Source organism: Bidens hawaiensis, unplaced genomic scaffold (genome assembly GCF_021521415.1).
Source record: "Bidens hawaiensis isolate Kalapana, Puna unplaced genomic scaffold, B.hawaiensis_p1.1 tig00009190_1, whole genome shotgun sequence".
Lineage (NCBI taxonomy): Eukaryota > Viridiplantae > Streptophyta > Magnoliopsida > Asterales > Asteraceae > Bidens > Bidens hawaiensis.
Window position 1 is genome coordinate 286,448 of NW_027491677.1, and position 144,179 is coordinate 430,626.

At 36.8% G+C, this 144,179-nt stretch overlaps 8 protein-coding genes and 3 pseudogenes across 12 annotated transcripts in view; 8 read left to right on the forward strand and 3 right to left on the reverse strand.

Annotated features, from left to right (window-relative positions):
- LOC143531527 (pyruvate kinase, cytosolic isozyme-like) overlaps nt 1-2,102 on the forward strand; it is a 3,885-nt gene extending 1,783 nt beyond the window's left edge. The window contains exons 2-3 of the mRNA XM_077026803.1: nt 1-380; nt 1,193-2,102. The exon at nt 1-380 is cut by the window's left edge and continues 82 nt beyond it. Coding sequence (XP_076882918.1) covers nt 1-380; nt 1,193-1,996 — 1,184 coding nt within the window. The 3' untranslated portion in view covers nt 1,997-2,102. The remainder of the gene's footprint in view (nt 381-1,192) is intronic.
- Nucleotides 2,103-3,595: 1,493 nt separating this feature from the next.
- Nucleotides 3,596-10,340, forward strand: LOC143531476 (kinesin-like protein KIN-14T; annotated as a pseudogene). Its single transcript, XR_013135029.1, has 11 exons — nt 3,596-3,797; nt 4,461-4,544; nt 5,038-5,195; nt 5,891-5,997; nt 6,078-6,256; nt 6,825-6,986; nt 7,079-7,244; nt 7,544-7,581; nt 7,842-7,969; nt 8,435-9,331; nt 10,139-10,340. The product of XR_013135029.1 is annotated as a kinesin-like protein KIN-14T (transcript).
- Nucleotides 10,341-16,482: 6,142 nt separating this feature from the next.
- Nucleotides 16,483-17,913, forward strand: LOC143531498 (NAC domain-containing protein 68-like; annotated as a pseudogene). The gene is made up of 3 exons (XR_013135031.1): nt 16,483-16,700; nt 17,037-17,293; nt 17,431-17,913. The product of XR_013135031.1 is annotated as an NAC domain-containing protein 68-like (transcript).
- A 3,748-nt stretch (nt 17,914-21,661) lies between these two features.
- Nucleotides 21,662-23,416, reverse strand: LOC143531499 (NAC domain-containing protein 67-like). The gene is made up of 3 exons (XM_077026783.1): nt 23,109-23,416; nt 22,222-22,478; nt 21,662-22,096 (listed from the first exon to the last, which is right to left on the reverse strand). The coding sequence occupies exons 1-3, from the start codon at nt 23,326-23,328 to the stop codon at nt 21,662-21,664; spliced, it is 912 nt and encodes a 303-aa protein (XP_076882898.1). The 5' UTR covers nt 23,329-23,416.
- Nucleotides 23,417-30,682: 7,266 nt separating this feature from the next.
- Nucleotides 30,683-32,594, reverse strand: LOC143531500 (uncharacterized; annotated as a pseudogene).
- Nucleotides 32,595-41,522: 8,928 nt separating this feature from the next.
- Nucleotides 41,523-68,027, reverse strand: LOC143531528 (intermembrane lipid transfer protein VPS13). Of its 2 annotated transcripts, XM_077026804.1 has the most exons (48): nt 67,807-68,027; nt 66,230-66,353; nt 65,289-65,366; nt 64,754-64,866; nt 64,315-64,408; nt 63,207-63,250; nt 62,991-63,059; nt 62,668-62,729; nt 62,316-62,523; nt 61,744-61,812; nt 61,569-61,648; nt 60,941-61,090; nt 60,667-60,730; nt 60,476-60,577; nt 60,202-60,396; nt 59,785-59,912; nt 59,496-59,646; nt 59,260-59,358; nt 59,049-59,150; nt 58,828-58,886; nt 58,614-58,716; nt 58,096-58,281; nt 57,893-58,009; nt 56,750-57,051; nt 55,162-56,645; nt 53,883-55,057; nt 53,170-53,298; nt 52,929-53,084; nt 51,964-52,545; nt 51,791-51,862; nt 51,262-51,705; nt 50,996-51,179; nt 49,577-50,279; nt 48,840-48,956; nt 48,186-48,459; nt 47,990-48,103; nt 47,824-47,907; nt 47,658-47,708; nt 47,391-47,570; nt 46,984-47,309; nt 46,355-46,711; nt 46,200-46,263; nt 45,912-46,058; nt 45,707-45,811; nt 45,521-45,631; nt 45,337-45,441; nt 42,856-42,925; nt 41,523-42,285 (listed from the first exon to the last, which is right to left on the reverse strand). In XM_077026804.1, the coding sequence occupies exons 2-48, from the start codon at nt 66,324-66,326 to the stop codon at nt 41,600-41,602; spliced, it is 10,392 nt and encodes a 3,463-aa protein (XP_076882919.1). In that variant the 5' UTR covers nt 66,327-66,353; nt 67,807-68,027; the 3' UTR covers nt 41,523-41,599. The 2 variants fall into 2 exon arrangements, with proteins under 2 accessions (XP_076882919.1, XP_076882920.1); XM_077026805.1 differs by lacking the exons at nt 60,202-60,396; nt 60,476-60,577; nt 60,667-60,730; ... (10 more) ...; nt 66,230-66,353; nt 67,807-68,027 and having other exon boundaries at nt 59,496-59,642; nt 59,785-59,914.
- A 1,450-nt stretch (nt 68,028-69,477) lies between these two features.
- On the forward strand, nt 69,478-73,241 carry LOC143531470 (mitochondrial import inner membrane translocase subunit PAM16 like 2-like). The gene is made up of 4 exons (XM_077026757.1): nt 69,478-69,599; nt 71,590-71,677; nt 72,313-72,446; nt 72,921-73,241. Exons 1-4 carry the CDS (start codon nt 69,597-69,599, stop codon nt 73,050-73,052), a joined length of 357 nt encoding a protein of 118 aa, XP_076882872.1. The 5' UTR covers nt 69,478-69,596; the 3' UTR covers nt 73,053-73,241.
- A 3,618-nt stretch (nt 73,242-76,859) lies between these two features.
- LOC143531471 (uncharacterized) lies at nt 76,860-80,313 on the forward strand. Its single transcript, XM_077026758.1, has 5 exons — nt 76,860-77,105; nt 77,187-77,468; nt 79,188-79,310; nt 79,934-80,087; nt 80,163-80,313. Exons 1-4 carry the CDS (start codon nt 76,956-76,958, stop codon nt 80,069-80,071), a joined length of 693 nt encoding a protein of 230 aa, XP_076882873.1. The 5' UTR covers nt 76,860-76,955; the 3' UTR covers nt 80,072-80,087; nt 80,163-80,313.
- Nucleotides 80,314-83,135: 2,822 nt separating this feature from the next.
- On the forward strand, nt 83,136-86,369 carry LOC143531472 (PTI1-like tyrosine-protein kinase 3). Its single transcript, XM_077026759.1, has 7 exons — nt 83,136-83,331; nt 83,438-83,685; nt 84,205-84,331; nt 84,418-84,691; nt 84,803-84,935; nt 85,449-85,535; nt 86,170-86,369. The coding sequence occupies exons 1-7, from the start codon at nt 83,238-83,240 to the stop codon at nt 86,296-86,298; spliced, it is 1,092 nt and encodes a 363-aa protein (XP_076882874.1). The 5' UTR covers nt 83,136-83,237; the 3' UTR covers nt 86,299-86,369.
- Nucleotides 86,370-87,787: 1,418 nt separating this feature from the next.
- LOC143531473 (F-box/FBD/LRR-repeat protein At1g13570-like) lies at nt 87,788-90,271 on the forward strand. 2 transcript variants are annotated; one of them, XM_077026761.1, is made up of 5 exons: nt 87,788-87,809; nt 88,756-89,355; nt 89,431-89,538; nt 89,638-89,796; nt 89,901-90,271. In XM_077026761.1, the coding sequence occupies exons 2-5, from the start codon at nt 88,777-88,779 to the stop codon at nt 90,225-90,227; spliced, it is 1,173 nt and encodes a 390-aa protein (XP_076882876.1). In that variant the 5' UTR covers nt 87,788-87,809; nt 88,756-88,776; the 3' UTR covers nt 90,228-90,271. The 2 variants fall into 2 exon arrangements, with proteins under 2 accessions (XP_076882876.1, XP_076882875.1); XM_077026760.1 differs by lacking the exon at nt 87,788-87,809 and having other exon boundaries at nt 88,711-89,355.
- A 1,570-nt stretch (nt 90,272-91,841) lies between these two features.
- On the forward strand, nt 91,842-96,007 carry LOC143531474 (uncharacterized). Its single transcript, XM_077026762.1, has 4 exons — nt 91,842-92,376; nt 94,363-94,585; nt 94,704-94,881; nt 95,760-96,007. Exons 1-4 carry the CDS (start codon nt 91,890-91,892, stop codon nt 95,862-95,864), a joined length of 993 nt encoding a protein of 330 aa, XP_076882877.1. The 5' UTR covers nt 91,842-91,889; the 3' UTR covers nt 95,865-96,007.
- Nucleotides 96,008-144,179: the final 48,172 nt, after the last annotated feature.

Genomic DNA, 144,179 nt, shown 5'->3' on the forward strand with positions numbered 1-144,179 from the left:
ATTACAACATCAAAGGTGATGAAAAGATGATATGCATGAGCTACAAAAAGTTAGCCCAAGATGTCAAACCCGGGAGTCAAATCCTTTGCTCGGACGGCACTATTACATTCACGGTCCTTTCTTGTGACACCGAGAAAGGCCTGGTTCATTGTCGGTGTGAGAACACTTGGACCCTTGGCGAACGAAAGAATGTGAACCTTCCCGGAGTCATTGTTGACCTCCCAACTTTGACTGAAAAGGACCAAGAAGATTTACTTAAGTGGGGGGTTCCTAATAAGATTAATATGATTGCTTTGTCTTTTGTCCGAAAAGGTTCGGATTTGGTTGAGGTTCGCAAGGTGCTTGGCGAACATGCCAAGAATATCGCGCTTATTTCAAAGGTAAGTTGTTCTTTTTGTCTCTGTTAGGGACAACTGTTGACACGACCTGAACCTGACGGGAAAAAAACAGGTTTAGGTTGACTAAAATGACATATTTAAAAATGGATCAGGTTCGGGTTGACCCGTATAAAAACGTGTTGACCCGTTATCCCGTTCAAGTATTTAATAAAAACTTTTTTATTATTTTTTTATTTATGTTTTTTTTCGTTTTCCATTTTTTCTGAAGATACACTTCCAATTCATTTTCAAGATTTTAATATATTTTTTTTAAAGTATTTATATTACCCGTTTACTCTGCAGACTCTAAATTATATGAATTTTGTTTATTTTTTATTTATTTTTTTATAAATGTGTTAAACGGGTCGTGTTTCGGTCAACCCGAATTTATGCGTGTCTGGGTTGTGTCGAAATCTTTGAAACGAATAATTATATTGGTTGAATTCAAGTTGCACATTTCAACCCGCCAACCAATTCAAGTATTTACAAAGAACTTTTATCATTATTTTTTTATTTATGTTTTTGTTTTTCGTTTTCCATTTTCCTGAAGATACACTTGTAATTTCCAATTCATTTTCAAGATTTTTAAAAATTTTAAAAAATATATTTATATTACTCGTTTACTCTACCGATTCTAAATTATATCATTTTTCTAATAAACGGGTTAAACAGGTTGTGTTCGGGTCAACCCGAATTTATGCGTGTCTGGGTTAGTGTCGAAATCTTTGACACGAATAATACTACGGGTCAGGTCCGGGTTGCACATTTCAACCCGACATGATCATATGTGTTCAAATGAGACTGTGTTTTGGCAGGTGGAAAATCAAGAAGGGGTTTCGAATTTCGACGACATCCTAGCCAACACCGACGGGTTCATGGTGGCCCGAGGCGATTTGGGAATGGAAATTCCCATAGAGAAAATATTCTTAGCACAAAAACTCATGATCTACAAATGCAACCTCAAAGGAAAGCCCGTTATAACCGCGACCCAAATGCTCGAGTCGATGATCAAGTCTCCTAGACCGACACGTGCTGAAGCCACTGATGTAGCCAATGCGGTCCTAGACGGGACCGACTGTGTCATGCTTAGTGGCGAGTCTGCAGCCGGTGCATACCCTGAAATCGCGGTCCAAACCATGAATAAAATATGCATGCAGGCCGAAAGCACTGTCGACTACTCGGCTGCTTATAAAAGAATCTCCACACGAATACCGGTCCCAATGAGCCCACTCGAAAGCTTAGCCGCTTCTGCTGTCCGAACCGCTAACACATCTCAAGCTAGTCTTATTCTAGTCCTGACACGAGGCGGGACCACAGCTAAACTTGTGGCCAAGTACCGACCTCGGGTACCTATATTATCTGTTGTGGTCCCCGAGGCCGGGTCTGAGTTGTCAGCCGGTGATGAAGCCCCGTACCGACACAGTTTCATTGTCCGCGGGTTGGTCCCACTTTTGTGTGAAAGGTCTACTAAAGGTTGTCCCACTGAGGCAACCGCGGAAGCATTGGAGTTCGGGTTGCAACATGCGAAAAAAGTTGGACTTTGCAAGGAGGGTGATGCGGTTGTGGCGTTACACCGCATTGGGACCTCGTCGATTATCAAGATCGTCAACGTTAAGTGATCGGGTTCACGTTTTTCGTCTCGGTTTTCGGGTTGTTTTCGGTTAATAATAAGTCATTTTTGTTGCTTGATGGCTAACTAGATTTGATATTATTTGGTTTCATGACTTATTGGGTTGGATCATATATTCATATGGGCCTTTAATGCTTAGTGTTTTTTTAACTTTTAACATAATGGGCTTGTTGCATAATATACATTTATCTATACATGAAGATAATAATTTAACAATTTATTTATGATATAAATAGAGTTATAAACATAAGCATAAACATAAATAATTTAACAATTTATCTATGATATAAATAAATTATAAACATAAACATAAATAATTTAACATTTTTATTATTATTTTTTTTGGTGTGTATATTAAAGTAAAAGAAAATAACAAGATGACTTTGACATAACCACAGATGGAATGTGTCTTTCATAATGTTGGTATAGCTTGGATTAAAAACATGGCAATAGATTTCTTATTTTAATTATGTAGTAGTTGGTAAATTTTCATTATAATTTAATTTAATTAATAACATAACTTACCTCTCCCTCAAATAAATAATATATATTTTTTTAAATTTTTTAAAGTAATCATAGTGATGAAGAATGTATGTTTTTGTGTCCACAAGCCACATTCCAAAAATATTTATATATTATTTACAGCCATGAAATTTGGTTCTCTTCATACCATCACATGATATTGTACCTCAAAAGAATCTCAATAACACAAAAAACGCTAGCACACACACAAACAGTATCACTACATATTATTCCAAATCTATGACATTAAAACAAACAAAAGAAACTGTTTTATAAATAATAATTTCATCATTTTTAAAGCATCCGAAGTCACTCCTACTCAACTAAAACTTCATCATAATTTTGACCATTTCAATTCTTTAAATTTCTTTTTCTTAACATCCAAGATATAAGAATTTCATAATATTTTGTATAATTTGACTAGCTTAAAAATGAAGTGGGCCCCATTCTGATGATGAGATCAATAAAACCTCGAAATAAGTAGAGCTTTTTCAAGTCTGGGTCTCAAATACAGCTCGTTATTGAGCCCGAACTTCAGCCTTACATAGGAAGCTCATTTAGGCTCGTCAAACATTAACGAGCCTTGCGTATTTTAAATTTTACCTCTTTCGGACTTGTATGTATTAATTTCATGTTGCACAGCCAGGCTTTGGCTCGTTTAAGGTTTTTATCAAAATTTATAACAATTTAAAAACGTATATAAATTAATTAATAAATAAATAACGAGCCGAGCCCGAGCTTGCAAAACTACTCACGAGCTGAGCTTAAACTTTAAAAAAAGCCCGAAACAAGTCGAGTTTAAACTCGAACTCGGCTCGTTTACACCCCTATTCTTAACAAGTAAGATACAAGACTTTCATGTTCTTTTTTAAAAAATATATATATATATATTTTGACTAGTGAGAGAGAGAAGGTAACTTGTTAAAAATGAAGTGGGCCCCATTTTGATGATGGGTTGATTCAATACCTATTCCTAAAAGGCTAAACTCTCATATTCAATATGATCAACTTTTACAAACTTTTACAATCACATAAACATTGAATAATATTAATAATAATAATGAAGATGATGAATATGAAGATGAACACCAAGAAGTCTTTTAGAAGTTTATCTGAAACAATCCATTCTTTGTTGGGATTCAAGACTGAAACTAATGCCACATGGGCTAACACTGTGTGTGACATAATCAAAAGCTTGCCATCAACTGCTGACTATGATCATCATCATGATCATGATCTTGATGAACTTGTCATTTCAAATATTCAAGGTAAAGATTTTTTTTTAACCGGTTTGTTTTTCGTGTTAATATAATATACGGCCCATTGTACCACCAATATTGTCTGCTTTGCCCGTGACGAGCTTTTCAAATATTCATGGTAAAGATTATTTTAACCGGTCTGTTTTTCGTGTTAATGTAACATCCGACTACGAGAATCAACATGATGATGATCTTGATGAACTTCTTATTTCAAATATTCATGGTAAATATTTTTTTAACCGGTATATTTTTCGTGATAATGTAACATCCGGCCCCTCGTACCACCAATATTGTCTAAACTTTTCAGATATTCATGGTAAAGATTATTTTAACCTAACCGGACTGTTTTTCGTGTTAATATAACATTCGGCTACTCGTACCACCAATATTGTCCATTTTGCCCACGAGCAGCTCACGGATTTGCTTTCCGGGAGGTCACCCCCATCCTAGTATTACTTCCGCCTGAGCACGCTTAATAGTGGAGTTCTCTCGTTTACTAGAATTTGGCCAAAAACAAGTTGGTGATTAAAAGGCGGGACATTTACTTATGAACCAAGAATCTCTTCTGTCCACGGTCAATGTGGGATTCGCCTAGGATGTTATGGTTAAAGTTTTAAAAAAGTTATCTTTATGTTGTGGAATTGACTAATTCGGTTTCTTGATTGTTGACAGGTGAACTTGCCACCTTGAATCAAGAAGTTTGTAGATTAAATGCACAAAGAAGGCAAGTTCTAAATCAGTTTCTGCAACTGAAAGGTAATTAAATGATTTAAATTTATAAAGCCCGTTTTAATAAAAAAATATAAAACGGGCCTGTTCGGTTGCATTTTATCTTAAACGGGTCAAACCAACATTTAGCTAAATTGGAATTATAAAAAAATTATGATCAACACATAACACATTAAATAACTATAAAAATGAGCAATAATTAAATAGTTAAATGATTTAAATCTACGAAGCCCGTTTTAATAAAAAATGTAAAACGGGCCCGTTTGGTTTTATATTTTATCTTAAATGGGTCAAATGGGTTAAACCAACATTTAGCTAAAAGGGAAACGGGTCAAAGGGGTTGAGAGTTGCCAAATTTTATTTTTAATTTTTTTAGAAATAGAAAACATTTTTTTACGAGCCAACCCCGACTCATACTAAAATGACCCGTTTCAACTCGACTCATTTTGATCTTGTTACATTTAACAAAGATGCTTGATCTAGGTGCTAATATAAATTTCAACCTTATTAACATTTTCAGGAAATATTGGTGTATTTTGTCGAATCAGGCCCGCATTAAATGGCGAGACGTTTAGCCATCAAAGGCCCGTTGTTCCTCTAGATTCAAGTGGCATTGTCATAAATTTTGCCGAAAGTTATACAATTTTGACATGGTTTTACACCCTGGTTCAACACAAGGTGATTTACTTATCATGTCCATATGGTAAACTAGACGGGTTGGGTAACGGGTCAAAACCATTTCGGGTCAAAAGGGGCACTTTATTTTTCTTCCTTTTTAGTTAAAATTCCCAGTTTTACCCTTGTGACCCGCTAGGGATTAATTATAACCTGAATTAGCATATTCATATGTAAATGGGTCAAAACTGTCACCTCTAGTTTTTTTGTGAACTCACCCTTCTATCTAGTCCTGTAAACGAACCGAACGAACACGAACAAGACATGTTCGTATAACTTTAACCAAACAAACGATCGAGCACAAACAGTTAAGCGGGCGAGTTTCTTGTTCGTGTTCATTCGTTAGGAAAATGAGCATGTTCTTGTTCGTTTGTGTTCATTCGTTAGTAGTATAAACGAACGGTTCACTAACATTAAAGCACACAAAAAAACGAATATATCATAAACTAGATGAACAAGCATTAATACGTTGAACCTAAAATTTAATAAAACTTGACTAAATTGTAACTAGTGATACTTTAACTTCATAAAAGCATAATAAATTGTAACGGGCCATAAAAGTATTCATGAATACGTAAATAAACGGATATAAATGAACATACACAACTGAGACATGTGTTCATGTTCGTTTACAAGTCCTATTTCTATCCACACAATAAAAAGCTAACAGATAAATTATCATGATCTTAAACTGTCAGATGAAGTATTTTCAGAAATCGAACCCGTTATTAAATCCGCTTTGGACGGATATAATGTCTGCATATTAGCATACGGGCAAACGGGCACAGGCAAAACTTTCACTATGGTAACTACTTTTTTTTTTAGTAAACATATTCTACTTCTACTCATCTTATTATTTTTGTACAAAAAAAATTACATTTATAGGAAGGAAATCCAGATTGTCCCGGTGTAGTGCCGCGAACAATCGAAGCATTATTCAAACAAGCTGCAGATAGCAACCATACATATCTTTTTAGTTTCAGCATGCTTGAAATATACCTTGGTCAACTCAAAGATTTACTCATACCTCATGCAAGAAAAACAACTGATCCTATGCCACCATGGTGAGTTTAATATTCTATAAAATGTCAAAAAAATTATATAAATTTATCACATTTCTTGCTAGGGGTGAGCAGAAAACCGATTAACCGAACTGAAACCAAATTAACCAAAATAACTGAACCATACAAAAAACAGACGGTTTGGTTTTGTATTTTCTGAAAACCAAAAAAACCTAACTGAACCGAAAAAACCACAAAATTGTTTTATTTTTAAATGTTTGTTATTTACTTTATGAATTATAATTTTATTTTTGATTGTTAAGTAATGCAAAAGAAATTAACAAAGGGTGTAGCCCAAAATATTTAGATCCAAATATGTAATGATATATAAATCTTTAACTAACAAATTCGTTATTTTCGGACATTTTTTTGGCGCAAAAATTTCAAGCCCAAATGACAACCAAAAAAATAAAAACCGAACCCGTTGTGAAAACTGAAAACCATAAAAACAGAAAGTGGACGGTTTCAAAAACAGAAATTTCGGTTTTTGGTTCGCTTTTAGTCCAAAACCGGCCTTTATCGGTTGCAGATACCAACAATTATGTAAACTTGAAATTTTTTATGCATGCAGTCTTTCCATCCAAACAGATCCTAATGGTGGGATTGTGATTGATAATCTTGTAAGCATCCAAGTCAGCAACTTTAATCATGCAATAAGTCTTTATAGACTTGGAAGTCAACTCAGGTCAACTGCTTCAACAAATTCCAGCAAAGTTTCAAGTAGATCACATTGGTATACCTTTTTTTTTGTGAAATAAGAGCAACAAAATTATTACTATGATGACATAAACAAAATGTTTTTATTCTTTTTGTTATTATTCGCAGCATGATTCGCATGTCAATGACTTGATTTGGGAGGAAGCGAGCGCGTTTTGAAGACAAAAGCATGGGGAAGAAGATTTGAAGAAGGAAAAGCTATTAATCTTTCGCTTTCGGCTCTTGGTGATGTCATCAATGCCCTCCAAAGGAAGAATAGTCACATACCTTACAGGTAACTTATAAGGTACTTTTAAGTAAACATCAAATACATATAGGTATCGGTTAGACCATTTATTTATGAATGGGTTGATTCAGGTTATGTTTTATCTTTAACGGGCCAAACAAATAAATCGTAAGGGTCAAGATCAGTTTTAATGCTCAAAAGATAAAATATTTTATATTTTTTTAGAACAAACTAAAGTTGTTATAGAATTTATTTATTTTTAACATTTAATTTCACACACTTAACTTTTTTTTAAAATTTCGGACAAAACGCTAACCGTTGAAGTGACATATTCTTGTGTTTTACAGGAACAGCAAGCTGACACAAGTGCTTAAAGATTCATTAGGTAATTACACTAAGTGCTAAAAAAAATCTTATGCTCAGTAGATTTTGACTTTTGAGTTGAGTCAAAAGCTTGATTTTGACTTATGTGACTTATGGGTTGAGTGAAAATTGTGATTTTGACTTTTGGGTTGAGTCAAAATATTGGTTTTGACTTTTGGGTTGAGCTAAAAGCTTGATTTTGACTCCTGGGTTGAGTCAAAATCTTGGTTTTGACTTTTTGAATTCAGTCAAAAGCTTGTTTCTTGATCTTGTTATTTCCAGGAGAGGATTCCAAAACACTGATGCTTGTTCATGTCAGCCCAAAAGAAGAAGATTTATGCGAGACCGTATGCTCTCTAAATTTTGCATTACGCTTGAGAAGCATCCACTTGGGGAAGACTGAACCGAATGTGAGTTGACCAAACCTTAAGCTTCTAATTGCTTCATTTATATGAACGAGTAAACGGGCCGAGTCATATATGTATACTTAAAAAAGTGTTTTACAAGTCAAGAAAATTAGTCAAATGGGCTGAATCGGAATCAAATATGTATAGTTTAAATGAAAAACAAAATAGTGTTTTACCAGTCAAGCAAACCGGTCAAACGTGTCGAATCAAAATGTATACTTTAAAAGTGTTTTATGAGTCAAGCAAACTGGTCAAACGGGCTGAATCAAATATCTATACGTAACGAGTTTAAGACAGAGAGAAAAAAAGTGTTTTGAGAGTCTAGCAAACAGGTCAAACGAGCGAACCAAATTTACGTATAGTTTAAAAAAATAGAGAAAAATGTCTACGGGTCAACCCGAATGGCCCGTTTGGACTCATTCAACCATTTTAACCCGTTAACGCTCTTAACTGAAATTTTGAAAACAGGAAGCAAGAGTATTGAGGGAAGAAGCAATGACTAACCTGCAACACGAAATGCAAGAGATCGAAAACAACCGCGACAGATTCATAAAACAAATCAAGAAACTGAACCAAAAACTTGACTCACTAACAAAAACACCAACAGACTCAACCGAAAAACTAGACGGGCTACTATCACCACCATCCTCATCCTCATATTCAAAACCCCCTCAACATGCACCCGAAAACACCAAAACACACCAATCATCAAAGATTCCAAGATTCATGAAACCGACAATATGCAGCACACGAAAATCAGGAATAACGAGTAATCAAAACTTATACAAAAAAGACATCAGGCCTGCGAGAAGAAAGCAGTTACCGTTAACTCGTGCAGAATCTGTTAGCTTTCCGTTGAAGAATATGTCAACGAGCTATTCGGGCAGCAGTGTCTCAGGAACAAGCTGTTTGGTTGGTTTGAATGAGCTACACTCGGGATTCGATGATGACATGGAGTTTAGCTCAGTAAATGAGTCAGAAGCTAACTACCGGGTCAGTTGCATGAGAACAAACGGGTCGTTTCAAACCCGACCCGTGTAAAGAAAAGTAAACAAAAGGAACAGAAATGTATATCAACGGTCACTTCAACCGCGAGTATAAAATCAGTTACTGTTGTTGATGACTCATCAACCGAATGTGACATTTTTTGTCGTAGTATAAATGATACATGTGATCAGAATGATAATGATATTGAAGTCGGTTGGACAGTTATATCACAAGTGTTGAAACAAGAAGCAAAACGGGATTTAGAGACCCGTGAGCAGGAAGACGACTTGCCTGCAAAGTTTTCGTATACTGATAAAGTTATTCTCGAGGATTTGACAAATCACTCGTCCCACACGCGTGAAAATGCAGAAGTCAAAGGTAAAAACGTACGTGTTTGTAAAAGTAAATGGGCTAGATAACGGGTCAAAACGAATAAACGTACACAAGCACTTTTAGATGATAGTTTTTACATTTTTTTGGAGATTTTATGCATGAAAAACATATTTCTAACCCGTTTGACCGGTTAGGTATGAAACATATCAAAATCGACCCGTTTACTGAAAAGTGATGTTTGTCAAAGTAAAAATTAACGGGCTAGTTAACGGGTCAAAACAAGTCATTTTTCGTTTCATGTGAAAACAAAGGTGTTAGGTTGACCCGAACATTTTTTGTTAAGTTTTCGTAAATATTTTGGAGACTTTGCACATAAAAAAAAATACATTTCTAACCCATGTTACCGGCTAGATTCGAAACATATCCAAATTGACCCGTTAACTAAAAATAGTCATCATCATCATCATCATCATCATCGTACTCAGTATATCCCACCAATAGCAAAGCTATGGTAGGGTCTGAGGAGGGTAAGATGTAGGCAGCCTTACCTCTACCCCATAGGGATAGTAGTTAACTAAAAATAGTGTTTTGTCAAAATAAAAGAGTCAGATAACGGGTCAAAACGAATACGTTTTAATGCAAATAAAAACAGAGGTGTTACATTGACATGAACACTTTTTTACTAAAAATTTAGAAACTTTTTAAACATATTTCGGATATTTATGCACGAAAAATAGATTTGTGAATTCTGACCCGTTTGACGGGTTAGATAAAAAAACATGATCTGAAACAACCCGTTTATCGAAACCGATGCCGCTAATGAAAACTAAATGATTTTATGCATCTTGGCAGGTTACTCTTATAGCCTAAAAGAAACTATTGTGGTAATGTACAATATTGTCCTTCTAGGATTGGGATTTAAAAGCTTGGGCTTTGATCATGATTTCTTCCAAGCTTTAATAATTTAATGGTAACAAAACTACATGTTGTAATTATATGTAAGATATCATACATCAACAAGTAATATGTATGTATATTTATAAATATATGTTGTTATTTATATGTAGATTCAAGCTATATATAAAAGATGCTCAAATGTCACATTTTGTAGATTTTTTTAACTTTATTTGGCACTAATTATGCATAAAAAATGATGCTTAAAAATTGTTTTGTTCAACACTTTTCATAATTATGTTTATTGATTTCATAATGTTAGTAGACAACTTTATCATGACACATGCTTAGGTGTCATGGTGTGTATGAAACCGAAATAACCGAACAGTGTATGGATAACTGACGTAACTAAGCAGAAATGACCAAACTCAATTAGTTTATGTAAGCAAGTAGATATGAATATACGGTAAAGACATAAACAATGATCTTTGATGTTCGAAATGTAAGTGAGGTAATTGTATTATTAGACTGAATATATTAGATAAGATTTATCGTAATTATATTTAGTTTATAATTTACAATTATTTTTATCGTACTTGTATATTATTATTATTATTTTTTATTACATAATGCTAATATTTCTATTATTCTGCAATTGCACTCGAGGGACTCGCAAATCGATTACTGATATGGTATTCACTTGTTAAAAAAATATAACAAAATCAAAATTATACAATCAAATTCATAATACATTTACTAATTTATTTCATCATTTATCAAGTTTAAAGTTACAAAAAATATTAATGAAAATAAATTATTATAAATCTATATAAAAAAAGTATAGAAAATGAATTTATAAAAAATCCGGAAAGACATGAAACTATCGAAGAACATGTTTGTAGTCACGATTTCAATGACGTTAGCAAGTACGTCATTCCATATTTTTAAAATTTTTAATTATTTTTATATTATATTTATATATATTTTTGGACTAGTCAATGGTCATCCTAGTTTCTCGGATAGTTGGAAAAAAACAACTGTTTCGAGTTGCTGCGTCTCAACTACTATAGTACTATGTTCCAGTTCAAAATCATCGCCTGTTTGGTCTACCCATGTTACATTGTCTGCATACGATGTACATGTTACATTACTAACGTTTGAATCTACTTCTTTTTTAATATTTATTATGATAATTAAATTAAACTTTTAATAAGAATGTGGTTAGAGCATTCACATCCCCAGTCTAGAATCTGTTCCTGGTAAAAAATATAGTGAAATTGCATTCTCTATTCTTTCCCAGACTCCGCTACTAAGAAATCAGATTTTCACTTAAATTACCGTATTTACGTAGGTGAAATTGTGAAAATAGGGTAAGAGATTGGATTTATCCTGACGAGAGCAAATGTAAAAGTATAGTTTATAATGCTACAACATCATCCCGACTCTGTACTCTATGATTCAACTAAAAATCACATTTTTCCTAAATATGTTTCTCATTTTTTAATGCATCTAAGTGCATTAACAATGGTACCCCATCTCACCCATATAATAATACATATTTTTACATTAACGACTTAATGGTCTGGTGGTATAGTGTCCCACCTCTTAAAATATAGATGGGTGGGGTTCAAATCCCTATAAGTGCAAAATTAGGGGCATTTTTAGATCGAAAATACTAAGATAAGTTTTTTTTATCAAGAAAATAATCTATCGATAATAATTTATTATTAAGGTTAATAAATCTACTAGTAGTCAGAGCATATGCAATAGAGGCCTTTTAATCTAAAGACGTTTGGTTGATATCACGTTAGATCAACAACCTTCCTTAAACAAGGAAAAAAAGTTATTTCTTATGAAGATAATAGAAAAATGTAGAAGAAATCAATGACTTTATAAAAATATAAATTTTTTTATCAGGTTTTTTTTAAAGATCAATATTCATTAAAAGAAAAAAAAGGCAACTAACAAGTCACGAGAAGCCTAAACATACAAGAATACAAACACAAACCTAAACACCATAAAGAAAAAGTAACGATAAAAATTACGAAAGAAAATTGACAAAGTTAAACACACATCATCCTTCCAATGCAGGCTCAAGCTTCGACACCCATGTTTAACCCAAAGGAAGGAAGTTGATTTGATGTCATTTATTATTTTGTCCACCGACAACGGTTTATTATTGAAAGTCCTGCTTTTTTATTAGATGAAGTGAAGTGTGAAAAGTTCCTAATCCACATTTGTTGAATATTTTTAATAGTGAAGTGCATGCATGGTGATAAAAATATTATTTTGGGGCCACCAAATTAATTAGTAATTCTTAATATTATCCATTTACCAATAATCGAGTCAAAGTTGGTAAGTTTTCTTGATAAAAGAAATAAAGTATAATCGGTCAAAAAAACCCAATAGTCATATACAATTATTTGAATCATATAAATACTCTAATGGTGAATTATTTTTTTCGCTACATTATTTAGTCATAAAGAATTAAAAAAATGAACAAAACTCTATTCAACACCAATATTATCCTTCTGATAATCAGTAAAGTTGTTGCGCGATCTCATCTTCGAGTCGTTCCTCATACCCTCTAACTTTAGGAATGACCGGCTTTCTCTAGTAATCGGAGAGAAAACGTTTTGACTGTTAGGCCTCGACAACGAACAATACATTGAAAACATGTGATTCGTGCATGGATTAGAGCAGATGATTTATATATAGTTAACTACACAATTGTTTATTTAATTTCTAACACTAAAAGCCGTTTAAATTATAACTTAATTTATTTAAATGCCCTTTAAATAACTAATTTATTTAAATAGTAAAGGTTTTCGTTCATTTTAAATTTTTTAAATTGAAACCGAACCAAGTTAACTTTATCTTCATGTTAATCTCTTGTTCATTTATTCGATCAATTTAATCTGTATAGAGTAATCTTGTTCTCAAGGATAGCTCGATGGTGAAGTGGCATGCTCCCTAACCAAGTTGTTATGAGTTAAAATTATGTAGAACGTTTGTATGATGATTTTAGAAGCGTAGTAGAGAGTACGTGTAGTCTGTAAAAAAAAAAAACCGTTAAATTAAATAACACAAACAAACCAAAGACCGAACTAGTACTCAGTCATGTAAAATTGATTGTGGCTCAATGGTAGAGCACTCACTTTACAAGTGAGAGGTAGGAGGTTCAAACCTCACTATCACCAATTTATATGGGAGATATGAGGGATGACCCTGGCTTTCCAGGGTTCGAGTCCTGATCTCACCCGGTTTTACTGGCTCCTCGTTGTCGTGCCATTTGGCGGGCGTGAGGGTCGGGTTTTATCCGGTGAATCCCTCAATAGGTGGACCGCTAGGGGCTCCGTCCGTCCGGACTAGTGGCCGACTCGGGCTACCTTTAGTCAATGGAAGCCGCGTACGAAATACCTGGCGTTACTTAATTGGTAGTTAAAAAAAAAAGTAATCAGTCATGTACTCATGTATGTTTAATAGGTTCAATGAATGAGGACAATGATGATGTTTGCATGTGGTGGGCGCTGACCAATTAATCTTGCATGATTTGTTTGAATAAAAATAGTAATTAAACATATTAAAGATCCTAAAATTAAGCTAATTCTTCTTCATCCTCTTGTTTATTTTTAATAAATATTTATTTCTTCCGTTAAAAACAATTACGATTTTGTCCCTTTGGTGAAATTCTCGTTTTATTATTTGTTTTTATTAGTCTCAACAAAACTAAGTTGTTCTTCTGGTCTAATAACACGAGGATAGTTAAGATTTAAGATTTTAAGGTCTTTGCAGGTTTGAAAACCGACTCGATAGAGTTTTGTTTTTTGTTTTTTTTTTCATAACGATAGGATGCCTAAAAGTATTACCGAGTGAATTAAGCCTAGAGCGTACTAAAACCAGTGGCGGAGGTACGGCTATGTGACCGGGTTCGCCTCTCAGATTTATATATAACCTATGTTATTGTATTAACAAGCGAACCCATTGTTTTTTGGCGAACGAACCCATATATCATTTTAGAAGAATATTGTTATAAAAAAATTTAATGATCCTTTTTCCGGCCGGCAACAAGTTAAGAAGAAAGAAGACGATGTTCCTAGAAGATAAAAAAGAGGTTAATACAATAACAACTAATTATTTAGTTAGTGGTTTAGTGGGGTCTATTTTAAAATAATTCTCCGAACCTATCAAAACCTATATATACGTTTTATTATTAATCAATTTCCTTTTTATTCTCTCTAAAACTGAGTGCATATATAATAGTTGACCGTTAAATATTCTTACAATATTTAACATTTTTTATAATAATGTTTTATCATATTCGTAAACTTGAAATGAAATATGTGAACTAAAGTATTTTTAAATATTACTATATTTTATATTATTTTATAATTATTTTGTACAACCTTTTCTATTAACATACAAAAATATATATATAACATTTTTTATTACATCTTCTGAGTTCTGAAAGTTGCCCTTTAGTCTTCGCCCATACCACTTCTATAGTTTCCATCAATTCTCCCAGACTCTCGCGACCAGCTTGACGACAACCCTCTTTTTTAATTAAAATAACTTGGTATTTTATTAAATATTGACTATAAACTTCTATTATAATAATGATATTGCATTTATTTATGTGATCCGACCAACTCATCTATACCCGAAAACTTTGATGCCGGATAGTTACTAAAGCCAAGCATCGAAAAATTCCGAACCCACATGGAAAATTTTCTGGCTCCGCCACGGACTAAAACCATTTGCCTTTGCTATTATACATATTCAAGCACCCTTAGAAAACGATAACAAAAAAAATGTGTTTTTAATTAGCTCATGCATGTTAGTGATTCTAATGAAGGAAGAGTCATTAAGTTGACTACTCTCAAGTCTCAACCTAAAAGTATTATTTTGTGAATGAATACTCTCAAGTCTCAACTATGAGTGTAATTTTCAAAACTAAAAAGTAAATTTTTGACTTATACAACAGTTCAATCCAAAGTTTTTTTTTGTTTAGTCTGGTTTTCAATTATGTTAATTCCATTCCAGTTCACTGGCTCCATTATTTTTTAACAAAACTGATAAACGACAACAGTAATCTCGGACATACATATTTGTTAAAATTGTGTGTGTGTGTTGGGGGGAGGAGGGGGGGTATCTTCTAAAAAAATTAGCATTTTGTGTACGTGAAAATTTCGATCGACCCCCTAAAAGTTAATGTTAAGCCTTGATGGGTTGCCCCTAAAAATATAATTTTCGAATCCACCGCCAACGAGAATTAACTTAAAAAATGAAAATAGATTATGAAAGTGACTAAATTATAAACATTATCCTAGTAGCTTCATCCTCAACATCTTTACGTGTGTAGCAAGTTGAATTTTCCACTAATTTCATAATTTTCCTAATAATAACTTGTCAAAAAATTAAAATTTTAAAATAATTCAAATATACTCTTTTAATATTTTTCACGTGCAGTTTCAATGAACCTTCTCATGTGGGCCCCACACATAAAACTGGGGTATATATAAGGCTGAGGGGTGTGGGGCTTTAATGGGGGTTTTAGTGGAGGCTCCAACCAATAATATTATGACGTGTGGCAGAGAGAGAAACTGGATAAGGGGGTTGTTGGAGCCCTGGCCCCTGGTGTGGAGGGGCTCCAGCGAAAATTTTTATTTTTATTTTTTTATAAATATATTCAAACAACGTATTATTAAAAAAACTCATAAATTATTAAAAAAACACACATTAATAAAAAAAACACATTAATATCTAAAATTCAAATTACAAAAAAAAACATACTAAAAATTAAACAAACAATAATACTTAATAATAACACTAATCTAATACAAGACGAGTACCACGACATTTTTTTTGTGTTAGTTTTGAGAGGATTTTAGGAGGAAAGGTCTATAATTGTGAAATGAAGTATATTTTATAAAGGTATATATTTATAGTTTAAGAAAATATTTTTTTTTAATTTAATATGAGCTCAACGGCTCTTTTCCGTAAACCCATATAGAAAATATATTTTTTTTGTTTTTTTCGGCTCCCAACGGTCCAAAATACCTCAAAAGGTGTGCTCCTCTCTCTCTTCTCCCGCTAACCAGCTCACGCCTGCATTGTTTTTCGCGTTAGCGCCCCGTTAGCGCCCCGGTGGTGTGGTGTTAGCGCGGGGGGGGCGCGAGCGGAGGGGCTCTAGCGCCCCCGTTGAAGCCCCACACCCCTCAGCCTAACCCAAGTCACCCATCTCCTCATATTATAAAACATTCAAGTTCAAGTCAATTTTGGTTCAAATAATAATATACAACATGAGATCACCATCAAAACGTGTTACAAGAATGTTAGAGATGCTGGATCTGAGTTGAACTTGCCTCCCGGATTCCGGTTTCACCCGACCGACGAGGAGCTCGTCGTTCATTACCTCTCTAGGAAATCTGGACCCATGTCAGGATTCTCAGTGGCCCCACACCGCCACCTATTATTGCTGACGTGGATCTCTATAAACATGACCCGTGGGAGCTTCCTGGTACGTCTTCTTAAATAATTTACGGTTCAGTTTGGCTCAGCTTTGCCGTTTTGGGCTGAAACCAAAACTTCGATTTTTTATTTTCTTAAAATTGTTTGATTAATTAATAACTAAAATATTTGAGTTGCATATTTATTATAAATAACACAAAATAAAAAATGAAAATCTATAAACTCTAAATTTTGTTCGGTTTTGTATTTCGGTTTTTATTTCATGCAAAACAGAAACAAAACCGTAAGTTTGGTTTTTACAAAAATATAAACTTAAACCGTCGGTTTTAGTTTCGGTTTTATTTTTTTCTGTTTCATGCACTAAATTTCAACCTAATTTATGCAGAAATGGCTTTGTTTGGAACAAAGGAATGGTACTTTTTCACACCAAGAGATAGGAAATACCCGAACGGGTCAAGACCAAACCGGGTCACAGGAAACGGGTATTGGAAAGCAACCGGAGTGGATAAACCCATTAAGTCCAAAACCGACACAAATGCAACTATCGGGATCAAGAAAGCATTAGTTTTTTACGTGGGTAACGGGCTTAAAGGGATTAAGACCAACTGGATCATGCATGAATATAGACTCGCTGACTCTAAGGTGAGTTTAATATTTTTAATAATTTTAATATTATTTAATTATTATTTAATATTTTTATAAATAACAACTTTTTTTTAACGACAAGCTACACTACTTCCAAATTTCTAAACTGAATGTTACATTTTTAATAATTGCAGTTGGATGATTGGGTTTTATGTCGTCTATACAACAAGAAGAATAATCCCAAGGAGGCGATGATCATACCCGAAGATAACAACATTCATCGTCTTCATCCTACATCACCGTTACATAAAGATAATAGCTCTAGTAACAATAGTGACAGTTTTGATTCGTTTGAACATTCGGACAGCGAGTTTGGTGGTGACATCATGTTTTCAGGTGACTTGCGGTTTGAATATTCGACCAAACTCGAAGATGCGACTAGCGAGGGAAACAATGTAGGATTAATGATGCAGCAAGGGGATGTTGATGATGGGAATGAGTGGTTGGATAGTTTGAGTTTGGAAGATTTGCACCATTGTTTGGAACAAATGCCTCCTGATAATATTAATAATAATAACTTCTATAAGACCATGTGTAATGGCTGCGTTGTGGGTGAAAACGCGTGGGTACACCCCCCACCCCCGCGTTATGTTGAAATTTTTTTTTGTGCGTTTTAGATACAACGCGAGAATGGAACACACATCCAAAAAAAATACCGTTGGTCTTGGAGCCGTTGGGGTTTTTAAAAAAAAAAATTAATTAATTATATTTATACTATATAAACAAACCAAACTCATCTTTTTTAACACATTCCTTCCAATCTACCAATTTACACAAATATTTATATCTTTTACACTAATATTTCTACCATCATGTTTCCAAACAACCACCAAAATATTCTCGGTTTCGGTCAATATGCCCGTCAAGCCAACCAAAATCCACAACCGAACCAATCTACCGGCCCGACGCCAACCGTATCAGTCCCGCAAATGTATGACCCGCAAATGGCCGCGTACTTTGCACTTCTACAAAGCTCTATGCCAAATGCGTTGCCCGGTTTCCAAAACCCAATGGACAAACATTTTTGCGGGTTCGGGTTCCCAACCCGCCCCGGAGACCCAACCCGAGGTCGAGTTCGTGCCGGAGACACAACCCGAGGGCGGTTCGAGCCAACGCGGACGTTCGAAAAAACACGCAAAGAAGTCCGCCGGCGAACCTCGGGTTAAAAAGACGGTGATAGCGTGGAGTATCGACGAGTGCGTACTATGTGCTCGTGCTTGGTGCCAAATATCGGAAGATGCCAAATGCGGTAGGTTTTTAAAATGCATATATATGTTTTTAAATTTCTTATAACAAACATTAAACTTGTAATGTTTTTATTTTTTTAGCGAACTATCAAAAAACGGGGGTATTTTGGCACAAAATTATAACTCTGACTACAACCTGTCATAACCCCTGGTAGTGGAGAGTTATGACTACAGCATGTTTTTGTACAAAACCATAACTCTGACTGGGCGCCACGTGACGCATAACCCCTGGTAGTGGAGCTTTATGATTACACATGGTCTAATATGGCAATGATTTATAATTTTAATTCAAATCAACAATATTTATTCTAGTTAAGGTTTTGATTTGTATATTTTTTTATACTAGGAATATAAGTTTTGGGGTAAAAGTGTATAAATAGATATGTAGTTAAAATGCAAGATTTCATTCATGTAAATACTATTGAACTCTTGAAGATGTTCTTTTATCATAACATGTAAAGATTTCTATCAATTATTGAAATTGTAAAAAGTTTTTGGTAATTATACATAGACACTAATTTAGTAGTTTATTTCAGTTTGAGTTGCTATGATTAATTTGGTATAATATTTAATCTAGATTTATATCTTTTTACTGATCCAGTAATCAAGTAATAGGCTGCTTGAATGCTTAGAATGATTTAGACTCTAGTTTAAGAGGATGAGTTCATTTTTGTGATTTGTTAAAAAATAGCATTTGATTTACTAAGTACGCTTGTTATTGCTAAAAGGTAACATGGTTAGACTCGAAAATCGAGTCACCATGGAAGTATGTAGAGAGTTGATAGAACGTAATGATTCAACATTTTTATTTTGTTAGCATTTGTATATCCAATTGCATTTTTAAAATGACATTATATACAAAAATGTTAATGTAGTGTCTAAATGATTCGTTTGTGAGTTACCTAAATTCGGCTTGCTAATAGATTAAATTTCGTTGAGCTTAAGCGAGCTCGAATCCAAGCTTTATACATCGACAATTGTTATAGTTGTGAGTCAAAACTAGTTTGTTACATCTCTTACTACGAGACATTATATATCTTATGTTATATATAAACTTATTTAATTAAAGAAAATAAATAATAACTCGAGTTTTTAAATACTTATTAACAGGACTAACTGACTAAGCCTTGTATACAGTAAATGTTAAACAAACTGAAATTAACTTTAGTCACTTATAAACTCAACTTGTTTACATGTATGTTTTTAGGCTGTGAGTTGTGGGACCGCGTCCCGAACTATTGTTCAAGTTGCATACACATTCATCTTTTTTTGTTAAATATAATACATTTGTTAAAAAATGAGTTAGTTAAAGCCTAAACACTGTCTATATAATAGTAATACGGCCATGAACGTTGTGCATTTTTAAATTTAACCATAACGTATAGCCTTCACGTTTGATTTCGGACCAACAATTAAGGGATATTATTTTATTTTTTTCTAATCAACCATTTGCCATGTGGTCACATGAAACCAATTACATTAACAACTAATGTAGTCAATAATAAAACACAAAAATGCCAAGACTCGAAACCGTTTGTACTGACGATGTTACTTGACGTAAGGGATTACGTCATCATATATTCATGTTCCCAAACTATTTGGGTCCATCGTGGGGTTGAGAACACAGAAAACGTCAGCAGTGGCGTATAATATTCAATATTGTTTAATTATTAAATAACTGGTCAAAATTTTATAATTGAGGTCAAAGTCAAGATACAAAGGAATCTTAATAGTTTTGATACTATTTATTTATCAGAAAAGTCGTTCGCTTCTGATCACTTTCTAATCATTACTTGACGGGACTTTTTAAGCCGTCCACTTTACCTAGTGTTATAAAACCGTCAAGTCCCTAGAGTTATAGATTAGCTTCTGACGTTACGTTTTCAGTAAACCCAAACAGTAATCTTGTAGCTAAATTGGCCCCACAAATTCAAAGAAGGGTCCACACAACTCTTCTTTGTAGTGCCAAAGTACCCACAATCGACCCCTCATTGTCTTTTATTAAATCATGCGTAGTCAAAACTAAGTTTCATCAGACATTTTATGTCATGTGACACCCGATCAGCATTTCAACATTTTGTAAAAATTGGGAGTAATCAAAACTCTCCCTCCAGCGATCATTACACAATTATTACTTTTTTTAACTATTTAATATAAATATACATAAAGATTAAAAAGAAATGATTGGATAAAGTTCCTCAAAACCCCATATCCGGCGTTTTCTCCACAAAGTTCCTCAGCGTAATATCATCCATAATGCCTAGGGGGGCGGTGTTCTCAGGAATTTTTGGACCTAAAGTGTATCTCAAAAACCCCACTACTTATGGTATGAGAATTAAGTGAACTTTTGTAAATCATTTGAAGGATTAATCTTGATAAAGGTTTAAGTTTAAAGAGTTCGAGTTTGAGTTTGAGTCGGTTTAGTTTATTAAATTAAAAATAAGTTTTGGTTATTATTATGAATTTATTTGGTTTCCTAGTTTGGGTCTAATTAGGTTACTTGATAAGCAAGTCATAGTTTTAGTATAAATAGATTGTTTAGGGTCATTGTATTATATGTGGTTTTCGTTCTTTATAATATTGAAAAAGTCGTGAGGAGTTCTCACAAAATATCGGTGTTGTTCGTGTTGCTCGATCCAATTAAGTCCAACACCATTCAATAGGACTACATATATGGCTGTATATACGTAGCACTAATATTATATGTGTAGTACGATTTTATAACCTGTATAAATATATATATATATAGAAATAATTATAAATATATGTAAATAAATTAATAAAATAATTACTAAATGTTATATGGACCGAGCTTGAGCTAAGACAAGCACGGGCTCAGCTCGACTTGTTTATACACACATATATATATATATAGGACTCGGATGTCTTATATAATAACGGTAGAAAATAAAAATTGAAATAAACAATTTTCTTTGTATAAAAGGAGATTGTTACATTTCATAATTGATAGAAACCTATAAATGTTAAGATAATAAAATAATTTCAAATAAGTTCAATAGTATTTACAATTTTAAATGAATACATGAATGTATTTATACACTTGTACCCCAAAACTTATATTCCTAGAATAAAAAAAATATACAAATCAAAACCTTAACTAGAATAAATATTGTTGATTTGAGTTATAAAATATTGACATATTACAGAAGTTATTATTATTAATATTATCATGAGGCATTTGTTCCAAACATTGGTGCAAATCTTCCAAACTCAAACTATCCAACCACTCATTCCCATCATCAACATCTCCTTGCTGCATCATTAATCCTACATTGTTTCGCTCGCTAGTCGTATCTTCGAGTTTGGTCGAGTATTCAAACCGCAAGTCACCCGAAAACATGATGTCACCACCAAACTCGTTGTCCGAATGTTCAAACGAGTCAAAACTGTCACTATTGTTACTAGAACTATTATCTTTATGTAACGGTGATGTAGGATGAACACGACGGATGTTGTTATCTTCGGGTATGATCATCGCCTCCTTGGGATTATTCTTCTTGTTGTATAGACGACATAAAACCCAGTCATCCAACTACAATTATTAAAAATGTAAATTTCAATTTAAAAGTAGTGTAACTTGTCGTTCAAAAAAAAAAGTTGTCATTTATAATAAAATATTAAATATTTATACAATAAAATTAAAAATATTAAACTCACCTTAGCGTCAGCGAGTCTATATTCATGCATGATCCAGTTGGTCTTAATTCCTTTAAGCCCTTTACCCGCGTAAAAAACCAACGCTTTCTTGATCCCGATAGTTGCATTCGTGTCGGTTTTTGAGTTAATGGGTTTATCCGCTCCGGTTGCTTTCCAATACCCGTGTCCTGTTACCCGGTTTGGTCTTGACTCGTTCGGGTATTTCCTATCTCTTGGTGTGAAAAAGTACCATTCCTTTGTTCCAAACAAAGCCATTTCTGAAGGAAAAAAATAGGCAAAAAATAAAATAAAAATAGTCGGTTAAAACCGATTAAACCGAACCGAAATAAAATTCTTATTCGGTTTTCGGTTTGGGTTGCGACAATAAAAATAACGTAACCGAAAACCGAACCGACACTGAGAAAAACCGCAATTAATTTTGGTTTTCGGTTTTTAAAAAACGCTGAATTTGGTTAACCGAATAAATCGTTTTAAACCGAACTGAAACCGATTCATATTCTTATTCGATTGATCAGTTTCGATTGCAACCGTTGTAAATGATGTAACCGAAAACCGAACCGACACTGAGAAAAAACCATAATTAATTCGGTTTTCAGTTTTACATAATGCTGAATTCGGTTAAACCGAATAAACAGATTAAACCGAACCGATACCAAAACCGAAGCAAATTATTATTCGGTTTTCAGTTCGGGTTGCAACCTTAAAAAACCACATAACCAAAAACCAAACCGACAATAATAAAAACCCGTAACCAATTCGGTTATCAGTTTTACAAAATGCTAAATTTGGTTACCGAATAATATTTATTTATTTTTTATTTTTTTAAAAAGCTTTAAACCGTAAATTTCATTCATTAAAGAGTGGTGAATAATAAAAAGTCAACATACCAGGAAGCTCCCACAGGTCATGTTTATAGAGATCCACGTCAGCGATAATCTGTGGCGGTGTGGGGCCACTGAGAATCCCTGACGTGGGTCCGGATTTCCTTCTCAGGTAATGAACGACGAGCTCTTCGTCGGTCGGGTGAAACCGGAATCCGGGAGGCAAGTTTAACTCAGATTCAGCATCTCTAACAGTTCTTGTAACATGTTTTGTTGGTGATCTCATGTTGTGTATTATTTATTTGAACCAAAGTTGAATGTTTATTTATGTGATGATAATATTGTGTGTGAAATGAAGTTGGAATTTGAGTATTTATATATACAAATGGTTTGGAAATTGTGGGTCCCACCATGCCACTACTTTCATGTGCTGGTTGGTCCAAATATGAAGAAGGTTCAAAGAAACTACACGTGCAAATTGAAATTTATGAGGTAAGTTTATTATTATTATTATTATTATTATTATTATTATTATTATTATTACGGTTTTTAGTATTTAATCATTTATTCTTAGAAAATTATGAAATTTGAGGGAAAATTTTAATTAAAATGAATTTACGGGCATAAATGATCTGAGCTCGAGCTTGACTAGGATTGAGCTCGGTTCGGCTTGATTAGTTTATTATTTATTAATTTATATACATTTAAATAATATATCTTTATATATTTTGACAAAAGCCTTAAACAAGCCTAAGATTGGCTCAGGCTTGTGTAATACCTTAAACGAGCTAAAGCGTGGCTCGAGCTTGGTTGTGCAGTGTGTAATACTTAAAAATGAGTTTTAATTGAGGGCTTGGCTTGTTTCGGGCTTTTTATCAGTCTGAGCTCAGGTAGCACGCAAGCAGCTCGACTCGTTTGCACACTTACTTGCTACACGAGCAAAGACGTAGGGTTGAAGTCACAGCAAAGATTATAACACCATCAGAGCCCACTCGAGCCCGATAAGTGAAACTCCGGTTTAGACACACAAAGCTTGCTTTTAGGCTCGAGATTAGGCTCAAACTTATTTACTACTAGGCTTGTGTTTGTTTCGCTCGACTTAAGTCAAGCTTTTATTAAGCCGATCTCAGATATCTGAAGCTGCAATACTCGCTACCATATATCCTTAAAAAAGTTTTAAATTTTTAATCATTTAAAATATTCACATTTGTTTTTGTTATATATATATTTTTTAAATCTTTACACAAGCCCCACCAATATTTTTTAAATATTCACATTTGTTTTTGTTATAAAAATATTTGGGGGTCCATACTCTACAATCCTGCTTAAAGAATTTTTGGCCTATTTTGACAGTATATATTCAAACTAAATAAACTTGTAAAGGTCAATAAATTGGTCCACTTGCCTTCATTCATTGTATATAAGCAGTCAGGTCGATTGCCGATGAAGTTACAAGTACTCGGCCTAATTGGATAATACTTGGGAATAATCGCCAAGTACCCGATCAATCTAGGCCAATTATATTGGACAACATTCGTCTCGTAAGTCAATGTGTTATGGCTACTGAAATGTGGTAGTGAATAACACACCATGTAGGCATGATGTGAAATATGGTGCTGTGAGTAATAAAAAAATTAAAAAACCAAAAAAAAAAACGGTAAGGGCAAATTAGCGTCGATCGATTGGTATATTGATTAATAGTTAAAAATATATATTTTTAAGACTTGCATTCGTTGCTAGAATACAATTAGCGTCCACGCCTCCTTCACTCTTCAAGAGGGCGATGTTTCATTTAGAAATATAAAAGCTATTTTATATAACACAAACAGAGCTACATCTGGATAATGGGTAAGCGAGCAACAAGTTGTGCCGCTATCCCCTTTCGAATTGCAAAGCCTATTCTACTAAATATTCCTCGGGCTCTGCGAGTCACTGGTCAGCCCTTTTGACCTATGTGGCAGGGCAAAGACACATGGTCAGCCCAAACTATCATACAGGGTTCGGCTGACGTCTAGGACATAGTCTCGGGCATATAATTTTGTTGTTGAAAATGTTAAAATTAATAAACTAATTGGGCTTAATAAAAATCCAATAAAAGCCTAAAAAAATATCTAAACAAGTTCGTTAAACATTAAACAACAACGTATCGATTTTAAACCCGCTAAAATCTAAGATAACACACTGCATTATCCATCACCCATGTGAACTCAACTTTAAAAACAATAATGTTTGATGTTCGAATGGATTAATAAAATTACCAAAAAAGACAAGACTAGAAAACATTTGTATTGACTATGTTTAGTGACGTAACTGGTTACGTCATCATCTTGAGCACCTTATGCCTTTGGCACATTATCAAAAACGTCAGCAATGGCGTATATAAAAATCATTAAATGAATTTATATACATCCAGTCAAACTTGGACAAAGTCAAAGTCAAGATACCAAGGAATCTTAAAAATATTTTTTAATAATAATATTTTTACAACTTCTTTTTCTTTTTTTTTCCTTTTTGAACGGCACCAAGAACACTCTTGTAAAATAGATCATGCTTTCATCCGAATAACTGAAAGTGATGACCCAGCAAATAGGTCACACTTGTGTTAAAAAACTTTTTTTATAAATTCACAATTAGCAAACTGGAATTTAATAATCTAAAACTATATTTTATTCTGACACATGAGTAACTCAATATTTTGATTAAGATAAAAATCAAACAACTTATTATTAGAAGCAGAAGGTGAAATTTATGAGTATTATTGGTTATATTGCTTGTATGAACTATATTATCAGCCGATGGTTCATACTTTCGATTATTAAAACCTATCCTGGTTTTTCCTAAGGCTGAGGGGTGTGGAGCGCGAGAAAGGGCGCGTGAGGCCATCCGCTCGCGCCCCGGGGCGCGAGCACCACACCACCGAGGCGCGAGAGGGGCGCGAGCGCAGATTTCCAGGCGGGCGCAAGAGGGGTAGCGGCTGGGAGAACGCGTGAAGTGGCCTGGGAATGCGTAAATAGAGCCGTTGGGCTCTTTGTTTATTAAAAAAAAAAATTTTTTTTCTCTATAAAACCAATATCACATACCACCCAAAACCAATATCACATACCAATATCACATACCACACCCAAAACCCAAAATCACCCCATCTTCCAAACCTTTTTTTAAAAACATGGCTGGAAATTGGTACCCAAACCTAGATTCAGATTACAGTTACGACGATTTATGGTCGGCACCGGACCAACCGATGTTTTATTCGGGGTCGCAACAATCATCCGGCTTTCAACCATCCAACATACAACCGTCTCCTAACTTTGTTGTTCCGGAGACACAAGAACCAGAAGGTGAAGCTGCGGGACAAAGAAGACGCGTCCACCGGAAAAAACAAGTTGCAACGGACGGGTCGGCTTCGGCTTCGACTGGAAGGACGAAACGGAAAACCACTCCGTGGTCATCGGATGAGAAGGAAGCCCTGTGTCGGGCTTGGATAGTCATTTCTGAGAATCGGCGTTGCGGTAATTGTTTTAACGTTTTTAAAAATGATTTTTAATAAAAAAGTTAAATAAAAAAGTTAAATGACTTACAAATTTATTTATGCATTTTACAGCGGACTACCAAAAGAGCAAGGTCTTTTGGACAAAGGTTAGGGAGACGTTCTATTCGCTCGTTGGGAGTACAGAGCGGAACGCCGATATGATTTCGGGTCGGTGGACCGAAATCAGAAAATTTGTCGGCTTGTTTACTAATCTGTTCAACAGGAACGCCGGTCGTATGAGACCAAGTGGCAGTGACGATTTGGCGGTTTATAATTTCACTGTCGAAGAGTGGAAGCAGGAGTGCCTGCGGAGGTATGGGACGGTGAAGACGTGGGACGATGTAAAGGTGTGGGAGAGGTTGAGAAGGTGTTCTAAGTGGGTTGAGCTGGTGGCGCCGGACCTTGATGCGGAAGTAGGGTCGAAACGGACTAAAACTAGTTCGTCTGGAGCGTATAGCACTTCCGCCGGGTCGGATTGCCGGGTTGGATTCGACCTAAACGTTGCGGGGGAGGAAACGTCTTCACCGCCGAGGAGGCGGCCATTGGGAAGGGACGCCAGGGGGAAAAAACCGGCTGAGGGGGAAGCCGTAAACATCACCGATCTTGTTGAATCCCTCAATAAATTCAACAAAACCATGGAGGTGGTCTCTAATGACAAAAAGGAAAAAAAAAGAATGAGAGATTTGGACTTCCTTACAAGAGACTTCAGTAACCTAAATCCGGTCGACCAAATGCTGATGGAAAAACAAAAGGAACGTATCCGGAAGAGGTTGATCGAAGAAGACCAAGCCGAAGAATAAGAATAACGTTTTTTTTTAGTACTTTAATTTTTTTTTAGATATTAATGTGTTTTTTTAATTAATGTATGTTTTTTTAAATAATTTATGAGTTTTTTTAATAATACGTTTTTTTAATACATTTATAAAAAAATAAAAAAAAAACCGCTCGCGCCCCTCCACACCAGGGCCCGGGGCGCGAGCACCACAACCAACACCCATCTTATCAAGTTTCTCTCTCTGCCACACGTCACAATATTATTGGCTGGAGCCCCCACTCGCGCCCCCTCTCGCGCCCCCCACACCCCTCAGCCTAATAGTTTTATAGCGGCTATTTGTAGGCAAAACATAAAAGTTGCATATTGTTTTTATATTTAAATAAATAATAATATTTTTATTATTAGATATGAAAAGAACCACTTTAGAGTTTAGAATGAAAGACCCATAGCAAATTTGTGTTTGACCCTCACCAAGAGTCCAAGAACCTTTACAAGAAACCCAAAAGGTAATTTTGTGGACAAAAGTGGGCCCAAAAATTCAAGAAATGGTCCCACATAACCCCTCTTTATAGTGTCAAGGTTACTAAAATAGACCCCTCATTACTTTTCATATGTGAACCTTACAACTTAAAAAAAAATTAAGTCAATCTAGAGAGGCTAATTATGAAAATGACACACTTGTGTATGTGGCTAAGTAGAGTTTCAACAACCTATGTACTTTTATTATATCACTATATATTCATGTATGTGTATGTTTACACTTTACACGTGTTTGCTTGCTCCTATAGTTGTATGTATGTAGACGTGTAAAGGAGTCGAGCTGCTTGCAAGCTACTCGAGATATCGATAAAAAATTTGATATGAGCCGAGTTTTTTCAAGCCCGGGCTTCAAATAAAGCTCGTTTAGGTATCGAGCGTGAGCTCGATGAAAAGCTCGTTAAACCTTGCGTATTTTTAAGTTTTACTTTTTTGGACTTCTATGTATTAATTTACACTGCACATTTGAGCTTAAACTGAGCTTTGACTCGTTAAAATAATACATGAGCTTTAACTTGAGTTTAGAAATATATTATTTTACTTTTTAATGACAAAAAGCAAATATTATGAGTATGCTGGAATAAATTAATATTAGTAGAAAGTTTAATCTGGAAAGTAATATATTAAAAAAATCAAGGTTAAAGGTGATGCCTCAATAGGTGGACCGCTAGGGGCTTCGTCCGTCCGGACTAGTGGCCGGCTCGGGCTACCTTTAGCCAATGGGGCCGCGTACAGAGACCCGACGTTACTTAGTTGGTCGTTAAAAAAAAAAGGTGATGCATCATAGCTTACTAAAGTGAAAACCCATATACAATGAATGAAGACAAGTGGACAAAATTATTAACCTTTTCTGCATGCTTAGTTTGAATAAAACATAAAAGAGGCCAAAAATCCTTAACAAGGATTAAATTTTATACATCCTATAATAGTATATAAACTTTTTTTATATTTATTAGGGTATTGTGGTAATTTTGAGTTTTCTACCGGCTTCGGATGGGTATAAGATTTGTAATACGTCTAATTATTGACCCGATAACATTGACCCGTTTAACTGATTATATGCCCAACTAACCCGATATATTTTTTTCTCTTATTATTTTTAATATATGACCCAATTGTTATGGTAATATTTTTTCTTTTTGGAATTGATTAATAGGTGTCTTATGTAATTGATTAGTTACATTTTCTACGGTTGTAACCCAAGCCGAGTAACTGAATAAGATTTTGATTCGGTTTATGTTCAGTTTGGTTTTCGGTTTAATCAGTTTCGTCCGACAATATTTTTACCTAATTTTTTACTTCAGAAATGGCTTTGTTTGGAACAAAAGAATGATACCTTTGTCACACCAAGAGACAGGAAATACCCAAACGGGTCAAGACCAAACCGAGTCACAGGACACGGGTATTGGAAAGCAACCGGAGCGGATAAACCCATTAAGTCAAAACCGACACGAATGCAACAATCCGGATCAAGAAAGCCTTGGTTTTTTACGCGGGAAGAGGGCTTAAAGGGATTAAGACAAATTGGATCATGCATGAATTTAGACTTTCAGATTCTAATGTGAGTTTTTTAATATTATTTGATAATTTTATAACTTTTTTAGCATAAGCATTTATATCTGAGTATATTTCAACAGTCCAAACACCAGCATTCTACCCGACCAGACCTATTAAAAAGTCCAAACAGTTTTCAGGTTGGCTCGACCCGTCCTACCAACCGACCCGACCAACCCCTCAGTCTCAGTCTCGGTCTCAGGCCAGTTCAAGTTTGATCCATCTCAACGGGCGGACATACACGAAGAATGAGGGGCCGCTGCCCACCATAAGATTTATGACATTTTTACCCAAAATCCCGATTGCCCCCATGAAATGAAATTCTGGTTATTAGAAACAACTAAATTTCATTAGATCAAATACATCGCCGACAATTTGACCCCGAATCACAAAGTCAAATTTAAACAATGTAATCAGAACATATATCCAGTAAGTATAATAATTAAAGAACATCAGCAGTTACCGTGGACAAACTATTATGCACAGCGTCCACCTGCTTAATGCACACTCGCCTCTTTCATCTCAACACCGCCATGTTCTTCATCTAGGGCTGTTCAAAAAGCTCATCGCTCGAAGCTCACTCGAAACTCGCTCGTAAAAAGCTCGGAGAAAGCTCGCTCGAAATCAGCTCGATTGTAAACGAGCCGAGCCTGAGCTAACCCCGGCTCGACTCGAGCTCGCTCGATTGGCTCGAACTATTTTATTTGTAATTTATTATATATATATATACATACATGCATGATGCATATAATATCGAGCCCAATTATTTTAACACATGGGCTTTCCTTTAATCCAGCCCAATTTCCTTACTCCATAGTCCATATTCATAATTTCATATACTGAGTAACTGAGAGATGGGACTTCATAGTTCACACACTCAATAATCAGTATACGTTCCATTTTCCACCCTAACCCTAGACGCTCATATTCACCTCCGCCGTTGCTCATATTCACCTCCGCCATCGGCCGCCGATTCTCTGCTTAATTTTGTACTAGACGTATTTATTTAGTTTGTATTTGGTTGGTGTTAATCTCAACGTCATATTTATTTAGTTTAACTTGATGGTTGCATATAATTGTTATTATTACAGGTAAACTCGAGCCAAATCAAGCCGAGCCGAGCTTGAGCTCATATTTTTAGCTCGATTAAGAGCTCGAGCCGAGCTTGAGCTTGCCTTGGCTCGGGCTCGGCTCGGCTCGTGAACAGGCCTATCTTCATCTATCTATCCCTACTAAAACTGCACCTCACAAATCTTCAACATTCACTACTTCCTTAACTTCTGCTAAAACTACTGACACGTCATCCCCGCCGCCGCTGACACCATCAATTTCTATGTCCTCTGGTTCTTGCAAATCTGCTATAACTTGAAGAAACTCATAAGGGGTAGCTGCAGGATCGAGTTCCTGACAACCTTTGACAGCATTGACTGATTCTTGACCGGTCAAGAAGTGAGAAGGAATTTGATGAGAAAACCGGAATATTTCACTTTCCGGAACTACCGTCACTTCGCTAACGTTTATCCGCCTATGAAAAACTGTTTTAAATCCCGCAGCTTTCACAAGTTGAGTAACCGTAAAACCCGATTCTTCATCGTACTCGTTAACTTCGACAATTTCATATATATGTTTTATTTCGTTCGGTGTTTCGTCATTCCATTCAGGCGACCAGTTTCTGTATAAAGCCCATACATCGCCTTTTCGAGGGTAAATTTGTAAAAACCCGTTTTCCGTTTTAGTAAAATTAACCTTGTGTGAGAAATAATTAGTAGCCGTAACCGTCTCGTGTTTGCTCGTTTTAAACTCGCCAAAACCTAACGGTTTTGAAAATCCGAATATAGAATCCAACTCGTTATTAGTTTGGAAGTTAAGCCAGCGTACCTTTATCTTAAATGGGTCAACCGAGTTGACCTTTTCAATTATCGTGTAATGCCTTGGCATACCGTCGTCATCATCATACGCAGCCCATACTTCGCCTTCTTTAAAACACGTTTCGCATCTTTCCTGATCAAAATTATGAAAATCGGGATCCAGGACATCGAGTACAAATGGCTCGACTGGATCGTTTGTTGACTTTCCGTTTACCAAGTCTACACATGTTTCTTCTTCTTTTTGTTCACTAGTGTTGACCATGGTTTGACCAGTTTCCGATTTCCATTCTTGCAATTTTTTCTTGATTTCATTCCTCTCCTTTTTAACTAACCGCGATTGAACATCGACATCAAATACTCCTTTACCAGCATCAATTTCCTCTCGATTTTTCTTCAGCCCAGATGACGAGTATTTAGCGCGTTTCGAAATCTTTTTCCTTTTCAACGCTTCGTCTCCTTTAATAGCCGCTTGAGCTTCTTCTCTCTCTCTTTTAACTTTCTCATACGCGAGTTGGACCATGGTTGCAGCTTGAGAAGACGAAGCAGGAGTACCCGTTTTCGAAAATGGGGCCCACTGAAATCTTTGACTCGTTGACCCATGCTTCCCAGCCATGTTTTTGAGTTTTTGACTTTTGAAACCTTTAGTAGAAACTTTGGTAAACGGTGGTGCAGTTTCCATTGCTAAAAACGGCTCGTGACAATTCGGGCACAAAAGGTTTTGATGTAGATACATTCTCAAATACTCGTATTGCATTTTACACCAGTGACAAACCGTCCAGAAGGTTTTGGTTTTCTGAGTCTTTGGTTTATGATCTTTCGCGGGTTTACTAGTAGCTTTTGTGAAATTGTAAAACCCGTTCTGTCCAGCTGACGTTGGTGTCGCTGTACCATAGTTTTCCCGCCTCTGATCATTCGCAGTTCGTTTGGTTCTATCCGAAAGCAAACTCCAAGCTTCTGAAATATATTTAAACGCCCCATCCGCCCCCCACAGATATATTCTTATCCGGATGAAGAAATAAAGCTAGTTTCCTGTAATGTTTCCTCACAGTATCATCATCAGCCGATGAGCTTACGCCAAGTATCCCATAAAAATCCGACTCGTTATTCGTTTTATTTTCCGCAGCGATATAAATATCCAAAGTCGATAGCATTCGAGTAATACCATCAAGATCAGGGTACAGATTTTGGGCTTTCAACGCAAATTTTTCCCCCCCCGTAATGTCTTTATTGAAAAACTTAATCTCAGCAATTTCTTTAGCCCTTTTAGCTTCGTCTCGATTGCACTCCATTTTTACTTAAACTTTTGCCACTTGGATTTAAAAAAATCCTAGCTATGCCGCGTCAACGCGAAGATTATATACTAAATTGAATTGATCACTTTTGTGCTTCTTCATTCAACCTTCAAAGCAATACAATTGAAACGAAATTAGAAACTTGGTTCAAAGATTACGGAAATATATTAGAGTCAAAACGCCTTAAAAAAAATAAAAAAAAAATGAAACCACACACATTGATTCCACAAGCTATAAGCCTTTGATAACCTAATTTACACAAAACCTTATCCTAGTGATTTGATTGGCTTTTATTTTTCTTCTTTTCTTCTTTTACCTTTTATTTCTTGTCGGATCAGCGTGAAGGAAGGTCCACTCTCCAACCAGCGGACATTCTTGTGTTTGGATGGGCGGGGGGAAGCATGCTTGTGTGGACCTTACTGGGGTGTCCCCTCTTGTCGGGCTTAGGGACACCGAGTTTGTTGCTAGGCAGGCGGTGCTAAGGGCAGAAGCAGGAAACAATTACTAAGAACGAGAAGGCGTGTGCTGAAAATCAACATGCCTTCATCCCATTTGCTTTTGATACATTTGGGTCTCTCGCTCCAGATGCTGGTACGTTTCTAAAAAGAGTTCAGCGGGCAGTGCACGGTATCTCAACGACGCCGAAGAACGAGAACGATAACTATGTTTTCAGTAGGATCGGTTTTGCCATTCAAAAGGGGATGGTGGCGCAACTTGTTGCCCGCTTACCTGACTCTCTGTTGTAACTGAATCCGTTTGGTAATTTGACAACTTATTTGATAGAAAAAAAAATAAAAAATAAAAAACCAAAAACCACATAAAGTAACAATTAACTCTTAACAAATCTACAAGCATATTATTTAACTCATCGATCTACAAGCATTAACAACATCGATCATATTATTATTATCCATATCCGTACAACAGAAACCCTAACGACTACCAATTGAATCCAAATTAAGAATCAAATCAACATGCAGCAGATGATAATGGAAGAAATCAGAGTGAACGCGAACCTCAAGTAGGTAAACATTTGTTGAATTCGAATAATAATATTTACTCCAACACAAAAGATCAAAGAAGAAAGAATGTTATTATTATTATTATTTATGCAGCAAGTTGAGTTGTTGTAATGTGTATGTATATAAATATATATATCTACCGTCATAAGTTTGTGCATTTTAACACTTGGTAACAAAATTGAAATTGCGCTGATTTTAACGTTATTTTACTAATCTCGTGAAAATAATGTTAAAAGTGACGGAAGGTTAATCAGGCATCATGTGGTGGCGTTGATGGTCAAAAGACAAATGTACATAGCTTTGCTATTGGTATAGCTTCGCTATTGGTGAGATATAATGATGATGATGAAGATGATGATGAGAAGAGGTGGGTAAAAGAATCAGTTAATTGAACTGGTTAGTGGTTATGTAGAAATCAGTTCGAAACTAACTGAAACCATAGATTTGGAACTTAACAAACTCTAATAATTAATTTCAAATTCATAATCAAGAATCAACCATGATTAACTTTTTACACCAACTTTCTAACTTAGGTTTCTAGGCATGGTTAATAAAACTGCACAAACCGATGTAATACCCAGAATCAGTTTGGGTTGAAACGAGTTCTATTGGTCAATAAAACTGCACAAACCGATGTAATACCCAGAATCGGTTTGGTTGAAACGAGTTCGATTTGGTCAACAAACGTCAAAACCTATTTATGATCAGTTTCGGTTCGGGTTTTGACCGGTTTTTGCCAGTTTTGGCTGGTTTTAGTGGAAAAAGTTACAGACCCGTTTCGAATCTACGGTTTCAAACGGTATTAAACCGGTTTCTACATCGGTTTGAATTTCGGGTCAATTCGGTTAACCATTTCTTTTACCCACCTCTAATGATTAACACGTTAACTTATCGTGTCATACCATGTTGTATTGTGGCAGAATCTTACGTGCATTATGTTTTATTGTTAAAACAAGATAATATTGTCGATGTTGTGAAACAAGCCTAGTAGCTATAATAATATGACAATGAGATGTAGGGAGAAAGAGAGGAGATTTCTTTAATAGGTATATCATACAATGAGATACAATAGAATATTATATAGGGATGGAAAAACTTGGAGAAGAAGTCAAATCTATTTTAGGTGTTGATAACCATAATAACTATTATTCATAACATTCCCCCTTGGTTATCAACTTCATACGCTTCAGCACGAGTTGCTTTAGAGTTGGATATAACTATACTTTTATCAAAATTTCACTCTTAAAAGGTCATTATAATCACAGTTTATAGTGATGTACATATCATCAAGAGGAACTTATGAGCTTTTAAAGAGAAAATTCTTTTGAAAGACCTTGACATAGTGTGATTATTGTTCGACTTATAGTTCGAGTAGATGTGTAATTATATGTTTATAAATCTATCAAAGTGCATCTAGAAAATGTTGAAACATTTTACCATGGAAAAGTTTAATCATATTTATTTAGCATGTTAAGGGATGTATAACAATTCAATCATTAAGATGTATCACTTAACCTTTCAAGTATTCAACTACCTTAGGAAACTCTTCATGAGTTCTATTTATGCTCAACATATTCAATAATCGTAACATATTCAAATATAACTCTATACACAACAACCACTGTTTTCTCGAGAACTTGCTTTACATGATTTATTAATTCAAATCCTTCAAAAACTTTCTTGTAAATTTTCAGTATCAACTGAATCATAATATTTATTAAATGCATATAAATTTTCAGTATATTACCAGACTATTTATGTATCGGAAAGTCAATGATTCCACCATTGGAGAATGCGTCTCCTTATAATCAATCATGGGTCTTTGCAAAATCCTTGTGCCACCAATTTTGCCTTATATCACTTAATTGAATTTTCATTACTTATATAAAATACCCGTTTGTATTTAATACGTTTTACAACTTTAGTTGTACGGACTGCTGGTCCAACAAACTTTCCGTTATTTAGAGAATTCAACTCTGCCATGTTTGCGTCTTTCCACTTTGGCCAATCATTTTTCATAGGCAGATTTATAATCTTGATCCTCATCATCTTTATATCAAGCGCTAATTATATATATAACGACGTCGGATTTATTTCAATTCCATATATGTTATAGACATGATACGATATAATTTACTAAGAGCTCTTTATTTTTAGGTACCTAAGGTTCTTCAAGAACCATCATGTCTAAAATCTCTTTCAAGAGACCTTTTATTGCACCTCGACTTGACCATCTTTATCACTTGCTCTAGTTTTCGAGGAAATTTCACCTTTGGAATCGATTAGTCTACCATGCTTCATGCGTACGCTACACTCATTATCAATATGCGTTTGTCCTTCTGTGACATTTATTAACTGGAGCATCAGCAGTTGGTACTTGTGACTTACTTAGTCACTCCATTCTGGTCAGTGAACACGTCTGGTAATTGTTTCAATATTCTTTGTAAATGAATTATCCTTTGAACTTCTAGTTCACATTTTTTACTTTGAGGATCAACGATAATTCATTCTAGCCCATTTCCTTTTCCAACTGCTTTATACCTCCCCTAATGTTGGGAATGTTAATTCACTTATAATGAAAACCAATAAGTTGTAACCATATCTCTCATTAACAACTCTAAGATATTTACAATGTATAAGTGTTTCATACCCAACATAAATCCCAACCTCCATTGAGGTTCCATCTATCTTTGTGCGTTGTGGTGGAGCAATTTCATTACATATCACACAACCAAACTCTTTGATGAGAAGTACTTGGTTCTGACCAAACCAAATTTACTTGAGAGTAAATGTTATAACATGTTGACTTGATGTGAATTAATTTTAAGACATGTAAATCATATGTACTCATATACAAACATGAATCTTTGCTCTCGTGATCATTGGTTTCATAACCAATTCGTGTATGAATATAATATGTATGAAGTTCAGCATATTCTTATTTCCAAACTCATATTCTAATCTGGAATAATGTGCTTGCTCTCTCATTAGCTAAGCCAAAATTCTCACAAACTTGAAGTTGTGAATTTGATAATCATTCAGACGATGCACCGATTTGTAATACTAAATGATATCATGTTTGGATATGTGTATCCTCTGTTATTTCCAGAATATTCAAAAGTTCATACCCATAGAGCAGACATTGCATATTTAATTATCATGAAAAATATTCTGATTTTTCAATATATTTCACATCATTTACTCGGTGTGGTCTACCCGATCAAGCCATTAGATAATCATGATCCATAAACTTTAGGTTTATGATCCTATATGTATTATGCTTATTTAATACAAGACATAAAATACGAGACAACAATGTATTATTGTTTCAAACGATCATGTTTAGTTACTTTAATAACTCCATATTTTGTTCTCATATTTGATCAATATCTTTGCCATTATAGTGGTCGATCTCATTATTAATATGAATATTACTAAAATTCCGATGGGTGATCTCACTATGAACATGACCATCATTGGAATTTTCTCAATTGTGTCCATGAGAATGATAATACATAGTCACATACACATAAGTGGAATGGAGTAGAACCAAACAGGTTTCATGATTTTTTATTATTTCCTCGAACATACGGATATAAAGTTACTTCAAGAACTCTCATGATATGCTCCTGAGCATATTTGAGGTGTAACAAACAAAAAAAAAATTATCCGATCTTTCGTATAAATAACTTTTCTCTTCACATAATATATATGAGAAATAGTTACATGACCAAGCCATGTAAGATTTACTGGTCTAAAATATTTTGATATTTTTATAGACTTCTAATGAGATTTATTGATCTTTTTGCAAGCTATGCTATAACATGACATGGTATAAAAAGGAGTTACATGATCATGCTTATATATTATGAGAATAAAAAACAACAAATGTTATGAATGAGAACATCGATGATCAAGTTATTCAAGAGCTTTATTATTCCAACTTTATAATATAATTAATATTCCAACTATCTATAGTATTTTGTAGTAGCAAATAAACATTAATGGTATGCGCTCATCAACTAAACTATTTATTTGGCATACAATCCAAAACAAATATTTTGTTACTCCGAATGCGTACTTGGTAACATCATTTAATTATAAGAATAAAATCTTTCTTCTTAAAATAATAACAATGATAAATAATGTATCTTATTTTTAAGGAAAAGATACTTAATATTTTATAACCTTGAATAATGAAATTTTGAGAGAATAACACTTTAGGTCATATTTTTTAAATAAATAATTGAACTTTTTACCATAGCCCAAAATGATTATGATACCTCATGATAGTGGTAATAACCCACAACTTCGGTTTAGTTGTTCGATTCAACACTCTCTATATAAATAAATTTAGCACATAAATACAAGGTACACATAATGCAAAATTATACAAAACATGACATTATAAATATCACTGTATAAACAATGGTATAACTGATCACAAATATATCATATAAAGTATTTTGTCATTTTAATTTTAATATAAACAAATATCTCTATCGAAGTTCTACTTTCTTAATAACATATATTACTTTTCTTTACCACACAATCATCTCACATGTTCAAATCTATTCAAATTACAAATTATTGATGATTATTTTATTGATAAGTGTGTTATTGAAACATATTAAGAACCAATTTTCATGAAATAACTAACTTCCATAAAGTAGCATCTTAGAACCAATTTTCATAGACAGCTAATTCATTTAGTTTGATGCAAATATGAACCACAATTTATGCGGTTCATAACTTTGCAATTAAGGAAATCAAAATATTGATCGTCTAGAGGTGCATAACTTTAACGCCGAATACATCTAAAATAATTTCAGTACAATTATTTGATTACTCATGGACTATATATTAATTATTCTGTATATCATACTATAATTTCAATAAAAATATAACATGTACATTTAAAAATAAATTAAATATTGAAAGGCAACAGTGCCTTTTCATGGCACAAATATTGATGCTTTGAGAAAAATAGTTTTCTTGAAAGTTTATAACCAGAAGTAAGCTATTTGGTCGCTTTTATAACGTAAATATCATCGTTTTCTATTAGCGTTCTAGTACAAGATATATTCAATCAAGGAATTGTCAGAAATTATTACCTTCTCGTCGAGTAAAACGAAGCATTCCAGCTACGAATAACTTGGACGGTTCTAGTGGTTTATCACAGTGTTGACTCTTTGTACAACAACAACTGCATTATCTGGTGATACTCTAGTACGTGGCTCGTAGCAGTATAGTATCGGCCCCAATATCATAATCATAGATATCAAGAACAATTAAAAGACCAAAATATTGTAATAGAAATAAAACAATCCACCAAATATCACCACCAAATATCATTTGTATTGTTGTATAAACCTAATATTTAAAATCTAGAACTCGAGCTATTATAAAAATATAATAAAATATATCATACCCAAAAGTTCTTTACTGACCAACTAAAACCAAGTTATATTTATTGTTTAAATTAATAAGTTAGTTGTTTTTGTAATAGTCAGGAAAAATAAATCAAGATATGGTTAAAATTCATTCATTATGCTTTGTCATGAATTAAGATCACAAGTAAAATAAATTCTAATTTGAACCACTAAAATCAACACATAACACGATTGCGTTTTATGGTTTAATAGAAATATATTCAAACATTTAGGATTAAAGATCACCATCTTTTTTTTTTACCATAATCTGCAATTTATTTTATTTATTATTTTTTGTCTAACCTTCTGTCGTAGCATATGTATTTAATAAAATATTATATTGTATTCTAGATGACGTCGTGAGTATCATGAATCAAAAGAAAACTTGTAGAATAGTTTGATTGAACATACCTTAAGATAATGAAATCCAACTCTAAAGCAACTCGTGCTGATAACGTGTTGTAAAACAAGCCTAGTAGCTATAATAATATGACAATGAGATGTAGGGAGAAAGAGAGGAGATTTCATTAATAGGTATATCATACAATGAGATACAATAGAATATTATATATGGATGGGAAAACTTAGAGAAGAAGCCAAATCTATTTTAGGTGTTGATAACCATAATAACTATTATTCATAACAGTCGACTTTTTCATCCTTAAATAATTACCTTTTTTATGTGCATTTATACGTTAGTATGTTTGCCAAATGTCATGTAACCTTCTACACACTTAACATACGTGAATGAATTCTTGTAGACCAAACCAAGTCACCAATTAAGCAAGATCCCAGCATAGATCATCTTGTCCAAAATTGCGAGTGAGCGCGCCTTCATCTTTTCTTCAATCTTGCACACATGAGAAAACGATAATTGATGTCAGTGTATCATGTCGGACAAGTGCTCCAATACTGATCAAGGTGAAAACAACCGCACCATATCTGTTCCTACTCGTCCTAGATAGACAAACCCAGTGAACACATTAGAAGGGGTTAGAGACCGGATTCTCTAGACTACCCTTTGATGCGAACATATTTAAAACCATTGATGTATAAGTGTGTACAGTGTTTTAAAAACCGGTACGTACCGGCCGGTTGAACCAGTTATACCGGATTTTGGTAAGGCAATCAGTATTTAGATCCCGGTATTTTTGGATGGTTTCCTATAATATCATACCGCCGGTTTTTTAAAAATACCGGTTTAAACCGGCAAACCGATATTAAACCAAGAGATTTTTGATATTATTTGCGACCAATATTTTTTAAAAATGACTTTTAACCTAACGGATAAAGTTGAAGCAAGTAAACATAGTAACAGATGATTTACTAATAAACAAATTTTGTATCCTTTAATGTAGTTGATTAAGTTTTTATTTGACTCAATTATTGTTCATGTGTGTTGTTTGATTCATGTTTGAGGTTTATTAATGAATTTTTTGAGTTATTTCTTGAGTTAAAGTTGTATTAAATCTGATACGAATAACATACCGATTTTTAAAAGTGTTTATACATGTATAACATGAACGATGAATGCTAGTTGAAATGATACAGTGTTTATACGCGCCAAGCGTTAATGAACACCTTTTTGATAACATACTGCAATACACGACTAATGAGATTGTGGCACGTATGTGTCCTCAAAGGCTTGCGCTCAAGCGGTAAAAAGCAACACATGACTAACAACCCTAAGTGAGTGCTCTCGAAGCTTGCGTGAGACTGGTGAACCGCAACACGCATACACATTTAGCTAAACTAGCATCAAGCTAAATTATTTTAAAGAGATTTTATCATTGAAAAAAAACTGGTAAAGTAATTTGTGTATAAATTTAAAATTTAAAAAGATAAACGAGTGATGGTTTATGTTATTTTTAAATACTTTTAAGCCCAACTATTTTATAAACATGTGCATATTTGCTTTTTCTGTAAACAAGCATCTCCACTTGTTCATTACGTCGTAGCACCTTAAATACGTTACATGTTCAAAAACTTTCATTACGTCGTAGCACCTTAAATACGTTACATGTTCAAAAACTACCGTGCATTGTTGTGAGGACGGCACAGGAAAATAGAACATCTCTAGTACCAAAGCTGACAGTTTTAACTCGTTTGAATCTTTAGACCTGGTGAGTTTGGTGGTAGCTTCGAAGGCGATGTCATGTTTTCAGACGAGTTGTCGCCTGAATCTTTAATCACAATCGAGGATATTAGTGAGCTAAACGACATCGGATTAATCGAGGATGTTGATGATGGGAATGATTGGCTAGATGGTTTGAGTTTGGAAGATTTGCACCATTGCTTAGAAGCAATGCCTCCAACTTATGACCTTTATGAAATGCCAAAGAGTGAACAATTAAACCAAAACTCACACTTCTTTGGGCTCGAGTTCTCTATCCTATATCGCAATGTTCCTTTTCAGTGTTTACAAAACTTTAGCTTTCGTTCGATAATGGTGATATCATATTATCATCATACTACCCTTCCTAATGGCATATATCTACACCAAATGTACAAAACTAAATTTGATGTACAAGTAATAACATACTACTCTTTACCGAATATCACTTTGATGCAACCGATGCACCCCGCCCCACCCTCGCTCCTTCCCTTTCTCAATCATCACTAAAATCACCTTCAACAGCTCACACGCGTCTTCTTTACACGAACACTCAAAGTCCGTTTGAAAAAGTGGGACCCGCGTAGGTTGGTTATTCCATCTTTTCCCGCCTGCCCGCCTTTGCGGGTTTGGGTTCCTTAAAACCACATCCGAACTGCTCCCAACTATATGCACAAGCTCCTCATCACTGTCTACATGAATCACACTATCCAAAGTAATCTCAGCTTCGATATTCCAATCCGGGTCGGCTGGGACCCCACGAAACTCGGGTTTTCCTAGATTCACAAGACTCGGGCAACTAACGATTAATATAAGACGTTCGGTTATAATGACGAATTTGCCCCCTTGTTTGAGTGGTTTTGATAGGATTAATGTTTCGTCTTTTAACATCAAGTTGTCATCTGAGTTGGATAGGACCGACATGCCAACGGCTTCTTCCCATAAGTAGGGTTTTAAAGGGTAGTCTTGTCTTAAAGGTCTTGGGAGACGGACCAGCAGCTGGTGGGACCCCATGTGGTAGAGTTTGCTTCGGTTTCTTATGCTACGGGCAGTTTTTTCTGTGACTTCAAGGATGCTTGCTGCTGGTCTTGCCACAAGCCCTGTTACTCCAAAAGCAAAACCTGTCAAAGGGTAAAGATGTAAATTTTACAAATCAGATACGACACGATAAACATGGGTACCAAACATGAACACGACCCGTTTAACTAGACGTTTCATTTACTAAACATGAATGCATACATGTTTAATAAACGGATTACACATGACCCTTATAACATGGTTAAATACGAAATGTTCGGTAACACAAATGACCCGACCCGTTTAACACAGTTAACAAATAACATGATATAATAAAAAGTCACCGAAAATTGCAATCCATGATATCCTTAAAGAACAAAAAACTTTAATCAAAACAAGATGGGTTGGGTTAGCACAACAATTTGTTTTAATCAGTTTTTTTCAAAATTTCTTTGAAGAATTAACATGTTAAAAACTAAACTTTTCAAAAATGTAATTTTCTATAGCAAGTCGAAAGCCACCCAAAGCGTGCTATTTAAAAGTAAACAACCTACAAAACGCTTTATTCAAAAAAGATCTTTACTGAAATTTGAAATAATGCAACTTTTGCAATCGCAAATGAGAGACATAGAAAACTCTAAACAATTAATGCCACTTTTACCACAGGAAAGTACCTGAGACGACTCCTGGAAGACCATGCTTCTCAGCTCCCTTTATTGGTGACTGGAGAAGACCAGTGAGCCCCTAAAATAAAAATATATCAATCAATCAATCAATCATACCCAGTAAAGTCCCACCAACAGCAAAGCTATAGGTAGGGTCTGAGGAGGGTGAGATGTAGGCACACCGTACCTCTATCCAAAGGGATAAAGAGGTGGCTTCCAGAGAGACCCTCAGCTCTAAAGTACAAATATATAAAACAATACAGAGGAAATCCAAGTTCAACAGTAGTAATAATAATAATAATATATATATGGAAAGAATATACTAATATTACATATATGGGAAGAATGATATTAATAATAATAATAATACTAATACTATATATGTGGCCAAAATAAGGAAAATAAAAGTCCTAAGGAATTCCTTTCTTCCTAAAAATCCTTAACCTTAATTCTACTTCTCCAGGAGTTCCTATCATCAACCATGTCCTCGGAAAGGTTTAAGTCTATCAAATCATGTTTAATCCTCTCATCCCACGTCAATTTAGGTCGTCCTCTACCCCTCCTCCCTTCTATAGTAATGTTTTCTATGGATTCGTCGTCTGTCTTCTCTTCACATGTCCAAACCATCTCAATCTCCACTCTCTTACCTTGTCTGCTATGTTCGCCACCCCTAATCTCTCCCGAAACACAACGTTTCTTATTCGGTCTAACCTTGTGTGCCCACACATCCAACGTAGCATTCTCATTTCTGCTACCTCCATCTTCCGCACTTGTGCCTTCTTGATGGCCCAGCAATTCGTTCCATATAGCATTGCAGGTCTAACCGCAACCCTATAAAATTTTCCCTTTAGTTTAGTTGGGAAGCTCTTGTCGCACAATATACCTGTGGCTGCTTTCCATCTACACCATCCTACCTGAACTCGATGGGTCACGTCACTGTCTAATTCCCCATCACTCTGAACAAATGATCCTAGGTACTTGAACTTCGTTACCTGCGGAACCGCCTGCCCTTCAATGGAGATCTGTACATCCTCGTTGTCATTTCCCCCACCAAAATCACAGTGGAGGTACTCCGTCTTAGAGCGACTAATCCTTAATCCTTTTGTCTCTAAGGTTGTTCGCCACTCCTCAAGCCTCATGTTTAGATCTTGTTTTCTCTCAGCAAGTAACACAATATCGTCTGCGAACATCATGCACCACTGAAGCGTCCCCTGGATCGACTTTGACAACTCATCCAAGACTACTGCAAAAAGAAACGGACTCAGCGCTGACCCCTGGTGAAGACCTACCTCTACCGGAAAGAAATCAGTATCCCCCACTGGCGCACGGACACTTGTTGCGCTCCTGGTATACATATCCATAATTATCTATGTATTTCCTTGGTACTCCTCTACCCTCCAAGCACTCCCAAAGCACCTGTCGTGGCACACTGTCATAGGCCTTTTCTAGGTCAATAAACACCATATGCAGATCACGCTTCTTCTCCCTATACTTTTCCATCAATCATCTCACAAGGTGTATTGCCTCTGTGGTGGAACGCCCCGGGCATAAAGCCGAATTGGTTCACCGTAACCTGAGTTTCCTGTCTAAATCTAACCTCAATCACTCTTTCCCATAGCTTCATAGTATGGCTTAGAAGTTTGATTCCTCGGTAGTTACCACAGCATTGGGCGTCTCCTTTGTTCTTATAAATAGGAACTACGACGCTGCTCCTCCACTGGTCTGGCATCTTACCAGATTTGAGGATAATGTTGAATAGAGTAGTTAACCATATGACTCCTTCCTCCCCCAGACACTTCCACACCTCGATGGGTATGTTGTCTGGGCCAACCGTCTTAGCCCTTCCCATCCTCCAAAGTGCCGTCTGCACCTCTTCTCGTGTGATCCGTCGGCAGTAGCAGTTATTCGGTTGTTGTCGTTGGACAGTTGTGTTGTCATGTTCTTCTTGGTAAGCTCTCCCATTGATAAAAAGATTGTGGAAGTAGCTTTGCCATCTTAGCTTGATGTCCTGCTCCTTGACCAATACATGCCCATCTGTATCCTTTATGAACTTCACAGGCCCTAGATCTTGCCTTCTACGTTCCCTAGCTTTGGCAATCCTAAACATAGCATGTTCCCCCTCTTTTGTTTCTAAACGTTCATACATCCGTTTATAAGCTGCGTTCATTGCTTCCGCCACTGCCTTCTTTGCCTCTCTCTCTTGGCCTTTTTGTAGATCTCCCTCAATTCCACTCGCTCCTCCTCATCCGTGCACCTCATAAGCTCCCTAAAGCATCCTTGTTTGTCCCTTATCTTGTCTTGTACGGCCTCATTCCACCACCAAGACTCCTATTGCCCACCTGTCTTTCCTGTTGTGACCCCGAGAGTCTCCTTTGCTATTTGAATGATCTTTGTCGCCATATATATTCATATATATATTTGTAAATTAAGGCGACTTAAAAATCAGTTAATAACGTGACAACGGTTGGAAAATGGGGAGAAAGACTAAACCTCCAAAATTTCATTTATGACGCCTTTGTCATGAGATGGCATTCCCTTTTGTTGCCTTTCTATCTCGCTTGCGGTAGGGTCATCCATTGTAAAGGCGACAATACCCTGCAAGTATAAAGTTTAACAATGCAGATAAACAAACAAATAACTGTTTATTTAATTTAAACCGGTAATAAAATTATACCTTGTGTGCAGCTCTACTGACTTGAGTGGCGGCATCACTAATGGCATAAACTGTATTACTAAGAAGACTAGTAGTTCCTTGAGCCACCCCTGTGATAAGTCCAGCTGGACTCTGAAAACGTAGTTGTACAATATGTATATTAGAGGGCAATTTCCACCTAAGCACTAAAAAGCAACATTATATTACCTGCATAAAGCTTTTGGCTGGAACCGACAAGAAATCTTTGATTCCAAGTCCCACACTCCTTGCAAAACCCATGGGATTGCCTATAACACCAGCCGAACCGAAAACCTGAATGATAATAATCGCAATATAGTTAATTATATATTGTTAAAACACAAATCAAGATAACATGTTAAAATCCCACAAGCTAAAGGATATATATTTGAACCTTGTACATCTCGTGAAGAAGTTGTCGTGTGTAATGAATGATCAAGATCTCTCGGATGGATTCCAAACTAGCCAATTGATGAGAAATTGTCAATCGCCTCAGATTAATTCGTGCTCCCTCCACGTCAGCAAGAGCCATAAGACCTCTCTATACACAAGTAAAAGTATTTAAATGGAGAGTATATGCAATAATAAAATTAGATAATTACTCTATACACAAGTACATGTATTTAAATGGAGAGTAGATGTAATAATAAAATTGGATAATTATCCCAATTGTCACCCTTACATGGATAAGATACTCTCCTGATGTAAGTATTCCATTTCTTAGCATCCATGGACTGCTTGAAAAGCTGCAAAAAGAAAAAAAAGACCCATAAGTGAACATATAGTAATAAACTAAAATATTAAATAAAAGATATACAAAACAAATGAGTGAATAACCTTAGAGTTATAGTGACGGGGGCTACTTCAAGAACTTCAACGTATATTTTCTTCTGTTTTCGTGCTAGGTGATGGATTTTCTGCCAAGGTGCTCCAATTGGCACAACTGATGGAAGCAAAAGGGAGGTTTGACTTTGACTTTCAACAGATATAGAATGATCCCCATTTGACTTTTGATTTAGATGGGTGTCAGAGAATTTCCTTGCAATATTTGCACTGAAATTCGAGGAGAGAGGATGCATGACTGAATCCTTATGCGGTGTTGCTTTGCTATGGAACCTTGAAGATACCGTCTTATAAAAGTCAAACAGACCTAAGATGACATCTTGCTCCAGCTCAAGATGAAAATCTGTCATTCTAAAGCAGAAAAACAATATATATTAGTAATTCCTACAGGTGATTATGTCAATCCATTTAATTAATTTAGATTATATTTTTTTCACTACTGGGTCAAACAGGTCAAAAGGCAGCCAAATTGTATTTTAATGCATAAAACATCCTAAATAATTTAGTTCGCTGTATAAATAATGTTACTTTTTGAGTAACTTTGGAAATACTATCAAAAGACAAAACACACAGGTAGCAATTTCAACACATTTTACTATCAAATGGACTTTATTAGCACATACCTTAAAATTATATGCTCGAATGAAAGTAACGCTCTATCTTTATTCCTCCATTTTGCAACAGCCAATGACAATACAGGCTCACATGAACTGTCAGATTTTAACTGTTTCATATGTCCCCCCTTTACCCTCAAGTTATCATCTTTAGTAATAATCTGAGAAGTTGAGATTTGCTTGTATTCATGGTCAAAAGATAATATAACGGGGTAAGGTGTGGTTGGAAGCTGGTTATCAATTTGCAAAGCAAATATATTCAATGAAAACTTTTGCTGCTCCAAACTCTGTACTAAATCAATCACCATGTTCCTCGCACAAGCAAAGAGCAACTCCTACAAACCGGGAAAATTCATAAGTATCGTAACATGGCTAAACTACCCCCGGGTTTGTTGCAAATTATCAAATAATGATACCTGCGGTTGAGAACTCATGACAGAGATCCCAATAAAGGGAATTGCAACTGACAATCTTTCTTTGTAAAGAACGGAACCTTCCGGCCTTTGGTCAAACTCTGTTTTATCATTTAGCTGAGGAGAATTTGGGCTTTTTATATCATCAAAACTATGATAACTTGAATCAATGACACTGAGAACCTGTATGATAGTAAAAATATCGATTAGACAAAAGAGTAATGTTATGAAAATTATTATTTACATCTGAAATGCAAAAACTATATATACCTTTAATGCTCCTTCAGCATGAACAGATACTAACAATCTTCTTTCAGGCTTCTGTTAAATATATCAACCGAAAATCATATTAGCTACATTTGCTTTTTAACCGGCAACACAAGAGTGATTAAGATTTATGAATATGACAAAATAATTCATGATAATATAATTGTACCTCAGAAGTTGCAGGTAAACACACTGGTTTGTGCTCTATAGCATCATCAAGGGAGTAAGAGCCTATTACTCTCTCAGCAAACACCTTGAGAGATTAAAAACAGAAAAACAGTGAGAAATAACCTTGTACTAGATTACAATATAAGAAAACTAATGAGAATGCACACCTCAACAGTTAGACGATGTGGGTAACAGGGTTCATCCCATGCATAAGGGCAAGATGTATAAGAATGAACAACAGTCTCAAATGCTTCACATTTTTGTTGATAAATGCGTAGTCTCTACAACGAACAAAAATTATGAATTAAACTGCTATTTTTACCAAAGAAAATAAAAACTTCACAAGATGTTTTAAGCACTAACCTCCTTTGAGAAATTATCAATCCTGTATGGCATAAAGCCAGTATCATCATCAGACAGAAGAATCAAGTTTGTCCCAGAATCGCCATGAGGATTCCCAAAAACCTTTGCATCTCTAATTGCGTCGTCAGCATTCTGTGCCTCCACGCGTACCATAGTAACTGCACCGGAAACATAATTCCGCATTTTTAACTGTGTATCACCTAAATGTTCTGGAAAGAAGCATCCAGACCACAGCCATCCAGGTTCATCAAAACGAACCGAAATGAGTAATTCCCTGCCATTTGTGTGTATATTAGCATCAGATAGATGATAATGACAGATAATTACATGTAACAATATCTACTTGTTATTGAATGAGTCGATTAGGTTTATGTTTTATCTCACATGGGTGATAAAGCTTAAAAATGAAAATAGAAACTAAATGGGAAAAGTCAACAAAAAGGTATCTTAATGCATAAGACCCTAAGCTAATTTTAGTCAAAATAATGGATTACTAATAATACCAGTTTCGTGATCACATTTAACATAACTTTCACAAGTATGTTAAACACACGCAGGCACACATGAATACTTTTTTTATTCTCTTTCACTTGGTGTCCACGTATTTGGTAGAATACTGGTAATAACAGGTTAGCAACTCAATAATTAATGTACCTTGTTACATCTGTCCAATGAATATGAGAGTGCTGGCCAACTTTCAAATGATATATGAAGTCAGATCCTTTCTGCCTAAAGCACAAGTCCTTACTGCATGCATTACTAATCACATATCTGAAAAACAAGAGAAAAAGAAGATAAAATATCAGTAATGGACGAAACACTAACGATTCACAGTACTTTATCTATAACAAGTCATACAATGTATAAACAATAAATCAGCTGAAAACGAGTCAGGTGGATCCAAAGTCAAAGCGTAAAACCACCTAAGTCATTGTATTTGATATTATTAGATTATACCTGAGATAATTTAACTTTTTGAATCATATTTGACACGTTAATTGTTTCAAAAATATAAATTTTAAAAACATGTAACCATCTCGACCCGATTTTAACCCTAACAAGTCTTGACTCGTTATTTAACGCAGCGAACCCACCTATTATGCCAAATTATTTTATTCAGTATTACTAGATTGATACTGTAGTAATGTAAATTATTTATCATATTTGACAGGCTAAATTATGTAGTTTTTTTTAAACTGACATGCTAAATACTCAAGAAACCATATTCTGAAAATAAAGTGTTGTGGGCCCAACTTGACCCATTTTAACCCCAAAAAGATAATTCTATTTTGACCCGAATCAGTTTTGACCCATTACACCGCCCATTGGACCCCACCCATTTTGCCACCTCTAGGAAATCGTACGATAACAGAGATGTCAAACCATGATACCTTGGCTGGAAATTAATAATCCTTGTCCTTCCAGAAAAAGGGCCAGATACAGCACTAGAAGATACAGATAATACATATGAAGAACTGTTTGCTGATTGGGGAACAAGAACGGTAGTTGAACCAGTTGGCGGAACAAGAAAAAATTGACTAGACCATGAATTGTCAAGGTTACTTTCCACATCAGCATCAGACTGGCACCGACTAACTTTAACCATAATCTCACTCGAAGATATATTAGGGTCAGGAGAATACATGCAAAAATTAACCTTTTTGCCCTTTGCATCATCAAAATCAATCAGTTTCACATTTGATCGACTTCTTGAAACTGAATCTTTTCCCTTGTCATCCATAGATGATGTTTGATCCTCTATATTCTTCGGAAACTTACCATGATATGTTTCCAAGGTCTTCCTGGTAGAAACAAGATTATTATTTTGGGGAACCCTCATAGTACCATCATTTTGCAAAAATTGATTGGAAGACAAAAGGCCGAGACCATCTTTTTTGCCTAAATACGGGTCCCATTCATCCAAATCATAACATGAAGGCACGGTGCAGCCATGTGCCATCCGTGCATTGGTAGCATTGGCAATGGTGAGGGGAAAGCCACAGCAGTTATATAATAAGAATGGAACAAATATGCAGATTTCACGGGCCCCGGAAAATGCAACCATCACCTTTTCCATTGTCACGTATAATGAACCTAGACAAAAGCCAGCAGCCACAATAATCAGCTTTTGTGTTCGTGTGTTACACGGGTGTCAAAATTAGGGTCAACTAAATAATCAGTTTAGTTTATGGGTGAATTTAGAGCACGTAAGCAGCTTAATGTTCGTTTTTAATTTTGGTACCCAAATCTGCTTTTTTACTTCTTTTCAAATATTATTGGCCACTTTACTATCTTAGTTTGTCCAAAAGTAATTGTCCACTTTTATTATGGATAGTTATAATTTATTGTTTGCTATTTCCCTTTATAAATCTTAATTAGCTTCAACATAAATTGAATATGAAAAAGGTGTACTTGAATGCAAGGGTAACGTTGGCATTTTGGTAGTTCAAAACAGCATATAATTTTTTATTTATTTTTTGGTGTGTGGACAATAACTTAGGGATGGGGTGAGTATTGGGTTATACAAATAACCAATATAGTTTAAATTAGTACTTCGGAAAATGGTAATATGATCATCCAGAATAACCTTAGTCCATTTTAGAAAAGCCCTTGCTTGTGTAATCTTATCAACTGAATAATCTAAACCCAAATTCAGAAACCTTGTTACCTAATCTGAAACTCACCTCAATAGCCCAGTCCTTATTAAGTACTTAGATTGAACACCCCTATGCCGGTGTACATTTGCATGTGTGTGTGTGTGTGTAAGAGAGAGAGAGAGAGGAGAGAATAAAAAGGATCAAGTAGATCACCTTTAGAGGTATCGGAACTAAAGTTAACGGATTCAGATGAAGAAAACTTTGTTCCACTGAATTTAGCAATTTCACTAAACTTCTCTGCACGGGGGAACTTCAGACCAGATGGTCTAAACCCATGAATATTGAAAGTTAATGAAAGATCATGCGACGAGTCAATATGATGAAAACAAGTTTCAACCTGCAGATGTTAAAATGAACACAAATAAATATGAATAAAACAAAGACAAAAGACAGTTAAAAAATCCATACAAGCTACCAACCTCTGAAAGCAACATGTCACGTGTGACTCCACCACTCTCAATCGTCAAAGATACTGTTACTGGTAAATAATTTTTTACAACTAAGGGATTACTTAATGTAATCAGGTGAATACACCGCTTATTAGACTGATCTTGATTTTCTATCTTGTCTGATTGCTTTATATAAAGAGATGAACCCTTGTTTATTCGTCCATTCGAAGGTAGACACATGTCATGCACTGATACGCAGCATCGAAAAGGATCACTACTCGGAAGAGAAGGATAGCAGACGAATGAACGAAAATTTTTGTTTTTTATTTTAGTTTCATTTGAGAGAATATTAGAAATACTATAAGCTTCACTCCAAAGGTAAGTGCTGCCAAGTGGACGCCATCTTATACGGCCAGTTTCAGCCAAATGTAGAGGAAGAGGAAACTCATGACCAGGTTCTACTGGATCCAGAATCTGAAATTAAAAAAAAAAAACTTATTATATATGCGCCACACCAGCTCCAGTAACATTATAAAATAAATTTTCTACAATTGAGTACCTTTGGAGATACGCCAAATGGAATATCAAACCGCACTTCAAATGGCACTGATGTTGCATTTAAGAGTATGACCTAAGAGAGAGAAACCATTAGAACTTTTTGTGTCGGTCTCGGGCTTAGGCCCGTTTGTACATATAATGTAGAAATAAACATGGCTAACCAATTGAACTTACAGTGGAGTACAGGCGCACTAACTTTGTGTACCTTTGAACTGAAACATCAATTATTGCAGGAACAACATAGCTACTAACACCTTTAGCAAAATCGCCACCATTTTCAACTCCTAAGTTAGTCGACAAATTAGAAAAATCCACCTCAAAAAAGCTCACACCAACCAAATCAATAGAAATGGGAGTTGACAATGTGGAAGTTCCTTCAAGTTGAACAATGATGTAATGATGTTGTGCATCAGCAACATGTCTGTCACCTAGGCTGTCAGAAGATTGGCTGGTTCTAAAGCTAAAATTATGGTCATCAGGGGAAGTATCATCAATATACACTGGGTATGAAGAGCCTGGCTGCACGTATTTTCCATCTTTTAATGATGATAGATTAAAACCATCAGCAGTTTTCGAACCTTTGTAGATATAAAACACCAAAGGAAGTGACGTTAAATTTTCAAGCGTGTAAGGGGCGTATCTGCTTGCAAGTGTGTTCTCACTGGCGCCTGTTGTCAATCTTGAGTTTTCAGAAAGTACATTTGGTTCCATGAGATCCCATGTGTCCTTAACCATATCAAATGCTCTGCAAGCGACCTTTGAAATGAAAATTTGGGGAAACTAATAATTAGTGAAGTGATTAACAATGCATGACCTCAACTAACTTTGCAACCTTTCCAGATGAAGAAAAAAATGATTTCACATGTAGCAAGTTGCTAAAAGGGGAATGGATCAATTTGGGTTGTGACATATCACATATCTCAAATGGAACAAGTTGGTTGAAACTCACCAATGAATACAACCTCCTATATTGATTTATCCAAAGAGTATAAATTACTAGTCTTAAACTACTACCCAACCCGTCCATGTTTCCACCTCTATTCAAGACTAATGCAATTATTTTGCATACCAATAGATCAATATGCTATTTATGTCATCATAAAAGACATCTAAAACAGAAAACAGAAGATATTAAATACCTCAGTAAAGGATTCAGTAACATTAATATTGAGATTCATTGCTGACTCAAGATGAACATCAGTCATGACTGCGCTATTCTCAAGTGCACTCTTTCCCTGTTCTCTTCTTAAACTTACTTGGAATTTCCAAGGCTCAAGAAAAGGCTCCCACAAAACCTGCAAAAGTAACGCAAATCAATAACTATAATTATTTACATATCCTACGCAATAAGAAATATCACAGGGTGCAACAATATTTTACCTTGTGAATGTTATTGTAGTTCACTTGAAGCTCACTTTCAATTGATCCTTCCATTAGGTTCTCAGTTATGGTACCACGAAACAATAAGCTTCCCATGATAACTTCTAGAAGTGAGCCATTGGAACTCCACTGGATGATCACACACAAAGCATAAGTACCATCAATACACTTAAAAAAAGTTTCAATAGATTAAACAAGAAATAGCGATATTGGTTACTTAGAGAACGGGTCAACATAGCCATATAGATTATGTTTTATTTCTAATGGGTCCACAAGGTTGAAAGCTACCCAAAGTCTATTTTATTTCATAAAACTTTTGAATAAATTTATTCAAAAGTTTAATAATTACTGAAATAACTGATTTTCAAAATCATACTTTGACACTAATTATTTCTTAAAATTTGAACTTTGGGCAAAAATTGATCCGGATCAACCTGGTAGAAGAATTGCCAATCTTGACCCGGCTCATTTTGTTCTGTTACCCTAATTACCTGACCCACGCGATTTGCTACACTAGATCAAACCAAAAACTAATGAACATCACAAATAGTCCACACAAAACTACAAACACCTTCAAAATATGCAGATACATAGAAAATCATATACTAACACGGTCATCTACCAACTCCACTTCATCAAAAGCTAGATCGCGTTCTTAAAATAAATTAAGAAAAGTAGTCCTACACTAAATAATTAAAAAAAAGGGCACATACCTTTAGGTCAGTCAAAAGAAGTGAAAGCTTCTGTAGATAAAATCTAAAATTTACACCACACGGTGGAAACTGAGGAGACCCAGTGTCATCCGGAAACACAAAATGCATAGTTTGCCAGAAGTAGAATGTATCTTGTGAAAGCCAAACATCAAGATTATCACAGTTAACATCTGCCTTTAATTGCATTTGATCCATGTCATCATTACCAACATCTGCATCGACATCAACTTGCAATAACTGAAAAAGTGGCCAAGAATGGACCCTTTTGTTCTGACATAATTCAACTGTTCCTGTTGTTTTCCCAATATTTGACTTCAAGTTTGCTTTTTGACCATGAACATTCACCTCGGTGCACCTGCTTTGCAAATAAATGAAGAGAAAACTGTAGTCGTTGAAAGAACTCTTCTCTCGAATTTGGGCTTCCCCAAAGTATCTAGATGCTTCTCCAAAGACTTGAACGGGAACACATATCTTTATTCCAATATAATTTGATTTCACTATTAGTGAAAACGGATGTTGAGTTATGTCTTCTGAAGATAGATAATTTGACACAGTGGCAGATGGAGATGCGTTTTCTGGAGTATCAGCCCGATCCAAACTGGATTTCTTTGATTCCTCATTAAAGATAGCAGCTTTAGGAGGTTGTACGAAGGAAGAACTTAAAAGGTCAACAACTTCACTCCAGTCAGATAAAAATAACCAAATATTAACACAAGGAAGGGTGAAATTAAGCTGGCTTTCACCCTCATCCGATATTAAAACATTTAATTGAAGTACAAGTGCATTTTGGTTAGAAGATGTGCATTCCAGTAAAACAACAGAGTTAAGCAGGGATCTGAGTTGTAAATAACTAAATGACATATTCAAACATTGAGGTTTGTCATTTTTTAATGATACCGAACATGTGAATTTCATGTCAATTTTGGCAATAAGCTCGTGAGAAACCGATTTTGTCTGCTGAGAGTAAAGATTTACGGACAGAGATTGGATGGAAGATCTAATTTCTGTGAAGGTGACAGTTGAAGATTCAACAGGAACATGATTTTCTATAAGATTTCCCTTTGACTGAAGAAACTGTAAAACATCAGAAGTGAAACATTGGGATCGACTTTCAACAGATGATAATTCATCAATGACATCTTGTAATGCTCCAAAGCAGCCAATAGTGTCATTTCCTGTAAAAAACACCCTACATTAGTAAGAATATCACATATGTACAAAATGGTAGTCATGGATCTGGAACTAGAGGGGTTCACCAGAACTAGAGAGAATAATCTACCTTCAACAATAATTTGGCAATTGCTAATCCTTGACATGACACAAACTGAGGAAGATGCGGTGGCACAAGTAGGATTAGATCCATATGGTATTCTGATCCATAAATCACCACTAAAAGGTGCAATTATTCCAACGCTCTTTTCAAAATCATGATTAAATTTCAAGGAATCAGAAGCTTCGTCTTTCAAAAGAATATGATGTAGAGATAACTCCCGCCCAAATAAATTTAAACAATGACTTTGATCTGAAATAAATTCAGTTGGAACACAACACTCAGCAGGAATCTCTTTTATAAGGCTATCAGAATCACAATACTGAATAAAGGTGCAGTACATTTGTGGAATGTCAAGCTTTAGAAACTGGCGATCTGCATTAACCACCGGTGCAAACAAAACAGAATCCAGAATCTCAAACTTGTAAATCAAACTAAGGTCAGCCACTTTATCAGTATCCTTGTTGGCATTAAAGTTCCAATCAGGCAATGAGAAGTAACCAATGAGAACAGCGAGGAACTCAGGTGGTAAAACGCATGACACATTTTGAATACTAAAATCCAGTTCAACGCTAGATGCCATTGACTCATGATTTTGTTTTTTCACACGGATGTTAATCACTGGGGAAAGATTCGGTGATGCCGGGCCCCACAGGGAATCTTGTAAAGACTGAGGGCACCAGTAAGAAGAGAGGATTAATCCTTCAGTAGAACAAAGCACATCCAAACAGTCGTTATGTATAGCCAAACAAGATTTAGCAGCAGGAAGCGTAAAAGATGCAACAATGCATTTAGAGTCATGAAGATGCAATCTTATGCTGCTGAAATGAAGATTGATTATAACCAGATCTACAAGGTCATGATCCAATGATTCATGTTCAATCAACGGGGTGTATAGTTTCTTGAATTCCTTTTTTGCACAGAATCTTGAAGTGTTTATCTTACTCTTTCTTATATTAAGAACCTTTTTCCAGTCTGGACTGATGTTAATAAGTGAACTTTCAAGATTATGGAGTGGGCTGTCATTGTGTATCGTAACAAAAGGGTAATGATCCACTGAGATGCTGTCCCAGTCAGATGAGCTGGTTTCGGAAAAATTGGAGCAACCAAATCTTTGAAAGTCAAAATAAGAACCCGACTGAAAACCGTTACTTATATCTTGAATCTTGACAGCAGCATGTGAAGGAGTATATTCAGATAGCTTATTGAAAAAGTCAACAAGCAATCCGATAATATATGGGTAGCAATGTAGGTCAAAGTCACTTAACCATATACTAAACTTGTGGTTAACTAAATCACCATCATAATGTAACATGAGGCACCCGTTAGGTGAAGCGTTTATTTCTTCTTCTTGTTGCTGAGAAGAATGGGAAGAATAATTACTTTCAGACACGCATATTATAAGGTCCTCCCCGCTTTCCAATGAACGAGATGTTATGTTTAGAGCTCTTGTACGCATCCAGCAAGCATTTGTGGATTCCATAATAACAAATCTGAAAAGGAGAAAAAACCATGAAATTATTTCCAACTTAAACTTTAAAGTCCAACAAAGCCTTCGGTATATCAAACCTTATCAACTTTTGAAAGACAAACATACCTTATGTCCATGTCCTGGAGAGAAACAGTCAGTGTGCAGCTAGCCTCTAAGCCATTTTCAAGGTCAACAATGACACTAGCAGATTCCAAATTAGCAATAACAGAAACCCGTGAAGAGTTGATGTTTTTTGATTTATTCAAATCCGTATCATATGACAAAGGTGTATCATATGACGAAGGTGTGTCTGATGTCGCCAAGTGTGATGAATCATGCAGCATGCTGAGACTTTCAACAAGATCCAAAATAGCACCAATTATTGTTGGTGACAAGTGTGCCCAAAAAGTTGCCACCACTACATAAACCTGAAACCAAATAAACACCATACAGTAAGTGATGACTAATAATTGTTGACGTGGTAGACTATCATACAAAACCTCAACTAGACATAATCAATTCTAAATGTTTGGGTAAATTGATTCCTGTTCTAACTTCTAATAATCTAATTATTTAACAGCCAAAATATAAGTTTCGTACTATCTGCAATGAAACCGATTATTTGGGTAAATTGTAGTCCTTTTATTTATTATTTTCTTAAATGATTTTATAACTTAAGCACTCAATAATCTGGTTATAACAGCAACAAACAGCAACACATGCACATCTGAAGGCTTTTCTACAACCACTTTTAATTACAGTTGATTGTCGTATTCAATATCACATAATCACTTTCAAAATGCACATCCAAACACATGCATTTTAATCTATTTTACCTGTTGGTGTGAGAATAACTATTTACTTATTTCATATTTCCTCCTAGTTCAAAATTTCATATGCAGCCTTCAGAATTTTATGATACCATTATGTACCTTTCAAAACAATAAACCTTTCCAAGTAAATAAAATAAGTTACTTATTACAGCATGTTTCATCAAATAAACAAATAGAACATCATGCATTTGGATGGTTCACACAGTAAAAATAACGTTGTTCTCTATGTGTTTACTCAATGAGACAGATTTTATTTACTATGAAACAGATAATAATAATAATAATAATAATAATAATAATATTTTTTAGTGTTTTGAAAGGGAGTGTGTGTGTGTGTGTATGATATTATGAGATTTGAAGGGAACTTTAAACTTTTAGAAAGATATATCTCATATTAATCTGATAATAAACGTTAGCTTGCCAAAGGTTTACCTACCTCCAATGCTTTCAAGAATGATTCATCCTGAACAATGCATTGTGCTATAGCAAAAGAAGAGTTAACTTTCTCCAGAATAGGAAAAGTATAAGGATAAGAGGGCACAAACAAATTTATCTGCAGAATGCTAACCATTAGTTTTTTTGCTCAAAAATATTTAAAAAAAAAGAATGACGGAAAATGAGAGAGAAGAAAACACTGACTTCAAAATCAATTAATTTAGCTTCAAAGTGATCATGCAGATCTTGAATCTGAATTCCCTTCAAGAGCTCACTTGAAGATTCGATATCCACTAAATTCCTCACAAAATGAGATGGTACATTGATATCAGGAGCGAAACAGCCGATATCATGCTTGGATGTGAATGTAACAGATGTTAATCCAATTACCTGTCCATTTTGGTTATGAAGTTAATAATCTTATAATGGGCAATGAGAAAATGACAAATGATCATTCTTAAAACTAGAAAGTAGAAACCTTGGATACAGAATACTTCAAATTAATAATAGGTCGCAGGTACAGTAGGGATATGTCCATGTATGATTATTATATATGCACACGTATATTAGAAAAAAGTATTAAGTGCATATACTATTGGATATGTGTGATCTGGCTTTTCAGACTTCCAAACTTATACGCAAGTTATAAATTGGCACAACTATAATATTACAAAAAAAAAGCAATAAAATGGAGAGTTGATCAAGTCAAAGAAATAAAATACCAATTTATGCATCTCTGAATTCCTGTTCTTCCATGGAATAATTATCTTAACATTTACCAAACTAATATCCCACATCACTCTCTTCCGACTTGACAATATGTAACTGCAAAAAGAACAGAAGATAGAACACATAGCTGAATTTTATTTTTATAATAATATTTAATAACAGTTACATTACATCATTTATCCAATCAGATTATAAGATGAAACATACTCAGCTTTTGATATCAGCCGCGACTTCACATCACTGATCCTATTAAGCGATTTTAGGACCTGTAACATGAAATCAATTGAATTTGTTACTCCAAACCTGATAAAGCAACGTTGATTGATTTTTCACTAATTTTCCAGAAAATTATGTAAACATAAGTTCAAAATCACTATATACAGATGGATGAAAAACATCTAGGTCAGCAACAGTATATAAGAACTCACTCTTTCTTCATGAGAGGTATAAGAACTCAGAACAGTATATAACTCCATGACATTCATAATAAATGTTGGATCACAAGTCACTTCAATTGGCTCAAGTGTGACCTAAAATAGAGCAAGGGTCACCATCATTATCAGAAAATTTAGAACACATGGCAAAAGAACTAGTTGTAATGATTTGTTATTGTAATTTAATAAATTGGAATCCAAGTACCTTTAATGTCATTTCACCCTCACGGTTTTCTTTTGGAATGTAAGCTTGAATATTTAGGGACGGTTTGTCCACTTCAAGAAAATGCTCTTCCGAGTCGTCCTGAAAAAAAATGAACAATACTTGTAAAACAAATACATTAGGAAAATACTTAATCTGGATTCATGAGTGAACATTAGTAGAACATTTAAACAAATACTACACCATAATAAAAATATGAAAAGCACATGAAGACAGACCTTTTTAACAAGTAATATGGCATTCTCGTTTAACGGATTTGTCATCTCAATAGACTCGATAGATGCAGTAACAGCAGCAGATTCCTCCCAAATCATGCACTCGACAAGATTCTCCTCAAATAACAGTTCAGCAACAGCACAATCGAACTTCCTAGGAAAAAAAAGAATGTATTAGAGTCCAGTCTGTAGTTTTAAACCAGTGAGCTTAAAAATCATAGCAATCTGATTATGTAACATATAATCCTTCAGAATCCTTAATTTATACTAAGGTTGCAGCAATAAACAGTACCTGTTGCGCAAAGTTGCGGAGATTTGATTTATAGAGACTTTAATAGAAGACAAAAGAATTCCATCACTTCCAGTAGCATCCAAAACAGGGGAGGGTGCAGGATGAAACTTTGTTGCCTCGTAAATATCCTGCCATGTTATACAATAATCAGATCATGTTCAGTTATGTGCCTTAAACCTTAAAAGGGGTAGTTTAGTACTTTTCTAATTTCAGTTATTAGCTTCTGTTGTAGTATAAATAGAAGTCAACTCAGAGTTGTAACTTGTAAATACTTGCATCTCAAGAATGGAACATCTTGACTTCTTAATAGGTAATAAAAATTATGAATTGACTTTACAACTCAGCTGCTACTTTTATTTGCTATATTACAACAGATCAAATAGAATCATTTAACTTAATCAAGCTTCACAGACGTACCTTGATTACTTCATCTGAAACTACACCAGAAAACTGGCTGGAGTCATCTGTACCTCCTGCACCAAGCATACCACGCGATAACCACTTCAACCAACCTTGGGGCTTGCTTGATGATTGGTCATCATCAACCAACTTGTCAAAACTAGTATTCCCTTCATTAACTCCGATACCGTTGGCTGAATCCACCAAGAATTCCTACAAAGGTGTTATTGTAAATGAGGTTAATCATAATGGTACCAAGCTTAACATAAGTAACAACAATCAAATCATATACCTGAATCTCATGTTCAGCAGCAGACCTGTAACTTAGGATATCATCTATATCAAATGATTTCTCCATTTGTTCCAACTCCAAAACACTTGCTTCATCCAGAGGCTGATCACATATTAGCAAACAATGTTTAAATCATATAGAAATACTGGGAAGTTAATCCAGGTGTCAAATATATTAATTTCAATTTGTACCTCTTCTTTCCGAAGGCATTCCAGTTTCAGTTTATACAGATTTACATATCGCCGTTTTCTGCCTCTGTTGAAAGAAAGATACGGAATCATAATAAGAAGTAGCAAGATACAATTAAAAAAAAAAGAAAAGAAATTGAAAATAGCGATCAGTACAGTATGGTAATACTCCCTCTGCTACAATATATAGGACCATGTTTCTTTGGTCTTATATTTTGGAAAGGAGTAACCACATTGTAGAGAAAACATGACCAATATTTGATGAACAACAACTTACAAGCGTTCTCCTAGGTATTTCCATGAAGTTTTTTTTAGTCTTTTACGAACATCAGATAGCACAGAGTTTTGAGCATACTGCCACCACTTTATCTGCCATCCCATAGGTCTCTCTGATAAAGGGAAATCCCAAGGGCGAAAACGACCATATCTAAGAGCATTAAAAGAGATGTTACATGTTTAAGAATCTACAGATATCATACTGTAAACATTGTAGAAGACACAGCCAAGTCAGAAACAAAATGTGCTTGACAGTACACGGACAATTTTAAAAGGTTAAATGAAGACACATAACAGCAACAAAGATTCAAAGATAAAATAATCGTCTGTGTAATCCCTGTAACCTGATAATTGGATTCCATGTTTATACAAAATAGCAACACAAACTTTAACTGAGCATTTTAATTATCCATATCCGTCATGTAAAGAAAGGGATTATGCTCATAAACCCTAGACAAAAGCAACTAACTCCTACAAGTCTATAACATATTAGTCACTGATGCCACTCAAAATTAGAACTCAATAAAAGTGCCCGTTTTCTTAAAAATCATATGTCAGATCATTTTTTATATGACAGGCGTGCAAGCTAATTAAAAAGGATAACGATGACTTAAAAACATTTCACTCACTTCTCTCTCAGCCGGCAGATGCATAGATAGTCACACAGATGTAAAATTTGCTGCAACTGATCTTCATTCAGTGATAAGACCTATAATTTTGGGAAGATGTCAGTCAAATGATATATAATGGCAAATAGTAAGCCTAGATAAATTAAATAATTAACTAAAAAGTTGTGAAACTAACCAGGCCGGATAATTCTACATCAACAGAGTATTGTGCTGCATTATTTTCAAGCCGTCCAGACCTATTCACCTGTAGAGTAAAATAGTATGAAACTTACAAACCTTCCAACTAACGCCAACCAAAATTCAAATAAATAAGTTCTAACACATATCCAGATTCACAAAGCCTACTTCTCAACAAACTTTAAAGCAATCATCTACCACAAATCTAAGATCATTAATCAACACATACACATTGTGTAGAAGAAGTCTCTCCTATTGTGAAAAGAAATCAGAAATTGAAATTATTAGTTGTAATTACATGTTTTAATTGATTTTGTGCTGTATGTCAGTCTAATTGACTGTAATCTTCTTTCCTATTATATGTTGTAGGATCTCGACATAAGAGAAATGATTGCACGTAAGTTATATACCATATAATACAGAAAAACATTATGTTCTCACATAAATGATGTACTATATGCACAAGTGAAAAATAGAATTCTCAAAAAGGGTTGTAATCAAGAAGCACCTAACTATACACCTGACATATTTGTAAGAATTTTTATTTTATTCTATTTTTTAAGTGCATACCGAGAGAGAAGCAGATACATCTACTGGGGCCAACAAGTGAATATGTTCATCACTTTGAGAGCTTGCAGCAACAATTGACATGGAATTTCCCCCGTTGTCAGTATACAAATCTTGTGCACACCCATGAGAGGTTTTACAGTATACTTCCAAACCTTCAATCTCGATAAGTTTGTTAACTTGCCCAACCCTCACCTTTCCACTTGATAATCTGAAAAATTTATAAAAAAGAATAAGTTCAATTACTCAATAAACTGGAAAATGGTCAACTGGACGGGATATAAGTATGCAATTGAAAAAGCTTTTTGTTAAGATATTCGAAAAAATCGTGAAAGTATATTGTAGAGTAAGATACCCAGCAAGATTTTGCTTCATTGCAGTCAAACTAGTTAACTTCAAACCAAATATAGTTTGTGCCTGCAAAACATCAGAAATATAACAGTAATGTGTTATCTAGCATACACGTAACACAACTAATGATACTTTCCCACCCAAACACCAAATAAAAACTGGCTATCATGTAATACACAAAACTATTTAAATAAGAACCTTGTGAAACAGGGTAGCCAGCGAATGAAATATTAACAAACATTGGCAGTTACACGGAAAAAAAATATATTCAAGTTTTCCAAAGTACTTAGTTGTACAAAGTATTACGAGTGTAAAAGTATTACAGACCTTGTCATTTGTCATATCTCCATATACGACATGAACATTCCTGATGGTGACTTGAATGCCGTCGATAATCTGAAGAAATTATAGAAAAAGATATCAGTTAACTAATGTCGAAAATCGTACTTCCAAATAAAATCAAGAAAAGCGAAGCAAACACAAACATGATTGTAAATGACATGATCAATATTATGAAGTTGAAGCGACAACGAATCTCACTACCTTTGCAGTAATGTATGATATAAATGACTTCCCAGTCTGATTATCTGAACAAAGAAACAAAGAATTTATCAGCCCCAAAACGTAAAAATGTTGCCATGCATAAACAAATACTTTGTAACACCAAGTGAATTTAACAAGGTCAAAGTAAAACACTACGGCTGTTGGTAAAAAGTAAAAATACTAGATTTGCCTTTTTAGATTATCACAAAAATGCAACACTTCAGTTTTTTAATAAGCTTTTAATCCAAATCTACTTTTTCCCATTACTAATTATTACTTAATATCTGCAAAAAAAACACTACATTTCTTCGGGATGGAGTTATGACATTCATTTCTACCTAGGACTATCTTAAAACTGCAGAGTTATAGATACTCTCATGAATTAGATGTGATCCAGCTGGTGGCATTTCAAGAAAAACCGATCTATATGTAAAGTATGGGAAAATGCAGCCAAAGTTGCAGAATTTTCACTAAAATACAAATACTACCAACATCCATTAATTATAAAAATACACGGCTACGTGTTAAAGCACCTATGTTTTTTGCTATGAGTATGCAACCAACCAGTCCTTTAAAATACATACGGTTTCCGGAATCCTAAGCATACTAGAAATAAGTTAAACTGAAATCTGAACCAAATTAACAAAGGCTTAGGATTATTGCCTATCTTTGTCATTTGACCAGTGCAACCAAATAAAGAGTAATTCATACGAAAAGCCCATTCGCTGTTCAACTATTAGCAAAATATGATGACAGTTCTTTGGTTACAAACAGCATGTGTCATTGTGTGGTTTAAACTAGCATGTGTGTCTCTTCTAATTTAGAATGATGACAGTTCTTTGGTTACAAAAGACCAATCATGTCCACAGAAAGAGAATGAAGACTGAAGATAGGACACACCCAATAGCTAAGCAAATTACTTGGACATAATATAATACAAGCTGTCATTAAAATCAAAGAAGTTTTGCATCACATCATTAAAACTTCTCTGAAAACACTATACAAGTGTGTCACCCTATTTACTATTCAAAAAACAGAGATTCTCTAGATAAATTAAAGCATACAGACATACATAATAAATCAATGATTTATAAAAAATGTAGCTCACCACATACACGCTGCGATAACTTTGCCAGCTCTGCTGTAGCAAGCTTGGCCTTTTTTCCAGCAAATTCTCTTCGTTCAACATCATCAGTGCCCCACTGCAAAAGAAATTAGTGTTTAAAATTGGGTATAACATAAAAGAAATGCATCCATACCCTGTTCTAAAATTAGGCATTAGGGATCCCAAAAGTAGTTGTGATTAATATAAACTGATTTCAGATGAGATAAACTTAAGGAAAAAGGCATTGGTTTAAAAGACAAAAACAAAAAATTTAGTCCATTACTGCACAACTTGTTTGGCAATGAACAGAAAAAACATGTCTTTCGATGTCTATCACAATCTTTTTTAATTTGACTCATTGAAATAAATGAAACAATGAGAAAGTATATAACATGATGGAGGTACACAATAATCATATGTGGAAATGATATTATAAAGTCACCTCTTCATCCTCACGTTGGGAGGCACAAACTAATATATTCTCCAAAATTATAATAATTGGGTCCCATCCAAGCTTTTTCCAAGGTATTCTAATGCTTAATCTCCCAACTCGACCTGCCAAATATTCACAAATGTTAATGTGGGGCGACAAGCAATTACGAAAGAAAAATAATGACAAATATCTTAAAATGTGAAGCCAATGATAATTGCATTAAATCACATAATACTAATTTGTAGAAGAAATGCAGATACGACTTCTAATAATGTTCTATACAGATATTCCTAACTAGATCCTTCAACTCACATGATTGTATACAATTAGGCCAAAAAAAAAGAGAATTTTGAGTATTAATAGAATTAAGAACAATATTCAAATGCGTATCATTACAAGTTATATCGAGAAAGATAACAGGTATATTAGCATTCCAAATGATATAAGTAAAATAACTGAGGTATTTCCATCATACAGGTCACAACTTATGCATCTCCACAATAACAGAAAAAACAGCATTTGGTATAAAATTGATGTTGATCACCTTGCTTTAGAGCAACTGGAAGCTCGAGGTGATCAAAAGCTTCTAGAATTAACTCCACATTTTCCAGCAATACTTCCTCTGCATTGAAGATGAAGCACAAATTCAGCTCCGCTGGTTTAAATTGTAATTATATGTATAAAACTATAAATACAGATTACGGAAAAAATAAAAAAACCCGTCCCATATGAACATGCTTCATCTTGTAGCAAAGACAAAACCATGTGGTGAAACCACGATACAAACAAAAATAGGAAAATATGTTGGAACTAAAAAATCAGAAAGTTGAACAAAATATGAATGTTTACCATAAATTTGATATTAATGATGTGAGCAGCATTATAAACTATACCACTAAACCCAATGACAACATAACTATATACATAATATGATGGTAATAACAAATGGGTACAATCCATTTCAACAAAGCTACAATGGGTGTGCACAGTTCGGTTTGGGTCGGTTTTGGGCTAAAATCAAACCGAAACTTTGCCACCTCGGTTTTGAATTTTTGAAAGCGTTTGGTTTTTTCGGTTTTGGTTTTTCGTTTTTATTTCGGTTCGGTTATTTCGGTTTTTGCCATTTGAGCTTAAAAATTTTAGGCCGAAAAAAAAGTTGGTCAAAGATAATGAATTTAGGTATACATAATTTTGTTAATTATTAACTAATTGATAATTATACATTTGGCCAAACATAATTGAGTTACATATTTATTAAATTCTTATTTAAATTAAAAAGTTAAAATCTAGAGATTCGGTTCGTTCGGTTTTTATTACTTGCAAAATCAAAACCGAACCGTAAGTTTGGTTTTTACAAAAAAAAAAAAATCAAACCGTCGATTTTGTTTCGGTTCAGTTTTTCCGGTTTGGATTTTTCGCTTTTTCCGGTTTCTTGCGCACCCCTGCTACATCAACTTAAAAGCATGATATATAGTAATGACTGACCATTCCACAGTGTAATCTTGAGTTGCTCCCTGTGTATATCTTTAATATATTGCCCAAGATAACCTAATATCAGCTGCCTAACTAAACCTTCAAACATTTCCTATACAATCAACACACCAGTAATCTGGAAACTGCAATGTTAGAATAGTAATCATTTAATGAATTAATAAAAAAAATTCAGAAAAAATAACAATTGAAATAAAGAAAATATACAACCAAGTCAGCATCACTTTTAACGTACTACCTAAAAGTTGCAACCTCAAATTAGCACAAGTTGGGCTGTGAACGAACCGAACGTTCTGCGAGAAGTTTGTTTATTAAATGACCAAACATGAACAAGGAATTTCGTTCGATTAATAAATGAATGAACACGAATATAGGCCATATTCATTTAATTGTGTACGTGAACGTTCAATAATGTGTTCATTTATGTTAGTGAATGTGTTTGTTTACGTCCTTTTATGTTTTTTCATTAAATGTTTTTAATAATTTTAATGACTAATCTAATCTAATCATTTAAAATTAAGCAAAATTATTAATATTAACTAAAAAACAAAAATATATATACAAGCATTATATGATTAATTTATATGCAAATTAACATACTAATATATATATATTAAAATCAAATAAAACATTGTTTGTGTTCGTTCGGTTGTGTTTGTGAACAAACGTTCACAAACAAGTTCATTTCCTCATTTCCTTAGCTTAACTAACGAACATGATTACATAAACAAATCCTCGCTCGATTAGTTTACAGCCCTAGGCATCAGCATCACATTAAACCCATCACCTAAACGTTGCAACCTAATATTAACACAAGTCTTGAATACGAAACTAACTGTTGGACATGTTAACTGTTTCTAAATTGTAATTCTAAACACTAATTAACCAAAATTAACACGAGGCTTAGAACACGTATGTAACTAGTAAGTAATTGCATCAGCTATTTAACACGTTAAGTGCTCGTAAACTGTAAACCTAAGCACGAATTAATCAAAATTAAACCTAAACAATAACTAAACAAAATTAACACGAGGCTTGAACACGTAAGTAACTAGTAAGTAATCGCATCAGCTACTTAACACCTTAATCGTTCGTAAACTATAAACCTAAGCACGAAATAATTAAAACTAAACCTAAACAATAATTAACCAAAATTAACACGAGGCTTGAACACGTAAGCAACTAGTAAGTAATTGAATTAACTATTAGAGACGTTAATCGTCAGCAAACTGTAAACCTAAGCACAAACTAATTAAAACTAAACCTAAACAGTAATTAACCAAAATTAGCACGTAAGTGACTAGAGAGTGATTGCATCAACTATTTAACACGTTAATTGTTCATAAACTGTAAACCTAAGCACGAATCAATTAAAATCAAACCTAAACACTAATTAACCAAAATTAACACGAGGCTTAAACATAAAACTAACTAGTAAGTAATCGCATCAACTATTTAACACGTTAATAGTTCATAAACTGTAAACCTAAGCATGAATTAATCAAAATTAAAATTAAAACAGTGTTCGTAAACCCTAACTAATAATTTAATATATTACAGCGATAAATTACCTAGCTAAGGATAACAGCATCGAGACATGAGGTTAATTGAAACCGGAGATTGCGTGTGCCACGTGGCGGACGCCGGAAACAGTCGCCGGAATAAGATCGCCGGCGGCGGTGGATGACGGAGACGGTGGCGATTGGGAATAATAACGGAAACGGTGTGTGCGTGTTAACTGGAATGTGAGATCAGGTATCTGAAACTACGTCGTTTTGTGAAGGATGAAATGATAATATAATATAGTATGATTAATATACGTTTTTATATTATTGTAGCTTTATATTTTTATATTAAAGTAGATATACAGATGATGGTATATGGTTTGTGCCTCAAGTAATGTTTGATTTGTAATTGTTTTATGAGATTAATTTTGTAACAAGTTAAGTTTGATTTTTATTACTTTTTTTAACTGTTAGGTTTATTTAAAATGAACAATATATTCTTTTATAATTTTTTAAAGGAATAGATGTTTTCTATTATCAAATTTACTTTTTATTTTTTTTACCGTAGCTTTCGCTTGTAACTCAGCAAGAAGCTAGAGCTAAAAGCAAGCACAAACAAACGAGTTTAAAAGGAAAATTAGACCAATCAATCTAATTCAATGCTTTAAAGGATGATATATTTTTTATCCAAAGAAAACCAACGACTTGATGTCTTCAAAAATTTTAGTCCTCATTACCTTTTTGTCTCTGAAGATAGCCTCGTTGCTAGCCTTTCATACACACCAACAAGTCGTCGTTATGATACCATGTAAAGCATTCTTCTTATTTACACTCATAGATGTTGTTTTATGTAGCTTTAGGAGATCATTTACTGAAAAAAAAACGTAAATAAGGGGATCTTACACCACGAGCTTACAGTTCTTCAAACTTGATTGACAGAATGGCAGGATGTAAACAAATGGTTTGCGAATTGCGACATAAACCACATTCAAATTTACTATTCCCTTGGTTTGTGTTTTATTTGATTGGACCGTGCTTTGATAATGGTTAGTTACCATCTCATCTACCTTTTCATTTTGTGTGCATGTTAGTTCGTAAAATATGCACGTTGAGTTGTGATTCAGTTTGCTCATCTTATAATTTTCATTATTTCTTCTAGACTTTTGATAACTTTTCATTTTTGAGTATTAATAACTTCTACTTTTAAAATTTATAAGTAATGAAAAAAAAGTTTATATTTTAGGTGGAAAATATGGGTTTGACTAAAAAAGTATTAAAAATAAAACCTACTTTAAACCTAACGGGATATACTATAAAACGTTGAGGGGCATAAAAATAGGAAAAATAATGTAATTAATGATACACTTATCATAATATGATTGAATGAAAAAAAATTCTATCATTAGATATCAATAATTTAAAATCAAATCATAAAGATAAATGATATAATATCCACCTAGTCAAGCATATCTATAAACTTATAATTTTATAAAACAATAAGGTAGATACAACCAAAACTTAAAACAAAACAAAACTTACATTACCAAGTACTTACCTTAATTTTTTTAATTTAATAAGTGAATGTTCTCTCGTCGTTTCTAGAAAAAAACTCATTTCACAAACTTGTCACATTCCATCAACATATTAAGAACCAAAAAGTTACATTCAAAAACTTTAAAGGACTAAACGTGACATTATACAATTTTATACAATTCATATATAAAAATGTTTGATTTTATCAAGTTCCACACGAACAAAATAAAACAAAACAAAACCCTAATTTTGCTTCCGATTAAAACCCCCAAATTCGCGTTCAATTCACACAGATCGTTGATCAATTTAGCATATTTATACACATGGTATGTTTAATTTATGTTTTGTGTATAGTTTTATGTAAGTTGATTTGTTATTTAATCGATTCGTAGCTCATAATTGAATTTTGAAACCCTAGCGATGTTAATTGTTTAATTGCTTTATTATTATTATTATGCGGTTAACCGGAAAATGTAAGCTATTGGTTATGATTAAGTGAATATGATTAGCTGATCATTTGGTTATGGTTTCGGTTAATGTGTTTTCGTTAACCGAAACCGAATCGAATTTTAATTTACTTGATTTGTAGTTAATAATTGAAACTTTAACGATGTGAATTGTTTAATTGAGGTGTTTTGGGCCTCCGGACTATTAGTGTTAGGTTATGAATAGACTTATTATTAGATTTAATTTATTTTGCTGCTAAAAAGATGTCTGCTTTATTTGAAATAGACTTTAACCGAAACCTAATCATAACCGAAAACCTATTGGTTATGATTATGTGAATCTGATATGTTGTGATATTCAAATCTTATACCGATTAGTTGCTGCTTTATTATGAGATTTCTATTATTTTACGGTTAGTTGTTTAACCGGAAAACTAAAGCGTAACCGAACAACAGCGATTGGTTATGATTAGGTGAATCTGATTAATTGATCATTCTGTTATGGTTCCAGTTAATGTGCCTTCGTTTACCGAAACCAAACTGAATCTTGTATGTTTGTGTTTTCAAAGGTTTGTATCTGTATCTCGATTCTTATTTTTGATACCTCTATTTATAGATCTGAACGTTTAAATTCATGTTGCAACTGTTTATAACCAAGCTTGGAACCAGCGTATTTCAGCTTCGAAACTTTATAATTTAGCTTGGAACATCTTAACTGAACCCATTTTAACTGGAACGAAGAAAAAAAGTAAAAAAGTACATTGGACAGTTAACCGAATTTAATTGGAACAGACTCATAGTCAATTTTGGTAATGGTTATGGTTAAGCAAACTTTCAAAACCGAAGCTTGGTTATGTTTATGGTTATAGTTAAGCTCAAAGTTGTTGAAAGCGAATAGCGGATGGTAGTGACAAGCTAAAAATACGCTACACAGCGATGGCGAAGAAATAGCGGGCACTATTTTATGTTTAGGGATAAGGCCTTAGATTTTTTTTTAAGTTGGGGTTTTTATTCATGAAATTAGTGTTTACGGTGGAATTGGTGGAGATTGGTGCTGTTTAAATGCTAAAAATGCCTAAAATATGTTTTTAAAACTTTCTGATATTAAAAGAAGGAAAAAGAAAATTACTTGTAATCCCGCTATTTGGGTGCCAACATTAGACAGCGATGATCCAGCGCTTCGCTACGCTATTCGCAACAGCTCTGGCTATGCGCGCTATTAACAACTATGGTTAAGCCCTCATAACCGAACCAAACCAAACCGATTTTGCGCACCTTACATATCAGAATTATGATTATAGGCGTGCTTTAATCGACTGATTGGGGGAGCCTGGGTCGAACTTTCAATTATGTACTTCTCATTTTAGTGAAAAATTTATTTGGAAGAGTTTTAAATACCATGTTACAAAATGTCTTAAGATCATGAAGCAATTGATTTGAAAAAAAAATTACTATAGCAGCTGAATTTCTTCAAACTGTTTTTACTGATGTCCAGTTCAAATCAATAAATCAAAACAACACACCTTATAAATGAAGGAATGCATTTCTTGTCATTATCAGTTTTATGGGTTATAATTGTTTTATGGGTTATAATTATTACTATTAAGCCCCATCAATATTGCAATCATACGTTATTAATGATATAAATATAAATTCATGAATGTTAACTGTATGTTGATAAATGTTTCTTTTTTGTTCTTATAAATGCAATGTTATCCTTAAGAAGCTACTAGTCTCACGTATAATTTATTAAAAATTGCAATGTTGGTAAAATTTGTGGTTTACTAATTACCGTTGATAGGAAGTTTATTATACACTTTCGGCCTTCTTGAAATGCTTTATTGAATCATGATATAACTTCTTTTTGCAGGCTGCTAAAATTCTTGCAAATTTGATTATAATGGGCTCTGGAATCTTGCTTAGGGGAGTGGCTCAAGCATATCGTCAAGCCCTTCAGAGTAAGCTTTTGATACACTGCTTTATTTTGTAACTTTGTTCTCTCCTTTTTCCGATCAGAACTTTTAGTTAAGTCTTGTAATATATTAGAAATACTAGTCATATAAAATACAACCCCCATCTTTCTTTTGATTGGCTTATAAACTTTTGGATATATCGAATAGTAACTTTAAATTTTTCTTTCCAAAATTCACATAATATGAAGAATTAGTTGTGAGAATACCCTATAAAGTCTGCTTCTGGCTTACTTCTGAGTTTTGATCATTCGCTACAGTGTTGACTGCTTAGCTAATTAATACTCTTAGTAAATGCCAGTTATGATGCGTCTGTGCACTTATTCACCGCACCTTTATGACTCAACAATAAGCATCAATGCTTCTTAAGTCTTGGTATTTTCTTAACCGTTAGATTTTACAGTTTATAGTGGATCAGTAAATGTTTCTGAATTGCTTTTTTGGTGTACGATACATGCTTTAAATTATCTAATCTATCAGCACATATGCTGGTGTTTTACTTTACAGAAAAGACAAGCTTATATTATAGTTTGCTATATGAACTACTTGCGTTTCCAGTTATTTATGTTTGTATTTTTGTTTTTTTTTTAAATTGACATGCATGCTAATGATAAAATTTGCAGATGCCTCGAAGACAGGTGTTGCACAAGAAACATTACAGAATGCTGTGCGTAGAGGAAGCAAAGTTATGACTGAACAAGAGGCTCGGCAAATTCTTGGTGTAACCGAGCAGTCTTCATGGGAAGAAATTGCAAAGGCAAGTACTTTTTATCTTGTTTCATTTTATTTATTCGTTTAACGGTTGTCATCAGTAGAAATTAAAGGTTTCAACTTTTTTTACACCTCTAAAATGCAAAGTTAGTACATTGTTTCTGATCATATTAATCATTCAATATTTTTATTATTTATTTTTTTGAAAGGTACTGTCAATTAGGATAACAGTTTTCTGATCAAATTAATCATTTAAATATTCAACACATCTTTTTTTATTTTGAAAGTTACTGTCAATTGGGATTACAATAATATGTTATTATAATTGTAATGCATGAGTAATGATTTAGTAAGTTATATAAATCGATCTGTTTGACCGATTTGTCCGTTTTTATTTTTAGCCATTTTTAAAACCTTTTTACAAGGAAATAAATAAACAGTAAAAATATAAACTATTGTTGTTGCATATCCGAATGTTTTAATAATTAATTAACTCTAATATCCGTTGAATCTTCTACAGAAATACGATACTCTATTTGAGCGGAATGCAACGAACGGGAGTTTTTATCTGCAGTCGAAGGTTCACAGGGCTAAGGAATGCTTGGAGACGGTTTATCAACCGAAAAATCATCCTGGCGATCCTTCAGTTTGACTTTGACTTTCATCGAGTAAAAGACCTTTAAAAACTTTTGTATATTAGTAGTCTGATAGATGCTGAGGAGGCTGAGTTTTTGTATTCTTGAATTTTGCTTTCTTGAGCCATTACTGGCCATCTTTTCGTGTTGTGTGACTATGGCGAATGGACTACAATAATACTCATACGAATGGGTTAACGCTCTTCTTGATCGTAACTTAATATTTTTCTGTAACGACTAATGACAAAAGTAACCTTGCTTTTATAAACTTCTAATTACCATTTCTATATATCAAGGGTGTAATTGCAATGCTACAAACTATCTTTACAAGCCTAACAATTTTACTTCTTTTTTTTGTAATTTTGTTTTCGCTAATCATAGAAACGAAACTTGCATAATTCTTGTCGATATTCTGCTAAACACGAGTTTGGTAAATCGCAGCTTGTGTTGTACATTAAACTATTTGTTGATATAGTGTTGTGGAAATAAGAATCAAATATCATTAAACTATTTGGTGGTTATGCACAAAGAGTTTAATATGTCTAGGTACATTAAATTACATGTGCATGTAGGCATACTCCGAATACAGCCAACTTTGCAGTGGGCCACCTAGAATCTGCTTAGCGACTTTTACAATCTTGATTAGAACTATAAAACAAGTAATATACCAAAATTATACCCACCTAGACTAATATTAATAAGTTATTTACACCATCAATAATTAAAGTCAAGTTAAATAAGGACACAATAATTTTTTGAAGCTTGACAAAGCAAAGATTTGCAAAGGCATCATCAACTCATGTCGAACTAATAACATAAGACCAAGGTCGAGAATGTGTATGGTTGAGATTGCGGTTTAGAAAAAATCAAGGGCTTGACAGTTATATGTGAACATAATGTAGTTTGCATATTTAGATAAGAGAATGTTACATAAAATGTGACAAGATAAATCACGTCTCGTTAAAGATTTTCTAAACGTATGCTTTGTAGAAAGAATTCAAATTCGTTGCTTCTTAAAGTCAAATTGATGTCACAAAAGGTTGGATTTCACATACTAAAACATATAAGTTGAACTGGGTGGAAATGTTATGCACGTCGTACTCGTTTTATCATCACTAAATTTTGTTCACTTAAGTTTTCTTGGTAAGTAATGCATATGCATAATGTACATATATGTGATAAAAACGCATTTCCATTGATTACAATAAACTGGCATATTTTTTGTTACACCTACCTTTGGTTATTGTTATATGATCACCACTCTCCTATATCCAGTACCCCCTCCTCTCATAAACACCACATGAATCTTCTTTCTGATTTGTATGAATGTTTTATCCGCAAATTCATGATTATGCATTTCAATATGTGAATCCGTATTCAAGTTTCGAATTTGTATATCCAATTTGATACATCAAAACATTGGGAAAAAAAATCTTATCCGATAATTTAGAAATATTTCGCATATCCGAAATTTATCTGAAATATCATAAACTTCTTAACACTTATTATTTAACAATAAAAAAATATGATAATTCAATATCCTAAACTTTTTAAATGTCTACACAAATCCAAAAATTCAATTATATGATTTTTCAGATAATTCAGGTTCAAAATTTAGAATAACTCATGTTTGATTACTAATAAAGAATCTTTTTAAAGTACTACACTGTGTTCGAACCAAACTTAGACTTTTTATAAGGTTAACATATAAAAATAATTATCAAATAATAAATAACCAAAACCGAATTTAAAAAACAACTCACGAGCCAAACTCGAGCTTTAAATGAGCCAAGCTCAGGCTCGGTTCGACTCGTTTGCACCCGACTGACCACACATCATGGTCTAATTATATAAACGTACAAATTGCCATGTGATGAGAACAGTTATTTACTCCGCCACGTAAACACCCCAAGCATGAGTATTTCCTCCACCGTAACAAACCGCCGTGTTCCGTCATCACCGCCGGTGAAATCAGTTGATTCTCCGGCGAAGAAGCTGCGGGAGATACTTAATATTCCCGGTGCTCATCTAGGACCTGCATGTTTCAATGCGCTTAGTGCGAAGCTTATACAACGAGCTGGCTTTCAGTACTGCTTCACTACTGATACCTAATTTTAATTTTAACTTTAATTTTAATTATTAGGTTTAGATTTTGGTTTTAGGTATATAAATCGAAGTCCGATTAATCGCTAGTCCCCAATTGTCAAATCCGGATAAAATCGGGATTAATCGAACTTAGTCGGATGAGGTTCCAGCCAATTTCTGGCCAAAATGTGTATGTGCATGTATATAAAACTGAAAATTATATAGTAAATGCCGATCTGATTACTCGCTAGTCCCCACTAGGCATGTAAACGAACCGAACGTTATGCGGGAAGTTCGTTTATGTAATAAATGAACGAGTATGGACAATTTTTTGTGTTTGTTTAATGAAACGAGCTAGCATGGAAGGCTGTTTCGTTCGTTTGTTTATTTATGTTCGTGAACGTTTGTTTATTTATGTTCGTTTATGTCTGTTTATTTATGTTCGTTTACATATTAATGGAATATAATTAAATATTATCTTGAAGAGTCAACTACTTAATGGTTTTATATTTGTTCATTTATGTTCGTTTATGTTTGTTTTTGCTCATTTACATTTGTTCATATATGTTCATTAATGTCCGTTATTTATGTTCGTTTACATATTAATAGAAAATAATTAAATATGAACTTGAAGAGTCATCTACTTAATGGTTTTATTTTGTTCATTTGTGTTCATTTGAGTGTGTTCATTTATGTTCATTTCAGTTTGTTTGTGCTCATTTGCATTTGTTCATTTATGTTTGTTTATCTTTGTTAAGTTATGTTCGTGGACTGATCATTTAGAACTTAAACGAACACGAACACAAAATACGTGTTGACGTGTTCGTGTTCATTAAAGTTAAATGAACTAACACAAAAATGCCTTTCTTCGTGTTCGTTCGGTTTGTTTATAGGCCTAGTCCCCACCCCACCACCTGACTAGCAACAAGCGATCTTTACAACCTTGTAGGTGAGGATAGGTTATAATGAAGATCATTATATGTGTTAATTGTTACCATAACCGAAAAAATGAACAAAAAATAACTATAACTTAACAAAACTGGCAGTTATGGTTTAAGTGAATATGATTAGCCAACCATTCGGTTATGGTTAGTGTGTCACTGTGAACAGAGAGACTATAAAAGAAACTGGACCGAACCTTTTAGGTTTGTATTTTTCTAAATTTTCTACCTCCATTTCTAGCTTCTAACACTTAAATTTATGCTGCAACTGTTAATAACATAGCTTGGAACCAATATATTTCAGCTTCAAAACTTCATAATTGAGCTTGGAACACCATAACTATGATATTCAATTGGAACAAAGAAAAAACAATACATTGGGCAATTAACCAAACTTAACCGAAACTGGCCCATAACCAACGGTTAATCAACCATTCGGTTCTGGTTAAGCCCTCATAACTGAAACGAACGGACGAGTGAAAGACCTAATTTGATGCAAACTGCTATTCGTTTAAACATTAAATTTGACTTTTGTGGTCAAACTTGAATAGTTTACACTTTAAACTTCACTAGTCATACAAGTTCTAGTTATTGAAACAAAGTGGTACTTCGTTGGACAATGCAAGAATGTTCAGAAACAAGAAGCATGTCATATCATATTTTGTTACCAAATCTGTATCATTTTTGGATTTTTGAAGTCAGAAGTTTGACCTTGAAAGTTGAAAGTCAAAATGTTTGATGTTTTCTTGAACAGGAGAAGTTGTATATGTGATTATTTTGATCATGTTGTCACTTGGAGATTACATTAATTGTATTTTATTTCTCTAAATAGGCTTTGGAATATCTGCTACTCGGTTGGGCTTACCAGACACAGGACTAATTTCTTATGGAGAAATGATTAACCAAGGTCAACTAATCACTGAAGCTGTATCCATTCCAGTTATAGGTGACGGGGATGACGGTTATGGAAACGCCATGAATGTGAAAAGAACCGTGAAGGGGTATATTAAAGCCGGATTTGCAGGAATATTTATTGAAGATCAGGTTCATTTCTTAATCATGATATCATAATAATATCTTTAGAAGTATGAATCTGATGTTGTTAATATATGCTAAAATGGCAAGGTGTCTCCAAAAGCTTGTGGTCATACACAAGGCAGGAAAGTGTTACCTAGAGAGGAAGCCGTAATGAAGATAAAAGCAGCAGTTGATGCTAGAAACGAGAGCGGTTCTGATATTGTTATTATAGCAAGAACTGATTCCCGACAAGCATTATCGTTAGAAGAGGCGCTTTGGAGATCACAGGCTTTTGCTGATGCTGGAGCGGATGCTCTTTTTATTGATGCACTTGCTTCAAAAGAAGAAATGAAAGCATTCTGTGAAACCGCTCCTCAAGTTCCTAAAATGGTTAGCAAATAAAAACATGTTTTATATTGAGAATCGGTTTTGTCCCATTTTAGTTATTATCATACTCTTTTGTACATCCGAGTCATATTTAAATGCTTTTGTTTACCTTTTGGTTCATTTTGTAACCGGTTAACGTAACATTTTTATATAAAACTTAAAATTGCATATAACTAACGTTTTCATGTACAAATTTAATGCTTTTATATATAAGACTATAATTTATCAATCTTGACTGTTGTTTTTAGCATACAAAATGACCCAAATGCTACTGATGAAAAGTTAGTTGGTATTTTATGTAAGAATTTTAAATTGTTATTATAGCATTATTATTATTATTATTATTAGACAGAATTACAAATTTTGTCCTTTAAAAAAAGCCAAATTACGGTTCGTGTCCTTTTTTTAGTTTCCTTGCAGGCGTACTTTAAACTTTTTTTTTTCTACACGTTATGTCTTTTACGCTAACTGGGTTAGAAAAACTCAGTTAAATGCCCTCACGTGAGGCGCATGTGAGGGCATTTTTGTCTTTTCGTCTACCCTGCAACTTCTTCTTCCTCTTTCTTCTTCATTTTTGTACGACTCTCTCTCTTTCTCCCCCCCCCACCTTCTCTCTCTCTCTCTTTCTCTCTCTCTCTGTTTAAACCACCACCACACCACTAACGGCCACCGGAGACCATGTTAATCGCCACCACCACGCCTCCACCATATACCCAGCACATGAAACCTGGCCCGTCGTGATCCCCTCCACGTCATCTACATCATCATCACCACCACAGCCGATTTTCCGACAAGGAGATCGATGACTGCACTGGTGGTGGTCACGGCGACGGTGACGGTGAGTATTCCGGCGACCAGAACAAAGCTCCAGATCTAACTCGCAGAAATTTACAGTTAATTTGAAGTCCAAACCAGCGATAACGGTGCCCTAACCGCCGGAAAAAGTCCGTCGTGTATCACCACCTCTTTACTGCACTCTCTCCACCACCACTTCACGGCCGCCGCCACCACCGCCGGAAACCACCTCCTCTGCACCCTAACTGATATCCAGAGAAGTGATTCAAGTGTGAGCATTTTAGGATCCGGTGATTGGGGATTTGGATGCTAGATCCGCAATTTATGAAAGCTCTAAAACGGAATTAAGTCGTCGGAAAACAGATTGTGACGGAGATTGATTCATCGGCCCGACCTAACTCGTTTCGACTCCCCAGGTCTGACCCAGGTACTGTTGGCCGGAAAATCGATTGTGACGGAGAGGGTTTGATTCCGGTGAAGTAGAAGATAGGGTGACGGTAGTGATGGATTCTTTTTAAAGTGTTAATGATGGCAGGTGGTAGTGTAGGGCGGTTGGTGATGGTGGTGGCGTTTGAGTGTGGGTGATGTTGGTGGTGGGTTGTTTGGGAAGAGAAAGGGCTGAGGTGTAGGTTAAGTTATATCTTATTAATTGAGATCTGCAAAAATGAAGAAGAAAAGAGGAAGAAGAAGTTGCAGGGTAGACGAAAAGACAAAAATGCCCTCACATGCGTCTCACGTGAGGGCATTTAACTGAGTTTTTCTAACCCTTTTAAGCGTAAAGGACATAACGCGTGGAAAAAAAAGTTTAAAGTACACCGCCTGCAAGGAAACTAAAAAAAGGACACGAACCGTAATTTGGCTTTTTTTAAAGGACAAAATTTGTAATTCTGTCTTATTATTATTATTATTATGATTTTTATTATGTAGGCCAACATGCTTGAAGGTGGGGGCAAAACACCAATTCTCACTCCTCTAGAACTCGAGGAAGTCGGATTTAAAATTGTAGTATATCCTCTTTCCTTGTTGGGGGTATCTATTCGTGCGATGGAGGTTAGTTCCTTTTTGCATTGTTGATAGGAACGAGAAATTTAAGGTACTGAAACGAAGATAAATAGCCTAATTCGAGATAGGCTAGATCTTCAAAAAAACACTAGGGTTAACTAGATAAACATCGACAAGAACACAAATGAACGATATTGCAATATAACAAAGGCCACTGACGGTTACTAGCATAATCAATGTTTTAAAAACCGGTATTTAACTCGTATCGTATTGGGTTGTACCGGGAGGTTCAACCAGGTTAATAGTTTACCTTGTAATATCATATAAATGTAACCTCAACTCAAAAAATAACCCAAAAATATATGATTCTATAATAAAATATAATCCAAAAATTAATCCATAATAAAAAATAATAATACAAAAGCATTCGATTTTCATAAAAATAATCCAAAAGTTTACTTGTTTCGTTGTTAATCGCTAGGTTAAAAGTAATTTTTAAAAATACGGGCTGCAAAATATCTAAAATCGCATTTTTGTATCAGTTGACAGTTGTACATGCATTTTTGTATCAACAATGATTTCATTATACTAAAAGCCGACAATACGGTTTATGTAAACTGCAAAATATACTTTCTACATGGGTTGTTTATACTTTATCATGACATCTGCAGGATGCACTGCAAGCAATCAAGGGTGGTCGTGTGCCTTCTTCGCCTGCAAGCATGCCGTCCTTCGAAGAACTCAAAGAAATCTTAGGATTTAACGCATATTACGAAGAAGAAAAGCGTTATGCTACGAAGACCGGTTAACCCGTGTTGCAAACAGGTCAATGCGCAACCGATTTTTCAACCGTTTTTGTGTTTTTAATTAAATTGGTTCTTAACTATATGCATTTATTAGGTAGCAGCAACCTAAAGGGCTAAGATGATACAGAACAAAGCTCGACCGAACCTGTTGTCGAAGTGTTGAATTCGTTTTTTTTTCAAATTTGAAGGGCTAATCGCGTAACGTAATTAGGTGAGGGACTGATTATGTAATTTACTTAAAATAAAAGTGTTAAGACTTATATGTAATAATTTATTTTTGTTTTATATTTATGTTATTTAATACGCATGTGTAAAATATTCGCAAGCACCACCGCTTTCGTCTTCCTCCGTTGGCGGAGGCAGAACCCCATCCTCGACCTAGACCACCGTTAGAAAAACACCACCACCATGTTTGCCATCGTCGACAAAAAACATCATCGATTGAGCGTTCAAATTTGAATCGGTATGGTATCGGGTTGGTGAGCCGAAATACCCATGTAGTAAAGAATTAATGTTCTAATAAAGAATTTTTTTAAGGTACTACACGAGTTGGAGCCAAGCTCAGGCTTGTTTAAGATATTTCTCCAAACGAATAAAAATAATCATAGACATATATAAATTAATTGATAAATAACAAATCAGCCCAGGTGGGACGAAATCCTGGTGGGCTCGAGATTCAAACTGACAATCTCACAAAACTTAATTCAAATCCTTCATCGTTATAACCCACCAAAAGTGATAAAAAAGAATTGAACTTGAGTCTATATTGGAGAAAACAAGCCTTCCTACTAGTTTAAGGTTTCTCCCAAAACAAATAAAATAATCCAAAACATATACAAACAAACCAATTAATAAATAATAAATGAGCCAAATCCAAACTAGAAAAACATAATAATAACTCACGACTCACAAGCCATACTCAAGTTAGAAAAAATAGTTTGAAAAAAACCAAAGCTCAAACTCTCACTCTCATAAATCAAAACTAGACAAGCTCAGGCTCCGCTTGACACAGTGTTGTAAAAATCCCGACTAGGCGTCAGTTAATCCTCAACTAATCGCTAGTCGTGACACCACCAACTTGTTGTCGATTAATCCCCATTTGTCCAAAATTGATCAAAATTGATATGCATATTTGAAAATATATACATATAAATTCCAATCCGATTAATCCCGACTATTCACTGTTACTCCCGATTAATCGTCAGACACTGTCCCACTACACGACAAGCGTTCTAACTTCTAATAACTTCTACAACACTCACTATTCACTAACATATTGTCAAGTGATCACCAAAATAATAATAAAAAAAAAAACAAAACATGAATATTATTTCCTCCGCCGTAAACCACCACCACCACCACCGTCTTCTTCAACCACCACCAAATTCCACCGGATTCAAACCTCCAATCACCTCCAATCACCTTATTGCTAGAGGTCCCATCTTTATTAATCACAATATAAAGTTTTTTTTATTGGAAATTCATTACAAAAACGACTTAAAACGACGTTAACTTTTATCTAAATTTCAAAATGACGTTTTAAAGCTTTTGATTGAAAGAGAACATGAGTCGATATACATAAAACTTATCTTTATTCAAAAAAAGCTATAAAGAAAAAATAAAAGCGCCGCCAAAGTAAAAAGAAAAAATCTTATTCCAACATTTCATGACACATTTCCTTGTCATGTATTTCCCATTCCAACCTAGGAATAAGCGGGTATTTATATCGATCAGTATCAGTACCAAAAATACCGGTATCAAATTTTTCAAAATCTTGATACATGTATCAAAATATTCAGTTCGGTTACAAATACCTGGACAATACCAAATCTGGCAAATCAATACCGATTCCAATACCAGTAGTACCCGTTCTGCTCATCCGTATACCAACTTCCAACCCAATAAAAAATACATCATTTATTTACATTTTACACAATTAAATAAATAAATAATTCTTAAAATAAATAAATAAATAAAATTCATCATCATCATCATCATCATCATCATCATCATCATCATCAACACCTATATATATTTCTATTTAAACAAACCAACCAACCCACCCGTTACTTTCTCTTATCTGTCTTTCTTTCTTAATTTTCCCCCAAATTAAACCAAGCCCTAGATCAAATCAATCAAGAACACACACACACACACACACACACACACACACACCAACAACAACAACAGGTAACCCTTCAATTCCGCTATTATTCATCAATTTCATTACTTTTTTACATTTTCAGACACCCTTTACGTTCAATTGCATATTCCATTTAACATATTTCTCTCATTTTCCAAAATCTTGATTCTCAATTTCTAGGGTTTCATTTCTTGTTTAAAAAAAATACATTTTTGGTGGAAATTGGGACTCAATTTTGATTTGGTTTCTGGGTGTTGTTGTTAATGGAATCTCGTCATCATTTTCGTAGTTTAGTGGTATGAATTATTATTATTATTTTTATTGTTTAAATAATTGATCAGAGATCATATATGATTATGACAGTTATTTTGATAATAATTTATGATATTTATGATATTAAATATTTGTTGTAATGATGATGATCTAGTTTGTATGATGGAATATTTTCTGCATTTTGGGATTGTTTTTTAGGGTTAAATATTCAGTTTGATGATAAAAGTCAATTAATAATTATGTTTTGATTATGAAATGGTGTTATGTTTGTTGTAATGTAATGATGATGATCTAATTTGTATGATGAAATGTTTTTTTAAATATTTGGTTATTGCAATTTCTAGGGTTAGTTATTCGGTTTGATTCTAACCAAACCAATTAGCAAAATTTATTCGGATTGGAATTTATATGTAGTTTTTCAAAATAATACACACACTAACACACACACACACACAATTTTATAGATAGTGTTTCAAAATAAGTATAGTTTTTTCAAATGCTTCAAAGATTTTGACTGTAATTTGACCGATTTCTGACCGAAATTTGACCGTTTTTTACTATTACTGATTTTTACAAAACTAGTTTTCTGATTCTGATTATTCAGTATATTGCATAATCACTTTCTTTGTGTTTGTAATACGTTTAATTTACATGTTTTTGATGGTTATGTAGGGACACGTGCCACCTGGATATTTTAGACGTGTGGGAAAACCAAGGGCTCAAGACGATTTAATATTGAGGAAGCGATATAAGATGCGGAGGTGGTTGTGTTGTACGTGTCAAGTCGAAGAATCTTATCCTTCAAACGAAAATGGCTTGATGAAAAGCCACAGTGCTAACATTGATGGTATGTTACATATTATTAAATAGTTTATAAATATTTTAAAATAATTTTAATATGATTGTGGTTCATATTGTTTAATTAATGCATATTTGTTTAATGCATATTGTAGGGCATCTAAACAAAGTACCGCCACCTGTCAAATTTGATGCACAGAAGGCGGTGCCAACGATCGAAGTGCCCGCACTTTCACTCGATGAACTGAAAGAAAAAACCGAGAATTTTGGATCAAAAGCGTTGATCGGTGAAGGCTCATATGGAAGAGTTTATTTTGCAAATTTAAATAATGGGAAAAGTGTGGCTGTCAAAAACCTTGATGTTTCTTCTGAAGCCGAATCAAATAATGAGTTTTTGACTCAAGTAAGATAGCGTTTCTTGTAATATAAATCTTCATTTTAAAATTAGATTATTATAGAAACTATATAATCTTTATATATCATATGCAAGACAACAAAGGTCATAAAAAAATCTAAAATTCTGGACCGTACCCAAATCGTTTGAAAAATGTCTTTTTTTTTTCTTTTTCCAAATTGGTTAAATATGATAATATATTTTTTTTGCATTATTTATTCATAAAAAATAAAAATAGAAAAAATATTTCTGGGATAACTGTATCCAACCCCGGCCTGTTTCGACCCAAACTAAAAGTGGCCCGCTTAAACCTGTTTTGACCCATTACTCGACTTACTTTTTTTCATCAGAGATTCAGAGTTTAAATGTATGATCTACATTTCTAAATATTTGAACGGGCCGACCCAACTCGTTTTGAACTGTGTCAAGATTTGCCTATTTTGACCCGATTCTGTGATGAACCGCTACCTGGCCCGTCCAAATTAAGGGTTTTTTTTTTCATTTTTTTAATGATGTTTGTCTTCCTAGGTTTCTATGGTCTCGACACTGAAGCATTCAAACTTTGTTGAGCTATGCGGTTACTGCGTGGATGGAAATACACGTGTCTTGGCTTATGAACTTGCAACCATGGGATCTTTACATGACGTATTGCACGGTACGTGTCTTGGCTTATGAATTAACGCTTTATATAAGTTTGAAATTTTTTTGGTCTGGCTTAAAAATCAATATAAAAAAATGCAGGCAGGAAGGGTGTTCAAGGAGCACAACCGGGACCCGTGCTTGATTGGGCGCAACGATCAAGGATTGCTTGTGATGCAGCAAAAGGACTGGAATTCTTGCATGAAAAGGCGCAGCCTCCAATAATTCACAGAGATATTAGGTCTAGCAACGTGCTACTATTTGAGGATTTTCGAGCCAAGATTGCTGATTTTAATCTTTCGAATCAAGCGCCCGATATGGCTGCACGTTTACACTCTACTCGTGTTTTGGGAACTTTTGGCTATCACGCGCCAGAGTAATACTATGTTATTATATTTCTATTATTAATATTAACAATTAACGCTACATGGTTTTATCATCAACAACTTTATTGGTTTTTTGCTAAATGTGTTTAAGATTTATGTAGATATGCAATGACGGGACAGCTGACACAAAAAAGTGACGTGTATAGTTTTGGTGTTGTTCTGCTTGAACTTCTAACTGGTCGGAAACCTGTTGATCACACAATGCCACGTGGACAACAGAGTCTTGTCACTTGGGTTAGTTGTTTTTTGATTTTTGTTCCTTTTGACTTCATTTTGTGGGCCCGCAAATACGCATTTACGAAAAAAAAATATTTCCACTCTTTTGCATTTTCTGTTAACAATCGGTCTTATACACGGTTACGAAAATTGTTTTATTTCAATAGTGATGAGAACTGCAAGAACCACATATTGCAGTTGTAATGCTTGCTTTTAAGTGTTACGCAGAAGACGGTTACATAACCGCCTACCCACTATCTCAGTAAATCATTAATGCACAAGTACACAACGTACAAGTGCTTTTTGCGATTCTCAACATAAAACTGGTATTGAAAATAATGCGTCTAGAATGTTTATGCAGTAAATATACACTTTGGTCGAAATTGCCGCCACTTAAATATATTGATGTTAAAAGACTGTGTCTTTGTACAAATTTTGAAAACGGGACCCACAAAACGGGGAGCACGACTAAAGAGAATTATGTAAACAAGTGAAATTGATATATATATATTTTTCTTTTTATCACATAAGGCTACACCAAGGCTGAGTGAAGACAAGGTGAAACAATGTGTTGATCCAAGGCTCAAAGGCGAGTACCCTCTAAAAGCAGTTGCAAAGGTATTAGCATTTGGTTTAACAGACAACAAACCGCGATCATTAACTAACTGACATATTGTTAAATGGGTCGGTTTCGCTGGTCCAGCCTAACACACACCCGAATATTTGACACGAACCCGAACACAAATTCGTGAAAGACACGTGAACCCGAACATGACTCGTATATTCGTGGGTTGACCCGAAAGTTATTTATTTATTTATTTTTATTGTTTTTACATATTAATACTTAAGTTTATTTTACAACAAAAGCACACATTAATTTAAAACACTCACATTTCAATTATAAAATATAAAAATATTATGTAATTTTCTTTTCAGTAGGATCGGTTTTGCCATTCAAAAGGGGGTGGCGGCGCAACTTGTTGCTCGTCTACCTGCCTCTTTATTGTAATTGGATCATTTTATTTGAAATGAAATTATTGAATTTGGAATTCCAAAAAAAAAAAAAAAACTTTAGTTTAATATTTACCCAACCAATTTATTTATTGCATAAAACACGTTTAAAAAAATATATAATAAGAAATAAATTAGTTAAACGGGTCAACCCACGAACCCGCCAGGTCGACCCGAACCTGTTTATACCTAACCCAAACGCGTTTATGCGTACTGACTGACATTTGTTTTGTTGATGTAGCTGGCGGCGGTAGCAGCTTTATGTGTGCAATACGAGGCCGATTTCAGGCCGAATATGAGCATTGTTGTGAAAGCGCTTCAACCGCTGTTGAGGGCTCCTGCACCAACAGCAGCAACTCCAGAAGTATAAAGGGATTTGTGACAGTAGATTTACAAATTTATATATATATTTTTTTGGTTTCAAGACATGGATGTTCAGATTGGCATGCTTACATTACATACCTTTGGTTAATAATAATAAATATATAATGTTTCATATAAATGAAAACATATTATTTTGTTTAGCATTTTGTATGAGTTTTACCACAAACTAGTTTGTGTCTAACATTGTAACTTGTTTTGAAGTTTATTTTTTAAAAATAATATATTGGAGATGATTCTAATATGGGGAAAGTGAATAATTTATGTCAATAATTTCATTATATATTATATGTCAGTATATATAGATGTCAATAATTTTTGTTTATTTTTATACTATAAGAGAAATATGTATATAAGAAATCTAAAGGAGTAAATTGTACAACTTGTCCATTATGTATGCTAGTAAACCAAAGGAGGTAAAAGTGAAAAATAATAATATCCTACGATTTAACCCATTAAATTTACTTTTGTTAGAGCATCTTCGATAGGAGATGCTAAGAACCGTCTGCCGCTAGCTCCACGTCACAAACACCCCCTTCTTCTCTCTCCTTCATCTGGCTGTCTCTCAATTTCCGAACGGTGCCAACAAGGCACCATTGGGTGTAAATAATTGATTTTGTTACAAACCAAAAATATATATATAAAAGAATGTTTGTTCTATCACTCTATGTAAATTATGAAAGATAAATGACATAATCATAATTACTAGCATGATAAAGTATGAGTTTTGTTAATTACTATATTCTATATATATATATGGGTTATTTTGAGAACCATGGTGAGTTTTAAGAACTCAATTTTGAACCACATATTTAATTAAATGATATGAAATATGTGGCTGAGATTAAATCTAATTAAAAAATGAAGCATGAGAGAGAATAAGTATTTTTGATAATTACACAAGTTTAAACGTTAGTTACACATGTGTAAAAAGTCGATTCGGTGTGTAAAAAAATACTGTATTTTTTTGTACATTACTTACACTTAAGTATTACACACGTGTAAAAAAAATTCGAAAAAAAAAATTGTTACGTTGAGTTTTTTTCGAGTTCTTGAAACTCAAAATGGTTCTCAAAAGAAATCAATCCTCTATGTATATATATATTAGATTTTAATAATTCAAACTATAATAATAACATATGGCCGGATAATAATCAATGTTAGTGATAATATGTTATCCCCAATATTGCTCATACTTTTCATTTTCGTTGCAAGACAATTCAACTTTAACGGAAAAATAACTTTGCATGCCTCTACGAGATGAGAATAATATTCTAAATAATAACCAAAAAATAAAATAAAAATAGATTCGACAAATTTTCTTATTTTGAAGCCTTTTAAGTGTAAGCAAAGTCTAAATGAAGGGGATGGGTATATATACTAAAAACATTGAGGTTAAGAATAAAAAACATTAAAAAACATGTTTTTTTGTTTGGTTTTCATTAACATTCGATCAACCCATTGAACCCCAGCATCTGATTCAAGATAAACTCACATCAGGTAATCAGTTTCACCTTGTATTCACTGGATCAATATGTTCTTTAATATCTAACTAATTGTTTCATTTTATATTAATTTTATTTCATATTAATCTGTTAGTTAAATATCATTTGTTGTGATCAGGAATTAGAATATATATATATATATGTGTGTGTATTAATTTTTCATGTGTCCTGTTTACATTTTTTTTCATAGATTTATTTTAGGGTTGAAGAACCTTCATATTTGTTTCATCATTGTGCTTTAAAACTTGGGGGGTGTAAACAAGCTGAGCCGAGCTTGAGCTTGACTAGGCTCGTTTTGACTTACGAGAGCTCAAGCTTGGTTTTCTTATAAATATTTATTAATTATTAATTTATATAAATTTTTTATATATTTTCAGAAAACTTTTAAATGAGCCTAAGCTTGGCTCGAGCTCAGCTGGGCTCGGCTTGTTTATAATTATGTATTTATTTATATGCATATTTATTGTATCTTTATATATTTTGAGAAAACCCCTAAATGAGCGTAAGCTTGGCTCGGGCTCGGCTTGTTTATAATTATTTATTATTTTATATACATTTTTATTTATTTTGAGAAAACTCTTGAATGATCCTAAGCTTGGCTCGAGCTCGTGTACAGTTAAACAAGTCAAAGCTTGGCTCGGTGTTTGTTTTGCAGTGTGAAATTAATACATAGAAGCCCAAAAGAGTTAAAACTTAAAAATACACAAGGCTCGAGCTCGGGCTTGATAACTAAACGAGATTTTTTCGAGGCTCAGGCTCGGCTCGGCTTGTTTCGAGCTTGTTATCGATCTGATCTCGAGTAGCTCGTGAGCGGCTCTGTGTGGCTCGTTTGCACCCGAATTTAAAAATAATATGAAATACATAGTTATCCGGTTCGGTTCTTTCAAGATTCAACTAAGATGTTTATGCTTAATTTGTGTGTATTAAACATATATTTATAGGTTAAACAAAAACACACCGAAATGGATATAATCAGCACGCTTCCTCTGAACATAATAGAAACCATCCTATGTTTTTTACCGATACAAGACGCAGCAAGAACAAGTATCCTATCTCGGGAATGGAGGTACCATTGGATCAAAATTCCTAAACTTTCGTTTATCGAGGAAACATTTCAAGTATCAACCGATAGTGACGAGTTGTCCGATACGGGTAACCAAGAGATGATCAAGAAGCGCAAACTATTCGATGCTATAGACCATATCCTACAACTGCACGAGGATCCAATACATGAGTTCACGCTTTCCATGGTCACAGAGGGCACCCCTCAGGATTTTGACTGCATGATGTTTCTTATGTTACATAGAAATACCATCAAGAAATTAAAACTTGAATTTGTCCCGGGGTACACTTTCCATCTAGGTGTCTTCGCTTCTCATCCGTTAACGGACCTACATCTCGTTGGTTGCAGTCTTTACTCCGAACCGTTGTTTGAAGGATTCGCTAATCTTTCAAGCTTATATATTCAAGACGTAACGGCTTCTAAAGAAACACTTCTACTTATCCTATCCGGTTGTCCATTACTTAAGAACGCGACATTGGTAAGTTTTTACAAATTTCCACATGGTTTTCATTTTTTTTTATAATTTATTTAAACATTATATTGTTGTTTGCAGGATATCGACTATTTAACTTATCCTGAAAATGACGATTCCACCGTTATTAACCTATTCGAGTATTTGACAATGGTTGAAAACCTGACTCTTAGATTTGGGATCTTTGAGGTAATATTAGATTATTATCGACTTGGTATATAATTGATTTAACCGTGCGAATAATACTAACCTTATTATTATTAATCTTTGTTTTGGCTATGGTTCAAGTATTTTGCACTAGATGATATTCCACAAAAGCTTTCGATCGCGTTAGTCCACCTCAAATACTTATGCTTAAAAGATATATGTTTCATTCACAGTTGCGGGTTACTTATTATTGCTCTTTTGATAAAAAACTCCCCAAACTTAGAGAAACTCAAGCTAGAGGTAAAGTCTAGATTACATAAATGAATTTGTAATTTATATCGTATTTATTTTTTTATTCTTATGCCAAAATATATTAACAAAATAAATACCGACAAAACCTGTAGATTCTTGACGATTCATGGGTTGAGATATATGAGAGAAGAGACTTGTTTACACTCGAAGATGATTCAAATATATGGTTAGAGCATCTAAACGAATTGGAGATCGTAAATATGATTTACAGAGATGTTGAGTTGGATTTTGTGAAACTTATTTTGGCAAAGTCGCCTGCGTTGAAGAAGGTGAGGATATTACTATACAATGAGGTTGCTAAGGATGAAGAATTGCAAATTTCGGAAATATTTAAACAGTGTTCACATGCGTCTTCGGTTGTAGACGTTGTTGTTGAAGGTATCAGGGGCTCATGCACAAGCTCACGATGTGTAATGTAGACCGAAAAACGAGGTTTATGCTTGCATCTACAGCTTTTAATGCAGACTTTGGTTTGATATACATTTATTAGTTATTGTTTGTAACCATTTTTTACTTTACAACAAGCTGTAAAATTTGCAGTAAAGTCTTTAGATATGTAATTTTGCATCAACTTATATTCTTGAACAGGTGTTACAATGTAAATGTGACTATTGTGACAACTAATAAAACCTCTTACCACCTTACCCATAGACAACAAATGATTTAAGCATATATAATTTAAAGATGGAAAATTAGTTTTAACTATCTTCACTCTTGGCGAGTGGCAGTCCCAACTAAAAGTGTATCTTTTACCAATGGTTCGCGACTAACGGAGTGACCATCATAATAAGTTTGATGCTTACACGACACGCATGGTTGCCAGTAAGCATCTATGTGGCAGCATTATGTGGTAATAATCATATGTTTCTTTTTAAGAAAATTGGTTTTAAATAATTCTAACTATGTCATATTGACAAATAACAGTCCCAATGGGTTTTGGACCGGGTATACCCAACGAGTATTTTGAATAACCCCGTTTTATGGCTGGACTCGATACGTATAATTATTTTCATAAATCAGGGTGACCAGGCTCAAAATATTTGAACGGAAACGAGTAAATTTACACTACATATACAAGTTTTCGATCGAAAAGGCATAAATTTACATTACTGAGCATAAAAACGAGGATAACCAGAGCCACCCCGGGCCACAATACAAACTTTCCCCTTGCTCAAGCCTGAAAAGCGACTCATCAGCCGCACTTGAACTTAAAAACCACTTAAAACAAAAGCCAAGCTCGGACTTTATATACAAAGCTTAGAATCCATTCAAACTTTACAAACTATGCATGAGTCAAGCTCGAGCTATAACTCGGCTCACCTCGTTTACACCCTTATTATCTATTATCTAAATGTAAAGTTTAGTGCCGCTAAGCCGCCACTGGGCCACGTGGCGGCACCTTACTTGTCATAGCATTTTTTTTTTCGTTTTGGTATCGTAACAAACATAACGAAAGCTGAGCGAATGACAATTTTGTTTTCTCTTTTGTTTGTTTAATTCCGATATCATAGAAAACATGACGAAAACCGACCGAATTTGCTGAGACTCAACGTCTCAACGTACGGGTTCGGCAACGCTCAGTTTGACTAATGCTTGAGTTTACCGACCGACACCACCCTATTGGTCCACTCAATTTATATATTTCCCCCTTTTTTAGCTCCGGTACTGTTACAAACGTAGCCGAAACCGACCAAATTCGTGTCCAGTTACCGTCTCAATGCCCGGGACCGAACGCTTGAGTTTTGTCACCGCCCGGGTTTATCGACCATACAAACGTCATTTTAACTAATTTATATTTCTATATGTTAATTTGGCGAATATATATTTTTTTGGACGCTAAGGTTTTATCAATGATATCTCTACCGTAAAGAAAGTAAACGATACTAACTGAATTCGCGTCAACTCACCAACATAACGCCTGGGCTTCACCATCATTCGTGTTTTACCAACACCGAAGTTTCAACGTTTAAGTTTTACCAATTTCCGCACGGTGAAAATCTTAGTTTATAGTAATTTAGGTGGCAACAAACACATCAAAAACCCTCTTAAAACACTTCCGCTAAACCCCATACACCCTAAACATGTCAAAACCTTCATCAACTCTCGAATCAAACACTTCATCCACAGATGAATTAACCATCAATTCTACCTTCAATTCAACCCCACAAACCAATTCAACCCAAACCCATCTCACAAACCCCTCACAGATCAACCCCACCGAAACCCGGAACCCGAAACAAACCCGGCACCGAAAAAAGCCCAAAACTTTGAAAAAACATGATTTTGTTGAGTTTGAGAGGTTAAGTGTGTGTGATTGTGATAAGAGAGGTGACCGGGCGAGGGTGCGGTACGCCAGGGATGTAATTGAGGGGTTAAGGTTTTGTAATTTGGATCAGCAGAAGAAGAAGTGGGTTGAGGTTTATTGTGGGCTTGGGTCTGATGTGGCAAAGGATTATGATAATTTGGTTGGGTCTAATAAGATTGATGATGATGATGAGGGGAATTATGTGAGTTTTGATCCGCGGTTGCGGTTCGGGAAGAGAAAGAATGGTGTTGGTGATGTTGTTGGTATGTTATTTTTATTATTTTTTATTTTTAGGTTATTAGTTTTTGTTAGATGTTATCAAAAGAGTATTGAAATGCAGTTTGTGATGGTTTTTGTGTGGATGGTATTAGGGGGCGTGTTCATTGGTTTGTTCGGTTTTTAATTTTTTTTGCTCTAACCGAAAAAACTTAACTGCATAAACTGATTTATTTTCCACTTTTGAAATTATGTGAATATGATCATCGGCCACAGTTTGGGAACATAAAGAGTGTTGTTGGTATGTTTTTGATCTTTAGGTTATTGGTTTTTGGTAAATGTTATTAAAAAAGTCTTGTAAAGCAGTTTATGATGGTTTTTGTGTGGTTGGTATTAGGGGTGGTTCGGATATTGGTTTATTCGGTTTTGAGTTAAATTTTGGTCCTAACTGAAAACTGAACTGATCCGGATTAGTAATGTGTCTAACCGAACTGAAGTTAACCGGTTAAACTGATTTATTAGATATTAATAAAAAGTCTTGAAATGCAGTTTTTGATGGTTTTTGTGTGGTTGATATTAGAGGTAGTTCGGATATTGGTTTATTTGGTTTGAGTTATATTTTGGCTAAATGTTATTAAAAGAGTATTGAAATGCAGTTTGTGATGGTTTTTGTGTGGTTGGTATTAGGGGCGTGTTCATTGGTTTGTTCGGTTTTCAAAATTTTTTGCTCTAACCGAAACAACTTAACTGCTAAACTGATTTATTATTCACTTTTGAAATTATGTGAGTTTTGATCCGCGGCCGCAGTTCGGGAACAAAAAGAGTGGTGTTGGTATGTTTTTGATCTTTCGGTTATTAGTTTTTGGTAGATGTTATTATAAAAGTATTGAAATGCAGTTTGTGTGGTTCATTGGTTCAGATATTGGTTTGCTCGGTTTAAAATTTTTTTTGCTCAAACTGAAAATGGAACTGAATTTAACTGCTTAAACTGATTTATTATTCACTTTTGAAATTATGTGAGTTTTGATCCACGGCCACAGTTCGGGAATAGAAAGAGTGTTGTTAGTATGTTTTTGATCTTTAGGTTATTAGTTATTGCCTTTTTGGTAGATGTTATTAAAAAAGTCTTGTAAAGCAGTTTTTGATGGTTTTTGTGTGGTTGATATTAGGGGTGGTTTTTATAATTGTTTATTCGGTTTTGAGTTATATTTTGGCCCTAACTGAAAACTGAACCGATTCGGATTAGTAATGTGTCTAACCAAACTGAATATAACCGGTTAAACTGATATATTAGATGTTATTAAAAGAGTCTTGAAATGCAGTTTTTGATTATGTGGTTTTAGCGGAGAGTTCATTGGTTCAGATGTTGGTTTATTCGGTTTTGAATTAATTTTTTACTAACCGAAAACCGAATTTAACCTGTTTAACTGATTTATTTGGTTTTATTATTTATTTATTTTTTCTATAACCACTTAAAACTGATTTATCTATTTGAAAACCGAACCTTAGAAATGTGTCTAACTGAACCGAATTCAATTGATTGAATCTATTTGTTCAGTTTGTTTGGTTCAGTCATCCGATTCAATCGGTTATTACTCGGTTCGGTTATGCAAATAAGCAAGATTTGTGGGACTGATAACCAAAGCGAAAACTGAATTCACAATTCGTATGCGGTTAACAACTGTACACAGATTTCACAGTTCAATTTATTTTTTTTTTCGATTACCGATACGGTTTTCGCCTTTTCGGTTATTTTTCACACTTAAGTTGATATGCTCACATAGTCACATTATTGATGATAAAATGGATTTTGTTGTTGATAAGTTCATTTATATATAAATATCAGTAACCATACACACTAAATTGACAGTTCTTTTGACCATTTGTCATAACACACTTAATAGACAGTTTATTTTTTTATTTTTATTTTTTATTTTATATTTTTTTAAAGAATTATGTTTGTTCTGTTGTGTATTTGTGTTCTTTGAAAAATGAAAGTGTCATATATTGACTGGTACGTTGATATCTTGCAGGCAATGGCTCTGAAAACGTTAGTTGTGAAATGCAGAACATGAACCAAGTGGATAATTTATCTGGTATAGATGCCAACGATATTGAAGAGGAAGATTATTATGAAGACGAAGATAGTGATTCAGAATACGCTAGCATCCAAAGGCCCGCGCTTTATGTTACCGGAGAACCTGATTTTGATTCGGGCCCACCACAAGATGGGCTCGAGTATATTAGGCGAGTCAGGTAACGTTCCACCTCTTTATTTATTTCTGTTATGAATACTGTTTTTTTTGTGCTAAACGTGACAATTTTGATAAGTTTACTTATGAATGAGTCAATTTGTGTTATGTTTTGTGCGTAGATGGGAAGCAAAGCGTATACCGAAGGTGAAGATTGCAAAGGTGGATAAAACGGTGCTAGATAAAGAGCAAACTGTTTATATGCCAAATATTCCGGATATTGCAGCGTGTCCCGAGCACTTAATGCCATCGAAAGAGTGGGAAGATGTTTTTCTTGCTGATTTTTCAAAGCTTAGGCTGGTAAGATTTTTTATTTTTATTTATTTATTTTTTAATTCTTTTTGTAAAATAAATTGAATTTATGGTCTTTTGTACGGGTCGGGCTGGTTTGGCACAAAACACTCTTTGGCCAACATAATTAGTTACTTCGATGATGATTTAACTTTTTTAATAAAGTTATTTAGCAAGTTTTATGCGTTAAATATACTCGTTGGGTGGCTAATGGCTTTTGACCCGTTTAACCCAATTTGACTTGTTTTTATAGCCATTTTTTTATTTCACTCATTTGAGATAGGGTGACTTTTGACCCATTTAACTCAATTTGACACGTTTTTTGATATTTTTTTTTCATTTAATTTTACTCATGACTCATTAGAAATAAATTATAAAAGGATGACTTTTGACCCGTTTAACTCAATTTGACATGTTTTTCGATCTTTTTTTTTCATTTAATTTTACTCATATGACTCATAAGAAAAAAATTATAAAAGGATGACTTTTGACCCGTGTAACTCAATTTGACACGTTTTTTGATCTTTTTTTTTCATTTAATTTTACTCATATGACTCCTCAGAAATAAATTATAAAAGGATGACTTTTGGCCCGTTTAACTCAATTTGACATTTTTTTTGATCTTTTTTTTTTCATTTAACTTTACTCATATGACTTATCAGAAATAAATTATTAAAGGATGGCTTTTGACCCGTTTAGCCCAACTTGACCCACTTTTCTTGTTTTATTTTTAGTTTATTCATTTGACCCATCAGAAATAAATTATAAAAACGATGACTTTTGACCCATTAACTCAATTTAACTTGTGTTTCTAGCTATTCATAAGTAAACAAGTCAAAATTTCAACGTCTAATTAGTCTTCGTTTTCATATTTGCTTTACTTTCAGGCATTATCCGAGGCTGAAAGTTCAGATTCTACACTCTCGGACCAAACCGAGCCAACCCCCCCTCGCCCAAAACATTATAGACAACGTGATTCAAGAAAATCTTGATTTCACAAATGATGACAGTGACACACTCATAGTTCAAGAAAATCTTGACGTCAACCAAACCGAAGACAAAACCGCCATCAATGACTTGCCCAGCTTTCGAAACATTATGGATATGGAGCCCAGGGCCCGCGTGACAATGCTGAGGAAACGGATAGTATCCGTGGAGCAAATGAGCTATTTACGTCGACCCGATTGTGCATGGTTGTTTGCTCTTTGTGCAGCCATTGATACACCTCTAGATGCCGACACTAGCGCTTCACTTCGTTGCCTTTTGAGAAAATGTGCCGCCTTGCGGGCTGCAAAAACGAGCCTTGATGATGAAGTTATTATGCTTAATATTTTAGCGACTGTTTCGGGTAGGTATTTTGGCCAGTTGGAAGCCAGTTAGTTGATACACTTGGTGGAAGTGAGATGGGATTTTGAGAAAGATGATTTTTTTTTTTTGGAATTTGGTTTTGATTATAAGCTGATGCTTTTATAGAATTATTATGTTTAATTTCATTATATGTAGTATACGGTTTTTCTTGAATTTGCGTAGAAGTGTAAATGAGACGAGGCCAAGCTTGAGCTCGGCTTGTGAGTTGTTTCTTAAGCTCAACTTGTTTATTATTTATCAATTAATTTATATGCTATTTTAACTATTTATATTATATTTTTTATATATAGTATAATATATATTATTTAGTTATTTTTTTATCATAATGATATATATTATATATATTATTATATATATATAAATATTTATTTAATACATCAAATATAGATTATATGAATAATAGTTTGATAAGTGAAGCTTGAACTTGTTTATTAAACAACTTATTATAAGGCTTAGGCTCATTTAAGCTTAGCTTGATTCAAGCTTTTAACAAGCTTATCTTAAGTAGCTCATGAGACGGCTTGGTTCATTTATACCCGTATATATATGTTTTCTTTTCTGACTAGTTTCATGAATGGTTAAATCAAACTCAATTGATAATTCAAGCTTCAAACATATTTAACAATAGACTTTAGCAGCTTTCCATGTGTAAATGAGTAAAAAGAAAAGTTAATATTTTGATATATATATTAATTTTGGGAGTATATGTGTTTGATTAAAAGAAGGAACTTAAAAAAGCTCTAAATTATTGAATCACTTTATATTTGGTCTTAGACTCATTGTACATCTATTAAAAGTTAAAACTCTCATGGTGTGCATGGTATATATAACCTTTGTGTCAATTTTAATAAAAAAAAAACATATGTCAAATGATGAGAATGACATTTGTTTTTGTAAAAAGTGAAATGATTTTTATGGAATTGATAATTGGCTTCAAGTGTTTTATTCTTGACAAACTTCCTAAAGTGCTTCCATCATCATTGGTCCACTTGAAATACTTTTGCATGTTAAACATGTACTTTGACGAGTTTGATGATCACAAATATGTGATACCTTTTCTTGCTCTTTTGATTAGAAGCTCGCCAAACCTGGAGGAACTTAAGCTAGTGGTAAATAACTTAAATTTATGTTGTCTTATACTTGTTTTAATTTGATTCTTATCTCAAAATACACTCTCACAAGACACTTCATCATGTAGATGTATCCCACGAATTGGGATGAAGAAGATGAGAACAAATTGGATATTGTGTTGAAGCATTTGAACGAATTGGAGATTAATATATGTTTTAGGTACCCTAACAATCAGTTTGTAACACCACGTCCCTAACCCCTTTAATTTAGGCTTAAATGTACTAACTTAGAAAGTACAGGGACCAAAAATGCAAATTCTGAAAATTTGCTCCCATCGCGATACGCGACAGGGTAATCAATAAACCCATCGCGTACCGCGATAGGGTTGGTGAGTCACCGGACACGTGTTGTGTCGTGGCGACACGTGGCGCAATATGACAGGCCACGTGTCATCACCGCATAAAGCGGTGTAAAATGGCGGCGAGATACGCGACGGGCCACAAGGGACCTATCGCGTATCGCGATAGGGTCCAAATTTTGCTATAAAAGGGGGGTGACGGGCATGAACCCCATTCATCCCAAACACACCTCTCTTTACACACACATAGCATTGGAAAGCGTGCCCCGTTGCCATAGCAAGCCGACGTGCTGTTTTCTCGTAATTCGTGCAAGAAACGAAGTAGGAATTAAGCTAGCAACCACATAAACGAGTAGATCAAGTCCTGCCTCATCTTGTTAATCGGTCTAAGCATCCAATCTAAGGTAGGAGTTTATGTTTAAGTTATTTGAATTATAGCTTAGACTATCAATCGAGGCTATGGCCTTTAACCTTGATCGTATTTTACAAATCATTCACAATCATGTTTTCATAAACGTTACTTCATGATGAAGTAATGTTAAACAAAAGAGATATTTTGACGGGCATGTAGTAACTGGAAGGGGGATATCATTAGTAGTAAGTTTCTTGCCTAAAGAAAAGTAATTCGCATAAATCCCAATCAACCGAGGGACCCGTTTACTTACCTGGAGAAACTTACCAACGTGATAGAACCTATTAGGCCAAAGCATGCTATATCAAACGTCATATAAAACAAAGTGTTTTACATTCACAATCAAAGATAAACGATTTCAAGGTTAAGCTTACAATCATAGCTTAACATCATTCAAAACATTCATACGAACCTATTTATGTATAGGTTAAGTATCATTCACAATCAATAAATCAGTCAAGGTTTTCCAACACCGACGGTACAGGTGAATACGTCAACCTTTTCATCAGTCAAAATATGTTTATACAAATGTTGAGTGATTAATATAGTTTTATTCTGAAGAAACTGTTTTAACTTTTAACTTTTAACTTTTTATACTCCTGCAGGCTACTCATCATATAGAATCTGATGAAAGAAGACCTCTACTTCCAACTTGAATTGACCAGAGTAAGTTTCTAAAATTAATATTTTTTATAAGCAAATCGTCCAAAGTGGCTAAATGGATATGTGGGCTAACATGTTAAATCGGCAGATTGGTAGCTTTTGTCATTTAGTGCAAGTCAAAACAAGCAGGTCCGGCCTGGGCTGTAAACGAGCCGAGCCAGGGTGCGCTCGGGCTCGGCTCGTTTAAAAATCATGTCGAGCTGAGCCGGATTGTTTTTATTATCAATCTGAAGTATTGGCTCAAGCCCGGCTCGTTAAAAGCTCGAGCCAGCTCGCTTATTTTCTTTTAAAAAAATGGCAGGTTCAAAGAAAATTAAAATAGGGTATTACTATGTTTCTCTTTGCTATTAAAGGCTTGAATTATTTGGTTTTTTATTTTAATTTTTTCTTATTTTTCAGTAAATTAAATAATATGAATCAAGTGAGTTATTTCTTTCTTTCTAATGACTATGAAATTACAATTTAAAAACTATGGTTTACAAATATGTTATACTTTTGGGTTATAATTCGTATACATATAAATTTAGGCTTAGGGAAATATTCAAGTGAAACAAGCGAGCCATGATCCGAGCTTACGTTGGCTCGATCTCAGCTCATTTACAAATCTAGTCAAGTCGAGCTGGCTCGTTTAAAAACCAAAGCCAATTTCAAGCCAGCCTCTTTTGAGCAAGCCACGAATCGCAGGCTTTTTTGAACAGCCCTAGGTCCAGCCAACGTGCAAATACTTGGTCATTTGTTTATTTTGGACGTCTAATAAAATGAATTAGGATTTTTTTTTTGCTCATTCGTTTACGTGTGACAATGCAGATTTCTTTTTTGGGTAGTTCTGGCTCTACTTGTGGAGGGTACGGAAGATTTTCCCATTTATGAAGAAAAGAAGACCCTTTACGGGGCATTATGGTCATTGTGGATATCGTTGAAAAAGTATACTCCACTCCGCTAACAACCAATCAGTAGATGATTTTAAGTAGTCAATGAAACCGGCCATGTTTTCGGGCTTCACTACCATTGTATACAGGTTAAGATAGAAAAACAACACTTTATTTGCATAAACTTCATTTTGATTATATCTTCAAGACTTTGAATTCAAACCTGTTTGAAAACGATTTATGTATAAATCGGTTCGGACCGAACCTAACAAGTTTCACAGGTTCAAGTTTTTAGGCTTCTAAAACCGGTGGTAACACAAATCGGTTTCACCAAGAACCGGGTTTGAACACTTTGACAACGAACCGGTTCGGTCCCAACCTGAACCGGTTTAGGCTTTAAAACCGATTTTAACACCTCTATTTGACATGATAACAAGTCTTTATGTACTTAGCTTTTGGGTTGTATTAAACAAATTTTCCAATGTATGTATAAAACATGTACACATATGTGAAGAATAAACTTAAATGGTTTAATATACTTGAAAGAGAGACTATAAAAGGCTAGAACCAATCAATCCAACCTCAAGGATCCATGATTGGATAGAAAGCAACGGTTGTCTTAACATGTTTATGCTTGCAAGAATCTTAACATGTGTAATTGTACATGTTTGCATGAAATTGTTATGAGATGTATGTTTGCTGAGTTAGTGGCGGAACCAGAACATTTGAGTTGGAGGTTGGAGTGTTAACATAAACATTTCTTTTAGTATTGATATTGTTAACTAATAATCTTAATAATGTTATTAAAAGTTTAGCTTCAATGGTTTATACAGTAATATTTCAATAATATCTCTCTAAATAACAAAATTGTTCCTTAGTCATATATTTTTTTTTTCCGAAAATGAGAGAAATATAATCAGGAAATGTCAAATAAATTTTAAAAAATATTAATGTAGTAAAGTTATTCCTTAATTGTATATTTCGTTAAAAGGATAGGAAAACTTATAAATTAAATAAGTGAAAATTCCCATAATAGCCCATTTAAAAAATGTGTTTTCAAGATTATTCACAATAATTCAACTTTTCAACTTTGTCCATTTGTTAACTCGTCGTCGACGACATGATAATGAACACCGGCGATGCGTTACCGAAACAAATAGGATAACGACACGTGGCCGGAAGGCCGGAATAGGTCGTCGACGATGCGTTAGTGGATAACGCATCGCTGCTACCCTACGTTAGCAACATAACGCATCGCTGCTACCCTATGTTACGTATAACATAGGGTTGACGATGCGTTATGTTGCTAACGTAGGGTAGCGGCGATGCGATATGTTGCTGCTACCTTGTTATGACAGCACAAGGGTTCCACGATGCGTTAGTGATAACGCATCGCCGCTACCCTACGTTAGCAACATAACGCATTGTCAACACAGATTCCGGCCACGTGTCGTTATCCTATTTGTTTCAGTAACGCATCGTCGGTGTTCGCTATCATGTCGTCGGCGACGTGATACCAAAGGGACAAAGTTAGAAACTTGGATTAGTGGAGATAAACTTGGAAACACATTCTATGAATGAGTCATTTTGGAAATTTTCCCATTAAATAAAGTTAATCGTAGTCAAAAGTAAATAAATTAGTAATCTAATTAATAAAGTTAGATTTAAGTAAAAAGGTGTAATGCCGTTAAAAAAGGTAAAAGAATGTAACTAATAAATAAATAACTTTTTAGTAAAATACTAATGGTAACTTACCCTATTTCTAAATTATATATATATATATATATATATATATATACTAGTTTTTATCCCCCGTATTACGGGAGTTGTTTTATATCGTTTGTTTTAATATTAATTTATTTTTTGAATTTATATTTTGTTATTGTATCAAAGTTAATAATATACTTACGGTTTGATGATAAATTGTTTCACATGAGATGTTATAACCTGGTTTAAAATCTATATGCTTTTGATGAGACCCAAGACCCGTTTATTTTTTTTTACAATAAAATTGTTTTTTTTTAATTATAAATAATATTTATGAAAGTTAATAATATACCTATGGTTTGATGAGACCCAAGAACCGTTTATTTTTTTTACTATAAAATTGGTTTTTTAATTTAAATAATATATATCTTTTTTAAAATAAATAAGATATTAATTTTTAGTATATCCTATTTTATAGGATTTTTACATCATTAATTTGGTGAGAATAATTTTTTATTTAATAAGATGTTATAACTCGTTTAAGGAATATTTGGGTTTGGTAAGATCCATACCCATGAATTCGGGTCAAATGCATGAGAAGCTTCTATTTAAAAATCAAGCAAATCTGGTGACTCCAAAAAAGAGGGGAGCGACCACATCGCGACACGTAGGATTTTTGGATCTTCGTTTATATATATATATATATATTATATATATATATATGTACAATTAGCAACGATATTGCTGGTCCAGATGTTGAAAAGGCTTGTCGTTCTTAGACTTTCTCTAATGCTATGTGCGTCCTTAAACGCCCTAAACTGCCACATAATAGTCTTACAAATCCTTAAAAATCTCAATTTCATCTCCAATCTTACAAATCCTTACTCTTTAATTTCCACCTCATCACTTACCCATTACACAAAATATTTATATAAAAGTTTTTTTTATTTTTTTTACTTTGGGCCCACTTCACCTTCAAAAGTTAACAAAAACCAAAGCCTTTGTGGAAGGGCTTGATTCCTAAGGGTAATACTCTTCAATGGTTAAGGGCTACTAAGGGCTATCATAGGCTAATATAAGTTTTGCATTGAAGCTAGTCTTATGTTGCTCCGAGGTTGTCCTTCTTAGCTGGTATGTTTGCATTTTTTTTTTTAATTACGGTTGATTAGCTTAGGGTTTTCTTTGTGCATAATTCGTGTTATGTTATGGTCATAAGTTGTTCATCATGTTAGGGATTTCTACAATCGTATATTCGTATATCTTAGGAAAATCTGAGAGTCGTGAAACACTTTCAGATCAAAACTATTTGTTGGTTCCTAAATGTTTTGATCGGATAAAACTCAAATTGAGTGCAAGAATCAAGTACGGTGATTGAGAGAGAAATCTGAACCAGTGTGTCTATTGTATGATCAATGGTAGTTTTAATTAGGATTGGGCAGTTGTAACTGCCTTTGCAGTTATCTGATTTTGAATTTATTAATCACAAAATACGCTCTGAAATTTGTGACAAATAAAACATATGAAATTAGGGTTGGGTACAACTGCCTTTGCAGCTCGACCCCAGCCAGGGGCGTTGCCCCTTGGACCCCCCCCCCCCCCCCCCGCACCCCCCCTTGCACTCCGCTACCAAGGGCGCTGCCCCTGAACCCCGCCAAGGGAGCGTTGCCCCCTTGGAACCCCCATGAATTAGGGGCTTCACCCCTAAGTACCAATAGGATTATAAATTATAATAAAATTAAATAAGTGTGCACCCCGCACCCGACTTATTTAGATTCGTATTACGTTAACTTGATCAATAAGTTAATCCTTAATCACACTAAAATCACTAACACATCATTCATGCTCCAAGAATCTTATTTGGTCATTTATAGCAGTTATGAGTTGTTTAGTTTTCGATGAAACGTCTCCATGTTTATTTTATCTTGAATGCGATTGTATGTTGGTTGTCTTTCATCATAGTTTGTTGTAGTTGGGTTGTTTGAAAGGCTATGTGTAGTGGAGTGCTACAAAATGGGGGGGGGGGGTGGCGTGGCCAATGGGGCGATATGTAGCCCAAGGGGCGGTGTTGTAGACTTGTAGCCCAACCCCCCCCCCCCCCAAAAAAAAAAAACACACACACACACACTTATCGCCCTAATATCGCCTGGGTGGTGTTGTAGCCCAAAATCATAGCAAATCCCTTCATTTGTTGCCCCCACTACGCTCAGACTAATAAGTTTGCTTCTACCTTTTTTTGGGATGCTCACAACCTGTTTGAAGAAATATCTCTGATGTTGACTTAATATTTTGTTGAATGATATGGTTGTCGTTTACGAAGTGTTGTCTACCTAATGTAAGTGTGGTGTGGCTTGGTCTACTATATGAAAACATATACATTAATTACTTGATGTAATCTGAGTGTCTACTTGACATAAGTGTGCTCTGAGTTGGTTTACTTTATAAAAAATACATTGTAAATAGGTTTCTAGCAAGGTCACAAACTTAAATAAGAAGAGGAGAAAATTATGATTTGTCTCCATGTGTAATATGGGAGGGTGCACAATTAACCCCTGTTTTTTAATTGCACGTATTGTACCCCTGATGGCAAACGATTCAGCTTGTTAGCTGGTCAGAAATGGCAAATTTTTGTACGGAGAGTACTTTATGCTATAACCTGTTGTAATTAATGTTGTTTACTTGAATAGGGATAAGATTGGCTGGTAACCCTTTCTTTCCTTCTCTACATTTTAAACCACCCATCAAAGATGTCTTACGAAAAATTAATGGAGTATTATGATTGTGAAGCAAGAATAGCAAGAAAATACTACAAGTTCCCAAAGGACATCATGAGTAAGGATTACTTCGAAGCATTTTTCAATTCCGATATGGATCAAAGCAAACCAAATCCCGGCATCGAACAAAGTCCAATCTACCATCTAGATAATACTCCACATCAAATATACCAAGCACCAAGGCACTCAAGTTATCATCCATTAAACCCACCAATGTATCACTCATCAGAAGTACCAACATATCAACCAATGGAGACTCCACTACATTACTCAGATCCAACATATGTGCCGCCAAATCCACAGCCGTCATACTATTTTATCGCCAACAAGCAAGTAAAGGAGGAACCCAATTCTCCTTCATCCGATTGGATGCAATGCCACTCAGATCAACGGAGGTGGCATACCGGCACTTCAACTATGGATTCCGCCAATTCTCACATCAACAAGGAAGGGCTATCTCGCAAGCCCAATATAAGAGTAATAATGCCATACGAGAAGATTCATGTGCCTGCAATAACTAAAGAAGAACTGGAAGAAGAATCAGAGGAGGATCCGGAGGAGGAAACAGATCCTGAGGAAGAGGAATTTCCCGACAACCCAAATGAAGAGATGACACCGGTGGAAGAACCATACTCTCAACAAACCCCAAGCTATGGTTCAGTTGATCCCTACATGCAATTCCTTCAAGAGCTTAAGGGTAAAGCATCGTCAAGCTTCCCACCATATACAGGTGAGATCCCATCAGTTGAAGAACAAGAAAATGAGATACGAGAGCAGAATGAGGCTGCCGACACCTTCTTCAACTACCAATCTGAAGTGACTACTTCCCCATACCCAGATCCAAGGAACTATTTTGACGTGGTAATGATGGGGTACCAAGATCCACCACCGTGTTATGGCTATCCCAATGATATTCTCCAGTCATAAGAGGAACATCTGGATAGAGCTTTACACGAGACTGATGATTTAAGGAAAAAGATTGCCATGGATGGGAAAAGAAAAAGAAGATGGGAGAAACACTTCTCTGTAAGTGTAATAAGCTGACAAGGGTTATGAAGAAGTACATGAAAGACTAAGAAAATGGTGATGATGACATATTTCAAGTGATGGAGTTTATGTGTGTAAAATAGTTATGTGTTATATGTAACATATGATAAGGATAGGGACTTATATATCGCACAAACGATATATAAGAATGTTGTAATGATATATATATCATTTTATGATATATATATATATATATGTGTGTGTGTGAAATAAATAAAATGTATGTTTAATAAAGAAAACATGTTAAAATTTCAGATATAAAAGATTAAAAAGAATGTCTAGACAAAGTGATAATCGAGAGGCCTCCCGAAAGGAAGCCGAAAGACGACAAGAAAAAGGGAAAGGTCCCGAAAATAATCAAGAGGAACCGATTCCCGACAAATACATGAAACAAATTCAAAAATTAGTGAAAGATGCCGTAAGGGCCGAATCTGAATTTAAATCCCAATCTAGACAAACAAAGCATTCACAATCTGAAAATCCTTCCCGAAAGTCTGTTTCTAAACTCCGATCTAGACCCTCCCGTATGGATGAAAGCGTACATGAATCAAAAACTGATGGAGGGGTTCGGCAAGAATTCAATAAACTTAAAATAAGTGGTTGCTCGTTCAAAGATTTTAAATACTATGGACCGAAAGAGTTTCACGGTGACAAGGGAGCCATCAATACCGTAAGGTGGCTTGAAGAGATTGAGACAATTGTGATTACGAGCAAGTGTACGTACGAAGAAAAGATCTAATACCCCGCCCTGATGTTCAAAGGCGAAGTGCTAGAGTGGTGGAACACACTATCATGAGTAGAGGAAGGGAGGTAATGTATGGTTTGACCTGGAACGAGTTTAAAGAGTTGCTGATGTCGAAATTATGTTCGATGCATGAAACGGACCAAATTCAAACCAAATTCTTGGCTCACAAGGTTTTTGGAACGAACCTTCGTGAGTATAACACGAAATTTCACGAATACTGTCGTTTAGTTCCCCAGCTGGTTACCCCCGAATCCAGCAAAGTTACTCGTTATATTTGGGAACTGCCACGAGAAATTCGTGACATGGTGAGGTCACACTTGCCGCAAACCGTTGACTCCGCGATGGAGTTGGCTGGGTACTTGATGGGCGGAATGATCCGCAATAAAGAGGAGGATAAGAAGGTCGTGACAACACAGGACTCGAGGAAAGAAGGAAATACCCGATTCAAGGGTAAAGGAGTTGACCAAGGAAGGTCTGGATTCAACCCCGGCATCCAGCAATGCAAAACTTGTAAGAAATACCATAGGGGTAGATACCACCTAACTCCGCGACTCTGTAGATCGTGTCACAAAAAGAGCTTAAAAGAAAAAACTTTGCCCAAAAGGCACAAATGGGTTCAACATGACAATGAGAGCTCAAAAGGCACAAAAAGAACGGGCCGCGGGTGGTGTCAGGGCATAATTATAGATCTGATTCTTTTGTAGAGTTATAAAATATTGTATGGAAGTCTCCAAAACCGAATTTCTGATCTGATTCAGTGGTTCGACCCATACTCAGTTTTTTCTCCGACTCGTGAACATACCCTTTTGGCAATACTGGCAAAATTTTGAACGGGGTGCGGGTTGGCGCAGGGCATAATTATTGATCTGATTCTTTCGTACGTTCATAATATATTGTATGGAAGTCTCCAAGACCGAATTTTTGATCTGATTCAGTGGTTTGACCCATACTCAGTTTTTTCTCCGACTCGTGAACATACCCTTTTGGCAATACTGGCAAAATTTTGAACGGGGCGCGGGTTGGCGCAGGGCATAATTATTGATCTGATTCTTTCGTAGGGTCATAATATATTGTATGGAGGTCTCCAAGACCGAATTTCTGATCCGAATCAGTGGTTCGTCCCATACTCAGATTTTTTTCCGGCTCGGTGAACATACCTCTTTGGCAATACTGGCAAAATTTCGAACGGGCCGCGGGGTGGCGTCAGGGCATAATTATTGATCCGATTCTTTTGTAGGGTCATAAAATATTGTATGGAGGTCACCAACACCGAATTTCTGATCCGATTTAGTGGTTCGACCCATACTCAGTTTTTTCTCCGACTCAGTGAACATACCCCTTTGGCAATACTGGAAAAATTTCGAACGGACTGCTGTGTGGCGTCAGGGCATAATCATTGATCCGATTCTTTTGTAGGGTCATAAAATAATGTATGGAGGTCACCAAGACCGAATTTCTGATCCGATTCAGTGGTTCGAACCATACTCAGTTTTTTCTCTCGCTAAGTGAACATACTCCTTTGGCAATACTCGCAAAATTTCGAACGGGTCGCGGGGTGGCGTCAGGGCATGATCATTGATTCGATTCTTTTGTAGGGTCATAAAATATTGAATGGAGGTCACCAAGACCGAATATCTGATCCGATTCACTGGGCCCATACTCAGATTTTTCTCCGACTCGTGAACATATCCTTTTGGCAATACTAGCAAAATTTTGAACGGGGCGCGGGTTGGCGCAGGGCATAATTATTGATCCGATTCTTTCGTAGGGTCATAATATATTGTATGGAAGTTTCCAAGACCGAATTTCTGATCTGAATCAGTGGTTCGACCCAAACTCAGTTTTTTCTCCGACTCGTGAACATACCCTTTTGGCAATACTGGCAAAATTTCGAATGGGCCGCGGGGTGGCGTCAGGGCATAATCATTGATCTGATTCTTCCGTAGGGTCATAATATATTGTATGGAGGTTAGCAAGACCGAATTTCTGATCCAAATCAGTGGTTCGACCCATACTCAGATTTTTTTTCCAGCAAAGTGAACATACCTTTTTGGCTATACTGGAAAAATTTAGAACGGGCCGCGGGGTGGCGTCTGGGCATAATTATTGATCCGATTATTTCGTAGAGTCATAAAATATTGTATGGAAGTTACCAAGACCGAATTTCGGATCAGATTCAGTGGTTCGACCCATACTTGATTTTTTCTCCGGCTAAGTGAACATACCTCTTTGTCAAGACCGAATGGGTCTAACAGGCACATAGAGAGCCCAAAAGGCACAAAAAGAGCTTAAAAGGCACAAACACAGCCCAAAAGGCATAAAGAAATCGCGAAAGGTACAAACGGATCCCAAAAGGCTCAAATGGCCCCAACAGGCCCTAAAAGGCACAAAGAGAGCTCAAAAGGCACAAACCAAGTCCGAAAGGCACAAACCAAGCACGAAAGGCACAAAGGAAGAAAAAAAGCACGAACAGAGCTTAAAGGCACTAACGAAGCTCGAAAGACACAAACAGATCCCCCAAAGGCACAAATGGGCCTAGCAGGCACACAGAGAGCCCAAAAGGCACAAAAAGAGCTTAAAAGGCACGAACACATCCCAAAAGGCATAAAGAAAGCACAAAGGACACAAACGGATCCCAAAAGGTGCAACTGGCCCCAACAGGCACGTAGAAAGCCTGAAAGGCCCATAAAGAGCTTAAAAGAAAAAACTTTGCCTAAAAGGCACAAATGGGCTCAACATGCACAATGAGAGCTCAAAAGGCACAAAAAGAACGGGCCGCGGGTGGCGTCAGGGCATAATTATAGATCTGATTCTTTTGTAGGGTTATAAAATATTGTATGGAAGTCTCCAAGACTAAATTTCTGATCAGATTCAGTGGTTCGACCCATACTCAGTTTTTTCTCCGACTCATGAACATACCCTTTTGGCAATACTGGCAAAATTTTGAACGGGGCGCGGGTTGGCGCAGGGCATAATTATTGATCTGATTCTTTCGTAGGTTCATAATATATTGTATGGAAGTCTCCAAGACTGAAATTCTGATATGATTCAGTGGTTCGACCCATACTCAGTTTTTTCTCTGACTCGTGAACATACCCTTTTGGCAATACTAGCAAAATTTTGAACGGGGCGCGGGTTGGCTCAGGGCATAACTATTGATCCGATTCTTTTGTAGGGTCATAAAATATTGTACGGAGGTCACCAAGACTGAATTTCTGATCCGATTCAGTGGTTCAACCCATACTCAGTTTTTTCTCCGGCTCAGTGAACTGGCAAAATTTCGAACGGACCGCTGGGTGGCGTCATGGCATAATCATTGATCCGATTCTTTTGTAGGGTCATAAAATAATGTACGGAGGTCACCAAGGCCGAATTTCTGATCCGATTCAGTGGTTCGACCCATACTCAGTTTTTTCTCCGACTCGTGAACTTACCCTTTTGGAAATACTGGCAAAATTTTGAATGGGGCGCGGTTTGGGGCAGGGCATAATTATTGATCCGATTCTTTTGTAGGGTCAAAAAATATTGTATGGAGGTCACCAAAACCGAATTTCTGATCCGATTCAGTGGTTCGACCCATACTCAGTTTTTTCTCCGGCTTAGTGAACATTCCCCTTTGGCAATACTGGCAAAATTTCGAACGGACCGCTGGGTGGCGTCAGGGCATAATCATTGATCCGACTCTTTTGTAGGGTAATAAAATAATGTATGGAGGTCACCAAGACCGAATTTCTGATCCGATTCAGTGGTTCGACCCATACTCAGTTTTTTTCTCCGGCTCAGTGAACATAACATTTTGGCAATACTGGCAAAATTTCGAATGGGCCGCGGGGTGGCGTCAGGGCATAATTATTGATCTGATTCTTTCGTAGGGTTATAAAATATTGCATGGAGTTCACCAAGACCGAATATCTGATCCGATTCACTGGTTCTACCCATACTCAGTTTTTCTCGGCTCAGTGAATATACCTCTTTGGCAATACTGGCAAAATTTCGAACGGGTCGCGGGGTGGCGTCAGGGCATTATCATTGATTCGATTCTTTTGTAGGGTCATAAAATAATGTATGGAAGTCTCCAAGACCGAATTTCTGATCTGAATCTGTGGTTCGACAGAAACTCAGTTTTTTCTCGGACTCGTGAACATACCCTTTTGGCAATACTGGCAAAATTTCGAACGGGCCGTGGGGTGGCGTCAGGGCATAATAATTGATCTGATTCTTTCGTAGGGTTATAATATATTGTATGGAGGTCAGCAAGACCGAATTTCTGATCCAAATCAGTGGTTCGACCCATACTCTGATTTTTTTTCTAGCACAGTGAACATACCCTTTTGGCAATACTGGTAAAATTTAGAACGGGCCGCGGGGTGGCGTCAGGGCATAATTATTGATCCGATTCTTTCGTAGAGTCATAAAATATTGTATGGAAGTCACCAAGACCGAATTTCGGATCCGACTCAGTGGTTCGACCCATACTTGATTTTTTCTCCGGCTCAGTGAACATACCCCTTTGTCAAGACCGAATGGGCCTAACAGGCACATAGAGAGCCCAAAAGGCACAAAAAGAGCTTAAAAGGCACAAACACAACCCAAAAGGCTTAAAGAAATCGCGAAAGGTACAAACGGATCCCAAAAGGCTCAAATGGACCCAACATGCCCTAAAAGGCCCAAAGAGAGCTCAAAAGGCACAAACCAAGTCCGAAAGGCACAAACCAAGCACGAAAGGCACAAAGGAAGAAAAAAAGCACGAACAGAGTTTAAAAGGAACTAACGAAGCTCGAAAGACGCAAACAGATCCCCCAAAGGCACAAATGGGCCTAGCAGGCACACAGAGAGCCCAAAAGGCACAAAAAGAGCTTAAAAGGCACGAACACATCCCAAAAGGCATAAAGAAAGCACAGAGGACACAAACGGATCCCAAAAGGTGCATATGGCCCCAACAGTCATGTAGAAAGCCTAAGAGGCACAAAAAGAGCTTAAAAGAAAAAAACTTTGCCCAAAAGGCACAAATGGGCTCAACATGCACAATGAGAGATCAAAAGGCACAAAAAGAACGGGCCGCGGGGTGGGGTCAGGGCATAATTATAGATCCGATTCTTTTGTAGGGTTATATAATATTGTATGCAAGTCTCCAAGACCGAATTTCTGATCTGATTCAGTGGTTCGACCCATACTCAGTTTTTTCTCCGACTCGTGAACATACCCTTTTGGCAATACTGGCAAAATTTTGAACGGGGCGCGGGTTGGCTCAGGGCATAATTATTGATCTGATTCTTTCGTAGGTTCATAATATATTGTATGGAAGTCTCCAAGACTGAATTTCTGATCTGATTCAGTGGTTCGACCCATACTCAGTTTTTTCTCCGACTCGTGAACATACCCTTTTGGCAATACTAGCAAAATTTTGAACGGGGCGCGGGTTGGCGCAGGGCATAATTATTGATCCGATTCTTTTGGAGGGTCATAATATATTGTATGGAGGTCACCAAGACCGAATTTCTGATCCGATTCAGTGGTTCGACCCATACTCAGTTTTTTCTCCGGCTCAGTGTACTGGCAAAATTTCGAACGGACCGCTGGGTGGCGTCAGGGCATAATCATTGATCCGATTCTTTTGTAGGGTCATAAAATAATGTATGGAAGTCACCAAGACCTAATTTCAGTTCCGATTCAGTGGTTCGACCCATACTCAGTTTTTTCTCCGACTCGTGAACTTACCCCTTTGGCAATACTGGCAAAATTTTGAATGGGGCGCGGTTTGGCGCATGGCATAATTATTGATCCGATTCTTTTGTAGGGTCATAAAATATTGTATGGAGGTCACCAAGACCGAATTTCTGATCCGATTCAGTGGTTCGACCCATACTCAGTTTTTTCTCCGACTCGTGAACATACCCTTTTGGCAATACTGGCAAAATTTTTAACGGGGCGCGAGTTGGCGCAGGGCATAATTATTGATCTGATTCTTTGGTATGGTCATAAAATATTGTATGGAAGTCACCAAGACCGAATTTCTGATATGATTCAGTGGTTCGACCCATACTAAGTTTTTTCTCCGACTCAGTGAACATACCCCTTTGGCAATACTGGCAAAATTTCGAACGGACCGCAGGGTGGCGTCAGGGCATAATCATTGATCCGATTCTTTTATAGGGTCATAAAATAATGTATGGAGGTCACCAAGACCGAATTTCTGATCCGATTCAGTGGTTCGACCCATACTCAGTTTTTTTCTCCGGCTCAGTGAACAAACCCTTTTGGCAATACTGGCAAAATTTCGAATGGGCTGCGGGGTGGCGTCAGGGCATTATTATTGATCTGATTCTTTGGTAGGGTCATAAAATATTGTATGGAGGTCACCAAGACCGAATTTCTGATCCGATTCAGTGGTTCGACCCATACTCAGTTTTTTTCTCCGGCTCAGTGAACAAACCCTTTTGGCAATACGGGCAAAATTTCGAATGGGCTGCGGGGTGGCGTCAGGGCATAATTATTGATCTGATTCTTTGGTAGGGTCATAAAATATTGTATGGAGGTCACCAAGACCGAATTTCTGATCCGATTTAGTGGTTCGACCCATACTCAGTTTTTTCTCCGGCTCAGTGAACATACCCCTTTGGCAATACTGGCAAAATTTCGAACGGACCGCAGGGTGGCGTCAGGGCATAATCATTGATCCGATTCTTTTGTAGGGTCATAAAATAATGTATGGAGGTCACCAAGACCGAATTTCTGATCCGATTCAGTGGTTCGACCCATACTCAGTTTTTTTTCTCCGGCTCAGTGAACAAACTCTTTTGGCAATACTGGCAAAATTTCGAATGGGCTGCGGGGTGGCGTCAGGGCATAATTATTGATCTGATTCTTTCGTAGGGTCATAAAATATTGTATGGAAGTCTCGAAGACAGAATTTCTGATCTGATTCAGTGTTTCGACCCATACTCAGTTTTTTCTCCGACTCGTGAACATACCCTTTCGGCAATACTGGCAAAATTTTGAACGGGGAGCGGGTTGGCGCCGGGCATAATTATTGGTCTGATTCTTTCGTAGAGTCATAATATATTGTATGGAAGTCTCCAAGACCGAATTTCTGAACTGATTTAGTGTTTCGACCCATACTCAGTTTTTTCTCCGACTCTTGAACATACCCTTTCGGCAATACTGGAAAAATTTTGAACGGGGCGCGGATTGGCTCAGGGCATAATTATTGATCCGATTCTTTTGTAGGGTCATAAAATATTGTATGGGGGTCACCAAGACAGAATTTCTGATCCGATTCAGTGGTTCGACCCATACTAAGTTTTTTCTCCGGCTCAGTGAACATACCCTTTTGGCAGTACTGGCAAAATTTCGAATGGGCTGCGGGGTGGCGTCAGGGCATAATTATTGATCTGATTCTTTCGTAAGGTCATAAAATATTGTATGGAAGTCTCCAAGACCGAATTTCTGATCTGATTCAGTGTTTCGACCCATACTCAGTTTTTTCTTCGACTCGTGAAAATACCCTTTCGGCAATACTGGCAAAATTTTGAACGGGGCGCGGGTTGGCGCATGGCATAATTATTTATCTGATTCTTTCGTAGGGTCATAAAATATTGTATGGAAGTCTCCAAGACTGAATTTCTGATCTGATTCAGTGTTTCGACCCATACTCAGTTTTTTCTCCGACTCGTGAACATACCATTTTGGCAATACTGGCAAAATTTTGAACAGGGCGCGGGTTGGCGCAGGGCATAATTATTGATCCGATTCTTTTGTAGGGTCATAAAATATTGTATGGAGGTCACCAAGACCGAATTTCTGATCCGATTCAGTGGTTCGACCCATACTTAAATTTTTCTCCGGCTCAGTGAACATACCCCTTTGGCAATACTGGCAAAATTTCGAACGGACCGCTGGGTGGCGTCAGGGCATAATCATTGATCCGATTCTTTTGTAGGGATATAAAATAATGTATGGAGGTCACCAACACCGAATTTCATATCCGATTCAGTGGTTCGAACCATACTCAGTTTTTTCTCTCGCTAAGTGAACATGCCCCTTTGGCAATACTCGCAAAATTTCGAACGGGTCGCGGGTTGGCGTCAGGGCATAATCATTGATTCGATTCTTTCGTAGGGTCATAAAATAATGTATGGAGGTCACCAAGACCGAATTTCTGATCCGATTCAGTGGTTCGACCCGTAAACAGTTTTTTTCTCCGGCTCAGTGAACATACCCTTTTGGCAATACCGGCAAAATTTCGAATGGGCCGCGTGGTGGCGTCAGGGCATAATTATTGATCTGATTCTTTCGTAGTGTCATAAAATATTGTATGGAGGTCACCAAGACCGAATATCTGATCCGATTCACTGGTTCGACCCATACTCAGTTTTTTCTCAGATCAGTGAATATACCCCTTTGGCAATACTGACAAAATTTCGAACGGGTCGCGGTGTGGCGTCAGGGCATGATCATTGATTCGATCCTTTTGTAGGGTCATAAAATATTGTATGGAAGTCTACAAGACCGAATTTCTGATCCGATTCAGTGGTTCGACCCATACTCAGTTTTTTCTCCGACTCGTGAACATACCCTTTTGGCAAAACTGGCAAAATTTTGAACGGGGCGCGGTTTGGCGCAGGGCATAATTATTGATCCGATTCTTTTATAGGGTCATAAAATATTGTATGGAGGTCACCAAAACCGAATTTCTGATCCGATTCAGTGGTTCGACCCATACTAAATTTTTTCTCCGGCTCAGTGAACATTCCCCTTTTGCAATACTGGCAAAATTTCGAACGGACCGTTGGGTGGCGTCAGGGCAAAATCACTGATCTGATTCTTTTGTAAGGTCATAAAATAATGTATGGAGGTCACCAAGACCGAATTTCTGATCCGATTCAGTGGTTCGACCCATACTTAGTTTTTTTCTCCGGCTCAGTGAACATACCCTTTTGGCAATACTGGAAAAATTTCGAACGGACCGCTGGGTGGCGTCAGGGCATAATCATTGATTCGATTCTTTTGTAGGGTCATAAAATAATGTATGGAGGTCACCAAGACCGAATTTCTGATCCGATTCAGTGGTTCGACCCATACTCAGTTTTTTTCTCCGGCTCAGTGAACATACCCTTTTGGCAATACTGAAAAATATCGAATGGGTCGCGGGGTGGCATCAGGGCATAATTATTGATCTTATTATTTCGTAGGGTCGTAAAATATTGTATGGAGGTCATCAAGACCGAATATCTGATCCGATTCACTGGTTCGACCCATACTCAGTTTTTTCTCGGCTCAGTGAATATACCCCTTTGGCAATACTGACAAAATTTCGAACGGGTCGCGGGGTGGCGTCAGGGCATGATCATTGATTCGATTCTTTTGTAGGGTCATAAAATATTGTACGGAAGTCTCCAAGACCGAATTTCTGATCCGATTCACTGGGCCCATACTCAGATTTTTCTCCGACTCGTGAACATATCCTTTTGGCAATACTAGCAAAATTTTGAACGGGGCGCGGGTTGGCGCAGGGCATAATTATTGATCCGATTCTTTCGTAGGGTCATAATATATTGTATGGAAGTCTCCAAGACCGAATTTCTGATCTGATTCAGTGGTTCGGCCCATACTCAGTTTTTTCTCCGACTCGTGAACAAACCCTTTTGGTAATACTGGCAAAATTTTGAGCGGGGGCGCGGGTTGGCGCAGGGCATAATTATTGATCTGATTCTTTCGTAGGGTCATAATATATTGTATGGAAGTCCCCAAGACCGAATTTCTGATCTGATTAAGTGGTTCGACCTATACTCAGTTTTTTCTCAGACTCGTGAACATACCCTTTTGGCAATACTCGCAAAATTTTGAACGGGGCGCGGGTTGTCGCAAGGCATAATTATTGATCTGATTCTTTCGTAGGGTCATAATATATTGTATTGAAGTCTCCAAGACCGAATTTCTGATCCGATTCAGTGTTTCGACCCATACTCAGTTTTTTATCCGGCTCAGTGAACATGCCCCTTTGGCAATACTGGCAAAATTTTGAACGGACCGCTGGGAGGCGTCAGGGCATAATCATTGATCCGATTCTTTCGTAGGGTCATAAAATAATGTATGGAGGTCACCAAGACCCAATTTCTGATCCGATTCAGTGGTTCGACCCATACTCAGTTTTTTTCTCCGGCTCAGTGAACATACCCTTTTGGCAATACTGAAAAATTTCGAATGGGTCCCAGGGTGGCATCAGGGCATAATTATTGATCTGATTCTTTCGTAGGGTCGTAAAATATTGTATGGAGGTCACCAAGACCGAATATCTGATCCGATTCACTGGTTCGACCCATACTCAGTTTTTTCTCGGCTTAGTGAATATACCCCTTTGGCAATACTGGCAAAATTTCGAACAGGTCGCGGGGTGGCGTCAGGGCATGATCATTGATTCGATTCTTTTGTAGGGTCATAAAATATTGTATGGAAGTCTCCAAGACCAAATTTCTGATCTGATTCAGTGGTTCGACCCATACTCAGTTTTTTCTCCGACTCGTGAACATACCCTTTTGGCAATACTGGCAAAATTTGGAACGGGGCGCGGGTTAGCGCGAGGCATAATTATTGATCTGATTCTTTCTTAGGGTAATAATATATTGTATGGAAGTCTTTAAGACCGAATTTCTGATCTGATTCAGTGGTTCGACCCATACTCAGTTTTTTCTCCGACTCGTGAACTTACCCTTTTGGCAATACTGGTAAAATTTTGAACGGGGCGCGGGTTGGCGCAGGGCATAATTATTGATCTGATTCTTTCGTAGGGTCATAATATATTGTATGGAAGTCTCCAAGACCGAATTTCTGATCTGATTCAGTGGTTCGACCCATACTCAGTTTTTTCTCCGACTCGTGAACATACCCTTTTGGCAATACTAGCAAAATTTTGAACGGGGCGCGGGTTGGCGCAGGGCATAATTATTGATCCGATTCTTTTGGAGGGTCATAATATATTGTATGGAGGTCACCAAGACCGAATTTCTGATCCGATTCAGTGGTTCGACCCATACTCAGTTTTTTCTCCGGCTCAGCGTACTGGCAAAATTTCGAACGGACCGCTGGGTGGCGTCAGGGCATAATCATTGATCCGATTCTTTTGTAGGGTCATAAAATAATGTATGGAGGTCACCAAGACCGAATTTCTGATCCGATTCAGTGGTTCGACCCATACTTAATTTTTTTCTCCGGCTCAGTGAACATACCCTTTTGGCAATACTGGCAAAATTTCGAACGGACCGCAGGGTGGCGTCAGGGCATAATCATTGATTCGATTCATTTGTAGGGTCATAAAATAATGTATGGAGGTCACCAAGACCGAATTTCTGATCTGTATCAGTGGTTCGACCCATACTCAGATTTTTCTCCGACTCGTGAACATACCCTTTTGGCAATACTGGCAAAATTTTGAACGGGGCGCGGGTTGGCGCAGGGCATAATTATTGATCCGATTCTTTTGTAGGGTCAAATTTTGTCAGTATTGCCAAAGGGGTATATTCACTGAGCCGAGAAAAAACTGAGTATGGGTCGAACCAGTGAATCGGATCAGATATTCGGTCTTGTTGAACTCCATACAATATTTTATGACCCTACGAAAGAATCAGATCAATAATCAGATCAACACAGAATTTCATATCCGATTCAGTGGTTCGAACCATACTCAGTTTTTTCTCTCGCTAAGTGAACATGTCCCTTTGGCAATACTCGCAAAATTTTGATTGGGTCGCGGGTTGGCGTCAGGGCATAATCATTGATTCGATTCTTTCGTAGGGTTATAAAATATTGTATGGAGGTCTCCAAGACCGAATATCTGATCCGATTCACTGGTTCGACCCATACTCAGTTTTTTCTCGGCTCAGTGAATATACCCCTCTAGCAATACTGGCAAAATTTCGAACGGGTCGCGGGGTGGAGTCAGGGCATAATCTTTGATTCGATTCTTTTGTAGGGTCATAAAATATTGTATGGAAGTCTCCAAGACCGAATTTCTGATCTGAATAAGTGGTTCGACCCATACCCTTTTGGCAATACTGGCAAAATTTCGAACGGGTCGCGGGGTGGCGTCAAGGCATAACTATTGATCCGATTCTCTCGTAGGATTATTATATATTGAATGTAGGTCACCTAGACCAATTTTCTGATCCGATTCAGTGGTTCGACCCATACAAGATTTTTTTTCCGGCTCAGTGAACATACCCCTTTGGCAATACTGGCAAAATTTTGAACGGGCCGCGGGGTGGTGTTAAGGCATCGAATTTCTGATCCAAATCAGTGGTTCAACCCATACTCAGATTTTTCCCCGCCTCAGTGAACATACCCCTTTAGCAATGCTTGCAAAATTTCGAAAGGGTCGCGGGGTGGCGTCAGGGCATAATCATTGATCTGATTCAATCGTAGGGTCATAAAATATTGTAAGAAGGTCAGCAAGACCGAATTTCTGATCCGATTCAGTGGTTCGACCCATACTTAGATTTTTCTCCGGCTCAGTGAACATACATACCCCTTTGGCAATACTAGCAAAATTTCGAGCGGGCCGCTGGGTGGCGTCAGTCGATAAACTTTGATCCGATTCTTTCGAATGGTCATAAAATATTGTATGGAGGTCGGCAAGACCGAATTTCTGATCCGATTCAGTGGTTCGAACCATACTCAGTTTTTTCTCTCGCTAAGTGAACTTGCCCCTTTGGCAATACTGGCAAAATTTCGAATGGGCCGCGAGGTGGCGTCAGGGCATAATTATTGATCTAATTCTTTCGTAGGGTCATAAAATATTGTATGGAGGTCACCAAGACCGAATATCTGATCCGATTCACTGGGTCATACTCAGTTTTTTCTCGGCTCAGTGAATATACACCTTTTGGCAATACTGGCAAAATTTCGAACGAGTCGCGGGGTGGCGTCAGGGCATAATCATTGATTCGATTCTTTTGTAGGGTCATAAAATATTTTATAGAAGTCTCCAAGACCGATTTTCTGATCTGATTCAGTGGTTCGACCCATACTCAGTTTTTTCTCCGACTCGTGAACATACCCTTTTGGCAATACTATCAAAATTTTGAACGGGGCGCGGGTTGGCGCAGGGCATAATTATTGATCCGATTCTTTTGTAGGGTCATAAAATATCGTATGGAGGTCACCAAGACCGAATTTCTGATCCGATTCAGTGTTTTGACCCATACACAGTTTTTTCTCCGGCTCAGTGAACATACCCCTTTGGCAATACTGGCAAAATTTCGAACGGACCGCTAGGTGGCTTTAGTTTACGCGCTTGCCACTTAGTCTTTACAAGTGATATATAATCTATATTAATAAAATCTTAAATGCGTTGCGGAGTATGTTATCTCCCCCAAGAGAAAAGCGTTTAAAGAGTTTAAAAGGGGAAAGTGAAACTCACTGTTTGCGAAGAAATTCCCAAATTAAATCACCAAGATGCGCGTCACAGAAAAACTCTCTCTAGCGTTCTAAAACAACAAAGAGATTTTTCTATGTGTCGGAATATTATCAAGTCTCTAGACCCGGCACATAATACATATGCACATAACATGTTTCGTGTTTCGTTTGTGAATCGTGTGTGACTTTAACAAGTGTATTTGTGACACATTACATGTGTAAGCAATCATATATGTGTCATGTATTCATAAAGTACATCACTAGCAATTTCTCCCCGTAAGGGCATTTTGGTCAAATCATGACAATTAACTAGCCATTATTCCCCATAAGGGCAATTTGGTCAAATTATGATAATCAATTAGCAATTATTCCCCGCAAGGGTAATTTGGTCAAAATATAACAATTATATAGCAAGTATCATGTTTCATGCGTTTTCACAAAACTCAGCAGCTAGTTTCACCGAGACAGAAATTCTACTTGAAAGATTGTTCTATTCCACCGATCATAGCATCTCAATTAATTTTCCAAAAATCATCACAGAAGCATATATGTCTTAGGTTTCCAGAACATATTTTATTATATTTTTATTCCACACAGTTTTCTAACAATCATCAAATCATTACAGCAAACTCATAACAGTTAAATTCATGCGCAACAGAATGTTATTTGAAATTCCCGTTAAACGAAAAATCCAATAAATGCAAGACCACTTGGGTTAGGTTCCTAACTCAATAAGTCAACTTCCAGAAGTGGAACCAACCCAATTGGTCTCGTATTTCATGAGATATAATATTTACAAAACAACCTAACAGCAGGTCTAACAGCTCAGCTTTGCACAACGTTTTTGTAAAATCATAAAAGTTAACCTTTACTTGTCCAAAAATTACAAATTTATACTCTATAGAAACTAGACTCAACCTAGTTTACTGTAGTACCAATAATCTCAACCAATTTTAACATTTACACTTCGTTACAGTCACTTAAACATCAATAACACATTCTGTCCAGAAAGTGTTTGCATCCAAACTCAACATATTAACTATCTATGGACTATCATGCATTCATATAACACTCTAGACTCCATAAACACCATCCATGCACATCAATTACACATTACATACATGATTAGGGTTCTTTTTTGAACTCAATTCAAAGACTCAACAATTAACGTATAACAATATCAATACTAGTTATCATATCATTATCAAATCATCATCCAATCAAACAAAATCATATGAACACATAACCGTATAGAATCGGCAGCTAGGTTTTGTGATTAACCCAACAAACATCAAAATCAAGTATAAAGGATGCATAGGATAATCGATTATACCTTCCTAGCACCTAATTCTTCAATCAAACACTTGATTTCTTGATTGTATGTGTGTGTGTAAGTCGACGGCAGCCAAGGGAGGGGGAAAGGGTTTCCGATCGGGACTTGTGTGTGGGGAGAATAATAATAAGTTAGGGTTTAGTTATTATTTATAAACATAATATGTTACACTCAAGTCCCTCCACTTTCAATTGTTGTTTTTCTAACTTAAATAACTAGTTTACCTCTTGAGTTAACGTTTATAACCATGTTATCACACAACACATAAGTCTAACACATAATTATCACATAATTACTGTTTTGACGTTTTTCGTTTATTCATCAATCGTTTGCGTCAACTCGTTTGCGTTTCGGTGCAATTCCCGAAAGACTACACATGTAGTAAGTGTTAAGCGTCATTTAAACCCTAGTTTAAATGTAATGAAGTGTCCGTTATAGATTCAGTGATCTTAAGTTTGAATTGACGGAGTTGAGTTAACGGAGTTAACCTGAAATTGACGATTGTCACATCATTCCCATGTTAAAGAATTTTCGTCCCGAAAATTTGAGTCAAGTCGTGATGAGTGTCTGAAGAAGTAAGAAAAATTTCAGTTTGTCATATCATCCCCTAGTAGAAAGAAATTTCGTCCCGAAATTTAATTCATACCTCCGGTGATTTCTGACGGTTTGTCGGGTTTCGCTGTTTTCTGTGTTTGGTCAGCCCTTCAAAAAGGTGAGGATACTTCTTCATCATTTGATCCTCGCGTTCCCACGTGAACTCCGGTCCACGTCTCGAGTTACAACGAACCTTAACGATTGGAATTTTGCTGTGCTTGAGTGTTTTGGTTTCCCAGTCCAAAACTTCAACTGGTTCTTCAATGAAGCGCAACTGTTCATCAACTTGTAGTTCATCCAAAGGGACTACTTGGGTTTCATCAGACAGGCATTTCTTCAAATTGGATACGTGGAATATATTGTGTACGCCACTGAGTTCCGTTGGTAGGTCCAGTCGGTACGCCACCGGACCAATGCGCTCAGTTTTTCGATAGGGACCAACATATCGTGGGTTAAGTTTGTTTCGCTTACCAAAGCGAACCACACCTTTCCAAGGCGAGACTTTGAGTAATACTTGGTCATTCACTTGAAATTCGAGAGGCTTTCGGCGCTTGTCGGCATAACTCTTTTGGCGATCTCGTGCTGCTGCCATGCGATTTCGGATTTGAACAATCTTTTCCTAAGTTTCGAGTACCAGTTCTGGACCAGTGATTTGGCTGTCACCCACCTCTGCCCAGCAGAGTGGTGATCGACACTTTCGTCCGTACAGCGCTTCAAACGGCGCTGCCTTAATACTTGCGTGGTAGCTGTTATAATACGAAAACTCTACCAAAGGTAAGTGAGGTTCCCAACTTTTTCCGAAATCCAAAACGCATGCACGCAACATATCCTCCAGGGTCTGAATAGTTCGTTCACTTTGCCCATCCGTCTGAGGATGGTATGCTGTGCTCATATCAAGACGGGTGCCTAGTGCGCTTTGCAGCGACTTCCAAAAGTGCGAAGTGAAACGAGAATCTCGATCAGAAATGATTGAGACAGGCACTCCGTGCCTAGACACCACTTCTTTCATGTAAAAACGAGTCAGTCTTTCCATTTTGTCCGATTCCTTAATCGCTATGAAGTGTGCAGACTTAGTCAACCGGTCAACGATCACCCAGATGGTATCGCATCCCGTCGGTGTCTTAGGTAAACCCGTGATAAAATCCATTGAGATGTGTTCCCATTTCCACATTGGGAGTTCCGGTTGTTGTAGTAGGCCAGATGGTTTCTGGTATTCTATTTTGACTCGGGCGCAAGTCAAGCATTTGCTCACGTAGGTGGCAATGTCGGCTTTCATGTTCGGCCACCAGTAAAGTGCCTTTAAATCATGGTACATTTTATCTGAGCCAGGGTGGATAGAATATCGGGACTTGTGAGCTTCGTCCATCACCAGAGTTCTCAACTCTCCGTACCGTGGAACCCAAATCCGGTTCTCAAAATATCGGACCCCGTCCGATCTGGTTTCAAGTTGCTTGTTCATGCCCCGCATGAGTTCCGATGGAAGATTATCATCTTTCAAAGCTTCAAGTTGCGCCTCGCGAATCTGGTCGGGTAAGTTTGCATGAATCGTGAGTTGCAATGCTCGCACTCGTCTGGGTTTATCTATTTCTTTTCTACTGAGTGCGTCGGCCACTACATTGGCCTTGCCAGGGTGGTACTTGATGGCACAATCGTAATCTTTAAGCAGCTCGACCCAACGACGCTGTCGCATGTTCAGCTCCTTCTGATCGTAGATATGTTGGAGACTCTTGTGGTCGGTGTAAATGGTAAACCTGGTACCGTTGAGAACCGGATTTGGGTTCCACGGTACGGAGAGTTGAGAACTCTGGTGATGGACCGCACCTCTTGTGGTCCATATCTTAAGGGCGAACACCACAGCTCCAAGTTCCAAATCATGGGTCGTGTAGTTCTTCTCGTGAACCCGTAGTTGTCGAGAGGCATAAGCTATAACCTTCTCGAGTTGCATCAGCACACAACCGAGACCTTGTATAGATGCGTCACAGTATACCTCAAAATTTTCCGTTCCCTCGGGGAGGGCTAGAATAGGGGCGCTACAGAGGTTGGTTTTCAACAGTTGAAAAGCGGATTCTTGCGCGTCACCCCAATTATACTTAGTGCCTTTGTGAGTCAAAGCGGTGAGGGGTTGAGCAATCTTTGAAAATCCCTCGATGAAACGCCGGTAGTAGCCGGCCAGTCCTAGGAATTGCCGCACCTTAGTCGGAGTCTTAGGTGCTTCCCAGTTTTTGATGGCCTCTACCTTACCGGGATCGACATGGATACCATTCTCGTTGATCACATGTCCTAAAAAGTGAACCTCGCGAAGCCAAAACTCACATTTCGAGAGTTTAGCATACAGTTGTTCATTCTTCAACAATTCCAGAATTACCCTTAAGTGTTCTTCATGGTCAGCTTCGTTCTTGGAGTAGACAAGAATATCATCAATGAAAACAATCACAAACTTGTCGAGGTACGCCTTGCATACTCGATTCATGAGATCCATAAATACGGCTGGTGCGTTGGTTAGTCCAAAAGGCATAACCGAAAACTCGTAGTCACCATACCGTGTTCTGAAAGCCACCCTCTTCGCGCACTCTTAGCTGATGGTAACCGGATCGCAGATCGATCTTCGAGTAGTAACTCGATCATTGGAGCTGGTCAAACAGATCATCAATTCGGGGTAAAGGATAACGGTTCTTGACCGTCACCTTGTTCAACTCCCGGTAGTCGATACACATGCGGAAAGTCCCGTCCTTCTTTCGGACAAATAAGACAGGGGCTCCCCATGGCGATGAGCTAGGTCGGATAAAACCCTAATCCAACAAATCTTGCAACTGAGTGGACAACTCCTGAAGTTCCGCCGGTGCGAGCCGATATGGGGCTCGTGCTATGGGTGCTGCACCGGGTGTCAACTCGATTTGGAATTCGACTTGACGAATAAGAGGGAGTCCAGGCAGATCCTCCGGGAAGACTTCCGGAAAATCTCGCACAACTGGTATATCTTCAATTGCCGGATGACCCTTTCGTAGGTACTTCTGCGCCTTCATAAGGGTAATGACGCTGGTGGTCATGCCGCTTCTCTCACCTCGGACCGAAATGATCTCGTCGGAAGGGGTAGTAATGTGAACTATCTTGTCGTGACATATAATCTCCGCTCGGTTCTCGGATAACCAGTCCATGCCGACAACGACATCGAAACTACTAAGCGTAAAAGGAATAAGGTCGATATCAAATATATGACCTGACAGTTTTAACTTACATCCCGCAAGTACATGAGTCGTTACTATAGTCTTACCGTCAGCCAATTCAACAGGAAACTTAGCATCTAACGGAGTTGGAGTTTAGTCTAAGAGTTGGCTAAAGGCTTTCGACACAAAACTCCTATCAGCTCCAGTGTCAAACAATACAGAAGCAAAACAATCGTTCATAGGGAACTTACCAGTCACCACGTGCGGATCATTGCGGGCTTGACCCGACCCAATTACAAAAGCTCTTCCCTTGCCATTGCTTCCACCACTACTGCCACTTCCATTACCTCCGTTGTTGTCGTTCTGTTTCAGCTTGGGACAATCTTTCCTGAAATGACCTTCCTGCCCAAATTCGAAACATCCCTTCGTCGTCATAGGTGGTTTAGGAGCACCCTTTGCCGCAAGGTCTCCTCTACATTCCTTCGCCTGGTGACCCATCTTTCCGCATCTCTGACACTTGACACGGTCACACGGGCCAACATGATGATAGTTGCACCTATTGCACTTCGGATATTTCCCAGCATATCCGCTCGAACCCTGCCCGCTACCGTTGTTATTGTTGTTGTGACTTTGATTGTTAAAGCTCCGAGTGAATTCGGGCTTACGGTAGTGTTGTTGCGGTGGGAGGTTCGAGGACGAGGATCTGGTGTTGTCAAACTTCCTCTTTCCGCTGCTCGGGTTGCTGTTGCTGTGGTTATCATTACTCTGGTTGTCACGGGCTTTAGCGGTTGAACCCCTAGGTGGTAACGCACCTTGGGTCACAGCCTGATCCGTCAGTTTGTGAGCTAAACGGATCGCTTGTTGAATCGTGGCTGGTCTGGAAGACGTCACTATGCCCTGAATCTGCGGTGCTAACCCATCGATATACATCTCAATCCTCTTACTCGGCGGATCCACCATCCGCGGACACATCACAGCCAACTCGTGAGAACGGGTAGTGTAGGCTTCAATTTCTGAGCCCACCATCTTCAGTGACCAAAATTCTGACTCTAACTTCGAAATCTCCTCTCTCGGACAGTACTCCTCTCGCATCATGTTTTTGAACTCCTCCCAGTTCATCGCGTTAGCCAGTTCCAATCCAAGGATCTGCACGTTCGAATTCCACCAAGTGAGGGCAGAATCCTCAAGTGTTCCAGCAGCGAATTTGACCCTACTGGCAGGGGGACAATTGCACATCTCAAATGCCGACTCGGCCTTCTCAGCCCAACGCAGGAAGCCTATAGCTCCCTCAGTGCCCTTAAACGTACAGGGCTTGCAGTCAAGGTAGTTCTTGAAGGTACACGTTCCACTTGGACCTCCAGCTTGGTTCTGAACATGTGCGGCTAGAGCGGCCGCCGCATGGTCGTTCAGCAGAGTTTGGAGTTCAGCTGCAGTCAAGTTGATGTTACCACGTCCGTGTCCAGCGTTTCTTCCAGCCATTTCCTAGAATCACAGTATAAAATGTTAAACATGAATTTTTCTTTCATATACAACACACCATACATGTAATAAAAAGATAGGTAAGAAAGAAATAAGAAACAACATCCCATCACAACCATATATTAATCTAAATAAAAATTCATGATTAAAACCATTGTATTCGCTACAAAGTATTTCCAATCAATCCTTAAAATCATAGAAAATAATAGTTCGGATGGAGACAACCCCTCCATCTAAGTGTTATCATCACTAGATGTCATCGTCTGAGGACACCTCTGAGTGTGCCTCCTCCTCAGCCGGTTCTTCCTCCGGTTCTTCTTCGGGTTCCTCCTAGGGATCTTCCTCGGGATCTTCTTAAGGTTCCTCTTCGGGATCTTCTTCAGGTTCGGCCTCAGGCTCCACCTCAGGCTCGGCCTCAGGCTCGGCTGCGTTCTGAGCAAGTTGCATTTGTAAGACATCGCAACGCTCTAGAGCTATCTCGGTTCGGGTCCTTGCTACTTGGAGTTGCTCTTGCAAGTCTATCATCTCGGCTTGCATCTTCCTCATAATCTTCATCTGTTGATCACTAGCCTCTTGCATTTCCTTCATTACCGCTGCCATGCGAGTAATCTCCTCCTTGGTCTCGGTTCCATCATTTAACAGTCCGGAAACGTTCGCTCTCGTATAGCGCATGTAACCCACATCACGCTCCAAACATGAAACAACAGCTATGAGAACTCGCTCTACAGGTTCGGTTATGGGTGGTAGGGTGTTGGGATAAGCAGGGTGGTTCGGGTGAGGTAACGAGGGAACTTGCTCGCGATAAACCAAACGTCTAATCATGTTAGGGTACCAATCCCAGCTAACGTCGTTTTCGTATATGCCTCCGGATAGGCGGTACCTCTTCGGTGCGGGAGCTTCGAGTTCCGGGACTACTCGGGGTGGCGATGCGGTAGGTAACTGCGGTTCCTTCCCGTGAGCATGAGTCATCGGATCAGATGGTGATGAGGATGGCGGCGTCGACATTCCTACAGGTAAGCCGTGTATGCGCGCGCGTATGAGCGAAAGAGGTAAAGAGATAAGATAACAAAGACTACACAAATCTATGCAGTGCGTATCATTATAACTAATGGATCGTCGCGGTTATAGTCTAGTATGCATGCAGCTTCTAGTTCGCTATAACCAATGGCTCTGATACCAATCTGTCACACCCTCAAAATCCACTAACGGAGTTTTACCGTCAGAGGGTGTGAACTAACAGGATCGGAATCATTAGTTATAATCAAATCATATAACAAAGTTTCAAAACCATGAAAACGTTTACGAGAAATTAAATGCGGAAGCGTAAAAACCTTTAACCAAAAGTTGCGTCACGCAGGACGACTTAAAACCAATGATAACTGTTAAAAATAAGTTTGCATAACAAAAGCGTTTTCAAGCAATGCATGTTCCTAAACCGCGCGCCCGCCTCGGCTACATGAGAATAACAGACTAAAAGTGTCAACACAAGGTTGGTGAGTTCACAAGTTTATATAAAAATAAATGTTTAGCGTTTGCGTTCAGCGTTTTGCGTTAAGCGTTGTGCGTTACAGCGTTTTGCGTTACAGCGTTTTGCGTTACCAGATAGTGTTATGTCAATTATATATCTATAGGTAGCTAGCCTATAAAACAAGTATCACTAAGTGTTCGACACCAAAGCTGACTATTTATCAATTTGCCTTGCCACCAGGTCGTCCAGACCATGGTATGTGTTTAGCCAAGATTACACCCGCTCGACATCCAGTCGAGTTTAGCGTTGGGTGGGGTTTGTCAAACCCAGTAGTACTACTCAAGAGTGACTCGCTATTATCCAAATATTAACCTGTTCGATGTTATGAAGGACTTTAGTTTACGCGCTTGCCACTTAGTCTTTACAAGTGATATATAATCTATATTAACAAAATCTTAAATGCGTTATGTTATCTCCCCCAAGAGAAAAGCGTTTAAAGAGTTTAAAAGGGGAAAGTGAAACTCACTGTTTGCGAAGAAATTCCCAAATTAAATCACCAAGATGCGCGTCACAGAAAAACTCTCTCTAGCGTTCTAAAACAACAAAGAGATTTTTCTAAGTGTCGGAATATTATCGAGTCTCTAAACCCGGCACATAATACCTATGCACATAACATGTTTCGTGTTTCATTTGTGAATCGTGTGTGACTTTAACAAGTGTATTTGTGACACATTACATGTGTAAGCAATCATATACGTGTCATGTATTCATAAAGTACATCACTAGCAATTTCTCCCCGTAAGGGCATTTTGGTCAAATCATGACAATTAACTAGCCATTATTCCCCATAAGGGCAATTTGGTCAAATTATGACAATCAATTAGCAATTATTCCCCGCAAGGGTAATTTGGTCAAAGCATAACAATTATATAGCAAGTATCATGTTTCATGCGTTTTCACAAAACTCAGCAGCTAGTTTCACCGAGACAGAAATTATACTTGAAAGATTGTACTATTCCACCGATCATAGCATCTCAATTAATTTACCAAAAATCATCACATAAGCATATATGTCTTAGGTTTCCAAAACATATTTTATTATATTTTTATTCCACATAGTTTTCTCACAATCATCAAATCATTACAGCAAACTCATAACAGTCAAATTCATGCGCAACAGAATGTTATTTGAAATTCCCGTTAAAGGAAAAATCCAATAAATGCAAGACCACTTGGGTTAGGTTCCTAACTCAATAAGTCAACTTCCAGAAGTGGAACCAACCCAATTGGTCTCGTGGTTCATGAGATATAATATTTAAAAAATAACCTAACAGCAGGTCTAACAGCTCAGCTTTGCACAACGTTTTTGTAAAATCATAAAAGTTAACCTTTACTTATCCAAAAATTACAAATTTATACTCTATAGAAACTAGACTCAACCTAGTTTACTGTAGTACCAATAATCTCAACCAATTTTAACATTTACACTTCGTTACAGTCACTTAAACATCAATAACACATTCTGTCCAGAAACTGTTTGCATCCAAACTCAACATATTAACTATCTATGGACTATCATGCATTCATATAACACTCTAGACTCCATAAACACCATCCATGCACATCAATTACACATTACATACATGATTAGGGTTCTTGTTTGAACTCAATTCAAAGACTCAACAATTAACGTATAACAATATCAATACTAGTTATCATATCATTATCAAATCATCATCCAATCAAACAAAATCATATGAACACATAACCATATAGAATCGGCAGCTAGGGTTTGTGATTAACCTAACAAACATCAAAATCAAGTATAAAGGATGCATAGGATAATCGATTATACCTTCCTAGCACCTAATTCTTCAATCAAACACTTGATTTCTTGATTGTATGTGTGTGTGTAAGTCAACGGCAGCCAAGGGAGGGGGAAAGGGTTTCCGATCGGGACTTGTGTGTGGGGAGAATAATAATAAGTTAGGGTTTAGTTATTATTTATAAACATAATATGTTACACTCAAGTCCCTCCACTTTCAATTGTTGTTTTTCTAACTTAAATAACTAGTTTAGCTCTTGAGTTAACGTTTATAACCATGTTATCACACAACACATAAATGATTGATCTAGATGATTGGTTTTTTTTCTTCGTGTTTAATTTGTATATCTATGTGTATGTGATTGCTATTTGGCTCTTGCGATTTGCTTTTACCTTCAATAGTGGTTATTGCACTATGTTAGATGGTTTAATTTGGGTCTTTTGGTTTGTTCAATACCATTTCTAAATGCAGTTTCTAAATGCAGATATTCTATTCATATGGGTCGATCTCTAAGCCGGTTACTTGATGCAATTGAAAGCTTGACAACCCGCTAAAAAGAAGTTATTGCAGATATGGGTTTTGAAAGTGAAATTCGTATCGGTGACATACCTAGAACTCTTGCATTCTATGTTGTCACCCAGCTCGACACGAATACTATGGTGATTAGAACACGCAATGCAGGGATCCTGATAAATCGGGAAGCTGTTCGTAGGGTGTACGGCTTCGCTATGGGGTGTACCAACATTGAGCATAATACGAGTTCAAAATACAATGATGATACGACTAACAAATGGAAGAATCGTTTTCGCAATGTTAAAGTAGTGCACCCTAAAAAACATGGTGGAGCAAATCAAGGGCAACAAATCCACTGAATTTATGTTAAAAGTGGATTTCTTGGTCTTAATGGTGTCCACTTTAGTTCATACTATGGCAAATGACGACGTCTACAAAAGATTCATACGATCACTAGAGGCTACAAGTGTTATTAAAGAGTTTGACCAAATAAAAGATTCATATATTTTGCAATTGATCCTTAGTTATATCATTTAATTGGTGAACATATCATACACACAACTGGTTGATCTAGATGATTGGTTTCTATCTTCGTGTTTAAATTGTATATCTTTGTAATGCGATTGCTATTTAGCTCTTGCGATTTGCTTTTTTCCTTCAATAGTGGCTATTGCACTATCTTAGTTTAATCGAGCTTTTTGGTTTGTTCAATACCATTTCTAAATGCAGATATTCTATTCACAAGGGCTTTGAAAGTTTAATAGAGCTTCATTATTCCTCACAAATTCTTCGGTCTTCATTTACTCACACGCAATAGAGAGATGTCGATAAACTGGGAAGCTGTTCATAGGACGACTTCCCCTTTTCAATTAAATAAGCAATTTCAGACACACCCTATGTAGAGATTGGTGAGGTTTATGAGGAGTAATGAAGAGTAGTTGGTGTGAGTAAATGAAGACCGAAGAATTTGTGAGGAATAATGAAGACTGATGAGTTGTTGTTAGGCATTTATGTAATTCGATATTCTAAAATAAAAAACAATCTTCAAAAGCATGGATTTTTTACTTCTACAAATCATCTTTCTAACGTATCACAAGTAGCAATACTTAATAGTGCTTTTAGGATACCAAACATGTTTATTTTAAAAAGCAAATAAGCAAATTTTGAAAAGCTCATCCAAACACCCACTAAAGTGCTTTTAAAGTTGATTTTTTTAGTTTAATCACGTAAACAAGGTTTATCCATTTTTATATGTAGCTAACGAGACCACCGTCTTCTAAAATCCTATATGGATGTTGGTATATTAAGGTAAAGTTTGATTTGTAAATAAGAAAAGAGAGGAATATAGATAGTAAGGTAGAGGTAGAGATGTTTTAGTTATGCTTAATGTATACAATTATAAAACTAAGTGATATATATATAGTAAAAGTTTTTACTATTTAATCTTACTAAAAATAAATGTTTTGGTTCCATTCCCTAGCCTTACAAACAAATAAACTTAACCATTAAAACTTATAGCTTGTGTATATCTTTTATTTGTTTATCTATTTTCCTGGTAGTACCTTACAATCGAGTGAGATCGTGCACGTAAATATCAATTATATTGCAAGTTAATTGAAATGGTGAAGTAGGAATTTGTTTTCACTAGCCTAGGTATCATTTGATGTTATTTAAAATATAGTTGGTGTTTATTACTTAATACTACCCGGGTCATTACATATCATGCGACCACATATCATATCTTGTCCTAGTGAGAAAGCCTTCAAAAGGTTACAAGAAAGTTGTGAAATAATTTTGAGACCTCCATTAAAAAGAAATTAGATGTCTACCCTATTTTAAATTTGAGATTTTAGTATTTATCATAATCTTTTTCATTAGGCCTATGTTGCTTTAAAAATCCTCATTACTAAACTTAGGAGCCGTGATGAAATCATGAAATATCAAATACAAATTTTCATTTCTGAATTTACCATTTGGTAATTAGAACTAAATAGATTTTACGGTAATTAGAACTACTCGTCACAACGCGACAGAGACAAAAAGAATTTGCGTAAACTCGTCATCTCAATGCCCGAGATTGACAACACTCAGATTTTACCAATGCCCCAGTTTCACCAACCATCGCCACCCCATTAATCAACCTCAATTTCATATACCTTTTGTTTTAGTTCCTATACATAAAACACGTAATTAAAACGGAAGGAATTCACATCGACTTACCGTCTCAACACTTGGGTTATACCAACATCCGGGTTTTATTGACCTACTAGTTTAATCTAATGATAAGTTGTATGTTTATTATTAAAGGAAAATGCCATAAAAAACTAACATACTTTTTGTTTTTGTTTACAAAAGTTCCTCCACTATTTTTTGCACATTAAAGTCCCTTAACTTGGTATTTTTAAACATAATTGTGATCGTGACCTTCAATAGCAGGTTTCATGTAATACATGCAATATAATAATAAAGAAAAAAATAGATAGATATTTATTATAAATAATATACATAATAAATAGATTAAATCTTCATCATCTCCTACCTATAACATAATCACATAACAAATTCAACCTTACATTCAACAAACCATCATACTAGGTTGCATTCCACTAAGAAAATAAGCTATGCACCATACAAATTGACCCACTGGGATCGACAAGTGCGTTTCTGGATTCATCACACATTTTCCGGCCAACTTTTTTCCCCACATTCTCTCCGTTTAGTCCGAAGACATCGACTCTTGTGACTGCCACGCCGGCGGAAGGTTTCGGTTCCATCCCTTCCGATCAGCCGCGGTGTTGTAATTTAAGGCCCGATTGAATATGGGAATTGTAGCGATGTTGTAAAGAATAATAAGAGGGCTGTAATTAGTTTTATTTTGGGGTTATTGTGATTGTTTTAAGGTGGAAGTTGAGACGCATTAGGGTTTAGCGTCCTTGATTTTGTTGGATGGAAAAAGTGAGGGGAGCATGAATTAATGGAGAAACGTAGGTTTTAGGGTCCATGATTTTGGACGACTTTGGGTCGCCGGTAATTAGGTGGCCGGAGATACAGTGGCGATGGTTGTTTTGTGCGGTGTATGTTGGAGACATGATGATGACTTCAAACCACTAATGTCTTCTAAGTTAATTTATTTATTATATATAATAAATATCTATTTATTATTATTTTCTTATTATATATAATGAATCTATTACATGAAACCTGCTATTATAGGTCATGATCACAATTATGTTTAAAAATACCAAGTTAAGGGATTTTAATATGCAAAAAATAGTGGAGGGACTTTTGTAAACAAAAACCAAAAGTATGTTGATTTTTTATGGCATTTTCCCTATTTTTAAATAAAGAAAACTACATTTATAATATTAAATAAAAACATCATTAATATAATAAAACTCAAAATAATTAAAAAATTAAAATGTAATATTAATATTTAATAACCCATCTTCTCATTCTTAACCCTATTTGTTTCTCTTCCCCGCCGCCTCTACTTACCCCCATCTTCTTTCTCTTTTGAGTGTTACTTCTGGTTAATAAATAGTTTGCTTCTAGATCGTTGAATTGGAGATTTAAATTGACATGATGAATTTTGATTTCGTTATATGTAATTGTTTCTTCGATTGTTTTCTGGTCTACATCTATGGAGTATCGGATGACGTTTTTCAAAGCTTCAGTTTCGGTTGATCTCTCCGTCCCTGTATGAAGAAACACTAAGTGACCCCGGCAGATTACGGATAATCTTAGGGTCAAGTAGATGTTTCCCACGAGGGATAGGTCCGGCAAAGATGGTTATTCTTCTGCTGTCCTGCAAAACAGACACCGTGAGCTCGTCACTGAGAAGGGGGGGTTCCTCCTTGTGACCACCCTCCGGCGTGAGAATCAGACTAGATTGCTCTGAATATAAGTGTGTATTGAGAGAAATAGCTAGATGATATATGATGGTATAAGACAAGATGATGATACCGTTCCAAGGTGTTGGAGTATTTATAGCCGAAGGTAGGTTTCCAAACAGGTACAGCCAGCTGTATAATATTCCTTTTCTACCAACTGTGGGCTACGCACGTGCCATGCTGGTGGTTGGTGGGTAGGCAGCGGCTGATAGTGACATGGTCGGCTGTGTACTATTCCTTTTCCACCAACTGCAGGCTATGTACGTGCCACGATGAGGGTTGGTGAGTAGGCAGCGGCTGATAGTGACATTAAGTACTAGAGCATGCTCCTCCTCGTACTGTTGTCGGTGAGCTGTCACCCTGTGATTGGTTCATGGGCTGCTTTGGTCAGATCTTGTCTATTTTGTCCATACCTTGGCAGGTATAGTACAAAAGATCTTCCAGAAGCATACGGACTGGCTCATTTGGGCGGGAGTATTCCCGCCTTGCTCATTCCTTCAGGTGACATTACTGAATTATTGAGAGTTAGTGCCTTGTGCGTGTAGCCTTGCTATTAGTGCGGGTAGCCTTCCCTGATGGCTTGTATCCGCAGCTGCGGGAACAGGCGGGGTACTTCACCATTGGGAGGCTTTTCCTGCGGGAACAGCTGGCGTACTGCGCGTAAGGTCTTCATCTCTGAGCATGGTGGGTCCTGCGGAACCAGTTGGTCCTTGCGCAGACGTCCCTCTTCAAGGTGAGTCTTGCGGGTCCAACTAGGCTCTGCTGGGACTACCTCTTCAAGTCCCCCCAGTCCAATGTTCTTCTCATGAATTGTTAATAAGTGAGGTGAACTTTTGGACTTAAGCAAGGGGTTTTGAAAAGGGTTTTTAGTTTTAAGGTTTTCCGTGGGGATTCTTCCCGCGGTTTTCCTAATGTCACGTGCAGAAATTCCCGACTTTTCTGCTTGAGCTTTGGGTATGATGCGGGTAGGTGTGTAACCTCCTCGCAAGTCAGGAGCGTTGAGTTTCACTTGTGTAGATTCTCCACGAGGTTTTGGTAGTTTGACATAGTGATCAATTATGTTAAACAACCAACTCCATCTTGGAGCTTCAGACAATCTAGTCCTCAACGTTCCCGCTATGCGGGGATGTTATTTCTCTTTCCGCAAGCATGGCCCAGAAGATCCTTCTTGGTTTCAATTCCCTGCAAGTGCTAAGTATGTGAAGGGTTTCGCCTTGACACTGTACCCGCACTCGTCTTATAGTTTCTTTACTTCCAAGGTATTCTTGATTTCAATTCCCTGCAGGTGCTAGGTATGTGAAGGGTTTCGCCTTAACACTGTACCCGCACTTGTCTTACGGTTTCTTGGGTACCAAGGTAAAGGGGTATATTCCCTCTTATTTTTGAATATTTGAATCTTTTTGAATTTATTTTGAAATTCGAAGAGTTGGTGAAAGGATAAGAACAGTCCAAACTATTGAAGGGACGTTAGTGTCGTTCGACGGTTTCTTCTGACAGTTTCAGGACGTGCAGGAAGTTATGGCGACGTGACAGTATATGGTCATTCCAGACGCTTTTTCAGGATCGTGGGCGCGAGTTTTCGGGCGCGTGGGTGCGAAGTTTACGGCGCGCGTCCTGTCAGCAGCTGTTGCCAGCTTGCTTTTTCCACGTGTCATAGTTTCATTGCACCTGCGCTTTTCTCTCTCCCCCGCATTAAATTCATCGCATTCATTGCGATGAGTATATAAAGGGGGAGAGGGTGCATCTTAATCCACACTTTCACTTCTTTCTTCTTCTTCTAAACGATTTCCGGCGAATACTCTAACTTTTCCGTCGAGCATTCTCTTGAAATCGTTCTTCTTTACATCCAAACATGTCTTCCATTCATGATCCTGAGGCTACTGCCGAGGAGTCTGACGTGTACACCGAGAATCCGATGTCCGCATCTGACAAGGACGACAAGAGTACTGCTGGCAAGTGCCAGTGTGCTCTTTCCGTTGACGTTTATCAGTACATCGTCAGGAAGTTCATGCTCGAGCCTTTCGAGCCTGAGTTTCCTGAACTTCACCAGACGGTGTACGATGCCCCCAAGGGCAAGATAGGGGTTTATGCTGCATTCTTCATCTATGGGAATCTCAGGTTCCCATTGACGAAGTTTGTGTACCGTGTTTTGGAGAGACACGGTGTACACTTAACGGAGGTGCACCCGATGGCGATCGCGAAGGTTCGCCACTTCGAATGGGTGTGCCACATTCTGGGCGTTGAGCCCCACGTCGACCGCCTGATGACCTTCTACTCCTAGAGGTGCATCCAGGGCTGGTATACCTTGGTCAATCGGATCAAGGGTTTGAAGATCTGCGCTACCGAGCGCAGTCTTCGTTCTTGGAAGCGGGAGTTTTTCTATGTCTCCGCTCGCGTCGTCCCCATTGCGATGACGTTCAAGAACGGGAGGGCGCTCCCTAGCCTTCACGCCTCCAATTACCAAGAGGCGGAATGGTTCGCCAAGATCTCCCAGATCCAGACTCCGGTTTACCGCTTTGCGGAGTCTGGGATGGTGATGCTTGGGATGAGCCGGGTATGGAAGGATGCTGGGGCAGAGGCGCCACAGATTCCTATCGTCCTCGAATACGGTTTGAACTCTATCCCTTACGGTATGCTTCATATCTTTTTGCTGATTTAGGGTTTTTGCTCTAACCATTTCTTTCTTTTTATTTTCAGAGGGAAACAACTTGCAGTCTCTTCTGCAGCCGCGGGAGAGTGGTGGTCCCGCTCGGTTGGGTACTCGTGATCTTGACGAGAACGAGTTGCCCATCCTGGAGCAGACGGCGGATCGGTTTGTGGAGGTCTACCCGCCGGGCCACGAGATTCTGAGCGCCAGGCGGCCAGGTAAGGGACTTTTTAACCCTCGCCCTCTCAATGCTCAAACCTCTGCTGGAATTCCTCTAATTTTGTCATCTTCTGATGAGGAATCCGCAGATGGTCCTTTCTTCGCGAGGAAGAAGAAGGCTGTTGGCGGGAAGGGCAAGGCGAAGGTTGCCTCCACTGCAGATCAGGGGAACCGGTCTGACTCGGAGACCGAAAGCGAGGAGGCGGCGGGGAACCCTGGTGGTGGTGAGACCACTGTTCCGGAGGTTGAGACAGCTGTCACCTCCGAACAGCCTAGTACTACGACGGTGACCGGCATGAAGAGGCCGGCTTCATCGGGTTCGTCCCCGCCTGTCCGATCCTTCAAGCTCAAGAAAACTCGTAAGTATAAATTTCATTTACTTTAACTGCATATCTTTCTGCCATTATATTTAAATATCTTGTCTTCATGCAGGCGTGGATGCAACCGCATTCCAGAGTGGAGCGGGAAGGAGTAGCTCTGGACCAATGACGGTAGGTTTGGTCAACCTACCCGAGGCGATGACCCAGGCGGCTACGCCTGTTTGCAGTATTGGTTCAGTTGATCATCCTGTTGAGGCAACTGTTCCAACTGTAACATCATCCCCGCCGGTTGTCAGTGCCATCTTCACGGAATCCTTCACTGAGCCGGCGGTGGTTTTGCCTGCGGGTTCTTCCGCAGCGACGGCCACGGTTGTGAGTTCACCTCCAGTGAGTTCACCTCCGTTGGTTTCTACCGCGGCGGCCTCCACCATGCCTCCTCCGGCGCCGGCGACTTCGGCCGGTCCTTCAGGTATGTTCAGGGTTGAGGCCTCTAGCCAATCTTTGCCTCCTTCCTGTCTCCTGGACCTTTTGGATGGATATCCCTTAGGTTCAGGTGATGGGTTTGGTGGCTATCGGCCTGTTGTCGACTCTATAGGTGCGTGGGGTTATCTTGGCCTTATATCCCTTTTATCATTGCAGTTCGGACTGTTTTTTGTTAAACAGTTTTTTGTTTTATTGCAGTTCGTGATTCCAACGAGGTGTACGCTCCTCGGTGGAGTATCCGCTGGGGAACGACCCTCCGGACTGCTGCGGATTGTGTCGAGTGGGCACGCCACGCCGCCCCAAGCGGTGCGCTGGGGGAGGCCATGTCTAGCTACCAGGAGGGTAGGCTGACAAATGAGCTGCGGATTCTCCTTGCCCGGATGCAGCCGCGCGTCGAGTTGCTTTGTTGTGAAAACGACAAGTTAAAGACGGCGCGTAGCCTGGAAGTAGCTCAGGCGCGGGCTATCCGGGAGGAGAATAAGAGGCTTGCCGCCAAGGCCCTCGAGGTTGAAGTTCAGGCCCGGCTAGAGGCCCGTTCCAAGGCTACCCAAGCTGTTAATGAACAGCTTCGGTTGGCTAAAGAAACTGCACGGAACGCAACTGAGAGGGCCACTAAGGCTGAAGCTGTTGCTGAGCCTCTACGCACTGAGAATGAGGAGCTTAAAGCCAAACTAGAGAGGCTCCAGCAGGCTCATGATGCCTTGGCCATGGAAGACGCCAAGAAGCTCCAAGAGATCTTGGACCAGAGGGGCATGCTTGACCACACTGAGCGTAAGCTGAAGGGCGTCGAAGAGGCTGCAGCTAAAGATGTGTTGCTTGCCAACCTTACTAAGAACGAAGCCGAACGCGCCCGTGATGAAGCTCAAGCTGCCCTCCAGGAGGCTCTGGTCACCAAGGAATGGCTTCTTCGAGAAGCGTTGTCACAGGTATGCGCAGCTTCACAATTTCTTTACGCTTTTCTTTACACTTAGAAGAGTTTTTGATATATTTCTGTTTTGTAGGTTATGCATCGGATCTTCACGGACACATCTTATGACGATGCCATGAGCACAGCCCTCAACGCTTCTCATGAGGATGGGGAAAATGCTGGCTTCCTGCTTGGTCTAGGGTTTGTTGAGAAGGGCATCCCGCCTTCCAACTTCCCTTTATATGACGTGGATACTGAAGCTGCTTATGACCAAGCAGTGAACCAGTATGCTGCCTTCCCGCATCCGGTGGTGGAGAAGGTGAACGAAGTTGCTGCTGCTGATGATGGGCTAGCTATTCTCAAAGCTTTTCTTAAACCACCACAACCAACTGATGGTGCGGGTTCAAGTGGGTTTGGAGGGAGTGGTCCTGAAGTTTGAACGTTGAGAACCCTTCCCACCGTTAGGATAGATTTATATTTCTGTAGGCGGGTAGATACCTGGCCATTCTTGTAATTGAATTTTTTATGAAATATAAATGTTTGTGCGGGTAAGACCGTCGCTTTAATGACTTGCTTTATAAACGTTATATGACTTGCTCATGCACATTATAGTTTAATTTGGAACTTGTTTAACCTCATAAACAATATATGATTCGCTCATGCATACTTTAGTTTAACTTAGCAATTTTCCAAGTGTTTTGAATAAGTTAACCTTTCGACGCGTGGTTGTCAATAGGTTAGTTCAGTTTCCTCTATCATGATTGTGCGGGTTGGACCGTCACTTTCATTTAGTGGGATGACCAAACTTCGCCTATAACTGACCTGCGTGAAGGTTTTCCTCATCTTTTTAGAAATTTTCTAAGTGTTTTGAATAAGTTCACCTTTCGACGCGCGGTTGTCAATAGGTTAGTTCAGTTTCCTCTATCATGATTGTGCGGGTAGGACCGTCACTTTCATTTAGTGGGATGACCAAACTTCACCTATAACTGACCTGCGTGAAGGTTTTCCTCATCTTTTCCTTAGAAATTTTTGCCTTTTTTTTATTTTTTTTTATGCAGGTTTTGCCGCCTTCCACACGCAACGACTTACTTCTTCCCATATTTATGCGGTGAATACCGGCATATCAGTGTGGGAAGTTCATAAGTATAAAGGTAAGGCTATCAACACAATGTGATAAAGGAGAATCATTTCCATTAGAAATGGCTCTAGGCCTTTTCTTTACAAGTTTGGAATTGATCTACATGTAACATTTGCGTAATTGAGCTCCATTCCATGTTCTTGGGATGGGAGTGCCATCGAGCCTTTCGAGCCGGTATGCGCCCTTTCCCAAAACTTCTTTGATAATGTATGGTCCTTCCCAGACCGGGGCCAGCTTTCCTGGGCGCTCTTGGTTCGAAGCCTCGTTGTTACGCAATATGTAGTCTCCTACATTGAAGTTGCAGAGTTTTACCCGCGTGTTGTAGTACTTTTGCATTTGTCGCTTGTAGTTCTCTTCACGTGCTGCGGCTAAGTCTCTGCGTTCTTCGGTCAGCATAAGGTCTAACCGTCTTTCCGCATCATTGTCTTCTGGCTGAATCAAGACCCTTGGTGAGGGTAAACCAATTTCGACCGGGACCATAGCTTCAGTGCCATAAGTGAGGCTGAACGGGGTTTCTCCCGTACTGGCCTTTTTCAGCGTTCTGTTTGCCCAAAGGACGTGTGGAACTTCGTCCACCCAGCCGGATCTGTGTTCTAAGAGTCTTTTCTTTATGCCGTCGACGATGCTCTTATTTGCTCTTTCCACCTCACCATTACCCTGCGGGTGTGCCACTGAAGTAAAGGTGTGGGTGATTTGAAGTTCTTCCAGCCACTTTTGTAGCTTCTTGTCAGCAAAGTTGGTGCCGTTATCGCTCACCAAATTCTGTGGAAGTCCAAAACGACAAATAATAAATTCCCAAATAAATTTTTTGATATGTTTCGCGGTTTTTTGGGCTAAGGGTTTTGCTTCTATCCACTTGGTGAAGTAGTCGATGGCTACCACTAGAAACTGAACATTCCCTGCTGCTGTGGGAAATGGGCCTGTCACATCGATGGCCCACTTCTGAAATGGCAATGAAGAGGTGACTGGAACAAGTTCATTCTTCGGGCGATGCGTGTTGGGTGCGTAGAGTTGGCAAGACCTACACTTTCTGATGTATGCCAGTGCATCCGTATGCATCCCCGGCCAAAAGTATCCCGCGTTGTTTAGCTTAGCTACAACTGTGCGTGGACCTGCGTGTATCCCACAGATGCCTTCGTGTACTTCCCTTAGGAGGTAGTCGGCATCTTGGTCGTCAACGCATCTGAGGAGTGGGCCAAGAAAGTTACGTCTGTAAAGGATGTCATCGATGAGTTGATAGTTCAGTGCTTTACAGCGTAGTTTTCTTGCCTGTGTTTTTTACTCTGGTAGTATACCCGCCGCAAGGTAATTTATTATTGGTGTCATCCACGTTTCTGTGCCGGTTTGGATGACACAGATTTCCTTGTGCGGGACTGATGGTGCCCCAAGGAGTTCAATGCGGATGTCATTTCCCAAGTGGGTGAAGGCTAATGATGCAAGCTTGCTTAACGCATCCGCAGATTTGTTTTCGCTACGCTTGAAGTGTATGACTTTACAATCGTTAAAATCGCGCATAAGGGTTTTTGCTTGTGCGAGGTACAGGGCCATTGTGCCGTTCACGGCCGTGTACGTCCCGTTTATTTGGTTGGCTACTAACATGGAATCCACGTGGGCTTCCAAGTTTTTCACTCCCATCTTACGCGCAATTCTCAACCCGGCCAAGAATGCTTCATACTCCGCCTCTTTATTCGTACTTGGAAAATCCAGTCGAATAGCGTAAGTGTATTCTTGGCCTGCTGGGTTGGTTAGTTTCAACCCTGCGCCTGAACCCTCGTTGCTGGCTGCTCCATCAGTGTAGAGTCGCCAGACATCATCGATGTCCTGTGCTGGGGAGGGTTGAGCCTCCTCCTGGCACTCCTCTCCCGCGAAGCGGGGACTTCTGCAATAAAGTCGGCCAAGACCTGGCCTTTTATGGCTGGTCTCGGCTTGTACTTTATCGCGTATTCTCCCAATTCTATTGCCCATTTGGCTAGGTGTCCCGACAATTCGGGTTTGCCTAGAACGTTTGCAAGTTTGAAGTTGGTGAGAATGGTGATTGGGTGACCCTGGAAATATCGTCTTAGCCGGCGTGAAGCCTGTACAAGTGCTTAGACTAATTTTTCCACGGTAGAGTACCGGGTTTCTACGTCTGTTAGGATACGGCTAACATAGTAGATTGGCATCTGGATGCCTTTTCGCTCTACTAGCAGGACAGCCCCGGTTGCTCTATCTGTGGCGGAAAGGTATAGGATTAATTCCTCCCCCGCTTCTGGTGCTGTGAGCGTTGGGAGTTCGATCAAGCGTGACCGAATTTCCTGAAAAGCTGCTTCCGCTTCTGGTGTCCAGCGGAAGTGCGTTTTCTTTAAACAGTTTCTCAATGTTGACACGAATGGGAACGACCTATCCGCATGGTTTGCCAAAAAGCGGTTAAGTGCGACTAGTCGTCCATTCAGTGTCTGGGCTTGTTTGATGGTAGTAGGTGATTCCATTTTGATAATGGCTTCGACCTTTTCAGGGTTCGCTCTGAAGCCATCTTTAGTAACGATGACTCCTAAGAACTTCCCTTCTTCCATCCCAAAGGAACACTTGCTCGGATTGAGCTTCATGTTTATCTTTCTGAGCGTGTTGAAAGTTTCTTCGATGTCTTTCAACATCGCTTCTGGGTCAGGGCTTTTGATGACCAAGTCATCCATGTAGACTTCCAAGTTCCTCCCGATTTGGGCATGAAACTCTTTGTCCATCAGGCGTTGGTATGTGGACCCGGCATTCTTAAGTCCGAATGGCGTCATTTGATAACAAAATGTGCCATCGGGCATCCGAAATGCGGTTTTGTCCTGATCGTCAACGGCCATGTGGATTTGATGGTACCCCTTATACGCATCAAGGAAGCATTTAAGGCGAAACGGTGCTAACGAATCTACCTTAAGGTCAATTTCGGGTAACGGGTAACAATCTTTGGGGCATGCTTTGTTTAAGTCTTTGAAATCTATGCACATGCGCCACTGTTTGTTAGATTTCGGTACCATGACGGGATTTGCAACCCATGTTTGATATCTGCTAACGCGTACGATGCCCGCGTCAAGGAGTTCCTTGACTTGGGTTCTACACGCGTTAGCTTGTTCCGCCCCCATTACTCTGCGCTTTTGTATGACTGGCGTAAAAGCCGGGTCACACTTGAGCTTATGCTTTGCCTTACTTCGAGGTACACCAGTCATGTCAGCTGGTGTCCACGCGAAGATATCAGCGTTTTTCTGTAGTAAGCGTTTGAGTAAGGTGCGCGTAGGATCGGTGACAGTTGAGCCAATGGTAACAGCCTGGTCAGGGTATTTGCCATTGAAGGCCCATTCTTCTGGTTCGGTGATGGTTGGTTTAGCCATCTTTGGTTTAGGTTTAGATGAGACAGATGCGATGCATACCTGGGGGATACCGGTGATCATCGCTACACCCTCGGCTGTTGGCCATCCCATCATGCCGTGGACTGAAGATACGACGGCGTTGAATCTTGCCATCCCGTCTCTCCCGAAGAGAATGTCGTATGTGTGATGTGGCTTCCTCATTACGACAAAGTCCACGTCTTCTGTGCGGGAGTGTTTCCCGTCTGTGAGAATGATGGGGAAAGATAAGATACCCAGGGGGGTGTTTGTGTTGCCGTCGAATCCTTCCACCGAGGCATAAACCGTTTCCAGGCGTTCCTTGTCTTTGTCGTCTAGCTTGTCGAAGAACTGCCTGTACATAACCGTTGACTAGGCGCCGTTGTCAGCAAGAGTGCGGGAAGTGATGTAATGCCCCAGCTGGCTTTTGATGACGATAGGGCCTTCTTTGCTGGGTCCTCCTGGCACTCGCGGGAAGCGCACCTCAGCTTCCTTCCACGCGCATGGTTCTGTCGTTCGTCTTTTTCTTCCTCTGATATTACTATGAACCATGTGGATGCTGATGTCAACGGGCTTTCGTGTAACACCCCGACCGATGGCGGATTATACATCGGGGCGCCACGTATTGTTTCATTACTTGTGACACTATTTGTGTGTCAATATTTAATAAATACATTTTCATTGCGCAAGCGCAGAACACAAATCGTAAAGTAACATAAATCATATCATAACTCAAAATATTCAAATAACATAATTTGTCTTGTTACATTTTAATCTAGGTCCAAAGAAAAAGAAAATATCCTACGTGTCCTTGAGATTCCCAAAAGCAGCTACAGCAAACCTGAACATGTGTTAAAATAAAACGTCAACACTTGCGTGTCGATGAGCAATCAAGTTTAATAGATATAAATAGATAATAACAAACACTGCGCGCAACATGTGCTTAACTGGGGTTTAACATAGGGTGTAATCAGATTATGATCAAGCCTAAATAGATCATAGCTCATAGTTCAATCCGTGCTCCCAATCGAGCACAAAAACAAATAATCATACGTGCATGTGTAAACAAAACAAGAAAACCGTAAACGATAGGTCTCCCGTGTTCATCTAATGGATCCATGAAAACTTCGGAATAGGCCGAACAAAGCGGTTAATGATTCACACATACAAATAAACAGCCAAGTAAACGTCCATAACACATGGGGTTTTGCGCACATAAATTTCATAAACAAGTTTAAGACTCAAGTTGTACGAACACATGAACATCCCAAAACGTTAAAAATAAAAGGGGATTAAGTACGAGATTACTCACTTGTAAACGGTGCGTTGAAAGATAATGCAAGAATCCAATTTTTAAACAAGCACAAGTTAACCTATAAATAAGAGGTTATTGGTTTAACGATTGGTTTTTATGACTTGAATATATGCAGTAAGTATCGATTTTTTGTTAGTTAAACAAATTAAAACAAAATATATATATTTATATTTACCGAGATTCTGGGCAGAACAGGAGAGAAGACGGAGGCAAAGAGAGAAGTGGCGTTGCTGAGGAACT

What these genes read in the sequence shown, in the direction of transcription:
- LOC143531499 (XM_077026783.1), bottom strand. Translation starts at nt 23,328, where the DNA reads ATGAGATCACCAACAAAACATGTTACAAGAACTGTTAGAGATGCTGAA. An exon ending in TGACCTGTGGGAGCTTCCTG is followed by an intron (nt 22,479 to 23,108) that starts GTATGTTGACTT and finishes TTTTTCCTTCAG; the next exon opens with AAATGGCTTTGTTTGGAACA. An exon ending in ATAGACTCGCTGACGCTAAG is followed by an intron (nt 22,097 to 22,221) that starts GTGAGTTTAATA and finishes TAATAATTGTAG; the next exon opens with TTGGATGACTGGGTTTTATG.
- LOC143531528 (XM_077026804.1), bottom strand. Translation starts at nt 66,326, where the DNA reads ATGTTTGAAGGTTTAGTTAGGCAGCTGATATTAGGTTATCTTGGGCAA. An exon ending in TCCAGTTGCTCTAAAGCAAG is followed by an intron (nt 64,867 to 65,288) that starts GTGATCAACATC and finishes AATATTTGGCAG; the next exon opens with GTCGAGTTGGGAGATTAAGC. An exon ending in TTCTTCACGAGATGTACAAG is followed by an intron (nt 45,812 to 45,911) that starts GTTCAAATATAT and finishes ATTATCATTCAG; the next exon opens with GTTTTCGGTTCGGCTGGTGT.
- LOC143531470 (XM_077026757.1), top strand. An exon ending in ATATCGTCAAGCCCTTCAGA is followed by an intron (nt 71,678 to 72,312) that starts GTAAGCTTTTGA and finishes TAAAATTTGCAG; the next exon opens with ATGCCTCGAAGACAGGTGTT. An exon ending in CATGGGAAGAAATTGCAAAG is followed by an intron (nt 72,447 to 72,920) that starts GCAAGTACTTTT and finishes AATCTTCTACAG; the next exon opens with AAATACGATACTCTATTTGA.
- LOC143531471 (XM_077026758.1), top strand. Translation starts at nt 76,956, where the DNA reads ATGATTAACCAAGGTCAACTAATCACTGAAGCTGTATCCATTCCAGTT. An exon ending in GAATATTTATTGAAGATCAG is followed by an intron (nt 77,106 to 77,186) that starts GTTCATTTCTTA and finishes TAAAATGGCAAG; the next exon opens with GTGTCTCCAAAAGCTTGTGG. An exon ending in TATCTATTCGTGCGATGGAG is followed by an intron (nt 79,311 to 79,933) that starts GTTAGTTCCTTT and finishes TGACATCTGCAG; the next exon opens with GATGCACTGCAAGCAATCAA.
- LOC143531472 (XM_077026759.1), top strand. Translation starts at nt 83,238, where the DNA reads ATGCGGAGGTGGTTGTGTTGTACGTGTCAAGTCGAAGAATCTTATCCT. An exon ending in ATAATGAGTTTTTGACTCAA is followed by an intron (nt 83,686 to 84,204) that starts GTAAGATAGCGT and finishes TTGTCTTCCTAG; the next exon opens with GTTTCTATGGTCTCGACACT. An exon ending in AACAGAGTCTTGTCACTTGG is followed by an intron (nt 84,936 to 85,448) that starts GTTAGTTGTTTT and finishes TTATCACATAAG; the next exon opens with GCTACACCAAGGCTGAGTGA.
- LOC143531473 (XM_077026761.1), top strand. Translation starts at nt 88,777, where the DNA reads ATGGATATAATCAGCACGCTTCCTCTGAACATAATAGAAACCATCCTA. An exon ending in TTAGATTTGGGATCTTTGAG is followed by an intron (nt 89,539 to 89,637) that starts GTAATATTAGAT and finishes CTATGGTTCAAG; the next exon opens with TATTTTGCACTAGATGATAT. An exon ending in TAGAGAAACTCAAGCTAGAG is followed by an intron (nt 89,797 to 89,900) that starts GTAAAGTCTAGA and finishes CAAAACCTGTAG; the next exon opens with ATTCTTGACGATTCATGGGT.
- LOC143531474 (XM_077026762.1), top strand. Translation starts at nt 91,890, where the DNA reads ATGTCAAAACCTTCATCAACTCTCGAATCAAACACTTCATCCACAGAT. An exon ending in TGGTGTTGGTGATGTTGTTG is followed by an intron (nt 92,377 to 94,362) that starts GTATGTTATTTT and finishes GATATCTTGCAG; the next exon opens with GCAATGGCTCTGAAAACGTT. An exon ending in GAGTATATTAGGCGAGTCAG is followed by an intron (nt 94,586 to 94,703) that starts GTAACGTTCCAC and finishes TTTTGTGCGTAG; the next exon opens with ATGGGAAGCAAAGCGTATAC.